The sequence below is a fragment of the Stegostoma tigrinum genome, chromosome 5 (genome assembly GCF_030684315.1).
Source record: "Stegostoma tigrinum isolate sSteTig4 chromosome 5, sSteTig4.hap1, whole genome shotgun sequence".
Taxonomy (NCBI): Eukaryota; Metazoa; Chordata; class Chondrichthyes; order Orectolobiformes; family Stegostomatidae; genus Stegostoma; species Stegostoma tigrinum.
In genome coordinates this window covers 67,314,622-67,446,287 of record NC_081358.1, presented here as the reverse complement: position 1 = coordinate 67,446,287, position 131,666 = coordinate 67,314,622, and the positions used below count along the sequence as shown (strand labels likewise).

At 43.4% G+C, this 131,666-nt stretch overlaps 1 protein-coding gene across 5 annotated transcripts; it reads right to left on the bottom strand.

The window, feature by feature from the left end:
• Positions 1–29,701: 29,701 nt before the first annotated feature.
• On the bottom strand, positions 29,702–99,084 carry tcea1 (transcription elongation factor A (SII), 1). 5 transcript variants are annotated; one of them, XM_048529802.2, is made up of 10 exons: positions 98,758–99,084; positions 79,641–79,703; positions 66,474–66,579; positions 53,701–53,788; positions 50,162–50,307; positions 49,375–49,431; positions 47,010–47,164; positions 38,616–38,762; positions 30,518–30,589; positions 29,702–30,006 (listed from the first exon to the last, which is right to left on the bottom strand). In XM_048529802.2, exons 1-10 carry the CDS (start codon positions 98,830–98,832, stop codon positions 29,998–30,000), a joined length of 918 nt encoding a protein of 305 aa, XP_048385759.2. In that variant the 5' UTR covers positions 98,833–99,084; the 3' UTR covers positions 29,702–29,997. The 5 variants fall into 5 exon arrangements, with proteins under 5 accessions (XP_048385759.2, XP_059502035.1, XP_048385762.2 ...); XM_059646052.1 differs by lacking the exon at positions 98,758–99,084 and adding an exon at positions 98,085–98,692; XM_048529805.2 differs by lacking the exon at positions 98,758–99,084 and adding an exon at positions 78,708–78,784 and having other exon boundaries at positions 79,641–79,697.
• Positions 99,085–131,666: the final 32,582 nt, after the last annotated feature.

Genomic DNA, 131,666 nt, shown 5'->3' with positions numbered 1-131,666 from the left:
TCACACACAAGTTATACACAAGTCTGTTTTCAGGGTGTCACAGTCATCGAACAATCACTCCTCCAACATGATGAGTGGCACATAACAGTCATGCCATGCAAGTAACAGGCAATGACAATCTCCAACAAGAGAGAATCCAACCATTGCCACTTGACACTCAAAGGCATTATCATTAATGAATCCCGCACTACTGACATCTTGAGGATTATGATTGCCCAGAAACTGAACTGTACTAGCCATATAAATAATATGGTTACAAGATCAAGTCAGGAGTTAGGAATCCTGCTGCAAATAACTCACCTCCTAACTCCCCAAAGCCTGTCTACCACCCACTAGGCATAGATTAGGAGTGTGATGGAACACTCCCCATCTGCCTAGATGAATGCAGCTCTAGTAACGTTCAAGAGGCTTGAAAACCATCCAGGACAAAGCAGCCCATGACAATGTACCAAATTCACAAACAATTGCAGTAGTATGTTCCATCTCCAATTTGTACTGCAAAAATTCATCAAGGTCCACAGGGCAGCAACTTCCAAACACACGATCTTCAACCTGGAGAGACAACAGCAGCAGATACATGAGAACACCACCATTGTAAGTTGTCTTCCAAATGTCCTGACCTGGAAATATATCACTGTTCCTTTAGTGTTGAAATAATTCTACGGAGCCCATTATCCCATCACCAAGTCACCATTATTTATGTGCACAGTATATGGACTCTGACAAGCTAGCTCAGAGCCAGTCTCTGAAGTGAGATAATCTCTGATACACCTGTTTATCTTATTTTTATCACCCATTATTGTGTATGTAGTTACTCAGTAAAAAAGACACCACTGTGCAAGAACTTTATTCTATATTTTCCACCACCAAGAAAACACCCAACTGGCTCGTGAAACATCAACAAGCAAAGCCCAATAGCGGCAATGCATGCATGAAGACAGTGAAGGGAGAGGGTAGGGACAAAATCAAAATAGAATTGGAGAGGGAAATAAAGTACTCCATCTCCCACAGCTCCCACCTCTCCCTGAAGGCATCGACTGCATTGATTGTCTCCATGTGCACCCTTTCCAAGGATACTCAGGTTCAAACGTAACTGTGGCAAAGGGGAAGATCATTAGCAGAGAAGACTCCCTCCACGGTCCACTGTCTGAGCCTGATTATAGCCAGCCTAGTCAAGCCCAGGAGCAAACCTACAAGGAGGTCCTTTGGTCCGCTCACACCCCTCCACAATGGATACCCAACAATCAGGAACGGGTGATGCTGAAGTGCAACCAAAAAGAAAACAAAAAGTTCTTCAGGTAACTAAAAAGGGAGTGCAAATATCCATAACCAGCATACACATGTTCACAGACTCCACAGCACTGCAGAATAAGTAGATGGGCTGGGAGTCCACGAACAATTGTAATTTATAGTTACATGGGACTGCTGCATGCAACACCCTCCACTACAGGTCCCCAAGGGAAAGAGGAAGAACTTCCATATATTGGGCCCTCCACTGGGAATTCCACTGTCCAGTGGCAAATAAATGTGCCCAGGTGTGTTTGGGTACTAGATGAAGGAGAAGAGATGAATGGTGTGCAGCAGCAGTCTGTACAGAGCCTATCATTTTGCCTCCCTGAAGGGCATACAACACATTTCCCAGAGGCGGCTTAGGCTATGGAGCACAGGCTCCTGAGGGATGAATGGGAGCCTGGGGCCCATGTGAAATTCCATCTGAGCAGGAGTACGCAGAGATGCGATCCCGCCACATACCTGAATATCTTCCAATTGGTGCACAATCTGTGATCTAAACACTGCCATTTTTAGGCGCTGAATGGCAGTGGCTGTGAGTCAATGTCAATCACTGCCCTGCTTACCAACTCCTGGAGCAGCATCCAGTCCTGGCTCTCGCCATTCAGCATGCCCATGACTTTGTTCACACCAGTGGCTCCCTCTGCCAACCACTCTAACCAACGGTGATGGTGATCCTGAGCAACAGCTTTCTGATGATTGTTGCTATTCCTGACAGTACATAAGCCTGGTGTGAGTCGGCAGCACAATGGATCAGTGGTTAGCACTGCTGCTTCACAGCGCCAGGGACTCAGGTTCGATTCTACCCTCAGGCAACTGTCTGTGTGGAGTTTGCACATTCTCCCTGTGTCTGCATGCGTCCCCTCTGGGTGTTTCAGTTTCCTCCCACAGTCCAAAGATGTGCAGACTAGGTGGATTGGCCATGCTAAATTGCCCGTAGCATTCAGCTATGTATAGATTAGGGGGATGTGTTTGGGTGGGATGCTCTGTGGATTGATGTGGATTTGTTGGGCTGACGACCTATTTCCACGCTGTAGGAGTTCTATGATGAGTCAACCATATCCTGGACATTGATCAGGTCCTGGTAAAAGACACGCAGCATCCCAAAGGCAAACTGCAAACTTTCACATTCAATAACCAGGAGCTGTGTGTCATAATTGTGATCAAGCACTCAGCAGAAAAAATACCAGGATACATAATATAGGAGGAGGCTCATTGTAAAGGCATTGTTGCAAGGCCTGAGGGCGAAAAGTCACTACTTAGGTGCGGATGCTCATTAGCGACTGACTGCCCTCCTCAATGGGGAGACTCAGAACCTGTGTTGTGACCCAATGCATCTTTTAGCTCCAGAAGTAGTGAACCGTTCTTTGGATGTTTGGGACAAGAACAGGAGAAGGGGTCAAAGGAACCAATCGATACCACACAGAGGCCTCCATCTGCTCTCAGCTCCTGTAAGATAGTAATCAGTGTCTTGTCCAGCAGCCTAGGTGAGCTTAGATTTTGGCCTCCAGCGTCTGCTAACGTACCAGCAAGGATTCCTCAGCCAGGCCAAGATAGACCCCCAGATAGAGGAAATGGGTGGTGCACCAGATGAACCCCCATAACAAAGCAAATAATCTACCCACCGCAACTGGCAAGGAGTCTGGAGCAATTGGCTCTGTTGACCCTGGCAGAAGCCGCCACAGAGCACACCACCTGGCACTTGCATATCGTCCCCAAATCAGCTGGGTCAGTGAACGCAAGGAACATGTTAAAAAAAAACCACTCTGCGTTTTGCCCACAAAGATCCAGCTCCGACAACCTCGCCTGCGAGAAGCACAGAAAAGGCTGTACGCACAGGGAATACAAACGGCTGAAAAAGGGGCAGCCCTGACACACTCCTCTCCCAAAGCAAACAGAGGGTTTGAGAGGGGATAATGGGAACTGCCGATGCTGGTGAATCAGAGATAACAAGGTGTAGAGCTGGATGAATACAGCTGGCCAAGCAGCATCAGAGGAGCAGGAAAGCTGATGTTTCGGGTCTGGATCCTTCTTCAGAAATGGGGGAGGAGAAAGGGATTCTGAAATAAATAGAGAGAAGGGGGAGGCAGATGGAAGCTGGATAAAGGAGCAGATAGGTGGAGAGGAGGCTGACAGGTCAAGGAGGTGTGGATGGAGCAAGTAAAGGTGTGTGTAGGTGAGCAGTTAAGGTAGGCGTTGGTCAATCCAGGGAAGATGGACAGGTCAAGGAGGTGGGAATGAGGCTGGTAGGTAGGAGATGGGGGTGGGGCTTGAGGTGGGAGGAGTGGATAGGTGGGAGAAAGGACAGACAGTTTGGAGAAGCAGGGGCAAGCAGGGCTGGTTTTGGGATGCAGTCGGGGGAGGGGAGATTTTGAAGCTTGTGAAGTCCACATTGATACCATTGGGCTGCAGAGTTCCCAAGCGAAATATGTCTTCCTTTGGGTGGCATCGTTCTGGCACTGGAAGAAGCCCAGGATGGGCATGTCGTCCAAGGAGTGGGAGCAGTTGAAGTGATTTGCGACTGGGAGATGCAGTCATAAGTCGCGAACTGAGTGTAGGTGTTCCACAAAGCAGTCTCCAAGCCTCTGGTTGGTTTCCCCGATGTAGAGGAGGCCACTTTAGGAACAGCGGATACTGTATACCACATTAGCAGATGTGCAGGTGAACATCTGTTTATGTGGAAGGTTTTCTTGGGGCCGATCATGGAGCTGAGGGGGGAGGTGTAGGGGCAGCTGTAGCACTTCCTGTGGTTGCAGGGAAAAGTGCCAGGTGTGCTGGGGCTGGAGGGGAGTCTGGAGGGGACAAAGGGAGTCACAGAGAGAGTGTTTCCTACAGAAGGCAGATAAGAGTGGGGAGGGAAAAATGTCATTGGTAGTGGGATCAGATTGCAGGAGGTCGAAGCGCCGGAGGATAATGCATTGGATCCGAGGTTGAGGGATGCATTAACTTTAATCAGACGCTTCGCAGCATGGATGCCACAAAAATGATAAAACCCTGGAGAAAATTTTGCAATCCGTGCTGAGGAGGAGGCTGGATGCCCCCTCTTGAGTAGATGATGGTCCCCTTTCTTTGGTATCAGCGATATGACTGCCCTGCACCACGAAAGGGGTAGTTCGCCAGCTGTGACCTGTGCATTGTTGCCCCAGACCCCACCCAGGACGTCTCAGAATACCCTGAAAACTTCCACAGTCCATCCGTCCATCCAGTCCAGGGATTCGTCCCTTGAGAGCTGGATGAGGGCACTAGTTAGCCTCTCTAAAGTGATGGGAGCATCAGGCATCCAGGCGCCCCCAGGGCTTACCTTTAGCAGGTCCTTCCATAAACCTCTGCAGGCATCCTTTCTGGAGGGATCCAGAGAGAACAGAGCCATGTAATAGGCATTAATCTGGGCCCTGACGCCCTGAGGGGTCTATCATTGGCTAGCAGTACAAAGAGCTGCTGACGAGCCCCAAGCCTTTTTTCCATTGAGTAGAAGAAGGGGAAGCCATAGTCCAGGTCCTTAAGGAGCCAACCCATGACCTCATATGCACGCCCCAGGACCCGATGAATTGCAGGTCTCAGAATGCAGCCTTCTCCTCTTTGTACACTCCCCGCATGGCTAGGTTCACATCAGGCTGACCAAGATGTGACTCCAGATTGAGCACATCCTTCTCCAATTCCTTGATCCTGGATTTCCATTTCTTTGTCAACCCCTCACGTACTCTGGACAGAAGAAGGAGGAGAACCCCCACCCCCGCACTACTCACTTCTCCAACCAGCCCAGAACTGACAAAACAAGTTCTGGAACTGAGATAACAAAGTGTAGAGCTGGATGAACACAGCAGGCTATGTAGCATCACAGGAGCAGGAAAACTGATGTTTTGGGTCAAGACCCTTCTTCCAAAAGTCCTTTTTCTGAAGAAGGGTTTAGACCCAAAACATTACCTTTCCTGCTCCTCTGATGCAGCTTGGCTTGCTGTGGTCATCCCACTTGTGACCTTGTTATCTCAGATTCTCCAGCATTGGCAGTTCCCACTAAGTTCTGGAACTATTCATTCCCCATCAGCAGGTTGTTAAAGTGAAGGGATGCAGACAGAACACAAGGACTTCCACCCACACTAGGTAGTAATCCATGCACAGCACCTGCCACTTTGAGGCCACTGGAACACAGGAGATGTACGACTATGAAATGTACATGCGGTCAATCTTCGACACTCTGACCCCAGGCCTCTCAAATGTGAAGGCATTGGTGTCATGGCGGAGATTTCAACAGACGTTCACCAGGTCAAAGGCCTTGGCCAAATCCTTCAACCTCTTCCCTGATGCCAAACGAGACAGGGCATCACCACAGCCCCAGTCCTTGAGGGTGCAGTTAAAGTGGTGGACCAGAAAAACAGTTCAAAATCTTTCCAGCACTCAAAAGCCAGCTGGACTCCATCACGATAACCGTGACTTGGTGCCAGAAAATCCTGGAGTTCCTCCATGGGGATGAGTAGGAACTCAGTTGGGCACTCTAGGGAACCTAAAACCTTACTGGAGACTGACTCCATATCAGCACTCTCCATTGAGGCCCAAGTCCTCCTCCAGGTGACTGTCCTCAGCCACTGAACTCTCTCCCATCATGAGAGTTGGGATTGTTCCGGCACCACCAGCCGCTTATAATCTCCTAGTGATATCACCTTTAGGATCATCAGAAGGGACTTCCTCACTGGACTCCATAGGAGTGTGTTCCGGGTCTGGGTCATCAGGTGGCAGAGACTTGGGAGTCTGCTCCTCTCCCGACACCAGGTCACCTGGCCCCTCAGGGAAAATGTCCTCCTATAGGACCAAGGCACCCAGTAAAGGGGGGATCGAGAAAAACACTTCTCTCCTCTCCACTGCCCAATGACCCAACAATATATACAATGTCTGTGTTGAGGCTTATCCAGGGCCCGGGCTTGTCCCCAGAGGTCAGTGAAGTTGTGGTAGTCTGGAACACACAAGGACCCAGGCCTGCTCAACTGTGGCATGGGAGGAGCAGGAAACGCTTCCGTGGGAGCAACTTTACCTATAACCTGGTGACCGAGTAGTCCTCCCCCTGCAGGGAACAGTGCTTCTTCATAATCATCATGGCGGCCTCCTTCTCCACATGACTCTTTATCTTCTTGGCAGCGACAGGCCCTTCGACAAGCTACTCAACAAATACGATTGGTTGGGCATGGATGAGGTCTGGTGGGAGCAGGAAAGGTTGGCTTCGTCACTTTGGAACCTATGCTGGAAAGTCCATGTTCAGATAGGATGCCAGGGCTGCTACCTATTTTCCAGACTGGGATCCCTGCACTGTACCACAGCAAGGTATGATTTGTGCCCAGGGACCGCGAGGTCGAGAAATATGGGGATTGGGCAATACAGGGTGTGGGTTGGTCCCAGAGTTGCCGAGGCCAGGCAATGTACGGCAGGGGTCAAGATCTGATTCTCAGGTGTTGGGACATCCCCACCAGGGCAACACAGGCACATCTATACAGCCATTTTTGTGCTGGGGTGGGGCAGACCAAATTTCTGATTTCTGGGTTAAGGCAACCATGTTAAAGGCACAGGGGCTGCATTCAAGAGGATAACCTCAAGATGCTTGCTCTTCCTCGATGCCTTCTTGCCAGCCAGACCACCTATTCCCCCTCCCTACCAGAGGTGGCGATAATGGTGACTTCCAGCCCTGGCGCCACTTGCATGTTACTTTAAGGGGAAGGGAAGAGAGTATGGCAGCGCCAACACAGCAGTTGGTGTAGCCTTGATGGTTGAGGAGCTTTCTAATATAGGTGACAGTACAAGGTATCCACCACTCAGAAAGCACGATGAAAGCCACAGTGAAGGTGCCCTCAGTCAACTCCTTTCAGGCCAAGGAAATGAAGACCTGGTAATGGGAGGAGTAGACATGCCTCTCAAGCTTGGATCCTTCAGCCTAAGCAGGGTGGATGCAGTCCCTGACTGCAATAATCCAGCAGCTATAAATGGGGAAGGAGAAAATCACTGGCAACAAAGGGCAGAGGGTGGATGGATAAATAGGTCCCACCCATAGTGAGCCCTTCTCTACAGGCAGCTGTACTGCCTGTTTGGGCCAGAGGAAAAGTTCCACATTCCTTGGCTGCTGCAAAAATGGCAGGCCGCAATAATAATGTCAGGATGGGGGTACTTTTTAACCCCCAAGCCTTTTGTCAAGAATCTGAAGGGAAATGGGGCCATGCCTGAGGCTGAAGCAACAACCACTGTGGCAAACATCCAGCTCAGCCCTGCAATTTTAGGACTTGCTATATTGTAGAGAAAGGAAAGGGGGGAGAAAACAAAAATTGTAAGTCAGTGCTGCTAGATGTTCCAAAGGAGTCCCACAGAGTACCAACAGAGTCTCTGAAGTATTTTTTAAGTTTTGGAGGGGCCCAAGCAGCAACAGAGAGCAGGCCCATGCTACAATAGCACCAATCCAAAAGCAGGGGCCAGGCAGCAGCAGCAACTCCAGTCCACAGATAGCAGGCCCAGGTAGCAGCAGCAGCATTCCACAGGTGAGGGTTGGGGGTTGGTGGGGTGGGGGGGAGGTGTGCAGTTAGGGGGAAGGGACGGTAGGTACTAAGCAACAGCATTCTGTCACAAACAAGATCTTAGTTGCAGCAACTCCTCACAGTACAATGGGCTCTGACCAGCAGGCTCAGAGTCAGTTGCTAGAGTGAGGAGAATCCCTGAGACTCCTGTTTATATGTGTCAGCCAGGACTCCCTGATTGGCCCAAGTTCCCCTATGAAGGAACTCATAATCTATGAGATCCACCTAGTCAATGTGGCTTCAATCACTACATCCCTCGTCATCTAAGTCCAAGGATGTAGGCCTGTTCTTTTCCCTGTAGCATTTCCTGGTTCCTTGAACTTTGACCCAAACATGGGCAACATGTACCAGACTATCGACTGTCCCTTGAACCTAGACCAGTGGTAAGGGTATTGAGGCTACATCCATCTCCGACTCTGAGGTTTCTTCTATGCTACTCAGAGGGGAAAACCCACAATTTCCGACAGCCTTTCCAGCTGTTCTGAAGGGCTGGGCATGCTTTTCTCCTGTCCATTTGTGAGGTAGCCGCTTTCGTGTGACCCACATGTTTGTTCAGGACTGCCCACCTATCTAAACTTTGTATGTCATGGGACCTGACCACACGTCAATCGAATCTTGTACCCATAGTTCCAACACCAAAATTCATTCCCTGTCTCTGTCACTTAGAGAAGGCATATAGCCAACAGTGGCGCTCCTGATGCCATTTCGTCATGCTCGCAGTACCAGAACTATCAGGTTTAACCTGTTGTGGGGTATTCTCACCATCAGCAACTCTGGAGCTATACCTGTGGTTGCATGAGGGGTGGTCCTATAGTCAAACAGGAACCTGGATAGTTTGGTATCACGTGAACTTTTAAGCCTGCCTTCAACATTTGAACTGCTCTTTCTGCCAGACATTGAATGATGGATATTAAAGAGCTGTCCAAATATACAAAATGCCATTTGTTGTTGGGAAATAATTGAAATCCCTGCTGGAAAATGACATCACATTGTCCGTGACCAATACTTCCAGGAGTCCATGTGTTGTAAATGATGATCACAGCTTTTCAGTTGTCATCCCTGAGTTTGAAGAATGAACTCTGTGTATGTGAAACGGCTTTGAATGGACATCCACAATGGCCAAGAATATTGAAACCATGAAAGGACCAGCATAGTCAACATATAACCGAATCCAGGGTTTACCCTGCCATTCCCAAGAATATGGAGAGTAGCTGGCAGTAAGTTTTGGATAACAAGGTGAGAAGTTGAACACAGCAGGCCAGGCAGCATCAGAGGAGTAGGAAAGCTGACGCTCCGAGTCTGGGCCCTTTTTCAGAAATGGGGGAGGGGAAGGGGGCTCTGAAATAGAGAGGGGGGAGGCAGTGATAGCAGGTGGGTAGTGGAGTAGATAGGTGGAGAGAAGACGGACAGGTCAAGGAGGCAGGGATGAAGCTAGTAAAGGTGAGTGTAGGTAGGACGTTGGGGTGGGGATTGGTCAATGAGGTGGGAGGAGCAGATAGGTAGGAGAGAAGACGGACAGGTCAAGGAGGCAGGGATGACAGGGGGTTTGATCTTGGGATGAGATTGGGGGTGGAGAGATTTTGAAGTTTGTAAAGTCCACATTGAGACCATTGGGCTGCAGGGTTCCCGAGTGGAAAATGAGGTGCTGTTCCTCCAGTTTTGGGTGGCATCATTGTGGCACTGCAGGAGGCCCAGGATGGGCATGTCATCCAAGGAGTGAGAGGGGGAGTTGAAGTGGTTTGCGACTGGGAGGTGTTGTCATTTGTCATGAACCCAGCATAGGTGCTCCACAAAGCGGTTTCCAAGCCTCTTTCCCCACCGTAGAGGAGGCCACATTGGGAACAGTGGATACCATATACCACATTAGCAGATCTACAAGTGAACATCTGTTTAATGTGGAAGTTTTCTTTGTACCTGGGATGGTGGTGAGGAGGGAGGTTTATGGCTGAGGTGTGGAAAAATGCAAGAGATGCATTCGAGGGCATTTTTGACTACTTTTGGGGGAGGTGGAATTGCAGTCCTTGAAAAATGATTTATCTGAGATGTCCAGGAGTCAAACTCCTCCTCTTGGCAGCAGGTGCGGCAGAGGCAGAATGGGGATGGCATTCTTGCAGGAATGTAGATGATAGGAGGTGTAGTCTAGCTAGCTGTGGGAGTTGGTGGGCTTGAAGTAGATATCAGTTTCCAGGTGGTTACCAGAGATGGAGACAGAAAGATCCAGGAAGGAGAAAGAGTTATCAGAGATGGCCCAGGTGAACTTAAGATTGGGGTGGAAGGTGTTAGTAAAGTGGATGAGCTGTTCGAGCTCCTGTCCTTGGCCATCCAAACACAGCTCTCCCAATCCAGCTATGTTCACATCCAAATCTGACTTCCAGACATAATGGCTTGCCAACATCTTCATTTTGGAAACCTCTGAATGACCGTGGTGGATTTCAGCCAGTATTTGGTGGTGGCCTTTACTCAGGACAATCACTCTTGCTCCCCATAATAGTATGTTATCCTCTACGGTGATCTGGTCTAATGGGTCTAGAAAAGTTTCAAATAAAAACCTAAAGAACTTCAGATGCTGTAAATCAGGAACAAAAACAATGTTGCTGGAGAAGCTCAGCAGGTCTGGCAGCATCTGTGAAGGAAAAAGCACAATTAACGTTTCAGGCCTGGTGACCCTTCCTCAGAACCGTCCTGAGGAAGGGTCACCCGGACCCAAAACGTTAACTCTGTTCTTTTCTTCACAGATGCTGCCAGACAAGCTGAGCTTCTCTAGCAACTTTGTTCAAGGTTTCAATTAAAACCAGAATGGATTGTTCCAAAGGAAGCACCAGCCAGTTGGGGTGCGGCTCAAGGCATCTGAATTTGCCACTTGATCTCTGGGAAAGTGTTCCAATTTGTGATTTTATACTCTGAGAATAAGGGCCCACCATTGAATTCGACCAAAAGCTATTGTGCAGCATGGTCTTCACTTCTTTGTGTAGCTTTAGCAGAGGTTTGTAAATATTACAAATTCATGCTTTAAACGTTCTCATCAAGACTACTAAACCTTCCTTCTCTATATGGGCATAATTGCTTTTGGCAACAGCCAAAGTCCGGGAACCATACGGATATTAGGAGTTCCTCTCCATTAGGCCACTGGTGAGCCAACACTACCCTGATACCATTGCAAGTCACCAACACATTTCACTTGGGATTGTAGTGGGAAAACACCTTAGACAATGATAACTGCTTTTTCACTTCCCTAAAGACTCCTTTTTAGCTACACAGCCATTTCCAAGACTGACCATTTCCAAAGGTGCAAGGGTGCCAAGGTGGAGGCCAGATTACATATGAACTTCCCATAACAATTCACCAAACCAAGGAAAGACCTAACGCCCAGTGTCGACCTCGGAGTTGGGACACCTTTGATTGCTGGCCTTGTCAACTCTGTAGCCCAAGTAACTCATTTGGGGTGCCTGAAACACACATCTTTTTGCTTCTAAAGCATACACCCACCTGTAAGACACACATATCCAAGTTCTCCAAGTGCTCTTTATTGGTCTTCCCGTTTATTATCATGTCATCCAGGTAAATGGCAACCAGGCTACAACTTGCAAAATGTTCTCCATTATCTGTTGGAAAAGGGTGATGATATTCCAAATGGTAGCCTGGTATATTAATATAAACATTACTTGTTATTACTTATGGCATACTCTGTGACTCCTCATCTAGTCACATTTGCAAGTATGCATAGCTTATGTCTACCTTCCAGAAGGACAGCACACCCCCACAACACCCCACCCCCGCACCCCACCAGTTTTGCATATAAATCGTCTATGTGGGAGATTGGGTATTTATTCAACAGTGAGAAGCAATTTTTTTTTGCTTTAAATTCCCACAGGCAAACTGACCCATTTGGCTTCATAATCGGTAAGACCGGTGCTGCCCATTCCACAAACTGTACAGGTTTGATGATTCCTTCACTGTTCAGCCTCCTTATTTCTGCTTCTACTCTTGCATGTAAGGCAAATTGCCCTGGATGGACCTTGCAGTATCTTGGTCTTCACCAAGGTCAGTCGGACAGGTGAAAGTGCTCATTTTCATTGGGATACCCTTTAGCTCACATGCTCCACTTGTTGCATTTTCTCATGACAAAGCCAGTTGTAGTGTTTGTTTGAAGTCCAGTTGGGCTTCAGCTAGTAGGTACCTTTGTGCAGTTATGTTATTAATGCCACGTACCAAATGATCTCCTAGTATCTCATTCAGGGTTGACCCAAAATCACATGCCCCTGCCAATCATCTTTATTTTGTCAAAAATCACGAAAAGGATTCTTTTGGTTCTTGAACTGCCAAATAAAACTGATAGCATTTCAAAATTAGAGGAGGCTTGGGGTCATACTATTCCTTAACTAAATCCTTCAACTTTTGTAAGGTTTTAGTATCTGGTGTTTCAGGGAAAGTTAGGCTTCTAACAGCTGAAAATGCTGTGGGTTCACAAGAAGTCAGAAGAATTACATCTTTCATCTGCCCTAACGTCATTTACTGGAAAAAATAACTTTCCACATTCTTTCCAAATACTAAGCCCAGTTTTCGACAGTAGGATCGAGTGAATCAAGTTTCCCAAATAAGCCGAAATGCTTCCCCAACTCAAAGACGACTGTTGCAAATGAATTTTCTTCAGAAGCATACTATTTTCTCCCATCACCATTGAAATAACTCCATGTAGGCCAGTATCCCATCACAAAGTCACCATTTGTTTACATGTGTACAGTACATGGGCTCTGCACAGGGGGCAACTAAGAGTCAACCACATTGCTGTGCATCTGGAGTCACATGTAGACCAGGCCAAGTAAGGATAGCAGTTTCCTTCCCTGAAGGACATTAACGAACCTGATGGGTTTTTCCAGCCATCGATTCACAGTCAATGTTAGATTCTGAACTCCAGATATTTATTGAATTCAAATTCCACCTTCTGCCATGGTGGGTTCAAACCCAGGTACCAGAACATTATCTGCATCTCTGAATTCACAGTCCAGCGATAATATCTCAAGACCATGGCCTCCCCTTAATTCTTGCTACAAAAGGTTTTGTGAATCCACACCTAGAATATTGTGTACAGTTTTGGTCTCCATATTTAGGGAAGTCATGATGTGGAGGTGCCAGTGTTGGGCTGGGGTTGACAATGTCAAAAATCACACAACACCAGGTTATAGACCAACAGGTTTATTTGATGACACTAGCTTTCTAAGCTCTGCTCCTTCCTCAGGTATAGCATGAAGGATATACATGCAGTGGGGACATTTTAATGAACCTTCACTAGATTAGTCCATGGCATAATAGGGTGCCCTTATGATGAAAGGTAGAGTAGATTGGCTCTATGTGCTCTGGAATTTAAAAGAATGAGAGGTGATCTCTTTGAAACATATAAAATTCTAAAAGGGCTTGACAGGGTAGGCACTGATAGGTTGTTCACCTTGTTGGAAGAATCTAGATCATGGGAATACAGTTTCAGGTTAAGGGAACAATAATTTAAGTTAAGGAGAAATTTGTTTGGAATTCCTCATGCCAGAAATTTGTGACTACAGTGTCATCGAATATATTTAAAACCAAGATTGTCTTTCACGGAATCAAAGTAAATGGGAGTTGAAGCCAACAGTTAGCCATGATCAGAATGGAAGAGCAGGTTCAAGAGATTGTATGGACTACTTTTGTGTTTTTAAGCCACGAGCAAAGGCAGACATACAAATATAAAAATAAAGGAATTAAATGTCTGCAGGGGGTGCCTAGGTTGTTCAACCTAACGCTGGAAAATAAAACTCTGTATTTATTCTGCTGTAGTGACCAGAAAATGAACTGGACCAGCCATATAAACACAATATCTACAAGAGCAAGTCAAAAGCTAGGAATACTGTGGTGAGTAACGCACATCCTGACTCCCAAAACCTGTCCACAATCATAAGGTACAAGTCAGGAGTATAATGGAATACTCCCCAGTTGCCTGGATGAATCCAACTCCACCAACACTCAAGAAGCTTGACATCATCCAAGACAAAGCAGCCTGCATGACTGGCACCACATCCACATTCACTCCCTCCACCACTGACATTCAGTGGCAGCAGTGTGAACCTTGTACAAGACACTCTGCATAAATTCACCAAAGATCCATAGGCAGCACTTTACAAATCCATAACCATTACTACCTAGAAGGACAAAGGCAGAAGATAACAGAAATATAGCCACCAGCAAATTCCCCTCTAAGAATCTCGCCACTCTGGCTTGGAAATACATCATTGTTCCTTCAAAGTTGTTAGGCCAATACCTTGGAATTCCTTCACTAATGTCATGGATTGAAGTGTTTCAATAAGGCAGTTTACCATCACCTTCCCAAGGGCAACCAGAAACAGACAATAAATGATTGCTCAGCCAACAACGTTACATCCCATGAGTGATTTAATAAAAATTCTGTCGGATTCATGTCAGTCATCTGCTGAAATTTCATCAGGTGGTAGTGAGATTTTGCTGAAGTTCAATCACTATATATTTGTTCCAGAGTTTCCACAGATCCAAGAGGTCATTGTAGTACGTTTCAATGACATGCAGACTCATCTGGCAACTCCAACTCACATCTGACTGAAAACATCCTCCACTACTCAAGATATACCAACATTGCCGAGCTTTGGAATCACTACTTGCATCATTGGCTGTTTCTAGTTTAAGCACATGATAAACTCAGAAATCCTGCTTCCATCGCCTTCCAGAGTGCTTCCAATTTCCAAGCTCTTCTCTCAGTCCTTTCTGTTCCTATTCTTACTGTTTCCAAAAGTCATTTTTCACCAGTTTTGTTCTTGGCGGCCTGTGTTCCTTCAGTTGTAATCACCAAGGCTTCATTATCAGAGGTTACAGTGCACCATCTCAATCCATCTCTAGTCCCTCTTACTTCTTTTGTTATATTATCTCCTCCAATGCATTTAAATCCCAGCCCATGTCATATTGCCCATTACGTATTCCACATATTTCTACAGAAAGGTATGTATTGTATCCTCTGACTCACTTAGATACACTCCAAATTTCCCAGTTGTCACTCCTCCTCGATTATTCTACTATACTGAAGAGTGGACCTCCAGCACTATGAGGCTTGGAGGCCATGCTACTATGGATCCTATGACAATCATCCCAAAATTATCCCGGTCTTCATGAAGGCTGCAGCCTCCTCCAAACCTAAATCTTTGCATGCCCCTGACCATGATCCATGCATTAGACATTTCCTATTCCACTATCTCTATTTGGTTTATACTTTCTACTGAATTGCTCCATTCCAATGTCTCATAGGAAGGCAGTGAGGAGAACAAGAAGCTGCTGCAGATGAATATGGTTAGGTTGGGTGAGTGGTCAAGAATGAATATGCCAGTGTGAAGTTATTCTTTTTGGTACAAAAGGAATATGTTTTTAATGATAGACTGGGAATCTCTTGCATTTAGGTGATCTTGTATATGCATCATAGTTATGTGCAGGCAGAGCAAAAATTGGGAAGACTGCTTTTGTTTCAAAGGAATTGGAGTACAAAATTCTAATTACAATAACAAAGGGTATTAGTGAGGCCACATCTGGATAAATATATGTAGTTTTGGTTTTCTTACTCAAGGAAAGATAGACATGCTGTAGAGAGTATAACAAAGGACATACGACAAGAGATTGAAAAGATTAGACATGAATCCTCTGGAGTTTAGGAGAATTTGAGTCATCTCATTGAAATGTAAGCTTTTGAGGAGCTGAAAAGGGTAGGTGCTAAGAAAATAATCTCCCTGCTGTAGAAATTAGAGTATGGTTATAAACCTAAATAAAATATTGGCCATTTAAGACTGAGATGAGGTATTTTCTTCACTCAAAGCTGAGAATAATTAGAATTCTTAATTCCAGAAAGTTGTAGATTTTTAGTCTTTGAGTTTAGTCCTGACAGAGGGTGGTAGACTTTTGGGTCTTATGGCAAATAAAGGAAAATGAATAGGTTATGAAGATGGACATCAGCTAGCTATGATTTGGTTGAATGACAAAGCAATGTCAGGGTGCCAAACAGTCTACTCAAGTTCCTATTTCTTACGCTGTAAAATAGTGAGACAGAATGCAGAAAATATTCTGACTTCACTTGACAAAAATCTAGATCAGGGAATCAATTATAATAAAGCATTTTTAGCTTATAATGCAGTGCTATCATGAAATAATAAAGCTTCTGCCTCAATCATATATTGACCAAAGGAGCATAAGACATTGCTCAACCATTCAATGAGATTATAGCTGATCTAATTATCTTCAAATCCACTTTCTGCCTTTTCCTTATAACCCTTCATTACCTTCCTAATTAAAACTCTGCCTGGCTCTGTTATGAATATACATAGTAAGCCAGCCTCACCAGCCTTCTGCAGTGAGGAATTCCACATATTCACTACTCTCAGAGTAGAAAGGCCTCCTCGTGTATTTTTTAATGGGTAACCCCTTATTCTGAGATTACGCCCTCTGGTCCTAAATTCTGCCGCAAAAGGAAACAATCACTCCGCATTTATCCTCTCAGGTCCACCAAGAACTCGTCTACTTCAATCAGGTTACCTCTCATTCTTCTAAATTGCAATGTGTACATGCTCTACCTGTAAGACCCTTCCTCCGAAGACAATCCTTCCATTCCTGGTACCAGCCTAGTGAACCTTATCTGACCTGTCGTCTCAAAGGGCCCCAAAACGGTTCATAGTATTCCAGCCTTCATTATTTTAGTGAAGCATTCCTACTTGCTTACTCCATGCCTTTTGAAATAAAGGGCAACATTTTATCTGTCTTCCTTATTATCCACTAAAGTTGAGTGCTAGCTTTGTGTGATTCAGAGAATGAGGACTCTCAAATCCTTCTGTTTTGGAGTTCTCAACAATTTTTCTCCATTTAAATAGTATACAGCATAGTGCATCGGGAAAATCTTTGCAGCAACCTTTGCTTGGGTTGTAGGCATGCTCGCTGAGCCAATTGGTTTGGGTGCAAACGTTTTGTCTCTCTGCTAGGTAACATCGTCAGTGCATCTCCGGTGAATCATCGGTGTTCTATCAGCTTGTTAATTTTATGCCTCAGTTTGTTGGGGTGATTGCTATCACCTCCGACTTTGTTTCTCAAAGGTTTGTACACATGGTCTAATTCAATGTGCTTATTGATGGAGTTCTGATTGGGCCTCCAGAAATTCCCTGGCATGTCTTTGTTTGGCTTGTACAATTAGCAATGTGCTGTCCCAGTCAAATTTGTGTCCCTCGATGTCCATGTGTAGTGAAACAAGTGAAAACTGGTCGTGTCTCTTGGCAGCTAGTTGGTGTTCATGCATCCGTATAGTCGATTGTCTTCTGGTTTGGCCTATGTACCAGTTCTTGTATGGTATTTTGTATATTACCCCAGTTTTGGGTATGGGATCCTTTATGTTCATCAGTAGCTGTCATAGGGTGGTTGTCAGTTTGCGGGCTACTCTGATACCTATGGGTCTACCTATAGTCTTGTGGTCACCTCTGAAATGTCCTTGCTGTATGGTAGGGTGATAAGTGATCTGGTTGTGTTGTGTCTTCCTGTGGTCTGTCTCGGAGATAAAGGGGGATTGTACATTTTGGATATCCATTTCCGTTGAAGACTCCATATAAGCATTCCTATTCTGCTTTGCATAGTTCCAGGTTGCTGCAATGTGTTGGGGCTTGTTTAAATAGTGTCCTGATGCAGCTCCATTTGTGAGCATTGGGGTTGTTGCTTGTGTAATAAAGTGTTTGGCCTGTATGTGTGGTTTTTCTAATTGCACTAGTCCGGAGTTCTCCATTCTACCTTCTTCTCAAAATCTTCTTGAAACTTTGAACCTTTGCTTAGTTTACTGCAGTCTCAAGAGAAAAGAAGTTCAAATGCAATCAATTCAGTAATTACATATTTTGTAGATTTATCTTTAAATTGCAGGGAATTATTGTGACTCCAGGCATTTTCAACTTGACAGGCTAAATTTAAATTGAATCTAGATTACAGCAATAAACTTGGCTGACTATCCTATTTTTAGAAAGTCATTTCAGGCATTCCCCTAACTGATCAGCGATAATGGGAACTGCAGATGCTGGAGAATCCAAGATAACATAGTGTGAGGCTGGATGAACACAGCAGGCCAAGCAGCATCTTAGGAGCACAAAAGCTGACGTTTCAGGCCTCGACCCTTCATCAGAAAAGGGGGATGGGGAGAGAATTCTAAAACAAACGGGGAGAGAGGGGGAGGTGGACTGAAGATGGATAAAGGAGAAGATAGGTGCAGAGGAGAGTATGGGTGGGGAGGTAGGGAGGGGATAGGTCAGCCCAGGGAGGATGGACAGGTCAAGGGGGCGGGATGAGGTTAATAGGTAGGAAATGGAGGTGCTGCTTGAGGTGGGTGGAGGGGACAGGTGAGAGGACATGCGTTTAAAACACACTACTATTCAGACAGTATGTGCAACCAGAAATTACTTCCAAGATACCAGCAATGAAATTGTTTGGAAATTCAGATTGAATTGTAAGATTTGTAGCATAGAACACTTACAGAGGCATTAATTAAAATTTAATAACTTAAATCAGATACTAAGTTGAATCTATGAGAGGGAAAAAGATGCTTTTAATTAATGGATGAGATGCAGCCTTCTGATGTTTGCACTTCCTGTACTATATACAAGCTTCAGAATACTTCATGCCTCTTAGGGATGCAAGTATGTAGGAAGTATGTGTGTATGAATGGTCTTCAAGTGTTTAAGCTCAAACACAGGACTTCTGAGATTAAGGGACACTTGGAGTAATGTACAGTATCAGGGAGGATGATCTTCCTGGATTGTATGTTCTAGGAGAAGAATAGAAAGAGACGGGAAGGGAAGACTTCAGGGTGGGTGTCAGTCTTAAATGAGCACTCAGCATTGCAGATTGCTGGGAGTAATAACACCTTAAAGGAGTGTGTGGGAAACATAGTATACAGAATGGAACAGAAATGATGAGAAATGCAGTCATTAAAGGAGACTTCACAGCTAGGGGAACAGACAGGCATTTCTGCTACTGTAATCATGTGTGTCACAGAGTGTGTTACTTCCCTGATGCCAAGGTAAAGGACATCGAGGATGAAGAATATTCATGAGGGCAGATTGAGGCAGAAATTGTAATATGCCTTGATAAAATTGACACAACACCAAACTTGCATATGGACTGGGGCAAAGATTAGAGCAGACAGGTGTAGTTTTACTTAGAACAGAATACAGTCATCCCAATTGTCTATTGCTGCTTGACAGTCGGCTATAATTATTAATAATTACAGGGCACATGATGGGCCCATCCTGAGATTTTTAATGAAATGTGAGTATGAAGTGAATATCCTTTATTGTCACATGTACTCAATACAAAATACACTGAAAAGTGTGTACTGTCACCCTACATAGGTGCCATTATAAATTTAGAATAAAATAAAGATAACTTAAAAACAACCTTTCCTTCTCCACTGCGTCAGAATACCACTGCCAGAGTCTAGCCCTAGGCTTCCCAGTCCATGCCACGGCACCGCCAGGGGCGCACTCCAGACTTCACAGGTTAACTGACTGACTCTGAGGCCATGCTCCCTTTGAAGATGATGTTACCACTCCGGAGCCCGTCAAGTTGGCAATGTGAGCAACCTAAGTCAAACTGGATCACACCTAAGCTGCCTTTTCAGGAATGGGACAGTATGGTGGCTAGGTGAGACAGGACGGTGGATCAGTATTCAGCACTGCTGCATCACAGCATGAAGACCTGGGCCTGATTCAGGCAACTGTCTATGTGGAGTTTCCATGTTCTCCTTGTGTCTGCATGGGTTTCCTGTGAGTGCTCCAGTTTCCTCCCACAGGCCAAAGATGTGCAGATTAGTTGGAATAGCCATGCTGAATTGCCCATAGTGTCCAAGGATGGACAGGTTAGATGTTTTAACCATGGGAAATGAAGGGTTACAGGAATAGGGCAGAGGCGTGGATCTGGGTGGGATGATCTTTGGAGGGTCATTGTGGACTTTGTGGAACAAAATGGTTTGCTTCCACTCCGTAGGGATTCTATGAAAGTGATAGAATGGAGCACTGAATCATGGAAGGTATACCTGTCAACTCACCAATAATTAATTGTGGTCCCTGGCCATCGTAGCAAGGATTGCTGTGAAAAAGGACCCATTTCAAATTATTAAAAAATTACTTCAAGAGATGACACTTTCACGCTGAGGTACCCTCTCTTAAACTTTCAGGTATCATTTTGGCTGGTGTGTCTGTGGATACATTAGTAACAAATGTTTGTCAAAAATCTTTGCAATTGGGTGGTGATTCTTGGGTCCTACTTTTGCTGAGGGAGTTACATTCAACAAGTTAATACATACTCTTGATTAACATGATCGTAGACCCCATTCAAGAGAAAATGAGAGCATTGTCCCACCTCTTATAAAATCAAAAGATCTGTATAATGTTCTGTGACTTTTGGTGCCACAAATCTATAATACAGGCGGATCATGTATCTAACTTTCTACAATTCTCACTGGTCCTCCAGCCTTGGAAACACATCACCAGTCCCTTATTGAATGCACAGCCTGCTCCCTTCCAGCAAGTGTCATAACCCTTTAAGAGTTCTAATAGGCATCCATGAAACAAGCTAGGCAGAATTCCCTCAGCTCCTGAATGATGTAGGCAAAGGCAAATTCATTGGAAAAATATTGCAAGAGCACGAAAGATATTTTCAGTGTTGAAAAAGAGTGCTATTTTCTACGGAGGCTACAATGGCCAGATGAGAATCTTATTCATGAGTGATGAGGTCCAATTTGCATGAATTAACATCTCATCATTATTGAATCTCACCTCAATTGCGTGGAGGTTGTTATTTTCACAAAGGGATGTGAAACTAGATGATAATAATTCCCATCATGGAAGTTTGAGCAGTACCTGGCTACTGCTCAAAACATAACAGTTGGAAGCAATAGAGCTTAGGAGGGCATATGGTATTGTGGGACGGAGGCTAAGGTCACTGGCATTCACCATCATTTTGCCTTCAATGTGGGGACAGTACATGTCAATGTTTGGTGTAACTAAGTTTTATGCTTGGGTTTCAGTGATTAAAGTGAGAAGTGAAGAGTTAAAAGAGTCAGGCCAAAATGTGGTGAATGTTAAAACAGATGGGCTGACTGGGGGAGAAAGGCAGAAAAGAACAAGAAGGTTTCAGATGTCACCTTAATTGGCATTATGAGCATGTAAGTCCCTCTATGAAGCACTACCTGTGTTACTCTCTGCCCACATCTCAATTGCAAATGTGCAATGGATATGAAAAATGGCTGCCACCACACTCTGCACATGCTGGATATAGTTCCTATTAAAATTAAACCCCTGACGGAAGGGACTGTACCTGTGTGTGATGTGAGGCACTTCCAGGGACAGTACCATTATTTAAACATTAACAGGTTAAAGACATCTGTTATCACAGAATTCTGGATGTGAACTTCATACATTGATCAGGATATCCATAAGAACTCCTGGCCGCAAACAATCTTGACCACCTCATCCAACATTACAAATTAATCCTGGTAATGGCTACAGAGTAGAAGTAATATCAGATGAGCTGTGAAGTTTCACAGTTCACAAACACTTTCCAAGATCTTATAGCATGCAAAGGTCCAGACACTCGGAGTAATCACATTGTATTTGAAATGTTAGTTCAGTTTCTTTCAATCCGTAGATGCTGTCAGACATGCTGAGTTTCACCAGCGCTTCCTGTTTCTATTTCAGGAGCAGCACACCTCACGCCTTGTAAGCATAAAGTGTCCACACCCTTATCCAATAACCATTGCTGTCTTCCTTGGGTAATGTGTGGTGGAGAGATGTGGAAGAAGTTTCTCATTTTTCCTACATACTTACAGTTTTTTACTAAATGTGAACCACAACAATCCTGTTGTTTTCATATTTTTCATAATATGATTATTTCTGTTCCATTACCACTGTCTATTGGGATGCTATCATACAATCCCATCAAAGTGATTGCATCCTCCACTTTCTGAGTTCTATCCATATGGCCTTGCTGGATGAGCCCTCCACGGTGTCGTCCCTCAGTATAGTTGATACTCTTATCAGTAATGCAGCTCCCCACTTCTTTTACATCTGTCTCTATCACTCCTGAAACATCTAAATCCTGGAACATGAAGCTGACAGTCTTTCCTTCTCTCAACCAAGTCTCTTTAATAGCTACGCATCATAGCTTTATATATATATAAAAGATTTATTTATTTATGCATGTATATATATTATATCCTATATAAATCCAAGTTTTAAGTTCATTTGCCTTACCTGTCATATTCCTCACATTAATAGATGACCAGTCCTGTTGTGTTCAGTAACCATCCCCTGTCCTCCTTCTTCGTCTTGCTGGCCTTCGTCTCAGACTCCTCCTCAGTCATTTTGTTTGTTGACCTACTGCTCTGATTACTGATCACTAGTTTAAAGCCTCCCCTCTGAGAAGAACCTCGCTGCCAGGATATTTATTTTATTCATAAAAATGCAGTTTAGTTGCAACCTGTCCTTCTTGTACAGGTCCCATTTGCCCTAGAAGACATACCAATGATTCAAGTACTGAAACCCTCTCTCCTACACCAACTCTTTCGCCATGTGCTTAACTTTACTATCTTCCTTTCCCTAGGGGCAGCACGGTGGCTCAGTGGTTAGCACTGTAGCCTCACAGCACCAGGGACCTGGGTTCGTTTCCAGCCTAGGGCGACTGACTGTGTAGAGTGTGCACATTCTCCCCATATCTGCGTGGGTTTCCTCCGGGTGCTCCGGTTTCCTCCCACAGTCCAAAGATGTGCAAGTTAGGTGGATTGGCCGTGCTAAATTGCCTGCAGTATTCAGGGGTATGTGGGTTATAGGGGAATGGGTCTGGGTGGGATGCTTCAAGGGGTGGTGTGGGCTTGTTGGGCCGAAGGTCCTGTTTCCACACTCTAGGGAATCTAATCTATCCTCACCCAGCTACATGACACAGGAAATAATCCTGGGATTACAACCATGGAGATCCTGCTTTTTCACCTAACTGTCTGAACTCCCTTTCAAGATCTCATCTCTCTTTCTGCCTCTGTCATTGGTATCAATATGGACCAGAACCACTAGCTGCTCACCCTTGCCTTCAAAATATCCTGTACCTGTTCAAAGACATCCTTTACCTTGGCACCAGAGAGGCAACACACTATCGTGGAATCTTCTTTGAGGTTTCAGACATGCCTATCTGAAACCCTGACTGTAGAGCCCCAAGCACGTCTGCTCACCAATGCCTCAATCATCCCTGCTGTACAGCAGTGCCAGTTGTGGTGCCACTGATCTGGCTGCTGCTGTTGCTTTACCCTGACAGTCTGCCCCCACAACAGTATCCAATACAGTATATTTTTACATGAGAATGGCCACAGGGGCTTCTGAACGGCCTGCCCATGCTTATTCGTCTTCCTGATAGTCACCCAACATTTCCCTACTTGTGTAGCCCCCTGACTGGTGGTGTAACAGATGGGTCATGATTAATGAATCATTCATTGTATTTTAAATTATTTCTTTAAATGATTAGTTCCACATTTTGTGAATTCTTTGGTCACTTAAGTTTAGAGAAATATATTACATATTCAAGGTAGGCATAACATTTCAGGCTGCAAGTGGTATTCATATATTGTGAAATGAGCAATACATACCTTCTACAAAGACCTTCCTGCCAAAGGGCTTCGGCCCAAAACATTGACTAGCTTGCGCCTTGGATGTTGTCTGACCTGCTGTGCTTTTCCAGCCTCACACCTTCAGACTCTGGCATCCAGCATCTGCAGCCCTTATTATCTTCAGGACATTTGTTCCATTCCTTTTGAGATGCAATCCATCAATTTTGGTCCATTTCCCTAAGAATTTGACACAATCTTTTCTGCACTTTCGTGTCTTAAACCATCTTTGTATTTTTGCTAGACGTTATTCAGAGATATCATGCTTAACATTGAATCTCTATATCTGTCTTCTCTATTTCTGCAGTAGATTTTCAATTTTACATATGGAACCAGGCCACTTGTTCGACCCTAGATCCAGACTCCACAAATGGCTGAATTTTTCTCAGAATTTGGGCAAGTGTCAAGTTCATGGAGCTGCATGAAGAGTTTCGTTGTGAGCTGTAGTGAGTTTTCTTGTACAGCTTTATGGTGATCATCTTGCTACCAATAAATCATTCCTCGGGGGGGGGGGGGGGGCGCCTCGTCACACACTATCACAGTGGAAGTGCTGACCCATGCTATAATCTTCTGGGTTTCATGCTGCTGGGGCCATGTTTCAAATGCATGAGCCCAAATGCTACCAAGCTCAGAAATTCCTTTCCCAGTTACTAGTGGTGTACTGCAAGTGTCGGTGTTAGATCCACTGCTGTTTGTCATTTTTATAAATGACCTGGATGAGGGTGTAGAAGGATGGGTTAGTAAATTTGCAGACGACACTAAGGTCGGTGGAGTTGTGGATAGTGACTAAGGATGCTGTAGGTTGCAGAGAGACATAGATAAGCTGCAGAGCTGGGCTGACAGGTGGCAAATGGAGTTTAATGCAGACAAGTGTGAGGTGATGCACTTTGTTAGGAGTAACTGGAAGGCAAAGTACTGGGCTAATGGTAAGATTCTTGGTAGTGTAGATGAGCAGAGAGATCTTGGTGTCCATGTACACAGATCCTTGAAAGTTGCCACCCAGGTTGACATGGCTGTTAAGAAGGCGTACAGTGTTTTAGCTTTTATTAATAGAGGGATCGAGTTCCGGAACCAAGAGGTTATGCTGCAGTTGTACAAAACTCTGGTGCGGCCGCACTTGGAGTATTGCATACAGTTCTGGTCACCGCATTATGATAAGGATGTGGAAGCTTTGGAAAGGGTGCAAAGGAGATTTACTAGGACGTTGCCTGGTATGGAGGGAAAGTCTTACGAGGAAAGGCTGAGGGACTTGAGGCTGTTTTCATTAGAGAGAAGAAGGTTGAGAGGTGACTTAATTGAGACATATAAAATAATCATAAGGTTAGATAGGGTGGATAGGGAGAGTCTTTTTCCTAGGATGGTGACAGCGAGCACAAGGGGGCATAGCTTTAAATTGAGGGGTGAATGATATAGGACAGATGTCAGAGGTAGTTTCTTTACACAGAGAGTAGTAAGGGAATGGAATGCTTTGCATGCAACAGTAGTAGATTCACCAACTTTAAGTACATTTAAGTTATCATTGGACAAACATATGGACGTGCATGGAATAGTGTAGGTTAGATGGGCTTCAGATCGGTATGACAGGTCGGCACAACATCGAGGGCTGAAGGGCCTGTACTGTGCTGTAATGTTCTATGTTAGTGTGGAAGCATTGTTCCAGTTGGAGAAGAAATGACCTAGTGGTATTATCACTGTTAATCTAGATAATGTTCTGGCCTACATGTGACTCTAGCACTGGAGAAATGTGATTGACTCTTAACTGCCCTTTGGGCAATTAAGGCTAGATAATAAATGTTAGCCTAGCCAGCAACATGCTCATCCTGTGAATGAATAAAAGAAATAGCTACTAGGGGCAAGTTGGCACTCTGTTTTGGTGACACAGACCTGGAGGATGTTGGAAAGAAGGGATCCTTCTTTCTTATGACCACCAAAGATTTATACAGGATATAATATATATATACACACACACATATATAAATAAATATATATTATAAAGCTACGATGCGTAGCTATTAAAGAGGCTTGGTTGAGAGGGGGAAAGGCTGTCAGCTTAATGTTCCAGGATTTAAATGTTTCAGGAGCGATAGAGACAGATGTAAAAGAAGTGGAGAGCCTGATTATTGATAAGAATATCAACTGTACCGAGGGATGACATCTTGGACAGCTCAACCAGCAAGGCCATATGGATAGTACTCCAAAAGTGGAAGATGCAATCAGTTTGATGGGATTGTACGACAGCATCCTAATAGACAGTGGCAATGGAACAGAAATAGTCACATGTAATATATGAAAAAATATGAAAATATGGATTGTTTGTGATGGGTGATTTTAACTCCCCATTCATTGACTGGGATTGACTTTGTACGAGGGGCTTAGGTGGGTGGTAACTTGTTAGTTGTGTCCAGGATGATTTTTCTTAACAATATGTAAATAGCCCAACTAGGGAAGGGGCTGTACTCGAACTGGTATTGGAGAATGAGTCCAACCAAGTGACTGACGTTTCAATGGAGGCGCATTTCAGGAACAGCGACTATAATTCTATTAATTTTAAGTTACTTATGGACAAGTGTAGCCCTCAAGTGAAATTACTGAATTAAGGGAAGACTAACTACCACGATATTAGGCTGGAACTGGGAAATGTAGATTTGGGGCAGCTGTTTCAGCATAAATCGGCATCTGGGATGTGGGAATCTTTTAAAGGCCAATTGATTAGAGCTCAGAACCACCACATTCCTGTGAAAATAAAGGAAAAGGATGGCAAGGTTTGGGAATCTTGGATGGCAAGAGAAATTCAGAGATTAATCGAACAGATAGCATAAGATTGAGGAAACTGAAGACAGAACCGTCAAATAACACAAAGGTAGGAGGAAAGAACTCAAACAAGGAATTAGGAGAGCAAAGGGTACCATGGAATGTTTTTGGCAACATGATTGCAGAAAATCCCAATGTTTCTTATACCAGAAAAGCAGAAAATGGGTAATTAGGGTAAGGGGAAGTCCACTCAAGGTCAAAAGAGGAAATTTTGCACGACCTGGATGAAGTGGGTGAGAATTTTAATGAAAATTTGCATTGATATATACAACGGAGGACATTGTGGATAAGGCCTGGGAGGTGTATGTTGATATTCTGGACATATCAATATATTTTTAAAAAGGTGTTAGGTGTTTTAAAAGGCATTAAGGTAGACAACACCCCAAGACCTAATGGGCTCTATCCCAAAATGCTGAGGGAGAAAATTGCTGGGGCCTTGTATGAAATCTTTGGAACACCACCTGTGACTAAAGGGGTGACAGAGAACCGGAGTATAGCCAAAGTTGCTTTATTGTTTAAGGGCAACAGGAATAATCTGACACATTATAGGCCCATGAGCCTTACAAAAGTGGGAGGGAAATTATTGGAGTCAGGATTTATTCACATTTGGAAAACTATGGACTCATTAGCAATGGCATGGCTTTGTTCAGGGTACGTTATTACAAGAGATGATTAATGAGGGAGGGCACTAGATGCTGTCCAAATGAATTTTATCAAAGTCTGTGACAAGAACCCTCATGGCAGACTAATACTAAAGAAGAAATCACATGGGATCTGCAGTGAGCAAGTAAGATAGATATACAGCTAGCTTAGTCACTGAAGACTAGCGCTGGAGGGGTGTTTTTCAGACTGGAGATCTGTGACCAGTGGTATTCCACAGGTATCAGTGCTGAGACCCCTATTGTTTGTAATATATATTTAAATCATTAAGAGAATGTTGGTGGCCTGATTAGTAAGTTGATGAACACCACAAAGACTGGGGAAAGCTGTGAATAGTGGGAATTGTCAGAGGATACAGCAGAATATAGATAGACTAGAAGCTCGGGCAGAGAAATGGCAGATGGAGTTTAATTTAAACAAATGCAGAGTGATGCATTTTGCAAAGTCTAATCCTGCAAGAAATATTCTGAAATTGGCAGAACTATTAATAGCAGCAACATAAAGTGATTTAAGCATACAAGTCCACTGTTCCTTGGAGCTGACGATACAAATGGAGAAGATATCAAGCAGCATATGACACGTATGCCTTCATTGCTCAGGTCATAAATTATAAAAAGTGGCAAGTCATTTACAATTGTATGGAACAGGCCACAGTTGGAACATTATAGTGTGGCAGACAGTACACAATGAGTTTGTGGAGGCTTTGGTCAGGGTACAGAAACAATTTACCAGGATGTTGCCTGGTTTGGAGGGTATTTGCAATGATGAGATATTGGACAAACCGAGTTTGTCATCACTCAAACGAAGGATGAGGAGTGACTTGATAGAAGTTTATGAAATCACAAGTAGCATGGATAGAACGATAGAATGGGCAGGCAGTCCTTTTTCCCAGGGTAGAAATTCCAATTACTAGGGGTAATATAGTTTCAGGAACAAGGGAGTAACGTTAAAGATGTAGGAGGCAAGCTTTTTTTAAAAAACAGGAGGTGACAAATGACTCAAATGCCATGCCAAAGGTGTTGGTGGAAGTGGATACAATAACAGTAATGAGGGGCATCTTGGCTGATTTTTGAATAGGCAGGGAAGAGGGGGATATGGACCATGAGAAGACGGGCTTTTAGTTTAGGAAAGAATCATGTGTCAGTGTGCCATTGGCCTTTTCCTGTGCTGTACTATTGTCATTTGAATTGTCTGTCTAGGTAGTCCTTCCCTCAATGTTGCCTGCAGTAACTACACTTCAAAAATACCTAAGGACATCTTGAAATTATAAAAACCACTATACAAAACAATTTCTCTTTCTTCCTTTCACAGAGTCAAAGTTTATACAGCATTGACAAGGATCCTTTGGCCCATTTGCCAATCAAGCAATCTTCTAATCTAATTCCATTTTCCAGCACTCCATCCATTACCTTGCCTGCTATGGCATTTGTGTTCACCTTAATACTTCCATAAATGTCTTAAGGTTCTCACCTCTACCACACATCTAGGCAGTGAGTTCTAGTTGCCCACCACTTTCTGATTAAAAAAGATTTTCCTCAAATCCCCTCTAAACACCCTGCTCCTTACCTTGAAACTGTACCCTAAGTTACTGACCTCTCTACTAACTTGCACTGTTTCTTCCCATCTACCAACATCAACTTTGTAAAGCTCAATTTAGCCCTCCCTCAGCCTTCTCTGCTCCAAATAGAACATCAGGGGAGGCATTAGCTTAGTAGTTTTATCATTAGTATATCAATCTTTAGATCTGAGTAATGTTCCAGAAACCAAGGCTCAAATTCTGCCATGGCAGATGGTAGAATTTGAATACATTATAGATCCGACTCTTAACAATTATGGATGGACAATAAAATGCTGGCCTGGCCAGCAATGTCCACATTCTTTGAAAGAATAAAAAATAACCTAGTCTAATCTATTGTTGCTTCATAGTTGAATCGTTCCAGCCAAGGCAATATTATAGTGAATCTCTTCTGCAGCTTCTCTAGTGCAATCACTTCCATCCTATAGTATGCTGATTGCACACAGTACTCCACCACTCCAATGGTGGCCTTACCAACGTCATAAACTGCTCCATCATATTTCCATGCTTGTTTTCAAGGCCTTCTTAACCACTTTATCCACCTGTCCTTCTGTCTTCGAGGGTCCATGGGCATGCACAGCAAAATTTCTGATCCTCGGTAATTCCTAGAGTCCTACCATTCAATGTGTACTTCCTTGCCTTGTGAGTCCTCCAAATATGCACTGAACCAAAGGACTCACTTAATTTTACTGGACTGGGGGAGGAGACAGGTGGAGAAAAGATTAAGGCCCCAATATCATTTAAATTATCCCTTCAGTTTTTAGAAAAGGCAATTCCATGATTGTTGCATGGTAGTTTAGAAATTAATAGTCCATAAACTAAGCACAAAGACTTTCAGAAACTTTGCCAAGATGCCTCAGACAATAAAGAAAGCAATGCAATATTATTTACAAAGGAGATGAATGCTTGGTAACATTCTCTAATGCTATTTATTGGTGACAAATTCAACACATTTGAAATTGTGTTGATTTCAGATTTGTTAGTTGTGCTATTCCAAAAAAGAAAAGACAGAAACTATACAAGTCAGTCAATCAGCTCAATTCTAATCCCCAAAGAGTAAATGTTTTGACTTTAAAACAAACCCAAAAAACAGATAATGCACTAAGCAAGTTTTAAAACTTTAATTTCAAACTGCATATAAAAAGAAACTTTTCGTATACTTAGTTGCTGTCTGCTTTTACAAGCGAGTTTTTTTTGTTTTCAAGATCTATTCTGCACAGAATACACAGTTAGAATGTTTTTGAGGAAACTATATTTGTACAAAAGAAAATCTGCCACAGGGATGTATTGTTCTACAAATATCCTTGTTGAAGTTTTAACTTCTGATTTACACAACTAATTAGAAATCGAAGTTCATCAAGCTCTGGTCCAACATATTGTCTTCTGGAGTTTCTTCAGAATTTTCAACAGAACTATGAAAAATCAAAATTAGAATGTTAAAACATTTCAAAAAAATGAACCAAATTATGATCATGACTTCAATCATATGAAGCTATAAATATCAAAAGATACCACCTCTGCTTAAAACAGTGTAAACCTAAAAGGGTAACATGGTAGGAAGCCACTGGCACCTTGTGTCCGTGCGAGCAAGCAGCCACCCAGCCTAATCAGTTTCAAATTCTAGCTTTGTCAGTTACAGTTCTACATTTTAAAAAACAAAATTAATGAGGGTTTCTGCCTTAATAACAGCAGATAGTGCCCTTTCAGGCAGAGAACTGAAGGTCTACATAACAGTGTGAATTCCCCCTTGAATACAGTGGAAAGGACAGAAATGTTTCCTCACTGTTTAAATCTTACTAAAGTTGCCATTTTTTTCAAAATATATAGCAAATCCTCATTTAAGGTGCAACTATTAGACTATACAAATAATAAAAAGCATGACATCAATATTCTAAGGATCTATTATAAATTTAAAGATCTCACCTTCCATCGATTTCCACAGTTATTGCATACAACAAATGTGGTCATTGGTTCATCAGCACTACGAGTTTGAACCTAATAGAAATCATGAAAGAAAAGGATACTGTTAGCTATTCCTTCTCTGGACACTTAGAAGTTGAGTTTTAAATTGATATAATGGCGACTACAGAATAACAAACAATGAGGACAATTCCTGCACTTGGTTTTCAAATTAGGGAGTTAATTTAATCATATTTGGCAAGACATATGGTCCAGCTTTTTCAGATTAAAGGAGAAAAATAATTAAAATACTCAAAGATTAATCTGAGATTAAAGAAATCACTCCTAAAGAATAATGAAAAAGTGGCAGTAATTATAACTGAAACTTTGTTAGTATTAACAAAGGCAGCTGGAAGCCAAAAGACAAACAAAAAAGACGGCTTTACATGGCCACTGGACATCACACTTTACAGACAAGCAAGTTCTTTTTTTTAAAAAGTGTTCCCTTGTTGTAATATAGTAATCACAACAATCAATGTCATTGGAGCAAGTTCCCACCAATAGCAAGTGAGTGATAATGACCAAATGATCTGTATTCATAGTACTGACTGGGGATAAACATTGGCTAGGATACCCCAAAAACTTTGATGCTTTTCTGTGAAAATCCCCCAATAATCATTTACACAGCAAATGGTGCGTTAGTTTAAGGTCCCATCTGAAAGTCAAACCCGTGAGGTCCTGGAATGTCAGCCTAGATTGTTTTCAAATTCTGAAGTTAATTTTAAGAGAGTTAGACCCCTCTGACTCAAGAGGGAAGAGTCTGACCAAATGTGCCACTACTAACATAATTGTAGCCAGGCATGAGTGGAGACAAATATCTACAAATACATTAATAAAAGCAGACTAGACAGTGAAGCTTTTCATCTTGCACTCATCTGAACTAGAATGCAAGAAACAGATTTGGAGGGAGAAAAAAGACACATTTTATTAAGGATGAGAAAAGGGTGCAGATGGGTTATGCCATGATTGGCATACAGATGCAACAAAAAAATTTAACTGCCAATCGTAATACTCAGACTAGGCAGGTAGGTTCTGACTGGTCAGGGCATTATGATAGAGATGTAGGAGAATTTGGCACAGCATCTCATTATTCAATAGAATTTTATGCTGCATTAATCCTGGAGGAAATTACAGATCAGTTAGTTAAATATGCAGCATTGGAAAATTGGGGGAATCCATTATTAAGGTAGTAACAACAGGATATTTGGAAAGTCAAAATACAATTAACCAGAATCAGCATAGTTTTATTAAGGGTAATTAAAATTTGACTAATTTGTTAAGAGTTTTTTGAAGATTGAGCAAGCAATATGGATAAGGGACATCCTGTAAACAGTAATATCTCTGGATTTCTAGTATGCACTTGATAAGGAACCATATAAAAAGGCTAATACAGCTTGGATACAAGATTGACTAACTTACGGAAAACAGAGTTGGGATCAACAGGTTTTCTTCCCCAACACCCCCAGCTCCCCTATCCCCACCAGTTGGCAAGATTAGCTAATGAGATGCTACAAGCTCCAGGGATCAGGCCACAACTATAACTAGTCAATCATTATACACTGCCTATGTTTAGCCACTAACAGTCTCCATTAACATCTATTCACCCTCCTAGTCAAAGTGACATCAACTCCTTTGTCTGTCCACCTGCTCTTCTCTCTCTTTGGGATCTATCCCCACTAATCATTTCCTCTTTACCCCCTTCACTCATGCTACCTTCTGCATATAAACCAACATTTTCCTAGCTACCATCAGTTCTGAGGAAGGGCCACTGGACTCCAAACATTAACTCTGATTTTCCTCTACAGATGCTGCCAGCCCTACTGAACTTTTCCAGCAACTTTTATTTTTGTTCCTGACTTAGAATATCTACCGTTCTTTCGGTTTTTATTTCAGCTATTTACAATCTATATTAATGAATTTGATCACGTGACAGAAAATATGATTGCTAAATTTGTAGACAACACTAAAATAGATGGGAAAGTAAGTTGCAATAAAAGAAATTCACAAATGGATATGAATAGGTTAGGTGAATGGGCCAAAATTTGGCAGATGAAGTTTAACGTGGATATATGAGAGATATCTATTTTGGTCAGAGGAATAGAAAGGCAACGTATTATCAAAATGGTCAAAAACTTCAGTGCGCTTTGGTACAGAGGTTATCTTGGTGTTCTTGTGCATGAATAGTAGAAAATGAGTATGCAGGTACAGCAGGTAAATAGGGCAGACAGATGGAATTTTGGCACTTATTGCTAAAGGAATAGAGTATAAACATAGGAAAATGCTGCTGCAACTTTTCAGGCTTCAGTGAGGCTACATCTGGAGTACTGTGTACAATTTGGGCCCCATACTTAAGGTGGCATGTAGTTGTTCAGGAGATTTACCAGATTGATTCCAAAGGTGATGGGACAAAAACGAAGTTGCTGGCAAAGCTCAGCAGGTCTGGCAGCATCTTTGGAGGAGAAATCAGGTTAACATTGCAGGTCCAGTGACCCTTCTTCAGAACTGAAGGTGGCTGGGGAAACATCAGTTTATATGCAGAAAATAGGGAGGTGGCTGCGGTAGGGAGTAAACGATAGGATAGACCCCAAAGAGAGAGAAAGACAGTTGGACAGACAACGGAGTTGCTAACGATCAGGCTGGGAGGGTGAACAGTTGTTAAATGAGGACTGTTAGTGACTGACAACTGGGGGTGTGAAGTGGCAGGCTATGTGGTAACAAGGCCTGGTGTATGGGGTGAAGGGCTGGTACATGGGGGAGTTTAGGCCCTAAAATTATTAAACGCAATATTGAGTCCGGAGGGCTGTAGGGTCCCCAAGTGGAAAATGAGGTGTTGTAGCTCCAGCTTGCGCTGGGCTTCACTGGAACACTGTAGCAAGCCGGAGACAGAGATGTTGGTCAGGGAGCAAGGTGGTGCATTGAAGTGGCAGGCACCAAGTAGTTCAGGGTCTTTTTTGCGAGCAGAACGTAGATGTTCTGTGATGCGGTCGCCAAGTCTACGCTTCGATTCCACAATGTAGAGGAGACCACATTGTGAGGAGCGAATGCAGTAGACTAGATTCTTGGAAGGTGATGGGGTTGTCTTATGAAGAGAGATTGAGCAGCTTAGGTGATGGTCTCTAGAGTTTAGAAGAATGAGAGGACATCTGATTGAGGTATGCAAGATGCTAAAAGAGACTGGCAAAGTAGACATGGAAAGAATATTTCCTCGTGTGGCAATCTAGAATGACAGGTCACAGTTTAGACTAAAGGGATGGCAGAATTAAAACAGAGATGAGGAAAATTTAATTCTCTCAAGGGGTCATAAATCTGTGGAATTCACTACCCCAGGGTGCAGTGGACGTTGGGACAATGAGTATATTTACGAAGGAGACAGACAGATTTTTAATTAGCAATGGGTTGAAGTGTAATGCAGAATGATGTTGTAGACTTGCTCGCCAAGCCGATATGTTTGATTGCAGATATTTTGTCATGCTGCTAGTTAACATCGTCAGCGTCTGGTGAAGCATTGGTGTTCTGTCCTGCTTGCTATTTATGTGCCTTGGTTTGTATCACATCCAGTTCTGTTTATCAGTGGTTTGTATGTTGGGTCCAGTTCAATGTGTTTGTGGATGGAGTTCTGGTTGGAATGCCAGGTCTCCAGGAATTCTGTGACATATTTCTGTTTGGCTTGTACTAGTAGGATTGTGTTGTCTCAGTCAAAATCATGCCCTTCTTTTCCTTGTTACCGGTGAGAACTGATAGTGTCTCTTGGTGGCTATTTGGTGTTCGTGTATTGTTTTGGTCAGTTTTCTTCCAGTTTGGCTATGTAATGTTTTTCCACAGTCTTTTACGTTCATCAGTAACTGTTGCAGGGTGGTTGTTGGTTTGTGGGCTACCCTGATACCTAGGGACCTAAATAGTCTTGCGGTCATCTGATGTACAGTAAGGTGGCTAGTGTGTCAGGTTGTGTTGCGTCTTCTTTTTGCGGTCTGTCACAGACGTAACGACTTAATTATCTGATTGTGCTATTTGCATATCCATTCCTTTTACAAACTCCGCATAAGTGCTCCTTTACTGCTTTGTGCAATTCTGGGTTGCTGTAGTGTGTTGTGGGTTGTTCGAATAATGTCCTGATGCAGCTCCGTTTACAGGCGTTGGGGTGGTTGTTGGTGTAATTAAACACCTGGTCCATATGTGTAGACTTTTGTATACGGTAGTCCTGTTTTTGTGTTCTACCATTATGTCTAGGAGGGGCAGTCAGTTATTGTTCTCTTCTTTTCTGAATTTTTTTTGTGGTGGAGATGCAGTTCACGTGTCGGTGAGTTTCTTCTAGTCTTGTGCAATTGATAATCACAAAGATGTCATCTAGATACCAGACCCAGAGCTTCAGTTGTACAGTGGGGAGTTATGCAAAGGGAACTGAAGTACTGAGTTGACAACAGTACCCACTCCTTCCATTCCTCCCAATAATTCCTCAGCGTCAAGGACACCAGAATGGAAGATGACGAGCTAATGATATCCTTTGACATAACAGCACTATTTACATCCATTAACACCGACCCAGCCAAAGAGGCAATTGCCACACTGCTGGACGAATCAGGAAGGCAGGCACGCCACGACACCAACAGCATCAAGGACAGCATCCTCAGATAAACAACATCCTCACCGGAATAAAATTCACAAAAGAAGAGAACAATAACCAACTACTCTTCCCAAACACAATGACAGAATGCTAGAACAAAAAGGAAATCCAGACCAATGTATACAGAAGGACCATATATAAGGACCAAATACTTAATTACATCAGCAACTATCAAATCTATGTTCCCCTAGAATTAAAGCCTGGTACTGAGCTGGCTTTCCTTATTGCCTTGATAACCTGTTGCATAATCTTTTGCAAATGCTATATTTACATGCCGAGATCCTTTTGCTCTTCTACTCCACCTAAACTTGCACCATCCCAATAAGTGACTTTACTATTCTTCCTACCAACATATACTGCCTCATGTTTGTCTTTGCATAACTTCATTTACCAGTTGTTTGCCCATTCTGCAAATTTATTGATGTCCTTTTGTAATTTGCTATAGTCTTCTTCAGGCTATCCTCCAAATGTCGTGCCATTCGCAAACTCAGAAATTGTGTTTTTCAGTCTAAAGTCCACACCGTTCATGTAGATTGTGAACAGTAGTTTTCTCAGTACTAATCTTTGTGAAACATCACCTCCTGCCAATCTTCATTCAGTTTGGAAACCAGGTAGCAGCTCATTGCCACTAATTCCCTGACCCTACGTTCTCCGACCAGAATTTTTTGTCTATAAAGGAACAACTTATCAAAGGTCTTCTGAAAATACAGATAAATTATATCTTTTCTACAGCAAACCTTTTATTAACTGGCACCTATGGGACCAGGAGTGCACCAAATGATCAAATATTCTGGATAATGAAGTGGTACACATAACAGCAGTACACCCTGACCAAACAAAGCTTGAGACAGTAATATCAACATAAAAACACATGGGGTGAGTAATAGAAGCATAATGCAGGGACATACACTTTACTGTTATACTTCATTTATAGCATAACTCACGATGGGTCATGGTGATTGAAGTATATAAACTGGCAAACATTATCACGAGTGCTTGTTATAAGGTATCAGTTTAAACAAAGTTTGCTGTATGAACACTGTTTAGTATCCTAAAAATGTAATAAGGTTGATCATAGTTTTCCTTCCACAGTCCATGCTGATTACTTATTGCTTTATTTCTTGTATCTCAATCATTGACAGTCACTCGCAGACGAGAATGATGCTCTTTCATTCTCAAGGCTGTACAGATTGATATAGCCACCGCAGACTCTTACACTTGGGGCAGGTGGTGGTGGTCATAGGAAGGAGTGGGTGAGACATTGGCGTGGCAGTGCACTCTTTTTGCTGTTTTCGCTTGGCTTCCACTTTTTCCCTTGTGGCTCCCACTTTTTCCTGAGTGCAAGACTCAAGGTGGCTTCCAGGATGCTACTTCTCCACTTTAGATGATCTTAGGCCAGTGGTTCCCAAGTGTGTGTAGGAATGTTGCACTTTGCCAGTGAGGCCTTGAGAAAAATCACTGAAGTGCTCCCTCTGTGCACCTGGGGCTCAGATGCCATTTCAAAGCTGGGAGTAGAATACCTGCCTGGGAGTCCTGTGTCAACCATGGGGACAATGTGCCCAATCCATTGCAGCCGATCAAGAATGGTCACTGCGACGGTGATGGCTGAGGACGCTAATGGTAGTGCGTCTTTCTTCCCAGCAAATTCTCAGGGTCTTGCGCAGGCAGCAGCGGTTGTACTGCTCCAGTGCCTTGAGGTATCGGCTGTGGACAGCCTACATCTGAGAGCCACACAGGAGGGCAGAAACCACCACAGCTCTGTAAACCATGATCATGGTGTCTAATCTGATGTTGTTGTTCTCAAACACTCTTTCCCTCAGGCAGCTGAAGGCTGTGCTAGTGCACTGGAGGAGATGTTGGTCAATAGCTACTTTGGCTGACAGGACACTTCAAAGATTTTGGAAGTGGTCAATATTCTCTCAGGCTCCCATGAACATTAATGATTGGGAGGTTTGTTTCATAATTCCAGGCCAGATTGATGAAGGACCTTTATTTTGCAAGGGCCAAGGAGTGGCAGATGGAGTTTAATTTAGATAAACGTGAGGTGCTGCATTTTGCAACGATTAGACAAGGCTGTGAAGGCTATTGGCAAGCTTGCCTTCATGGGTTGGAGCACTGAGTTTTGGAGTTGGGATGTTATGTTGCAGCTGTACAAGACATTGGTGAGGTCACTTTTGGAGTACTGTGTACAATCCTGGTTGTCCTGCAGGAAGGATATTATTAAACTGGAAAGAGTGCAGAAAAGATTTATGAGGACGCTACAGGGAGAAGATTCAAAAGGGACCTGAGGGACGATTTCTTCAAGAGGTTGATATGTATGTGGAATGAACTGCCAAAGAAATGGTAGAGGTGGAGATAGCAAGAACTGCAGATGCTGGAGTCAGAGTCAATACAGTGTGGAGCTACAGGAATATAGCAGGTCAGGCAGCATCAAAGGAGCCACAAAGTCAGTGCTGCAGATTTACACCCTTCATCATGACTTGGTGGGGGTAAGCATTAAGGGCACTCAGAAATAGAGGGAAATGGATAACGGCTGGGGGAAGGTAGGTGGGATGGTGATATGTGAATGCAGGTAGAGGATTGCGGAGATAGGTCATGGGAAGGGAGGTGTGGATATTTGAGAAAGAAGGTGGACAGGTTGTATCAGGTCAAGGAGGCAGGGATGAGAGAGAGGTTTGGACATGGAATGAGGCTGGGGTGGGGAGATTTTGAAACTGGTGAATTCTATATTGAGGCTATCGGGCTGTAAGCTCCCTAGAAGGAATATGAGGTGTTGTTCCTTCAGTTTATATGTGGTAGCATTGTGACATTAGAGGTGGCTCAGGATGGACACCTTATCAAAGAAATGGGGTGGGGTGGGGGGAGAAGGAGGAAGAGGAGTTAAAATGGTTGGCACCAGAAGGTGCTGTTGATAACAGCATACAGAGTGCAAATGCTCCGCGAATCAGCCACTGGATCTGTGCTTAGTCTTACTGATGTACAGGAGCATGCATCAGGAGCGACACATACAGATCAGGTTGGAGGACGTACATGTGAATCCTAGTCAGATTTGGAAACATTGTTTGGGGCCTTGGACGGACATGAAGAGGGGAGGTGTAGGGGAAGGTGTAGCACCTCCTGCGTTTGCAGGGTGCCAGTTGTGGTTGGGTTGATGGGGAGTGTGGAGCGGACAAGGGAGTCACGCGGGGAGTACAATTATAGTACTTACAAGACATTTGAACAGTTACAGGAATAGAAAGGCTTAGAGGGATATGGACCAACTTCAGGCAAAAGAGACCATTTCAGTTTGGGAAACCTGGTCGGCATGGACGAGTTGGACCAAAGGGTCTATTTCTGTCCTGCATGACTATGAATAATTAAGTCGGCTTCTGTACAAATTCCCACACCAGCTCCATGCAACCAATCCCTTCTCCAAAGAATTCATCAATTTGCAGTGCTTACCTGTGTATAGGTGCAGTTCTTCTTCTTACATTTGCCGCATGTGAATAAGTCAGTTTCAGTACCACCAGTCTTAGCCATTTGATGTTCTCGAATGGCTGCCTTGGTCAAGGCTTTTCGCATTTCTTTAAGCTCATCACTGGCCATTTCCTAAGATGGCGTACAAAGTACTCAGGTTAGATGAATAATTGCACAAGAGACAGAAAGTCATCAGATTACTTACTTAAAATGTTGAGCAACATTGTCAGCCAAAGAATCTGTAAATTAAACATGAATCAAAATGACCAGACTACTCAGATATGTCAGCAGCATGTGAAGAGAAAAATCAGTTAATGTTTCAGGTCTGGTGACGCTTCCTCAGAGCAGTTCTGGACCCAAAATGTTAACTCCGCGTTTTTCTTCACAGGTGCTGCCAGACCTGCAGAGCTTTTCCAGCAACTTCTGTTTTTGTTCTTGATTTACATTATCCGCAGTTCTTTTGACTTTTTCTGATATTTCCTGACAAGATGCAGGTTTATGCTTATTTATAAGCTACTTAAATATCAGGCCTTAATTGATAGCACGTTTGCCACAAAGTCAGAAAGCTCTAGATTCAGTTACATCTTGACACCTTGAGTATTTTATCGTTAGAAGCGCTGTTCTTCTGTTGAAATATTAATGTAAGATCTTGTCAGCCATTTCTAGTGATTCAAGTAGGTTCTGGAAGACTGTTATTGCATCATTCTACTGCCCTGACCAACATATTTTGTATGTTACAATATTTGCATATTTATGTCACGAAAGTCTGTAGGATATTACTTTGTAAAGAACTGTATCACAGTCATCTACAAGTGAATTGCTGAAGTGCAGTTCCTAGGTTTGTTAAGTTCCTTAGAACATTTCTGCAACATCAGTGGCAATGCATGTGGAAACTTCACTTTTGTTCAAAATGCAATAATCATAGATCATAGAAAAGTACAGCACAGTACAGGCCCTTCGGCCCACAATGTTGTGTCGTGGAATAATCCAAATCCAAAGATAAAATAACCTAACCTACACTCCCCTCAATTCACTGCTGTCCATGTGCATGTCCAGCAGTTGCTTAAATGTCACTAATGACTCTGCTTCCACAACTACCACTGGTAAACTATTCCATGCACTCACAACTCTCTGGGTGAAGAACCTCCCTCTGACGTCTCCTCTACACCTTCCTCCCAACACCTTAAAACTATGACCCCTCGTGGCAGTCAATCCTGCCCTGGGGAAAAGTCTCTGGCTATCGACTCTATCTATGCCTACATTACCTTGTACACCTTGATCAGGTCATCTCTCTTCCTCCTTCTCTCCAGAGAGAAAAGTGCGAGCTCAGTCAACCTCTCCTCGTAAGACAAGCCCTCCAGTCCAGGCAGCATCCTGGTAAACCTCCTTTGCACCCTGTCCAAAGCCTCCACATCTTTCCTATAATAGGGCGACCAGAACTGGACACAATATTACAAGCGTGGTCTCACCAGGGCTTTGTAGAGCTGCAGCATAACCTCGTGGCTCTTAAACTCGATCCCCCTGTTAATGAAAGCCAAAACACCATATGCTTTCTTAACAACCTTATCCACCTGGGTGGCAACTTTGAGGGAGCTATGCACTTGAACACCAAGATCCCACTGTTCCTCCACACTGCCGAGAATCCTGCCTTTAATCCTATATTCAGCATTTAAGTTCGACCTTCCAAAATGCATCACTTTGCATTTATCCAGGTTGAACTCCATCTGCCATTTCTCAGCCCAGCTCTGCATTCTGTCAATGTCTCACTGAAGCCTGTAATAGCCCTCGATACTATCAACGGCACCTCCGACCTTTGTGTCATCAGCAAACATACTAACCCCCCGCTCAACCTCCTCATCCAAGTCATTTATAAAAACTACAAAGAGCAGAGGCCCAAGAACAGAGCCCTGCAGGACACCACTCAGCACTAACCTCAAGGCAGAATATTGGAAGAATTAGGGAGAACCCGAAAGCATTTTACTCATACGTGAGGAATAAGAGAATGATCAGGGAGAAGGTAGGGCCGATCAGGGATAGCGTAGGGAACTTGTGCGTGGAGTCTGAGCAGATAGAGGAAGCCCAAAATGAGTTTTTTGCTTTGGTTTTCACTAAGGAAAGGGACCTTGTTGTGAATGAGAACTTTGAGGAGCAGGAAAACAGGCTTGAACAGATCAAGATTGAGAAAGTTGATGTGCTGGAAATTTTGGCAAACATTAAGATTAATAAGTCCCCAGGGCCAGACCAGATTTATCCTAGGTTGCTCCGGGAAGTGAGAAAGGAGGTTGCAAAGCCGCTGGTGAAGATCTTTGCTTCCTCACTCTCCACTGGAGTCGTACCGGAAGATTGGAGGGAGGCAAATGTTGTTCCTCTTTTCAAGAAAAGGAATAGGGAAATCCCTGGAAATTACAGACCAGTCAGTCTTACGTGGTCAGCAAGGTTTTGGAAAGAATTCTGAGGGATAGGATTTATGACTATTTGGAAAAGCATAGCGTGATTAAAGGGAGTCAGCATGGCTTTGTGAGGGGCAGGTCATGCCTTACAAATCTTGTTGCGTTCTTTGAGGAAGTCACGAGACAGGTTGACGAGGGTCGAGCAGTGGATGTGGTGTACATGGACTTCAGCAAGGCATTTGATAAGGTTCCCCACGGCAGGCTCATTCATAAAGTCAGGAGGTATGGGATACAGGGTTGTTTAAACCAGAGTCTGAAAAACCACTGAACATATTTGCCACAAATTAAAATCTGATGACATCCATGCATTACTTTGTTGTCACTTCAACATAGTGTCCTTTAACTCTCACATACTTATAAGACCCAACATCCTCCCCGACCAAAGAAGTATGCATCAATCTATCAATCTTCTGGACTGCAAAATGATCCCAGCTTAGTTGCAAAGTTGGGTAGAGTACTTGTGAATTAGAAGGCAGGATGTTAGAATTTGTAAAAATGATAGGGGGAAAGAGTGAGTAGTCCCTTTAACATGCAATGTGCTTTTTCAAGTTTAGAGACAAAAAAAAGTCCGCAAGTCGCTGCGGGGGCATGCACAGTTCTGAAATTGAAACACATGCATCAATTGGCTATGTGGTTGGCAAACTAGGCCTGCTTTGATGTTAAGGCAACCAGCTTGAATATCAATTAACTTAAACCAGGTCCTAGTTACCAAAACCCAATTAAATTTAAATCTGACAGTGTTGACAACCAAGGACTAATTATAATATAAGAAAATTGACAGGTCTGCCATTGGAAGAGTAAACCTCTGGCTCTCTCAGAAATCTTTAATCTCTCTGATTAAGTACCATCTAGAATGTACCAAAGGCACCCTTAGCTAATATTCCTGACAAAAGAATTTGACGAAGCAACAATTCCTGATGGAGAATAGTGGGTAAAATCTCAAAACATTCTGGAAAATGGATCCTGACTGCAGTTTTGAATGTCTAATTTTTAATTTATTTTTCTTATTGCTTTGGTTTAGTTAGGTGGGACCGGTATTTATTGGAACAGCATGCCATTAGAATTTTGTTCTGTTCGGGAATAATTAATAGTTAAGGCAGAATTGTTTGGGTTGTTAGTTGGTCTATTAATCTGCTCATTGCTAAGAACTGAATAAATAAATTGTTATTTGTTGCTTATGAAGTGAGTATTAGGGATTTCTTTCATTTAACCTCTCCTTTATGACAGGTTGGGAGATGAAAAGTAGGTTATACCATTTTTCCTATTTCCTTCAGCAGATTATGAGGCAAGGCAAGCTTCTTCGCTGTGTAACATGATGCGACTGAACAAGTCAGATCCCACCATAAAACCTGGCTTGATAAATCTTTCATTGATAACAAGGTGTAGAGCTGGATGAACACAATAGACCAGACAGTATCTGAGGAGCAGGAAAGTTGACATTTCAGGTTTCTGAAGAAGAGTCTAGACCTGAAACGTCAGCATTCCTGCTCCTCAGATACTGTCTGGTCTATTGTGTTCATCCAGCTCTACACCGTGTTATCTCAGATTTTCCAGCATCGGCAGTTCCTACCATCTCTGAATTGATACATCTTTCTTTTTGTTTAGTTAGTCAACAAGGTGGTTAGTCACTGAGACATCCTGACACAGACTGCAGATATTCTTTGCCAACAAAAGAAAATGTTACGAGACAAAGAAAAAAATAAAAACAAACCATGCTATCTGAATGTATACATTTAGAATCTCACAACACACAAAAACTATTTTTTAATCCATTTCCCCAATACTATCTGTTACTGAGATTTCGTAGCACCGATGCATTAAAAAGATGCCATTTTCTTGAAAATGTCTTGTTGGGTCATCTTTTAACTTTGGTTTCACAGAATTCATAGAATCCCTACAGTGTGGCAACAGGCCCTTCTGCCCAACAAATCCACACAGACCCAATTACGTATAGCACTCCTAATTTACACATCCCTGAACACTATGGACAATTTAGCATGGCCAATCCACCTAGCATGCACATCTTTGGACTGTGGGAGGAAACCAGAGCAATCAGAGGAAACCGATGCAGACCCTGGGAGAATGTGCAAACTCAACACAGACAATCACACACGGGTAGAAAATCGAACCTGGGTTCCTGGTGCTGTGAGGCAGCAGTGCTAACCACTGAGCCACGAAGCCGCCCCAAACTGCCCTTTGTTGCAAGTATAACAGCACTAATTTATCTACCCTCTCCACAAAACTGATATTCAACATTCTAATTTTGATAAACCTCTTCTGTACTCTTTCTGAAGCCTTTATGGACTTCCCTGATTTGTTGTGTCAAGACTTGTTCACAGTACTCCAGCTGAAGTCTAACAAGTAACTTGTAAAGGATTTAGAACGATTTATTTGATTTTATGTCTTATTCCTTTTTGTATGAACCAAAATAACTCACTTGTCCTTAAACCAACTTACCTTGCATTGTTAAGTGTATGCAATATATGAAGACAAAGCATTCTGTGCACCTATATTAATTAAAATCATACCATATTGTCTTTCCTTGTTAGTTCTTGCATATGTATCATTCATAATGCTTCTGCCCATTTCACTATCTGGTCAATGTCATTCTGCAGCCTGTAATTATTCTTGTCACCAAGTTTCACATCATCTATAAACTTTAGAATACTATTTCCAACACCCATATCTCAGTCTTCAAAAATTGTGACCAGTAATGAATTTAACACTGAGCTTTTGGGAGCACAACTATCAACAAGCTCTGTATGAAAAAAATCCATTCATTCATTGCTTCCTCGAACCGAGTTTGTTACATATCTATACCATTTCTTTTCCCTTAGTTCTACAGATTTCCATCATCTATTAACATTTGTGTGATATAAATATCTTCCAAAAATCTACATGATCTCTACGTTACCACCTTGATCATCTTTCTGTTACCTCAGAGAATTCAATTCAGTTAGTAATTTATCTCTTGACAAATTTATATCTGATAAATTTACATTTCGGTGTCTTGATTAACCGATTTCCTCTAAAGGAAAATTCATTTTGTCTCTGATAAACGCTTCCAGTAACTTGCCCACAGCAGCTAATTAGGTCAAGTCATCTGTAGTTTCACAGTTTATCGCTCTCCTCTTTTATGAGAAGAGTTAGAACAAGATCAAACTTCCAGTTTTCTTCCTTTAGCCATTGAGGTTTGCAAGATGCAGGCCAATGCCTCTACTATTTCTCCCCCTCCCTTTTTACCCCAGCCTTGTTTTGCATCATGCATCATGCTCTCTTCTAGTTTCAATTTCTCTCTCATCCCATCAATTGCTTTGGGGTTTCCCTCAAACTGACAAGCAGTAAGGAGAAATGCTCCAAATAACTATAGGATTAGCAGGGCCTAGACAATGTGATTTTGTAGCATCTCACAATAATGAGGATACTGCATTTGTATGAACTGTTATGTACAGGAATATTTTCTCCTGGAAGACAGTGAAAGAACCTGGGGCACCTTTGCTCATTTGGAACATAGAAAATGGAGTAAAACAAATGTTGTTAGAAATTAGAAATGTCTCTTACATACATATACACATACACACAGATTACATGTACATTAGAATAAGGTAGAAGATTAAATGAGCCATGAATATTTTGATATCTGACACCTCTGAGGTACAGGGGCACCAATAATGCATGAGAAAGGTATGCCCAGATAATACCTCTGCAATAATGAAGAACGAACAAGGGAATTTGCTAAATAAACAACATACTAAAAAGATACATTAAGACTGCCTTTTAACTTTGTTTAAAAAAAAATAACTGAAATGTGCAAGTTAACCAGAATGTGAAAGTCAAATAGAAGACAATATTGTAAACATTATTTATCATAGAACAGTTTATGGAGGAAGGTCAAAGCATAAACAACTGATAGGCAGAAACAATCAATAGGGTTGTTGGCTGAATATGTCTGAAAGCTGGTGTGCACCCTTGAGAACGGTAAACCTGATCAGACAAACATTGCAGAATTAGCTCTTGGAGAAGTATTTTGAAGACCGAGAAACAGCATAGGAAAGAGCGCCTGAAATCCATGTGCAAAGCTGCTGTAAAAGCATAACTATTCTGCCGCAGAAAACCTTTAGCATGTTCCAAGAGCATAAGGCTGGGATTTTTCATGCTTTGAATAAAGAACTTGACTGACTATTGGGCACTATAGGACAGATAAGGTCTTGTCAATAATCACCCAGGTCCACCTCTGAAAAGGACACAAAAAGATAAGGATTTCAAAGGCTGCAGTGAAGTAAAGATGGGGGAGGTCAATTCTCAAGAACTAATCCATGTTGACTTCAGTCTACTATTCTTGGGTAACTCAAAGATTGAAAGAAGTCAAGCATTAAGAAGAAAAACAAATTGAAGAAGAGCTGTTTGCACAAGGCAATTGAGCTGTTTCAACCTTGTTTAGTCCTCATTACTTAACATAGAGGTATGCCTTTGCTGTATAATTAGCATGCTGTATCCTGTTGTATACTACTTTTAAGTTCAGCATTCCACCCTACTGGTTGCAACAATCCTGTGTTTCAAAGAGTTACAAATATAGCAGTCTCAACTCCATTCAACAAGATCATACCTGATCTTCAACATGATTCAACATATTTGCTTTTACTCCATATCCTTAATGCCTAAATTAATCAAAAATCCATCAATCAATCTCAGATTTAAATTGATTAAAGTCAGTTCTAAACTTCTACAACTCTGTGTACAAAGAGGCATTTCCTAATTTCCCAGTGAGACTTAGTAAATTAATAATTTAATTCAGCTTCCTGGTCCTCGATGATCTAACAAGGAGAAAAAGGTTTCTTCTAGTCTACCCTATCTGTTACCTTTAAAGCAATAAAAACTTTGACCAAATCATGTCTTTAATCTTCTACATTTCAGGAAATACGAACCTAACTTGTTTAAACACCCATATATTGATCCCAAAAGGTGGAATCCAGGTCTGCTAATCGTAGTCTTGGACTGGTCAAACAGAACTTTGAAAGTTGAAGTATGACCTATCTCTTCCATATTTGAGCACTCTAAAAAGACAGACTTGCATTTATATAGAACTTTACAACCAAAATGTAATTACTATTGTAATGTCGGAAACTCAGCAAATAATCTACACGCTGAACTCCCACATACAACAATGTGACATAACATGATGTGTGATGTTGATTGACGGACAGTCTTTAGCAAGGATATCAGGAATAACTCAACACTTCAAAACAGGGTCTCACTTTATTGTATAATCTAAAAGACAGCATCTATCACAATGCTGGAGGCCCTCAGTACTATAGCGGAGAGTCCATCTTGATTTTTGGGCTTGGGTCCTAGAATAAGATTTGAACAAAGAACCTTTTGACCCAGTGTGAATGCACTATCAACACATTCACAATTGATATTCAAAATATTAACACCAGCATTCTGGCAGGCTTCTGTCTGAAACATAGGATTGAGAACCTTATTCTTATATGACATACCAATTTATGTGGAGGCGGTATAGTAGTGGTAATGTCACTGAACTGGTAATCCAAGGCCTAGGCTTATGCTCTGGGTACACAGGTTTGAATGCCACCATGGCAGTAGAAAATTTTGAAATCAGTTAAAATGCTGGAAGTTTAAAATATAGTTTGTCAACCACGTAACAATTATTGATTGGGTCACTAATGTCCTTTTGGGGAGAAAATCTGCCATCCTTACTTGGTCTGGCCGACGTGACTGCAGAACCACAGGAGTGTGCTGACTCTTAACTACCCTCTGAAATTGCTCTAAGAGACCATTTCATAGGCAATTATGGACAGTAATTAATGCCAGCCTTGTCCCACGTAAGAATTAAAAGAAAAGACTGTGCAAGTTTATTACTATTTTTATATGTCAAACCAACAAACAGCAAAATAAAAGCCTTGCTTACCTCTGCAGTCATTTTTGCTAATCTGTCTGGTGCAATGTTTCCACACAGGACATTTCTCCTCAGATTAGGGTTTTTTGAATCTTTCAGATTTGCAATTCTGCTTCTCACTCTATTTTTATATTTCATATCTGTGTTTTTAAATTCCTGATACACACGTCAACAACTGTTAAGGGAATTCAAGCATCTTTGTTTTATTGAAAACAGTATTTAGCGTGTCTCTGTTTTGTAAGGTTACAAATTGAATATCAGTACGCTTCTGTACAGTGATGATCATTCAGCCAATTTCAAACTGCCCAAATATTACTTCTTTTTAAAATTACATCGTGACACTTTATCATGTCCATAAATATAACAAAACATCTTCCAATAACAATTAAATGAATCCTCTTAAACATTCGATACACATTAGGTAGCAGCATTACAGGTTTAACAGCTGAAGAACTTGGCTCTTCTTGGATTCAGGTGGAAGGAGGATGAGCAGATTTTGTCTGCTAATATTCAAGGAGGCACCTGTTGTCCTGAAATAATTTATGAAAGCACAGCTGTTTTGTGGTCATACTTTCCTCAGCAATGGTTCAAATGTTTGGATGTAAAGGGATTGATTCATTATTTCAAGCAGCCTCCAGATATCATTCTTTGTTTCCGGCGAGGCAAGTACCAAAAATTGCTTGTTAGCTTTTGGATACATTTCACAGATACTTATGGCACTTCTGTGAAGGGATGTATCAGTGAAAATGGGAACTGCAGATGCTGGAGAATCCAAGATAATAAAATGTGAGACTGGATGAACACAGCAGGCCCAGCAGCATCTCAGGAGCACAAAAGCTGACGTTTCGGGCCTAGACCCTTCATTAGAGAGCTCTCTGATGAAGGGTCTAGGCCCGAAACGTCAGCTTTTGTGCTCCTGAGATGCTGCTGGGCCTGCTGTGTTCATCCAGCCTCACATTTTATTATCTGTGAAGGGATGTACTTCCTCAAAGTGGAAATGATGCAACCATTTGCAGATCAGAGTATTATCCTGACTTACAAGCTTCAAAGGGAACTCAGGCTAGCAAACAGTACACTAGGCTCTTGATCTAAGGCTTGTCAGTTGATACATATTTCTAAAGCTTTTATATGCAACAGGGAGAGAATACTAACCATCAGAAGCATCAATTTAGGTCATTTAACCACTGTGGATAATGGATTTAAAACCTGGCCAGTTATGGCGAAAAGCAAACAAAAAGAATTAGTTTCTATCTTGATTTTTCTTTTAACAAACAAGCAAAGCAAACAAAAACCATTACCAACATCAGTGCCTTTCAGGAGTGGAGGCAATCTGTATAACATTTTATAAGTTTTTCTGTGAGCCCTTACAAGAATTGAAGTGTGCTCATGGACTCAACAATATTTATGGACAATAATAATGAGTACTGGTATGACTGAAGCACAATATATATCACCAGATTTAATAGTTAGGAGTAATTTAAAATCTGCATATTCAGGAATCTCCACTCTTAACTGTCCTCCATTGGAGCGGCAGGGTGGCTCAGTGGTTAGCGCTACTGCCTCACAGCACCAGGGATGCAGGTTCAATTCCATCGTCAGGCAGCTGTCTGTGTGGAGTCTGCACATTCTCCCCGTGTCTGCATGGGTTTCCTCCAACAATCCAAAAATGTGCGTACTAGGTGGATTCACCATGCTAAATTGCCCACAGTGTTCAGGGGTGTGTAGATTAGGTGGGGTCTAGTGGGTTGGGTCTGGATGGGACACTTTGAGGTTCGGTGTGGACTTGTTGGGCGGAAAGGCCTTTTCCACACTGTGGGGATTCTATGATCATAAGTTAGGGCTGAGCCTTAAGATTTTGTAGTTAATAAAGCAAGTGTAGTGAGATCTGCAGCGCTGATAGACAAGAACTTCATTCAACTTAAGATATTAGGTGGGATGAGTTGCACAGTGAGACTGTTCAAATCTACACAGCATTCACGTAACACAATCTGCCTTTCGGAAAAGGCAACTTAGCCTTTTCAAACATCAACTGCAAACATGAGCAAAATTACAATTTACTCAGAAATAAAAAGCTATTTTGGAAAATAATTTGACTGTGTTCTGTGTAAACAAAGTTCTCAATTTTGGTTGCAAGATTAGGGGAGAGGAGCTGAAGAGCCAAACATACAACAGCTCGACAATTATTACAAAAACAAATTCACAGCAATGATAATTATTTATCTCACTAGTGTAGTCTTTAAAACCCCCTCTTCCATTACTGAACCTCTGTTTGACATAATTTTCTGTGTACAATACAATATTGCCTGATGTCGATACAATTTGAAATTGTGACCAGCTGAAATACTCAAAAGTTTCAGTTACTTCTTTAGAAGGATATTTTCCTCAATTTGAGCTCCGAGCTCGTCACAATCTGAGCCAATGGCAATGTAATCACCTGAAATGAGATGGAAAAATAAACAACCAATCACGAACATTAACTTCCTCCTCAGAAAAAGAATATGCAGCTAATCCCAATAAACTTGGGAGTGAGATGGCAATTGTTACTTATGTCCAAGATTCCACATTAATAAAAATTTACTCAGTACAAAAGCAATCTTCAAGTAAAAGCTATAACACAGAGCAAAACTTCTCTGTAAACTGCATTATTACAGCATAGAAGCCCAACCACCATTTCAGCTCCGGCCAAAAATCTCTGACCAGAATAAAACTATCTCCTATCCTTCATTTTGGAAGATTTTCTTAGTCCTCAGGCAGAATCATGACTATATTTCAAATTTTGCCACAGCTAGCACAAGGAAAACATCCTCGTTCTTTAACTTAAATGGAAAACAGTCTGGAAAGTCTGGGGACCAAAGAGGATAGCACATGAAACTGGGCAGAGGAAAGTTCAGTGATCACATGTCCTGTGTCCAAATGGATGATTTGGGTAACATACAATTTCATGCTGCCTGTTCATTTCTATGAATGGAGCAAAGATCAGCATGGAACATTCTACCGAGTGGCAAATCCTGAAGGAACAGGCACAGAGAAATGGTGCTGCAGGTAATTGGTAGTTGGAATGCTACGATTGACCCAAGGCTCACTCCATTCTCCAAAAACATTAATTATAAAACTATGTTTAAAATTTGTCTTAATTTTTAAAAGTGGGTTGGCATGTGACTTACCATCTGTTTTCATTGCAGCAGCTAACATTTCTCTACACTTGATCCGCACTGAGTCTGTGGTAAAAGGAGCCTGAGGATAACTTTTTAGTTGAAAAGGTGATGGAGTATAGAATGCTTCATGGGGATTACTAGAATTGCTTCCTGAACTGTAAGAAGAAAAATAAAGAAGAAATCAAATCTCAGCATTTGTTCAGGCGTAAGTATGTTTACTGTGATAATACGATTACTTCTGCAAGTACACTATTTGTCAAAGCACAGCTAATTTACAAAAATACTTGAGACAAAACAAAATAACCAAAGGTTTTAGGAATAGTAAATTTATTTGGTTTGCTGACTGCCTTAATTACAGTGATGCCAAATTCCAGTCTTAATACAGATGGAACCAACTTGATTGGTTGTTATGTAAAAATACTGACCTCAAATTTTATTAAATATACATCTTCAACTGAATGTGTGAACATGACTGCCAGGGACTAGCCTCAAAACAAACCACCTTCAGTGAGTACTGACAGTTCAACACCACTGCTGATGCCAACGCCTCAGTTTCCGAGGCCAACACCACAGACACCGAGGATGCAACTGCCAACACTGCTGCTGCCGCCACAACCAACATCCAGGACATACCGACCGACTCCGCTCCCCCCACTGGCACCGACGTAACTCCGCCTACCACCTCCACAGTCTGGAGCTCCAGGGGAGACTGTAACACCCAGCCCTGCAGTCTTCACCATCCCCCCAGACCTCTCCCTTACTGAGGACGAATGGTCAGTCCTCAGTAAAGGGCTCACCTTCGCCCCCCTCCACCCAAACACCAACAAATACTGCTCACACTTGAACGCTGAACAGTTTTTTCACTGCCTCCGCGCTTACTTCTTTAACCATGAGCCTAACCCTACCCCTACTGATCCCTTCTCCAGCCTCCAACACACTCGCTCCTCCTGGGCACCACCCCAAGGCCTCCTACCCTCCCTCGAACTCTTCATCTCCAACTGCCGTCGTGACATCAACTGCCTCAACCTCGCCACCCCACTCACCCACTCCAACCTCTCCCCCACAGAACATGCAGCCCTCCGCTCCAATCCCAACCTCACCATAGGGCCCACGGACAAGGGAGGCACAGTTGTAGTATGGCACACTGACCTCTACATCGCCAAGGCCAGGTGCCAACTCTCCAACACCACCACCTACCAGCCCCTTGATCATGACACTACCCCCGACCACCAAACCATCATCTCCCAAACCCTCCACAACCTCATCACTTCAGGTAACCTCGCACCCAAAGCCTCCAACTTCATCGTTCTCCAACCCTGCACCGTCCGCTTCTATCTCGTCCCCAAAATCCACAAACCTGACTGCCCTGATCAACCCATTGTCTCCGCCTGCTCCTGCCTCACCAAACTTATCTCCGCCTATCTCGACTCCATTTTCTCCCCGTTGGTCCAGGAATTCCCTACCTATGTCCATGAAACCGTTCATGCCCTCCAACTCCTCCACAACTTCCAATTCCCTGGTCCCCAACTCCTCATCTTTATCATGGACATCCAGTCCCTCTACACCTGCATTCACCATGCAGTCTGCCTATAGGCCCCCTGTTTCTTCCTGTCCCACAGGCCCGACCAGTCCCCCTCCACTGACACCCCCATCCACTTAGCCAAACTTGTCCTCACCTTCAACAACCTCTCTTTCGATTCCTCCCACTTCCTACAGACAAAGGGGGTGGCCATGGGTACCTGCATGGGCCCAAGCTACGCCTGCCTCTTTGCAGGTTGTGAGAAACAATCCCTCTTCCGTACCTACACTGACCCTAAACCCCACCTCTTCCTCTGTTACATTGATGACTGTATCGGCGCCGCCTCGTGCTCCCATGAGGAGCTCGAACAGTTCATCCACTTCACCAACACCTTCCACCCCAACCTTAAGTTCACCTGGACCATCAGATACCCTTCTCTCCTTTCTGGACCTCTGTTTCCATCTCTAGCAACCACCAATATCCATTTCAAGCCCAGAGACATCAACAGCTACTTAGAATACACCACCATCCAGCAAAATAATGCCATCCCTTATTCCCAATTCTTTCGCCTCCGCCACATCTGCTCCCAGGATGAGGCATTCCACTCCCGAACATCTCAGAAGTCCTCGGTTTTCAAGGGCTGCGACATCCCCCCCTCCACCTCAGTGGTCGAGAACAAGCTTGACCATGTCTCCCGCATTTCCCACAACTCATCCCTCACATATTGCAGGGAGGGTATCAACCAAAACAGAATCCCCCTCGCCCTCACATACCATCCCACCAATGTCCAGATCCAACGCATCATGCTCCAACACTTCCACCATCTGCAATCTGACCCCACCAGCAAAGACATTTTTCCGTCCCCACCCTTATCTGATTTCCAGAGGGACCCACTCTCTCTGGGACTCCCTTGTCCTGTCCACACTCATCACATCTGCACATTTCCCTGCAACCGCCAAGAAGTGCTACACCTGTCCCTATACCTCCTCCTCACTCCCATCCCAAGCCCCAAGATGACTTTCCACATCAGGCAGATGTTCACCTGCACATCTACTAATGTGGTATACTGCATTAGCTGTTCCTGTTTGGGCCGCCTCTACAATCGGGGAAACCAAGCAGAGGCTTGGGGACAGCTATGCAGAACACCTACGCTCAGTTCGCACTAAACAACTGCACCTCCCAGTCACAAACCATTTCAACTCCCCCTCCCATTCCTCAGACGAGATGTCCATCCTGGGCCTCCTGCAGTGCCACAACGATTCCACCTGAAGGTTGCAGGATCAGCACTTCATACTTCACTTGGGAACCCTGCAGCCCAATGGTATCAATGTGGACTTCACAAGCTTCAAAATCTCCCATGCCCCAACCGCATCCCCAAATCAGTCCAGCTTGTCTCCACCTCCCTAACCGGTCCTTCGCCCCACCTATCCCCTCCTCCCACCTACAGCCCCGCCCCCACCTTTTACCTACTAGCCTCATCTCACCCCCTTTGACCTGTCCGTTCTCCCTCGACTGACCTATCCCCTCCCTAACTCCCTACCTACACTCACCTTTACTGGCTCCATCCCCGCCTCTTTTACCTGTCTGTCTCCTCTCCACCTATCTTTTCCTCTATCCACCTCCCCCTCTCTCCCTATTTTTTCAGAACCCCTTTCCCCTCCCCCATTTCTGAAGGAAGGTCTAGGCCCAAAACATCAGCTTTCCTGCTCCTCTGATGCTGTTCGGCCTGCTGTGTTCATCCAGCTCTACAGCTTGTTATCTCACCTTCAGTGTATTGTGCTTCACAGATTTTGTCTAATAGAGATAAATTGAAAAATGAATTTTGTGATTTGTTAATCTAGCTTCAGTAAATCATTTCAATGGCCAGGTTTGTAAATATTAAAGAAAAAAAAGACAGAAGTAAAATAAGAAACAACTGAGATGGTGTGGAGGTCTCCGTATTAATGGAGGCCACCTAGACAATTCTTTTGCCGTTAAATGGAAGCTCTGATGTTGAAATTTTCTTAATTTAATTTCAAGAGGCTATCACCTTTCTTCCTTTGCTTCTGGGCTGTTTTGTGCTAAGGACACAGAATCCCTTTTCTTCTCTTCAGAAGGTTTCTCAGTTGATGGGCCATCTGCAAAATGGCATTTGATTTAAACATAATGTCAAAACCTTTTAAAAAAGCACTTCATAAAACACCTTACCAAATAAAACATGAAAGTAAATAGTACAGTAAAATTCACATCATTTGGTACCTCACCAGCTGGAATATTCTACCATGGATGTCGTCCTTAAGTGTTATTATTGCAGTGTAAAAGTACTGCTGTCAGTCTGAAGTAATTGTGAAAGATTTGGCTTAAGGTTGAAATATCTTTCATTCAGTGCTTATAGTGAGAAGTAGTCAAAAGGTGGAGAGGTTCCAAGCCACTACAAGTTGAAGCATATGTAAGATATATTTTCCATTCTATTACTGTTACCACAAACTGCAGTAATTTAACTGACATTTTTGGTTTACTGGTGCCACCCAATTCTAGTGTGCACTGGTCAACATATTTTACTGCAGTGTAAAACCAAACACAGCAAAGTATACACTCTGGTGACAGAACTGCAAGAAACACTATTCACATCTGGAGATTGTAAGAACTGCCAATGTCAGAGTCAGAGATAACAGTGTGCAGTGGTCTCCACCTTCTAGCTGCGAACCATTTCAACTCCCTCTCCCACTCTCTAGGCACCATGTCCATCTTGGGCCTCCTCCAGTGTCACAATGACGTCACCTGGAAACTCGAAGGGCAGCTCCTCATATTCCGCCTTGGAAGCCTACAACCCAAAGGTGTCAATGTGGACTTTACCAATTTCAAAATCTCCCCAGCCCCGGCCTCATCCCATGACCACCCTCTCATTCCCACCTCCTTGATCTGACACAACCCCTGTCCGCCATCTCTTCCACCTGTCCGCTCCTCCCACCTCAATGACCAATCCCCACCACTGCCTACCAGCACTCACCTATCACCATCCCACTACACTCCCCAGCCCCACCACCCCTCTCTCTATTTATTTCCTAGCTCCCTTCCTCCTCCCCCATTTCTGAAGGCAGTTTCTGATCTGAAATGCCAACTTTCCTGCTCCCCTGATGCTGCCTGGCCTGCTGTGCTCCTCTAGCTCCGCACAATCCACAGGCTACTTGTATGAAAAAGTGGGGTCTTTAGAGTCGTAGAATCATACAGTACAAAAACAGACTCTTCAGTCCAACCAGTCCATGTCAAGCGTAATCCCAAACAAAGTTAGTCCCACCTGACTGGTCCTGGCCCATACCCCTCCAAACCTTTCCTATTCACGTGCCTATCAAAACGTCTTTTAAAATACTGTAAATGTATTCGCATTCACTACTTTCTCAGGAAGTTCATTCCACTTGAGAACCACCCTCTAGGTTTTAAAAAACTGCCCCTCATGTCTTTTTTAAAATTTCTCTCCTCTCACCTTGAAAATGTGTCCCCTAATCTTGAAATTCCCCATCATAGGGTAAAGCCAACTACCACTAACCCGATCTGTACCTCTCCTTTCTTGTTTAAGGAAACTTCTAACAGGTTACCTCTCAACCTCCTAGGCTCCAGTGAAAAAAGTCTCAGCCTTTCTTAATAACTCAAACCTTCGATGCCTGGAAACATCCTATAAATCTCTTCGAAACTGTCTCCAGCTTGATATCCTTCTTATACAACTGGGTGACCAGAACTGGACACAATATTCCAGAAGAGGCCTCACCAATGTCCTCTACAATCCCAACATGACTTTGCAATTCCTACACTGAAATGATCAGCAATGAAGGCAAGCATACCAAATGCCTTTTTAACATCCTGTCTACGTGTGACGCAAACTTCAGGAGAATTATGCACCTGCACCCCGGTTCCTCTATTCTATAACACTACCCAAAACCCGACCATTAATTAGATAAGCCCTACCCTGTTTGTTGTACCAAAATGCAGTACTTCAGATTTATCCAGATTGAACGCCATCTGCCATTTTTCAGCCCGTTGACTCATTTGATCAAGATCCTTTTGTCATCTTAGAAAACCTTCTTCACTGTCTATTATGCCATAAATTTTGGTTTCGTCTGTAAACTTACTAACCATGCCTTCTATATTTTAATTTAAATCATTTGTATAAATGACAGAAGTGGGACAGGCCTCCGGTTGAAAAAGCAACCCTCCACCGCTACTCTATCTCTTGCCGTTAAGCCAAATATGTATTCAATTCGCAAGTTCGCCCTGAGTCCCACACAACCTAAATTTTGAGTCAACCACGCAGAACCTTGTCAAAGGCTTTACTAAAATCCAAATTAGCGATGGCTATTTCTCTGCCTATCAACCAACCATTCAAGTTTGAGACATAATTTTCCTTGCAAAAACCATGCTGACTATCCCTAATCAAATTTTGTCTCTCTAATTGATTTCAATTCCCATGTCATTGGAAGATTTTAGGTTAAGATCACTTTTAAAGCAACCAATTCAGCACACAATGTTATAATTTTACAGTGTTTTTTCTTTATTAACAACAAATAACAGAGAAAATCCTTGAATAGCTCTTATGAATTCAACAAATGTTTAAAAGACAGACAGTTTGAAATGTAGAGATGACAAGATATACAGCTGGATGAACACGGCAGGCCAAGCAGCATTAGAGGAGCAGGAAAGCTGACGTTTCAGGCCTGGCCCATTCTTCAGGAATGGGGGAGGGGAAGGGGTTTCCGAAATAAATAGGGAGAGGGGGGATAGAAGATGGGTAGAGGAGAAGATAAGTGGAGAGGCGACAGACAAGTCAAAGAGGTGGGGACGGAGCCAGTAAAGGTGAGTGTAGGCGGGGAGGTAGGGAGGGGATAGGTCAGTCCAGGAAGGACAGGCAGGTCAAAGGGGGCGGGAAGAGGTTAGTAGTTAGGAGATGAGGGTGGGGCTTGAGGTGGGAGGAGGCGATAGGTGGGAGGAAGGACAGGTTCCAGAGGCAGGGACAAGCTGGGCTGGTTTCGGGATGCAGTAGGGGGAGGAGAGATTTTGAAGCTTGTAAAGTCCACATTGCTATCATTGGGCTGCAGGGTTCCCAAGTGAAATATAAGGTGCTGTTCCTGCAACCTTTGGGTGGCATTGTTGTGGCACTGCAGGAGGCCCAGGATGGACGTGTTGTCTGAGGAATGGAAGGGGAGTTGAAATGGTTTGCGACTGAGAAGTGCAGCTGTTTAGTGCGAACTGAGCTTAAGTATTTTGCAAAGCTGTCCCCAAGCCTCTGTAGAGGCGGCCCAAACAGGAACAGCTAATGCAGTATACCATATTAGTAGATGTGCAGGTGAACATCTGCTTGATGTGGAAAGTCTTCTTGGGGCCTGGGATGGGGGTGAGGGGGGAGGTGCAGGGACAGGTGTTGCACTTCCTAATGTTGCAGGGAAAAGTGTCAGGTGTGGTGAGGCTGGAGGAGTGTGGACAGGACAAGGGAGTCCCAGAGAGAGTGGGTCCCTCTGGAAAGCAGATAAGGGTGGGGAGGAAAAAAAAATGTCTTCGGTAGTGGCCACCTGAAGGTTGCAGGAAAAGCACTCATATTCTGCTTGGGAACCCTGCAGCCCAATGGTATCAATGTGGATTCCCAAGCTTCAAAATCCCTCCTCCGCCTACCGCATCCCAAAACTAGCCCAGCTTGTCCCCGCCTCCCTAACCTGTCCTTCCTCCCACCTATACCCTCCTCCCACTGCAAGCTCCACCCTCATCTCCTAACTACCAACCTCTTCCCGCCCCCTTGCCCGGTCAGTTCCTTCTGGACTGACCTACCTCCTCCCTAACTCCCCACCTACACTCACCTTCACTGGCTCCACCCCTGCCTCTTTGACCTGTCTGTCTCCTCTTTATCTATCTTCTTCTCTACCCATCTGCATTCCCCTCCCCAACTATTTATTTCAGAAACCCCTTCCCCTCCCCAATTTCTGAAGAAGGGTCTCGGCCTGAAACATCAGCCTTCCTGCTCGTCTGATTCTGCTTGGCCTGCTGTGTTCATCCAGCTCTACACCTTATTATCTCAAATTCTCCAGCATCTTTAGTTCCTATTATCTCTCAAACTAGTTTGAAATGTATTTTTATTAATGAGAGGGTCATCAAGGTTTTATTCTACCAACGGCATTGTGTCAGCGTTAAATGTTCAACTCAACTAACTAGCATGGTAAAATGTAAAATTAAGCGCAAATGCTACTAAACCCCAATTGCCATCTCAGAAACACAATTCTTAACATGTAGGTGTCAACCCCCCGATCTATGTTATCCATACATGTGGTTCAATTCATAATTCAGTTGAATTAATCCTTAACAGAACATTATGCTCCAGCAAGTTGCCATTCTTACTTCCTGGATTCCCCAAGGCTCAAACTCTGCAACCTGTAAATACAAAGCTGTTGAACTGTATACAGTTTGGGCTTAGACACGTCAACGACCAGAAGGACAAGAACCCATCAAAAATACAGTAGGGGCTGATTCTAAGCCCTCACCTGGTATAAACCATACAGGAAACAGTTAAAACAAAGGTGGAAATTTACATACTCCAACTTGTTTGATTGCAGTCTTCAATTGAAAGTCTGCTATCAAATCCTCAAAGAACATACAGTCATATAGCACAGAGACAGATCCTTTGGTACATCCAGTCCATGCTGACTAGACATCCAATCTGGCCTAGTCCCATTTGCCAGCATTATCCCTCTAAACCATTCCTATTCATATATCCATCCAAATGCCTTTTAAGTGTTGTATTTTCACCTGCCTCGACCACCTCCTCTGGGAGCTCGTTCCACACACACACGGCCCTCTGTGTGAAAATGCTACCCCCCAGGTGCTTTTTAAACTATTCCCCTCTAACCTGAATTCTACACGTTAGTTTTGGAATTCCACCCACCCATACCCCATCCTACGACAAAGACCTTGGCTGTTCACCCTATATCTGTGCCTCAGGACTTTTATAAACTTCTATAAGATCACCCTCATCCTCAGATGGTCCAGGGGAAAAAAAAGCCCCAACTTATTCACCTCTGCCTACAATTCAAACACTCCAGTCCTGGCAAAATCCTTGTAAATCTTTTCTACACCTTCTTAAGTTTAACAACATCTTTTCTATACAAGAGTGACCAGAATTGTATGCGGTATTCTAAAAGGGGCCTCACTAATGTCCTACACAGCCGCAATATGACATCCCAACTCCTATATTCAATGCTCTGGCCAATGAAGGTTATGCTGCCAAACACCTCTTTCACAACCTTGTCTACTTGTAACTCTACTTTCAAGGAACTATGTTCAGCAACACTCCCAGGGCCCTATCATTAAGTGCGTAAGTCCTGCCCTGGTTTGTCCTACCAAAATGCAACAGCTCACATTTATCTAAATTACACCCACTCTTCCACTCCTCAGCCTATTGGCCCATTTGATCAAGGTCTGATTGTACTCTGAGATAATCTTTTTCATTGTCCACTACACCACCTATTTTGGTGTCATCTGTAAATTTACTAACCATACCTCCTATACTCCTATCCAAGCCAATTTATACAAATGATAAAAAGCAGTGAACCCAGCACCGACCCTTTGGCACACTGCTGGTCATAGGCTTCCAGTCTAAACAGTAACCCTTTACCATCACCTTCTGTCCATAAGTACCCTAGTTTCCATGTCTTCTCCACAGTAAATACTGATGCAAAATATTATTTTAATATCTCACCTATCTCCTGTAGATCACATACTGTAAGGGGCCCTATTCTCTCCCAAGTTACTTGTTTAGCCTTTATGTACTTACAGAATCCCTTTGGATTCTCCTTAACTCTGTCTGCTAATACTATTTCATGTCCCATTTTTACCCCTTTTATTTCCCTCTTAAGTATACTCCTACTGCCCTTATACTCTCTAGAGATTCACTTAGTCCCAGTTGTCTAAACCTGATATATGCCTCTTTCTTTTTCTTGACCAGAGCTTCAATTTCTCTAGTCATCCAGCATTCCCTATACTTAGCTGCCTTGCCTTTCACACTAACAGGAATATAGTGTCTCTGAAATCTAGTTATCTCATTTGTAAGGGCCTCCTACTTCTCAACCAGCCTCCTCCAAATCAACTTTCAAAAGTTCCTGTCTAATACCATCAAAATTGGCTTTACTCCAATTTGTAACTTTTAACATCTTGATCAGTTCTATCCTTTTCCATAACTATTTTAAAACTAGTAGAATTAGGACCATTTTCCCGAAAATGGTCACCAATGAGACCTTTGTAGCTTGCCCTGCTTTATTTCCTTCTCCAGTGCGTACATTCACATACTGAATCACACCGTTTTCTTAGACACACTTGAACACAATGGCAGTCCCAATGCACATTTGGGAGGTTGAAGTTCCCTACCGATATCTTCTATTGTTCTTACTGATATTTGGGATCTTATATGTTTTCTTCTCAATTTCCCACTGGCTGCTGGGAGGGCCTATAATACAATCCCAACAAGGTTTCATACCGTTCTTATTTCTCAGTTCCACCTATAAAACATCACAGGACAATCTCTCAGGAATATCTTTTAAGTACTACCATAATGTTATCCCTAGCCAAAGATGCCACTCCACCTCCTCTCATGCCTCCCATTCAAACCTTCCTATAGCATCTATACCTTAGAGCATTAAGTCCTGAACATCTCTGAGCCATGCTTTTGTAACTGCTATGATATCCCAGTCCCACGTTCCCAACAATGCTCTAAGTTCACCTTTGTCACCTGTTAGGCTTCTTGCATTGAAGTAAATACAATTACCAGCCTTATGTCATTCACTCCAAGCTCTTATATGCCTTGATGATTTGACCTGTTCCCCTTAACTACTGTACCAATCTCAGCCTTTTCTCACTATCACTTTGGTTCCCCTTTCCCTTCTTCTCCCCTGTTCTCCTTCACTAGCTTCAAGCCTCCAGAGTTGGACTAGCAAATCTCCCCACAACAATATTGGTCCCCTTCTAATTCAGGTGAAGTCCATCTCTCTCATGTCATTCCTACCCATGAAGAAATCCCAATGGTCTAAAAATGTGAATTCTTGTCCCCTGCACCAGCTCCTCAGCTACATACGCATCCGCTCTATCCTCCCATACCTACTCCCCTTAGCATGTGGCACCGGTAGTAGTCCAGATATTACTACCCTCGAGGGCCTACTTTTTAACTTCCTGCCTAATATCCTGTATTCTGTTTGTAGAACTTCATCCCTTTCCCTACCCCTGGCATTGCTGTCAAAGTGCACAACGACCTCCAGCTGGTCACTCTCCTCTTTCAGAATATCCACAGAATTCACAGAATCACTACAGTGCAGAAGCAGGCCATTTGGCCCATCAAGTCCACACCAATCCACTCCATCCATGGAACTCGACATTTCCCATGGCCAATCCACCTAACCTGCACATCTTTGGACTGGGGGAGGAAACCAGAACACCCAGAGGAAACCAATGCAGACATGGTGAAATTATGCAAACTCCACGTCGACAGTTGTCCAAGGCTGGAATTGAATCTGGGTCGCTGGGCACTGTGAGGCAGCAGTGCTAACCACTGAACCAGTGTGCTACCCCTACATATTCTGCACCCTCTCCGAGACATTCTTGACCCTGGCACAGGCAGGTAACACAGATGGCAACAGAGACATCCATCAGTGCCCCAGACTAGCAAGTTCCTTCTTACGATCAATTGCTCAGAACCTGACATATACCGCAGTCCAGTTGAATCAGTCACAGTACCAGAAACCTGGCTGTCAGTGCTATACTCACCTGAGAGACCATCACCCCTACTGTATCCAAAATAGGCATACCTGTTTGAGATGGGGCCAAATTCCTGCACTATCGGGCAACCTCACCTGCAATTCGTAGCAGTCAATCTCTACCTGATCGTATTTGCTGCTTTCTTACCTTCCTGAAAGTGCCATCCTTCACATCCTCTTGTTCTTGTAAGCTCCTCATTGATCGGAGCTGCTGTTAGAGGCAATCCATGCTGTCTGATAGAATTTGCAACCTAACACACTTCCTGCTGACATCTCCAACAACAATTCAAATTCTCCCTGATCTCCAACATTTACTCTTCCTGTTGGATCGCCCTAACAAAAAGCCATTTCTGCCCCTTTAACAATCTGCAGACCGAGAAATTGCCTAAAAACAAACACAACACACTTAGCTCAAAAATGCAACATTAACAGTCTTTCTAATCAAAAACATTGCCCTGGGATAACTTAATACCAATCCTTAATATTAAAAGTCAAATCAAGAGTATAAACACAGCATAAACACAAGAAATAATGCTCTCACCTTGCTCATAATAGATTAATTTTAAAAAGGATTAAGATTTAGACGTTTTAAAAGCAATCACTTAGCTGATTAAGCTCAAAAACCAAAAGGTCACCCTCTTCACTTGTAGTTTTGGGCAGTGATTTTTTTTCTAAATCACTAATATTTCTACAACTGCACCTGAAGCTGGATGTAAGACCTCCCACTTCAGCCATGAAACTTCACTGCTTGTTTGCTATTTCAGTGAAATCTGATATCCAGAGCCTTTGTGTAACTTCTCAATCTGTCACCTGTGAAACTATACTTGTTAGCTGCTCCATAAAAAGCTAAACTCCAAGCCTTATGCAATTCCTCAACCCTCCTCTCCTTCCTCCCTTTTAAGGTCTCCTTGTTTTTGACCATTTTCTAAAAGTTCCAAAAACAATGCAAAACTTGTAAAAACAATTATAAAAACCTCAAAAACCAAGAGCTGCTCTCATAGCCACAATCTTCTCCCATCCACCATTTTTTTAAAGAACATTTTGATTAAAGGCTGAATGGATTGGTGAACTCTTGACAAAGTGTCGCACAAAATCTCTTGATGTCTTCAAAAAGCTTTCATCAAACCTCCAGCAATAAGGACATTGTAAAAAAACAATTACGCCCTTATATAGATTTCAGAATTCTTCGTAACGTGTTTACTGCCAGCATTTGAACTAATTCAATTGACTATCACTAGAAATGCCATGCAATTTATTAGTCAAAAGACAATTTAAGGGGTAATCATATGCATGAAAATCTTCTGTGCTATTGCTCCCAACACATCTTTAACTTTTTTCCCCAAGTTAGCTATTCTAGCATTTCAGCTCAAGGCCCCATCTTGGTTTGTTCAGATGAGAAGACAGACAACAAGATATAGCCCAATGGTTAGAACTGTGTACCCTCATTCTGCCACAGGCAACTACTGAAACCAAGGGATATCTGCTGGTGGTTAATGCAATGGATTGGGGTAACGTAGTGACATGGGATTATAGAAGTAGCTGGCAGACAAGAAACAAAAGAGTAGGAATAATTTTAAAGAATTATAAAATGTATGGAGTTTAGTGCCGAAATCCAAAAGCCTCCCAAGTTGGTGCAGTGAGCAGATAGGTGGGATATCAGATAAAATGTAGAGAAGTATGAAATGATGTACTTTACTAAAATGAACATCCAAAGATAAACTTAAGTGATGAATAAAATTCTAAATGAATAGGGAGATTGGTGAATACGTGCATAAATCATTGAAGGTGGGCAGGTGGAGAGCTACTAATAAAGCATAGTGTTGGCAACTTTGGCTTTATTAATTATGTCACTGGGAGCAGAAGCAAGGAGTTGGTGTTCAGCTTGTATAAGTCACTTGCTAGAACTCAGACAGAGTATGGTGGGCAACTGTGGACACCGCACTATAAAATAGGTGTGAATGCACTGGAGAAAATACAAAAGTGATTTATAAGAATGGTTCTACACATGAATGAAGATGTGAAGAGGTCCCAAAATCATGAATGGGCTGGACAGAATGGACAGTGAGAAGCTTGCCCCATTCACAGAATGAATAAGAACTACATTTGAAGTGATGTGCAAAAAGGAGCAAGGGTGAAATGAGAAGGAACTTCTTCACACAGTGAACAGATTTGGAATGTACTGCTGGAAATGTGGTGGAAGCAGATTCAATTGAGACAAATAGGCATTGGATTAGTGTTTGGATAGAAATAATGAGTAAGGATATAGAAAAACCAGAAGGCTGGCACTAGGTGAGGATGCTCGATTGAAGAGCCGATGCAGGCATGATGAATGAACGGCTTCCTTCTGTGTTGTTACAATCCTAAAATTGTGTAGTAAAAGGATCTTTTTCTGAGTACTGCAGGAATCAGTACTTGAACCCCAGCTATTAACATAATCTATTAATCATTTAGATGAGGGAACTAAATTCCAAGTTTGCAGATAATACAAAGCTGGGTATGGGTGAGCACTGATGCTGGAGTGTGATTAGGACAAGTAGAGTGAATGGGCCAATGCATGGCAGATGAAGTATAACAGATAAATATGAGGTTATCCCATCTAGTAGCAATTGCAGGAAGACAAGCTATCTCAAACTGCAATAGATTTGGGAAGGAGGAAATGTGCAGTAAGACTTGGGCATCCTTGTAATGTTGAAAGTAAGCATGCAGGTGCAGCAGGAAAATGATGTGTTAGCCTTATACTGAGAAGATTCAAGTGCAGGAGCAGGGGTTGTTGCTATAATTGTACAGGGCCTTGATGAGAACCACACTTGGACTATTGTGTGCAGCTTTGTCTTACCTGAGGAAGGACTTTCTGGGTATGGAGGGAATGCAACAAAGACTTACCAGTTGATTCTTGGGGTGGCGGCACTTACATACGAAGAGAGGCTGGCTCAGGTTAGGATAAAATTCACTGAACGTAGAAAAATGAATGGGACCTCAAACATTATTTTAATAGGTCTAGTTAGGATAAACACAAAGATGTTCCCAATGACTTAGGTCGCAGTCTAAAGAAACACAGTAAGTCATTTAGGACCAAGATGAGGAGAAATTTCTTCACCTAGAGGGTAGCGAGCCATGGAATTCTCTGCCATAGTAAGTTGTGGTCAAAACATTGACTGTTTGCAAAAAAAGAAGAGTTAGATATAATTCTTAGGGATAAAGTGGGTCAAAGGATATGGAGAGAAAGCAGTAACAGGGTACTGAGTTGAAATGACAGGTCTGATCATATTGAATGATACAACAAACTCCGAGCTGAATGGCTTCCATGTAATATTGCCAGATTTATGTATAACAAGTCTGCATAGACAATCCATTATGAAGACCAGCACAGTAATTTAGTAGGAAATTTAAAAAGGAAGAGGAAAAACACAACAAGCGACTGTTTTGTGAAGGGACGTACTCAAGGAAAACAGCCCTGTGGAGAAGTGGGTAGTATGTCTCATCTGAACGAGAAGCTCAGGGTTCAAATTCTACTCCAGGACCTAAATGGTTCAGTAAAGCCTGTGAATGCTGCTGGTGCGAATAGATGTGATGATTGCGCTTTCACATTCACAATATACTAACCATTTTATACATTATAAGTTACTTTTCTACGTTTTTCAATAATGAGGATATTCATGGCACTTGCCACCTGCCATTGGCATGCGTTGGAAAGAGTTACTGGATGCCATTCAATCTCCTTGGCTGTAATATTTACTGGCAACAGAACATGTGAATGAGAAAATGCAGTCATCTAATCCATTCGTACCAGCAGCATTCACAATTAACCATCAGGTCCTGGAGTTGAATTTGAACCTTGAGCTTCTGATTCAGATGCAAGGATACTACCCAATTCTCCAAAAGAACTATTTTAGCCATCCTACGGAAAGAAAATTCGAGTGTCTGCCCATAGCCCTTCACTGCAATTTGCATGCAAAATTGACGTTGCGACAGCAACCTATGAATTCTTCAGCAGGCTAGTTGGCTGGATGGTCAGTGAAGATCAGATTGGTGCCAACAACACCAATGAGTTCAATCACCACTCTGACTGAGGTGGATTTGAGACTTATTTTTAATCACAAAACCCAAGAATAAAAATGTTTGAACATATGTATCCAATGCTGTATGGGCAACACTCACATGCTTTAGCCCATTTTCCCTCAGAATATGCAAGATTTTTGGACAATTTAACACTCCTCCCTTTGACATTCTGGTAAAATTTTAAAATTTTACCAGACTTGCCTTTCTGGCAGATGCAGCTCATCACCAATAATGAGCTAGCAAATAAAAGTGCCTCAAGAAAAATCAAGAAAGTAATATGTACATAATTATACTAAACAACACTTTTTAAATGCAAAAAACAAAATTGCTGGAAAAGCTCAGCGGGTCTGGCATCTGTGAAGGAAAAAACAGAGTTAAAGTTTGGGGTCCAGTGACCCCTCCTTATACAATATATGCAAGGAAGTACGCAAAGTCATAACATTTCATACAAGCATAGAAGTGTAGAGTTAATTTTCCTGCCTTCTACACAGCATTTTAAACCTTTTCAGGATACCAAAGAGTTTACTCATGACAACTGCACATTTTATATTTTTGCTTTCTAGGTAACTATCTGAACTACTAAACCGAATACATTAGTAGTTTAAAGACGCAGTACATTGATAGTACAGTGTATAATCATACCATAAAGATGCTTGGAGAAGGACACAACTTCAGCAAAAGGAATACTAAAATAATGTAGGCATTTTGAAAACAACAATATCTTAGATTTTGCACATTTCCAAAGTATAAATACAACAACTTGTAGTTAAGCACAAAATATGCAACACACTTATGACACTTAGATTTTTACGATTCTTGTCTCAAGTTTTTCACTTGAAATTTCTACAGGCCAGTGGACTGGGAAGATGAGAAATAAATGATCCATTATCTTCGTTCATGTTAAACTGTTCAGTAAAAGCTTTAATCGAATATCCAGTTCATGAGAGAGTGGTGTCTGGATACTGAACACCAAATAATTCCTTACCTAAAAGTTTCTTCCAGGATTTAATAAGGGATTTTGCCAAAGATATGACATCATCTTCTTTACTCTGCTTCCTAATGGCATTTACAGACATTCCAATTCTAGTAGACTGCAAAACAAAAGAAACATTACCTATGAACTAATTCTTTTCAATAATATTAAAATAATTCCAAATATAACAGCTATGTAGACTTTGCACATAAAAGAAAAGCAAACCTGAAATTAACCTTAATATTGTAAATGAATTGGAAGCCTAGAGAAGACACCTGTTCAGCTTTCAAAAAGTTGAATATCATTTGTATTTTTATTAACCCACATGACATTTTAAAAAGAACCTTCTAACAACGAGAGTTTTCATCCTGCAGATATACATACTCCATTGTTTTTTTTTAGAAAAAAACAGTTGATTTTAACCATTCTATTTCTAAACCAGTTTTCCTGTGGGCATTAAACATGAAAGCAGACAAGATTCATCCTAAATAGCTGGGAAAGTATGGCTGTCAGCAAATTAGAAGTTTGGATAGCCAATCACAAATATCAAATCATAATATCACAGCATCCGCAACTCTTCCTTTTTAAAAGGAAACTGGTTGCATACTAGCAACATATTCTGCTTCCTACTATTTATCTTCAGCATGGGCCACTAACACGAGAATTTCCAACAATGTAAGGCTCACAGTATGTACTCGATAAGCACCTGTTGCACAAGAATGACAACGACAATTAAACAAAAACTTGGAACTTGTATCCCTTATTTTGCCTCTTAAAAGGAACAATCAAGCTGATCAGCACTTACAGACAAATACGATATAACAGTAAATGCCAGACTGAGCAAGTACTCAAGACAGCAAGCAGCGCAGGAAGCCTGCAGGAACTAGGCTATTTCCATACAAGAACAACCACAACAGGGCTGGATCAAATCCACGCTGGAACCAACATTAGAGTAAACATCAAGTTGCCACAGTCTTACCAACATAGGGTTGCTTTCTCACTACACAGTGATATGGGTGGTGGTTTAACCTGAAGGTCTCTATACTGCAGATGGAGGAGGAAAGGTTAAGGTGGGGTCCTTCCTGATAACCTCAGCTGGTGAGGGATTTGAACCTATGTATTGGCATCACTGTACATCAAAAAGCAGCCATCCAGCCAACTGAGCTAACCAACATAATAGACTCAAGCAGAGAACAAATCCTCAGACAGCAGTCTTTACCAAGCAGGTGGAAATGGGTCTCGAGAAGAGAATGCAGACATACAGTAGAGCTCCTCAGCATCTCAGCTAGATAGCAGGATGCTGTCCTGCCACTTTAACTAGACCAAAGCTATCCCAGACAATAACCCACTTGTCTTCTGGAGTCAGTGAACCATTTCTAATTATCACAGTCCTATACTTTATCTAACTAACTAATGCATGAAATTTAAATTACTTCTATTTCATAGGGTGATAACCTATCAGAAAATTACTTTCAGATCATCGACTGCCCAACCATGGCCACAAACTCTAAAATCAACAAGCGACCTCATCAAACAAACAAAAACTGCTAAGATAGGTTCAAAACTTGCAGGAGCTCAGGAGTCAAGAAGCTTTGTTTTGGAGATGGCAACTTGACAATTTACCAGAAATGGGTTCAAGAGAGTAACTACCAAGTATCACCCAAATTTTGATCTAAAGTCAACACAGCAACAGGTTTATAAATTTAAATAAATATTTAACTATGTTAACACTTAGCTACAGTCAAACAAATTCTGTGATTTCAATGGAAAAATCTTATTGCACAGTACCTGAATGAGCGCTGCAAGTCCGAGATGTCATCTGCACACAGTTATATGAACACTATTTTAGCAACAGCATTATTACTGACACAGAGGCACACTGTTACAACCGTTTGGAGGTAGGGACCGATTCCTTTCCCAGCCTATAGAAACGAAACCCACCCCCATTCCCCCCAAGTTGACTGTGGACAAGAGGCAGACAGGACTGAAGCATGCAGCAGTCTTTATTCTTATTCAAGCAATCACTGGTTCCAACAGGGAGGAGGGCAAAGATCTCCCCTGAATCTGGCCTCAACATGAGAATGGAGTTGTTCTCTTAAATTTCTTGGAAAGAGATCAAAGACACTCTGGCTTTTTACAGTAAAACACAATATTTTTCTACATTTTGCGTTACATTAATCAGGACAATGTGGTCACTGTGCCCTTCCTCTTATTCTATACACACAATCCTGTGAAACACTTAATTAATGACGGCCACTCCTGCGGTCAGCCCTAGGTTCTAATGGTCTCATGATGTTTAACAGGCATTGTAATCTGCAGGACTTTCGATCTTTCTATTCATCCTATTCAAATTCCAAAGTTACTGGCTGTACTCCTTTGAAAATGTCTCAGATTTGCTTATCTCTAAGGACCACTTGAATTCTATTGTCCACTGTATTCTTATGCTATCTCTATCAATTTCTGTTACTCATTTTATATTTTCCCATTGTCCTAATTATATACTATATAAACAAGACAGGTGGTTGTAACTAACTGCTATAAAGATTTGTAACATTGATCTCTAACATTAATTTAGTTATACGTAAAGTTTCATTATTACCCCTACTGTTAGCACTCGTGATTATCTGAAGAAGCTTTAAATAGAATCTATTTCTTAACATTATGAATGATGTTAAGGGAAAAAAAACTACTGCAAAATAACTTTAGCTGCTGTTTTCACAGCTGCGTGATGAGTTAGGCTGACTGTTTTATGGACTGAGATTTACTGACCTTATTCTGACTGATTCTTTTCACCTAATGGAACAACATCCTTTCATTAATGAGGCTGGAATCAATTACTTGTCATGGTTCAATGAATTGGTTTAACGATACAGAATTTTTACGAGCCATAGTCCCACTACTTCCTCTGTGTTTGTTACAAAATTTCAAACTGCTTGTCCTTGAACATCCTCTTATTGAACTGTCCCCGATTGCTGTTTGCGCAGGGCCCCCTTTCGCCTTGGAATTTCTGCTTTTCAAAAGCACTATCCTTTCACTTAAGCATTGAAGCAGGCTTTTAATTCAGTTTATCCCCTCGTCAGTCATAGCGGGTCTTTCAAATATGGACAGCTCCAAAACACAGTGCTCCTCTGACCACAATAAAGTTTGAATTTAAAAAGGAAGTTAATTTTGCCAATTATACACTAGTTTGTATATAGCTTAGTATCAGAAATAAGTCTGTCATGTTCCTTAAGTTAACAAATAGTTTATTGCAAAAACCTTACGAGAAGCAAAAGGCTTAAAATCCATTTTAAAATATGTCCAACTACCCATCTTGAAAAACAAATGCACACAAATCCTTCCAAGCCGAGAAAAGATATAAAACTCTGGACAGCGTTTATCTTATAAGTTCTTTAAAAATAACTGTTAAATTCAGAAAAAAAAAATCCTGTTTGTCCAAATGCTGTTCTGCAGCTATTACTTTTCATACAAACTCCACATACAGAGGTTTCTTTCTTGGTCAGTTATGACTGTTAGGATCCTCTTTTGCAGAGACAATAGTGTATATTCAGATTTCTCCTGGAAGTACTCTCCATTTGCAGTGCATCTTCAACTCTCAAACTTTGATGAGGAGTTTCATAGAAAGAGTGACAGCCCCGTGGCAAGTTCTTGTTGACACTGGTTTTCGAAACTTTTTGTTGACTTTTTGTTACACTCACAAACTAGGTAATTTGATCTCTGAAAGTATTGCAAACTTAGGAGCTCCCTGTGTTTTACAAATAGATTTTGTTTAGAAAGTTCAGACACATACACATACCTAGCCAATGATTAAACTTAACATTTTAGATAATACGTCTTCATAATAACAAAAGGCAAATTGTGTCATGTAATGCATGTTATTTGTTAAACATTCACGGCAGAACGCAAATTCAGCAATAGGGCAGCTGCACTAGATCGCCTCATCTCAATGTGGTACCAGCAAATCAAACTCCCCATTCACCAAATCTCATACCAGAACTTTCTTCTGTCATTGACCAAAGCACTAGCTGCTCGGCGCAATGCAAAAATAAAAGCCATCACAAAATAGCAAACAACCAGTACAGAGATAATGGGAACTGCAGATGCTGGAGAATCCAAGATAACAGTGTGAAGCTGGATGAACACAGCAGGCCAAGCAGCATCTCAGGAGCACAAAAGCTGACATTTCGGGCCTAGACCCTTCATCAGTCTAGGCCCGAAACGTCAGCTTTTGTGCTCCTGAGATGCCGCTTGGCCTGCTGTGTTCGTCCCACTTCACACTATGTTACCTTAAACAAACAGTACAAGCCAGTTTTATAAATGAAACCATACAAAATTTTCCACAAAAATCATCTAATCACCAGAGATAAAACGGTGTGAAGCTGGATGGACACAGCAGGCCAAGCAGCATCAGAGGAGCAGGAAAGCTGACATTTCAGGTCAAGATAATAAAATGTGAGGCTGGATGAACACAGCAGGCCAAGCAGCATCTCAGGAGCACAAAAGCTGACGTTTCGGGCCTAGACCCTTCATCAGAGAGGGGGATGGGGGGAGGGAACTGGAATAAATAGGGAGAGAGGGGGAGGCGGACCGAAGATGGAGAGTAAAGAAGATAGGTGGAGAGGGTGTAGGTGGGGAGGGAGGGAGGGGATAGGTCAGTCCAGGGAAGACGGACAGGTCAAGGAGGTGGGATGAGGTTAGTAGGTAGCTGGGGGTGCGGCTTGGGGTGGGAGGAAGGGATGGATGAGAGGAAGAACCGGTTAGGGAGGCAGAGACAGGTTGGACTGGTTTTGGGATGCAGTGGGTGGGGGGGAAGAGCTGGGCTGGTTGTGTGGTGCAGTGGGGGGAGGGGATGAACTTGGCTGGTTTAGGGATGCAGTGGGGGAAGGGGAGATTTTGAAACTGGTGAAGTCCACATTGATACCATATGACTGCAGGGTTCCCAGGCGGAATATGAGTTGCTGTTCCTGCAACCTTCGGGTGGCATCATTGTGGCAGTGCAGGAGGCCCATGATGGACATGTCATCAAGAGAATGGGAGGGGGAGTGGAAATGGTTTGCGACTGGGAGGTGCAGTTGTTTGTTACGAACTGAGCGGAGGTGTTCTGCAAAGCGGTCCCCAAGCCTCCGCTTGGTTTCCCCAATGTAGAGGAAGCCGCACCGGGTACAGTGGATGCAGTATACCACATTGGCAGATGTGCAGGTGAACCTCTGCTTAATGTGGAATGTCATCTTGGGGCCTGGGATGGGGGTGAGGGAGGAGGTGTGGGGACAAGTGTAGCATTTCCTGCGGTTGCAGGGGAAGGTGCCGGGTATGGTGGGGTTGGAGGGCAGTGTGGAGCGAACAAGGGAGTCACGGAGAGAGTGGTCTCTCCGGAAAGCAGACAGGGGAGGGGATGGAAAAATGTCTTGGGTGGTGGGGTCGGATTGTAAATGGCGGAAGTGTCGGAGGATAATGCGTTGTATCCGGAGGTTGGTAGGGTGGTGTGTGAGAACGAGGGGGATCCTCTTGGGGCGGTTGTGGCGGGGGCGGGGTGTGAGGGATGTGTCGCGGGAGATGCGGGAGACGCGGTCAAGGGCGTTCTCAATCACCGTGGGGGGAAAGTTGCGGTCCTTAAAGAAGTTGGACATCTGGGATGTGCGGGAGTGGAATGTCTTATCGTGGGAGCAGATGCGGCGGAGGCGGAGGAATTGGGAATAGGGGATGGAATTTTTGCAGGAGGGTGGGTGGGAGGAGGTGTATTCTAGGTAGCTGTGGGAGTCGGTGGGCTTGAAATGGACATCAGTTACAAGCTGGTTGCCTGAGATGGAGACCGAGAGGTCCAGGAAGGTGAGGGATGTGCTGGAGATGGCCCAGGTGAACTGAAGGTTGGGGTGGAAGGTGTTGGTGAAGTGGATGAACTGTTCGAGCTCCTCTGGGGAGCAAGAGGCGGCGCCGATACAGTCATCAATGTACCGGAGGAAGAGGTGGGGTTTGGGGCCTGTGTAGGTGCGGAAGATGGACTGTTCCACGTAACCTACAAAGAGGCAGACATAGCTGGGGCCCATGGCCACCCCCTTAGTCTGTAGGAAGTAGGTGCGGAAGATGGATTGTTCCACGTAACCTATCTATCTCCTTCCCAAAATCCACAAACCTGCCTGCCCCGGTCGACCCATCGTCTCAGCCTGCTCCTGCCCCACCGAACTCATCTCCACCTATCTGGACTCCATTTTCTCCCCTTTGGTCCAGGAACTCCCCACCTATGTCCGTGACACCACCCACGCCCTCCACCTCCTCCAGGACTTCCAATTCCCTGGCCCCCAACACCTCATATTCACCATGGACGTCCAGTCCCTGTACACCTGCATTCCGCATGGAGGTGGCCTCAAGGCCCTCCGCTTCTTCCTGTCCCGCAGGCCCGACCAGGCCCCCTCCACCGACACTCTCATCCGCCTAGCGGAACTCGTCCTCACACTCAACAACTTCTCTTTTGACTCCTCCCACTTCCTAATTCCTCCGCCTCCGCCGCATCTGCTCCCACGATAAGACATTCCACTCCCGCACATCCCAGATGTCCAACTTCTTTAAGGACCGCAACTTTCCCCCCACGGTGATTGAGAACGCCCTTGACCGCGTCTCCCGCATCTCCCGCGACACATCCCTCACACCCCGCCCCCGCCACAACCGCCCCAAGAGGATCCCCCTCGTTCTCACACACCACCCTACCAACCTCCGGATACAACGCATTATCCTCCGACACTTCCGCCATTTACAATCCGACCCCACCACCCAAGACATTTTTCCATCCCCTCCCCTGTCTGCTTTCCGGAGAGACCACTCTCTCCGTGACTCCCTTGTTCGCTCCACACTGCCCTCCAACCCCACCATACCCGGCACCTTCCCCTGCAACCGCAGGAAATGCTACACTTGTCCCCACACCTCCTCCCTCACCCCCATCCCAGGCCCCAAGATGACATTCCACATTAAGCAGAGGTTCACCTGCACATCTGCCAATGTGGTATACTGCATCCACTGTACCCGGTGCGGCTTCCTCTACATTGGGGAAACCAAGTGGAGGCTTGGGGACCGCTTTGCAGAACACCTCCGCTCAGTTCGTAACAAACAACTGCACCTCCCAGTCGCAAACGATTTCCACTCCCCCTCCCATTCTCTTGATGACATGTCCATCATGGGCCTCCTGCACTGCCACAATGATGCCACCCGAAGGTTGCAGGAACAGCAACTCATATTCCGCCTGGGAACCCTGCAGCCATATGGTATCAATGTGGACTTCACCAGTTTCAAAATCTCCCCTTCCCCCACTGCATCCCTAAACCAGCCAAGTTCATCCCCTCCCCCCACTGCACCACACAACCAGCCCAGCTCTTCCCCCCCACCCACTGCATCCCAAAACCAGTCCAACCTGTCTCTGCCTCCCTAACCGGTTCTTCCTCTCACCCATCCCTTCCTCCCACCCCAAGCCGCACCCCCAGCTACCTACTAACCTCATCCCACCTCCTTGACCTGTCCGTCTTCCCTGGACTGACCTATCCCCTCCCTACCTCCCCACCTACACCCTCTCCACCTATCTTCTTTACTCTCCATCTTCAGTCCGCCTCCCCCTCTCTCCCTATTTATTCCAGTTCCCTCCCCCCATCCCCCTCTCTGATGAAGGGTCTAGGCCCGAAACGTCAGCTTTTGTGCTCCTGAGATGCTGCTTGGCCTGCTGTGTTCATCCAGCCTCACATTTTATTATCTTGGAATTCTCCAGCATCTGCAGTTCCCATTATCTCTGATTTCAGGTCAAGACCCTGCTTCAGAAATAGGGGAGGGAAACGGGATTCTGAAATAAGTAGGGAGAGCAGGGAGGCAGATAGAAGATGGATAAACGAGAAGACAGGGCGTGAGGAGACAGACAAGTCAAAGAGGCGGGGTTAGGGCCAGTGAAGGTGAACGTAGGTGGGGAGTTAGGGAGGGGATAGGTCGGTCCAGGGAGGACAGGCAAGTCAAGAAGGAGCAAGAGGTTCGTAGGTAGGAGATTGGGGTGGGGCTTGAGGGTTGAATGGTTAAGGAGGCAGGGACTAGCTGGACTGGTTTTGGGATGCGGTCAGGAGAGGGGAGATTTTGAAGTTTGTGAAATCCACACTGATGCTCTTGGGCTGCAAGGTTCCCAAGCGAAATATGAGATGCTGTTCCTGCATCTTTCGGTGGCAGCTAATCGCCACCCTTGTGCTGGTCTGCTGTTAATAATTGCCCGTTGTAGTTCTTTAAGTAATGATACATCACTGGTTCTGATAAAATTGAAGGAAGTAACTTTCTTTTAGTTAGGGAGACTGCTAACAGCCTTGCAGGTTGTTTCCGTCTAATTCTAGACAGCTTGGGTTTGCATTTTTCCATTTCAACATAAGCAGCAGCAGCATTATGGTTGGCTGAAGACAACAGCTATGTTGGAATGGTAGTGATGAATGCTGGCTTCCTGAGCGAGGTCAGGAGGTTCATGTTCCAGGGTCCCTCTACCAATCCCACAATGAAGTAATTCAACAATTTTAGCCATGTATCAGGCAACAGATTGCTGGAATTCAGACAGCCTGCAAGCCTCTTTATTTGTAACTTTTACTCATACTTCCAAGCTGATATTGCATAGCAGATGTTTGTGGTACAAGTGCAGATCCCGATGTTAAGAGATATTTTCTACCACTGCAATGGAAGGTGAAAGGTCAGTCATCAGAACTTGCACCTTGGATCCATACGTGTATTTAGAACTGGCCAGCACGCGCACACTGGGAAGCAGCAGTTTCAAGGCCTCTACAATGCCCTGTGCTAGCTGGTACTGGTCTTCTCCACACTTCTGGGCAGTAATGACAAATTTTCTTCGTCGTGCTAATGCTTGACACATCACTTGTGTAGCACCTACTTCTCTGTAGCATGCCTCAAAAGGGCTTCAAAGCCCATCACTGAAGGGCTTTACATAACATGCATCTTCACCATCCGGTGAGTTGGCATCTGCACCACACACATCCTGGTTGCAATCCATGCAAGCATTATGACTTACCAGATCCCTTCCCTAAACTATTCTCTAAAGCACACAGAGTATTAGTATTTGAGCTTGCAGTTGTGGGTGAGTGAGAAAGAAAGTTAACTTCTAACTGACTGTCACCCTGCTCTTCCACCTCATCTTTTTGTACATTATAAAACCAGAACCTGGATAGACAATCTGAAAAGAACAATTACTGTAGCAGCAGGCAAGCAGGACGAAAAGCTGGTGGTACATGCTTAGACCTTGCAGCTTGTAAAACACAAGAAACTGTGGAATAAGGGGATTGGAACGTGCAAATGAGAACTTGGGATGAGAAAACTGACAATTTTGATTATTATAGCCTCAGGGCTAGCAAAGACATTAGTCACGGTCACTCCAATATTAAGGAACAACATTTTGTCCATTGTGCAAAAAGCTGTTCCCTGCTGGTCAGGGGCTCTTACCTGTGATTATGCGCGCCTGTCCTATAAGAAAAAGAGAAGGGTGCCAGTGGATCTAGTACAATATGTTTGGTTGATGCGGCTGTTATGATTGACTATATAGCATAATGTGCAAAGTCCAAGACATACCTGAGAGTTTTGAATCTGTATTAATGAGTGATGGTGAGGTGAAGGGATAAGCATTAGTCAGCAGTCATGATTAAGGGAGATCACCTTAGTAGGTGAGCAGAGGAATGTCATACACTAAGTAGACAGAATGTACCTTCCCTTTAAAAAAGGAAAGCCAGCTTCAATTCACGCAGGCCTCCCACAATTTTTCTTGAACTATTGGGGCTGGCAGGCATTCAAAAGCATGCTAAACACTGGCTGAACACTCATCATTTAACCATGTATGCTGCCTGAATCAGAAGCACCAGACATGGGTTAATTGTGTCATGATCTACACACTCATCTAAATCGCAATAGACTTTGCAGTCTTTTAATCCTAATCGAACCACCTGATATTGGAATTGTTATCTTGCTGCATATTATGGTAATATAGGAAGAGAAAAAAACAAGATGACAGAAGTAAATATAGTGACTGATTCTTAGAAATACAAGATTGTATTTCATATCTTCCTGCTTAGCCTCACAAACAGAAGATATGCATCAATTTAAATAGAATAATGCTGTGCCATCTTCTGTTCAAAGTTAGAATTAAACTGAAATTTACAAATTACAAGCTATTCATTAGAGAAACCTGAGCTGCAGATAACTTAAATGCAGGAGTCATTCTGATTTTTTTTTAAAGTCATCAAACTGTATGTCATCTAGATCAACACTAAACAGTGCTGTTCAATATATATTCTACTGGTCAAACCTTCATTTGCAGAGATGTACCACAATCAAAATTAACTGTTGTTTTAGAATGGTACTTGAACATGTGAAAATTCATGAAGTCCAATTATGTTACAGCAATAACTTTAATTATGGTGACCTATTAGATAAATTTATCACAATACAAAATAAACTAACATTTACTCACACTTTTTGAACCCATCTTACACAATTCTTATATTTAAATTTTCTTATTGCAAAGAGACAAATTCTATTTTTATAATTGTGCTGTATACATCACTTCATTGACTAAAGAATCTTCAAATTAATCTTAGGAATTTGCTGGAAAAGACAAAGAAATAAAAGCTGAATTCTTAAATAATAATTTGTACAATTCATCAATTATAACTTTACATAAACACGGTTTTTTAAAAAAAATCATTTCACCACGTTTTAATAAGAACAAAATGTTTTCTTTGTTTTAACACTTCTGAATTCAGTTATATAAATCAGATAGAAAGCACCTATTATTCAGTAAAACCTGCTGCATTGGTAAACTATCACTGACAAAAAAACCTTGGAAATGCAGAAGCAAAAGCTGACTTGTACAACAGGTTATCACCCAAGACACTGCTGATGGTTTATTGGGGGAACTAAGGCAGTTAGACTCTTTACGATGATCCTACACAGCAGAGGCCTTGGGTGCATAACAGTGCTTGGGGATAACAGGTTGTGCACTATTTTACATAATTAAAACTTCTGAGTTTACTGGTATGATTAGCAAAAGGTGAAGCAACCTGTGTAGCCAGCTGAATGGGAGAATACCCACCCTCAAAGATCAGAGTTGGTGTAAGTTTTCTTGTCTCCTTTCAGATGAATGTTAAAGTTACTGGAATCTTCCTGTGATTGATAATTCATAAAAGAATTTTTCATCCTTAGTAACGGCTTGTCTGATTGAATTTTAATCAAACAGTTTTGTTCCAGTAACCAGGCAATGATTATTTCAAGCATTCAGAAATGCCGGACACGAGATGCAATTTGTGCTTCTGAAAAGATTTTTAGATTAGATTAGATACCCTACAGTGTGGAAACAGGTCCTTCAGCCCAACAAGTTCACACCGCCCCTTGAAGCATCCCTCCCAGACCCATCCCCCTATAACCCACACATCCCTGAACACAATGGGCAATTTAGCATGGGCAATCCACCTGGCCTGCACATCTTTGGACTGTGGGAGGAAACCGGAGCGCCCGGAGGAAACCCACGCAGACACAGGGAGAATGTGCAAACTCCACACAGACAGTTACCCCAGGCTGGAACCGAACCTGGGTCCCTGGTGTTGTGAGGCTGCAGTGCTAACCACTGAGCCACCGTGCCCCCCTAACATTTAACATTCTATCATACAAATTTCAATACAATACAGAGATCATACACCACTTTCAATTCAAGCAATGAAAGAAAAAACTGACATATTGTTAAAGCTTTTCACTTAGCACTTATCTGCAAGAACGCCAACTTTCTGAACAATCCCGGGTGTGCCAAGAATTACACTTGTAGATAATCTAAGACAGAAGATCATCACTCGGACTTGTATATGAATGATGAATTGATCTTACATTCTAATTGCAATCACAGAAATGCAAATTACACCATTTTTAGCTGTCATGTTCAAAAAAGTTTGGTTTATAACAATCTATGAAGACTTGCCTTCAGAAAAAAAAAGGATCAACAGATTTAAATGACAATAAACCACAAAAGGGCCACTTAGACTTTAACATTTTTAGATTATCAATGTCACAGTTATAACACTCGACTGGCAACCCTGATGTCATGAATTCAAATCTCACCCACAAAAGCTATAAAACTGAATTCAGCAAAATGAGTCAATTGTGGGCTAGTACCAGGAAACATAATCATGAAAGGTTCCAGATTATCATAAATGCCCAAATGGCTTACAAAGCAGAACCTGCCATCCCTACCTGGTCTGGCCTACAAGTGACTCCAGTCCCACGCTACATGGTTGACTCAAAGCCCTCACAGATGAATTCAGTAGATTCTGGTGGGACAATATCATAAAGATTTTGATGCATTTTTTAATGTATATAATGATCTTGGCAAAATGGTAACTCTTAAGGCTTTTAAAAAAGAATAACTGTAGATCCAATGCTACTCACTAACAAATTGCATTTATTAAGCACTACACAAATTTTGACATTCATATAATGACATAAAATGGACGACGGTGAACCAGAAGCCCGTTTATATCCCTCCTGATTTATCTTACCATTGATTTGAATGGAAACAAAAACATATCTGGAAAAGATGTAAAATGAGCTTCAAAACTGCTGTACCCACCATCATAAAGGGTGAAATTATACTTTTGGAGTAGTATAAAAATTTTCCAGTGTTTAATGTTCAAAATATGTAATGACTGTTATCAGTGGAGTTAAAAGAAGCATAGACAGCATTTTATAGAGGAACCGAAGCTAATAAGTGTTTAAGGAGAAAGTTCCATAGTGTGAAGCTGTAGCAGCTAGAAGAGGTAGTGCTACCGATTGAGCACAACTAAATTTACATAAGATGAAACTCTTTATTCCATACTCGCACATTCATCCAGATACAGGAATATATTAATGACATCACCAACGCAGGAAATGACATCACCAACCCAAGGAAACCTAACCAGATAAATAGAAAGCGGGACATAACACCAGCGCTTTGTCGGAGACTCACTGATGATGTTACCTAGAATGGTGACGAAACGTCCGAAAATGAACCTTCCAGCTCAGCGAGCAAACTCACATCCAGAACCTCAACCTGAGCTACAAATCTTCTCAAAACTCGCTAATATATTTTCATTGATTTTTAATAATTCTTGATTGTGCTCAGACTTTGTTCCCAAGACAGCATACCTGCAATAACTCCAAAGTCATAGGAATGCTCTTTAACTCTTTCAGCAAGTCCATGGCACCCACCTGTAAAATAACACAGGGCTCCTTTTAAAAACAGAGACGGTCATCCAAGCCAGGTTAAACACTAAACACACAAATGAAAAGTTTGCTGAAAAAGACATATGCTGTTGAGGCTATTTGTCCTGCACTCGTCAGAACAATGTAGAAGAATGTCAATTTCAGAGGAAAATTAACATTTATACTGTTCGAGAGCAGAGAGCTGACTGCTGGCAAGCAGACTCTGACTATGACTTGTCATGACAACGTGCCAGTTTGTGACCTGGAGATAACGCATTTAGCGCCTTCATCCAAACTATTGTGGAATATGGGCTCCTAGTATGAATCCTACCTAACGATATCCCTCTACTTACTGCCTGCCTTTCAGAAAAATATTCAAGTATTATCACCCTTTGTTTCCTGCCTGCCGATTAGTTTCCTTTGCATTTTAATACACAATCCTCAATCCAAAGCACTTTAATTTTACACACCAAACTCTCTAATGTGGCGGCGCCAGTGTTTGACTAGGGTAGACAAGGTCAAAAATCACACAATACCAGGTTACAGTCCAACTGGTTTATTTGAAAACACTAGCTTTGAGTGTTGCCTCTTCCTCAGGTGTAGTGAGAGAGGAGGTATCAAGACACCGAATTTATAAGTAAAAGATCGAAGGATCATACAACTGCTGTGAATGTACTGAGGAAACCTAAAATGGCTGGCTGACTCCCTCCCGTTAAATGTTTACTTAGTTAAAAAGGAGATACAGGTTTTGGTTAATTAAAATGCAAATCCCCAGAATTTCTTTCTAGTCACTGCTCCAAAATAACTAAAGATTTTATCAGCATATGCAAGTGATGACATCGCCGGTCAGACAATGCATTTTAGGTGTGAGGCCTTCTTTAGAATCTGTGTTTTAAGCCGGAGTCGGACCTGTTTTGTTTCCAAAGCAGGAATTTATAAAATGCCCCACTGATTGTATTTTGTTCAAAATCAATTTGTAGATATAAAGTGCACAAGGTATCTGCAAATGCAAATTCACCCCATAGACTTATACGTATATGTGCGCATGTGAGAGACAGAGTGCATCTGCGCATGAGAGACTACATGAGTACGTGTGCGTGCATAGTGTGGAAGGGTCAATTGTAGTGCGACATGAACCCAAGATCATGGTTGATGCTGTCCTAACGGGTAATAAAATCGGCTATCAGTCTCTGCTTGGCAACTGTGCATTGTTGTGTATCCCCAAGTCTGCCTTGGAGGATGTTTACCCCAAGATCCAAGGTAAAATGTCCCTGACCGCTAAAATGTTCCCCCACTGGGAGGGAACACCCCCAGTATGGCAACTGTTGTGTAGTGCCCATTCATCTGTTGTTATAGTATCTACATAGTTTAGCCAACATACCATGCCCCGGTCATCCTCGCCTGCAGCGTACTAGATAGACAATTTTGGCCGAGTCACTTGGTGGGTGGTGTTCCCACGTGTGAGGGTAGTATCAATGTCGATGATTTGACATGTCTTGCAGAGGTTACCATAGCAGGGTCTCACACCTAAAATGCATTGTCTGACTTTAGATGTCACCTCTGTATACACTGATAAAAACCTTTATTTATCTCGGGGCAGTAACTTGAAAGAAATTCTGGGGAGTTGCATTTTAATCAATTGAAACCTGCATCGCCTTTCCAACTAATTGAAGATTTAACAGGAAGGAGTCAATCAGCCATTTTAGGCTTATTCAATACATTGACAGCAGTTGTATAATTCTTTAATCTTTTCCTTATAAATTCTTCGTCTTGATACCTCCTCTCTCACTATGCCTGATGAAGGAGCAACACTCTGAAAGCAAATGTTTTCAATAAACCTGGACTATAACCCGGTGTCCTGTAATTTTGGAACTAATCTCTCTCTGGGACTTTATAAAAAAAACCCTTCTAAAAATCCAAATAAACCACATTGACTGGTTCCTCCCATTGACTCTACAAGTTACATCCTCAAAAGAACTCCAGTAGATTTATCAAGCATGATTTCCCTTTCATAAATCCATGCTAACTCTGCTATGATTTTTCAAATATTGAGCTATTCTTTTCCAATGGATCCATCATCTTCCCCACTACCAATACCAGGCTGACTGGGGTATAATTCCTGGTTTTCTCTTTGCCACCCTTCTTAAATTGGAGAGGTTGTATTAGCTACTGTTCAATTTGTAGGAACGATTTCAAAGTCTACAGAAAGACGATCAACGCATCCACTATTTCTGGGGCCACTTATGTACTGTGAGATTCTAGATTATCAAGGTTTAGGGATTTATCCACCTCTAATCCTATCAATTTCCCCAATAACGTTTCCTCATTAATAATGATTTTCTTCAGTTCCTTCCTCTCACTAAAGCCTGTCTTTTTTCCTCCCCCCAACATTTGTGAAGTATGTTTTTGTCCTCTTTTGTGAAGACAGAAGTGAAAATTGAATTCAGTGCATTAACCAATTCTTTGTTCCCCATTATAAATTTTCTTGTTTCTAACTATTAAAGGAGCCTATGTTTGTCTTCGCCAAGCCTTCTCTTCAGACATCTATGTAAACTTCAACAGTCAGTAGTGACCCCCCACAGGCTTACTCCCATATTCTGTTTTTCCTTTATTAATAAATCCCTTTGTCCTCCCTTGCTGAATTATGAACTGCTCCCAGTCCTCAAACCTGTTGCACTTTTTGGTTAATTTCAAAATCTCTTCCTAGGAACTAATATTATTTTCCCTTATAAGTCACAGTTTGGCTACCTTTCCTGTCTTACTTTAACACCAGACAGGAATTGTTGTAGTTCACTCATGGACTCTTCAAATGTTTGCCAACGTCTTTCCACTATCATTTCTTTAACTCTTTAACTAACGATCCCCAAACTATAATAGCTATTTTGTGCCTCATAAAATAGTATCCTCTATTTAGATTCAGTACCCTAGTCTCAGAATCAACGACGTCACACTCAAGTAAAATCCAGAGTTAGGAAGAGTCAGAGTCATGGAGCATAGAAACAGGCCCTTCGGCCAGCCATGTCTATGCCAACCAACAAAAACAGTAATGCAATTTATATAAAATAACTGAAGTATTGTTAACTCTAAATTAAATCAAATTATATCTAATTCTTGATCAGCTGGTAAATTGCCCAGATTGATAGCAAATGAAATTTTGTTCAGATAAATGCAAGGTCGAATAATATACACAATGAATGATAGGAACTTAGTGAGTACTGAGGAATGATGAGACCTTGGTGTACAAGTCCACAGACTCCTGAAGGTGTCAGAACAAGGAAACAGGGTGGCGAAGAAGATAGATGGATACTTGCCTTCATTAGCTGAGGCATAGGATACAGGAGCAAGAAGATCTTGTTATAGCTTTACCAAACACTGGTTTGAGAAGAGATGGAATACTGTGTGCAGTTCTAATTGCCACATTATCAGAAGGACATGGCTGCACTGGAGAGGATGCAAACCAGGTTCATCGGGAAGTTGCCTGGGATAAAAGGCTAAGAGGACAGACTGGATAGATTAGGTTTGTTTTCCTTGGAAGAGGGTTGGGATCTTAACGAAACATACAAAAGTTTGACATTATAGACAAGTAAATTATGAGAATCCCTTCCTCATGGCAGAGATGACTGAGACCAGACAGCACGAGTTTAAGGTGAAGAGTAAATGGTTTTGAGGAAATACGAGAAAAAAAAGAAATTAGCCAGAAGGTGGTAGTAATATAGAACTCACTGCCTGAAAATGTTGATGGAGACAGGTGCTCTTGCAACATTTAAGAAGCATCTAGATGAGCACTTCAAATGTCAGGGCACTGTAGGCTGTGGCCCTTTCAGAGCAGGTAAATGGATTTAGTGTAGTTTGGTGTTTGTGCTGCAAGAATCAGTCTTTACTGTATGAGGTTTAACTCAACATTGAAAATATAAAGAATACTACCAATCAAATATCAAATAAAACTCAACATTAATACTTAAAATTAATTCTGCAGATTCAAGTTGTTTCCTAGCAACAATAAACAAATCAGTGGCTGTTCTAATATATGACTCATTTGTTAGACAGTTCATTGTTGAAATTCCTGCATTTCAAAGTGATTGGCGCCTGCTTTCCTGAAGAATTGAATAATATAATGGAGATTCTACAATCACTAAATATGTATCCCTCGTGCATGAGTGAACAGAACTGAGCATTTACAGTAAATCAAAACCATGAAAATACTGAACAAGGGTACAGAAACTCACTGTTTAGTAATGGATATTAGCCTAATTAAAAGGTAAATTGTACTGCCTGGAACAAAAATAAATTTAGGGAAAATTGATTTTCCCATTGATCCATTGCCATATAGATAATTCCAGACCATGAGTCATCTATCATTTGTTGATGAATTTCACATCATTTTCTGGTCTTGAAAAAAATGACTGGCAGATTATTGTCACTTTTTGTGAAAGATTAGCAAATGCCGTAATTAAGTGGTCATAGAATATACAAAAATACAAGCAGTCAAAATAAAGGATAGACTGCCTATGTCAAATTTCATCTCATTTAAATCAATCCCTTTTGTGGTGCCAGGACACACACGTCACAACACAATCAATACATTATTTTGTGGTACAGTTTCCAATTTGTATGCAAATACAGAACACATTTTGCAGAGAAAGATGCCACAGTCACCACTGAGATCAACGTTAACTATCGGCACTGTCTGGAGTACTACAGAGGTAACAAGGAGTAGAGCTTGATGAACACAGCAGGCCAATGACCTTGTTATCTCAGCATCTGCAGTTCCTATTATCTCAGAGTACTGTAGAGTTTTGGTTTCCTTACTTAAGGATGGACATAAACACATTAGAAAAATCAGATAAAGTTCACTTAACTTCTTCAGTCATGCAATCAGTCATCTTATGAAAAGGCGAACAGGTTCAGCCTGCATCAACTGGAGTTTAGATGAATGAGCAGTGATCATACTGAAACTTATAAAATTCCGGTGGGGATTGGACAGAGTGGACGCCAAGAGGATGGATTCCTTTATGGGAAAGGCTACATCTGGGGAACACAGTTTTAAAATAAAGAGCCTGCCCATCTGGATTGAGAGCAGAACTCTTTCTTTCTTAGGGTTGTTACATATTATTAAGGCCAAAGTAGATTGACTACCTTGTAAATCAAGAATGCAAGAGAGACGGCTGTTCAGAGAGGTAGAGCTGAGGCCACAATCAGATCAACCATATAATTATCAAATGGCAGAAGAAGCTCACAGCTGAATGTCCTACTCCTGCTCCTAATTTGCATGCATGTACAATCTGGAATGGCTGAATTATATACATGCACATATGAGAAATAATATCACTGATCAAAATCTCAAACTCATTAAAGAACTGCACAACACATATTTTGTGGATAATTGAAAAGGACTGTGAAACAGCCAAGAGGTCTGGTGGCACAGTGATAACGTCCCGGCCTCCGGGCCAGGAACTAGACAGCATTTCTGTAGCTGCAAACAAGACTCTAAGATGGTATGTTACCTCCCTACAGCCAGGGTCAAGGATGCTGATGAGAGGCTGCAGGATATTCTAAAGGAGAACACAGTGAACAACAAAGGTACATATATCTGTACTAATGACATATGTTAAAAAAAAAGGTTGAGGTCCTGCGAGGTGAATACAGGGAGTTAAGTTGTAAATTTAACAAGGAGTAAGACAGTGACGTAGGGATATTAGAGCAGTGTGCTAGTGAGTATAGTAATAACAGATATATCACATGAATAACAGACTGAAGAAACAGAGTAGAAGGGAGTGATTTAAATTCATGGGATGCTGGGATCAGCACAAACAGGACAAATTGCACCTGGGCAGGATCAGAGCCAATATCCCCCAGGAACATGAGCATTGAAGAAAAGAAGGGGGAAATCAAAGATAGAAACAAAAGACAAAAGTAATTTTCAAAAGTGAAACGCAGAAAATCAAGGGTGAGAAGCAACAAAGGCCATAGTGCAAAATAAAGACAAAATGACTAATAAGCTTAAAAAGACAAGCATTTGTAATATGATAGATGAACTACATGCAAATAGACTTAGAGTTATAACATACTTGCAGTTACATAGACAGGACAACAGGGTGATCAAGGATGGGAACTGAAGATCGAAGGATACTCAAAGTTAGGAATGATAAACGGGAAAAAAAACAGTACGCTAGCAGTGACGATAAATGAAAACAATGCCCTTGTGAGAACAGATAATGGCTTGGAAAAAGACCACATGGAATTTGAGGGTGGAAGAAACAACAAGACACAGAAAACATTGGTGGGAGTTGTCTTTTGCCCATTAAACAGTATTAGAAATTAAGGGAATGCGTCAAACAAGGGATTAGAGACAAAGGCAATGTTCATGAGTGACTTTAGTCTACATATAGATGAGACAAACCAAATTATCAATACATTGGAGGATTTCATGGAGTGCTTATGTAATGGATTCTTAGACCACTACGTTGAAAGGCCAACTACTGAGCATCCTACCCTAGAATGGATATTGTGCAATGAAAAAGGATTAATTAACAATTTTGCAGTGCAGGAAGAGAGACCAAAAAATTAAAGGAATGTTCATTAAGATGGAAACCAAAACTAGGGTCCTCGATCCAAATAAAATGGACAATGAGGGTATGAGACATGAGTTGGCAATCATAGTTAGGGGAATTAGCTTTTGCTAATGCTGTGGAGGGGGGTTTAAACTAATGTGGCAGGGGGATGGGAACCAAATATTGGACAGAAAAGAGGTAGTAATGATAGCCTGTAGGGAACTAGATAATGGAGTCAGTGTGACTAAAGGGAATAGTAGTCAGGGAGCAGATGATGAACACAAGGGGACAGGTGGTCTGAGGTGCATTTGTTTTAATGCGAGAAGTGTAGTAGATAAAGCAGATGAGCTTAGGGCTTGGATCGGTACCTGGAAGTATGATGTTATTGCTATTACTGAGACTTGGTTGAGGGAAGGGCATGATTGGCAACTAGTTGTCCCTGGATATCGATGCTTCAGGCGGGATAGAGAGGGAGGTTAAAGGGGTGGAGGAGTTGCAGTACTGGTCAAAGACGATATCACAGGCGTACTGAAGGAGGGCTCCATGGAGGACTCAAGCAGTGAGGCAATATGGATAGAACTCAGAAATAGGAAGGATGCAGTAACAATGTTGGGGCTGTACTACAGGCCTCCCAACAGCGAGTGTGAGATAGACGTACAAATGTGAACGGATAATGGAAAGGTGTAGGAGAAACAGGGTGGTGGTGATGGGAGATTTTAATTTTCCCAACATTGACTGGGATTCACTCAGTGTTAGGGGTCAGGATGGAGCAGAATTTGTAAAGTGTGTCCAGGAGGGTTTTCTAGAGCAGTATGTATGTAGTCCAACTCGGGAAGGGGCCATACTGGACCTGGTGTTGGGGAATGAACCCGGCCAGGTGGTTGATATTACAGTAGGGGAACTACTTTGGAAATAGCAACCACAATTCCGTAAGTTTTACAATACTCATGGACATGGATGGGAGTGGCCCAAAAGGAAGAGTACTAAACTGGGGGAAGGCCAACTATACCAAGATTCGGCAGGATCTGAGGCATGTAGATTGGGAGAAACTGTTTGAAGGTAAATCTACATTTGATATGTGGGTGGTTTTTAGGGAGAGGTTGATTAGCGTGCAGGAGAGACATGTTCCTGTGAAAATGAGGCATAGAAATGGCAAGATTAAGGAACCATGGATGACAGGTGAAATTGTGAGACGAGCCAAGAGGAAAAAGGAAGCATACATGAGGTCTAGGTGACTGAAGACAGATAAAGCTTTGCAAGAATATCGGGAATGTAGAGCGAATCTGAAACAAGAGATTAAGAGGGCAAAGAGAGGACATGAGATATTGCTGGTAAACATGGTTAAGGAAAATCCCAAAGCCTTTTATTCCTATATAAAGAGCAAGAGGGTAACTAGAGAAAGGATTGGCCCACTTAAGGACAAAGAAGGAAAGTTATGCGCTGAGTCAGAGAAAATGGGTGACATTCTTAACGAGTACTTTGCATTGGTATTCACCAAGGAGAGGGACATGACAGATGTTGAGGTTAGGGATAGATGTTTGCTTACTCTAGGTCAAGTTGACATAAAGAAGGAGGAAGTGTTGGGTATCCTAAAAGACATTAAGGTGGACAAGTCCCCAGGTCCGGATGGGATCTATCCCAGGGTACTGAGGGAAGCGAGAGAGGAAATAGCCGGGGCCCTAACAGCTATCTTTGCAGCATCCTTAGACATGGCGAGGTCCCGGAGGACTGGAGACTTGCTCATGTTGTCCCCTTGTTTAAGAAGGGCAGCAAGGATAATCCAGGTAATTATTGACCGGTAAGCCTGACATCAGTGGTAGGGAAGCTACTGGAGAAGATACTGAGGGATAGGATCTATTCCCATTTAGAAGAAAATGGGCTTATCAGTGAGAGGCAACATGGTTTTGTGCAGGGAAGGTCATGTCTTGCCAACTTAATAGAATTCTTTGAGGATGTGACAAAGTTGGTTGATGAGGGAAAGGCTGTAGATGTCATATACATGGACTTCAGTAAGGCGTTTGATAAGGTTCCCCATGGCAGGCTGATGGAGAAAGTGAAGTCACATGGGGTCCAGGGTGTGCTAGCTAGATGGATAAAAAAACTGGCTAGGCAACAGGAGACAGAGAGTGCTAGTAGAAGGGAGTTTCTCAAATTGGAGACCTGTGACCTGTGGTGTTTCACAGGGATCCATGCTGGGACTACTGTTGTTTGTGATATATGTAAATGATTTGGAGGAAGGCGCAGGTGGTCTGATCAGCAAGTTTGCAGATGACACTAAGATTGGTGGAGTAGCAGATAGTGAAGGGGACTGTCAGAGATTACAGCAGAATATAGATAGACTGGAGAGTTGGGCAGATAAATGGCAGATGGAGTTCAATCCGGGCAAATGCGAGGTGATGCATTTTGGATGATCAAATTCAAGGGCGAATTACACAGTAAATGGAAAAGTCCTAGGGAAAATTGATGAACAGAGAGATCTGAGTGTTCAGGTCCATTGTTCCCTGAAGGTGACAACGCAGGTCAATAGGGTGGTCAAAAAGACATATGGCATGCTTTCCTTCATTGGACAGGGTACTGAGTACAAGAGTTGGCAGGTCATGTTGCAGTTGTATAGGACTTCGGTTCGGCCACATTTGGAGTACTGTGTCCAGTTCTGGTCGCCACATTACAAAAAGGATGTGGATGCTTTGGAGAGAGTGCAGAGGAGGTTCACCAGGATGTTGCCTAGTATGGAGGGTGCTAGCTATGAAGCGAGGTTGAGTAGATTAGGAATATTTTCATTAGAAAGACGGAGATTGAGGGGGGACCTAATTGAGGTCTACAAAATCACGAGGGTTATAGGCAGGGTGAATAGCAAAAAGCTTTTTCCCCCCCAGAGTGGAGGACTCAATTACTAGGGGGCATGAGTTCAAAGTGAGAGGAGGAAAGTTTAGGGGAGATATGCGTGGAAAGTTCTTTACACAGAGGGTGGTGGATGCCTGGAATGCATTGCCAGCAGAGGTGGTAGACGCAGACACGTTAGCGTCTTTTAAGATATATTTGGACAGGTACATGGATGGGCAGGGAGCAAATGGACACAGACCGTTAGAAAATAGATGACAGGTTAGACAGAGGATCTTGATTGGCGCAGGCTTGGACGGCCAAAGGGCCTGTTCCTGTGCTGTAATTTTCTTTGTCCTTTGGAATCTTACTAAAAGAATTGTCAGTGGATAAGCTATGGCTAATGGTTAAGGAACATACTCACAAATCATTCACTCTTACCTGGTGCAAAAGTAAAGAGGACAGGTGGTTTAACCATACATACGGGGGAGAAAAAAAAAATGGGGAAATTAGAGAATATCTCCAAGATACATAAATTTGCCAAAAAACATGCAACAAGCCCAAGGACTGGAACCATCTTAGAATTTATAAAATAAAAGATTTCTCAAGGTGGGGGACAACAGAGTGAGTGCAAAATTGCGGGGCATGCAAAAACTGACTGTAAAAACTTCTACAAATATCTGAAGAGAAAAAGATTAGCCAAAACAAATGTAGATTCCTTACAGTCAGGAATGGGAGAAATTATGAAAGATAACAAAGAAAGATAGAAAAATTGAACATTTATTTTGGTTAAAAAGTGTCGAGCTGGATGAATACAGCAGGCCAAGCAGCATCAGAGGAGCAGGAAGGCTGCCGTTTCAGGCCTAGACCTTTCTTCAGAAAAATTCATTTTGATTCTGTCTTTGTGAAAGGACAATAATTTCCCAGAAACGTCAGGAAAGAGTGAGAAGTAGGGATTGAAGAAAATCAGTAAAAACATGTTAGAGATATTAACCGTGTTAACAACTGACGAACCCAGGGATTGATAACCTGAATCCACAATATTAACAGAAATCACTATGGAAATATCTGATGCACTCCTGGACATGAGCAAACATGACAGCTGCAATATAAAATGAATGTTCGCCGATGATTACAATGTTCAGATCCATTCGGAACTCCTCAAATACTGAAGCAGTCCCCAACCAAGTACAGCAAGACCCGGACAATATGCAGACTTGGGGTGAAATTGGCAAGTAACATTCACACGACACAAATGCAAATCCCTGTCCCACATGACAGGATCTAACCAGAGACCAATGACATTCAAAGGCATTAACATTGCTGAATCCACCACTATCCATTTCCTGGCAGTTACTGTTGACCAGAAACTGAACTGGGCTCACAATACAAATACAATAGCTACAAGACCTGATCAGATAAAGGAATGTTGCAGTGAATAACTCATCTCCTAACTCCCCAAAGCCTATCCAGCATCTACAGGGTAGAAGTCAGGAGTGTGATGAATCTCCACTTGACCGGATGTGTGCAGCTCCAACAATAAACGAGAAACCTGACTCCATCCAAGACAAGAGAATCCATTTGATTGTTTTAGATGTTGCGCCATTCATTCAGTCCCTTCACCACTGATACTCAGTAACAGGTGTATGCTATGTGCAAGATACGCTGCTGTAATTTGCCAAAGATTGTTAGAAAGAACTTTCCAAATCCAAGATCAATTCTAATAGATGGACAACAGGAGCAATGACATGGGAATGTCAGCACTTCCAAACTCCCCTTTGAGCCACTCACCATCCTGACTTAGAAATATATCGCTGTTCCTTCACTGTCATTGGGTCAAGATCCTAGAATTCCCTCCATCGCAGCACTGTGGGTTGAAGGCGGCAGCTCATCACCACATTCTCAAAGACTACTAGGGACAGACAATAAATGCTGGAATAGCCAGTAACACACTCATCCAAGGACTGACTTATTTGGAATTCCAAAATCCTATATTTTCTGGAGCTGCTCTTATAAATTGGAGGGTGGCAAATGTAATCCCATGACATAAATAAGGGGAGAAAACAAGAGATTTATACACCATTTAGCCTAACATCAAAAGTGGGGAAAATGCTAGAGTCCATCTTAAAAGGCATGATGACATAACACTTAAAACTTATTTACACAAAGTCAACATGGGCTTATGAAGGGGAAATCATGGTTAACAAATTAACGGATGGTTTGTGGATGTTATTAGTATAACTGACAAGGGAGAACCAGTAAATGTGATATATTTAAATATCAACTAGTCTTTTGGTATGGCCCCACATGACAGGCTAGTGGACAACACTGAAGCACACAGGAAACACGCTAGCATGAATTGCGAGCTGGCTAACAGACCTAAAACAGAGGATGGGAATGAATGGTTCATTTTCTGGGTGACAGGTGGTGAATATTGGTCTAACAGGATTAGTGCTTGGGCCCAAGTTATTCACATTACTCAGAAGTGACTTGGATAAGAGAACCAAAAGCAATATTTCCAAATTCCTGATAACAAGATTTGGTGGGATTAAGAGTGGTGCAACAAGACTTCAGAGTGATCTGCACAACTTGAGTGTGTGGACAAACATTTGACAGATGCCATGTAACATGGATAAACGTAAAGATTCATGTGAAAATGCAGAGTATTTATTTAAAAAGCAATATCTTGTGAAATATGGATATGCGAATGAATCTGGTAGCATTTGTACACCAATCAAGGAAAATAAGCAAGCAAGCACTGCAAGCAATTATGAATACAAATGTAATGTTGCTCTTCGCTTCAGGAGAATCCAAATTCAGAAGATTGGACATTTTACCATAGTTCTACAGGGCCTTGGTAAAACAGCATCTGAGAATCCCTACCTAAAAACGGACACATTGTCATACAATGAGTGCCACTAAGGCTTACTATGCTGATACGGAGGATGGCAGGACTGTTTTATGAGCTTTGACTGGGTCTATATTCATAGATGTTTTGAAGAACAAGAGGGGTCTGATTGAAATGTGTAAAATTCTAACTTTTTTTTCCCTGAACTTCTTCCCCAGTCCTCTCCAACAAGCTCTCTCCTCATTGCTTTGCAATTATCCTTATTTAACAATAAGGATATATCCTTGATTATAAAATTCTAACAGAGCTAGACAGCATAGATGCAGAGAGGTTGTTTCCCTGAGTGGTGAGTCTACAACAAGGGGTTAATGTGTCAGGATACGTGGTAGGCACTTAGGACTGAAGTAGTGATCAGAATGTGGTAGAATTGAGCAGTTTGAGAGGGAAGAACATTAGTCAGAATTAACTGTGCTAAGGTTAAAAAAGGTTAATTGCAACGCAATGAGGAGACAGCTGGTTGGCGTGGACTGGGGAAAAAGTTCAGAAAAAAGGATTGAGAAACGGTAGACTTTTAAGAAAACAGTTCACGTCTCACAACAAAGCCATATTCCAGTGAGAAAGAAGCATTTAGGAACTGGGGTGGGAAGTTAAAGGTAGCATTTGATTGAAAGAAAAAATATACAATGTGGCAAAGATTAGTGGTAACACAAAGAATTGGGAAAATGTTTTAAAAACCAATAAATGCAACAAAAGAGAAAATAAACTGTGCGGGAAAATAAACACACAAGTTAAATCAAGACAAACAGCAATACCTTCTTTAAATACAATAAACAGAAGGGAGAAGCCAAAGTGAACATAGATCCTTTTAGACAATTACAGTTGAAAAAAATAATAATAGGGAAACCGAGAAATGGCAGAGGAGTCGAATACATATTTTGCATCACAGGAGGAGATATCAATAGCATCTGGAAATTATTAAATATACAAGGAACAAAAAAAAAAGGCAGGAAATAAATTACAATAACTAAACGCGCTAGAGAAACTAACTGGGCAAGAGCCTGACTGCAGAGACAATAGGAATTGCAGATGCTGGAGAATTCGAAATAACAAAGTGTGGAGCTGGATGAACAGCAGGCCAAGCAGCATCTCAGGAGCACAAGAGCCGATGTTTCGGGCCTAGACCATTCATCAGAAAACAGTGGTAAGCAGGATAAAGGGAAGTAGCAGATGTAATATATTTGGATTTTCATAAGATATCACATATTAGGCTTCAATAATAAGAGCCCAGAATATTGGGGATAGTATATTATATGAAAGGAGGATAGGCTAACTAACAGAAGAGGGATAAAGGGAACATTTTCAGGGTGAGAATCTGGAATAAGTGGAGTGCCACAAGATCAATGTTGGGTCACAATTATTTACAAGAACATACTAGTGACTTAAATGAGGAAAGTGAATCCAGTTCGTGGATGACAGAAAAATAGGCAGGAAGGCAAGTGGTGAAGGTTATACAAATAGTCTGCAGAAGGATATAGACAGATTAAGTGAATGGCCTAAAACATGGGAGTTGGAATATCATGTGGTGAAATGAAAGGTAATGCATTTTTGGCAGAAAGAAGAGCTGAATGTTATTTAAATTAAGAGAGACTGCAGAAAGTTATGGAATAGTGGGATTTGGGTACCCTTGTCTACGAATCATAAAAAGCTAACATCCCAGCTCTGGTAATGGGGACAAATAGGAATCAAATATAAAAGCAGTTGCTAAACCTATTCAAAGTACTACTCAGATAACAACTGGACTACTGTGAACATGTCTGGACCCTGTATCCAAGAAAAGCCAAACTAGCATGGGAGGCAATCCAAAAAGGGTTCACTAGATTGATATCAGGAATGGAGGGACTGTCCTATGAGGAGAAGTTGAGTAAATTGGGACATGTACTCAGAATACAGAAGAATAAGAGATGACCTTATTTGAAATATTCAATATTTGCAGGGTAGGTGTGAAAAACATAGTTCCCCTCTGGGACCAGAGAGTATAATCTCAAAGTTGCACTTTAAGAGAGATGAAGAGAAATTTCTTTCCTTGGAGGGTAGTAAATCAGTGGAATTATTACACAAAGGGCTGTTAAAGCTGGATCATTAAGTATATTCAACACGGTGATCGACAGATTTTTAATCTGTAAGGAAATCAATGGTTATTAGGAAAAAGCAAGGCTCTGGAGCTGAGGATTATCAGATCAGACATGATCACATTGATTGGTAGAAGACACACAATGGGCTGACTGTTCTCCTTCTACTCCTATGTTTTGCGGTCTTATAGACTGAGGTGAGGAAACATTTCTTCACTCATAATATCCTGGATATATTCAAGAAAGACATTGCTAAATGTTTAGATATTAAAGGCAACAAGGGGTATGGAAAGAAAGCGGGAATGTGGGCCTGTAGACAGAGAATCAGCTATGATCATATTGAATGGTGAGCAGGGCTGAATGGCCTACTTGTGCTGCTGTTTTCTATGTTCACTGGCAAAATGAGTGATGTGTCACAATGATCATTACTGTTGCTTCACCTTTTCAAAATTCATATTAATAGATTAGATAAAGGTACGCTTGATAAGTTTGCTGATTACTCATTCATAGGTAGGAAACTCCTGTTCCCATTTCTTATGGTCTTATTAAAGCAAAAAGGGTGCCAACAGGTGAAGTGTGCAAAGAACTTTCAAATGGAGTATAATGTGGGAAGATGTGAAACCGTCCACTTTGGCAAGAACAATAAAAGAGCAGCATTTTACCTAGCTGGTGATAGATTGCAAAACATTGAGGTGCAGTGGGATATGTAGAAATCCCACAACACTAAACACAATCATGTGGAATGAACATCATTGTTTATTGCAAGGAAAACTGAATAAAGAAACGTGGATTTTATACTTTAGTTATAAGTATGGAAATGAAGGGCTACCTGTGTTCAATAGAAAAGTGGAGAAATTAAAACAGCAATGGTCTTATTTAATGAAACATTATGTTTGAGGAGCCAAGCAGCCTGCTCCTAATTTGTACATTTACAACATATCTGCAAACATACGCATTGGGCGCAGGTTTAGGCCAAAGAGCACCTCAGACTTGCTCTGCCATTCAATAAGGTTTATGGCTGATTTGATTATGATCTTATCTCCACTTTTCAGTCTACCACATCTACCCACTAACTTCCTTGTCACTGCTCCCTTTGAAGAGAATTCCACTGACTAATGACATTCAGAAAGAAAAAGATTCTCATTTGCATCTTAAATAGGAAACCTCCTGTTTTAAATTGGCACCTTCTAAATCTCATCTCTTCCACGAGAGGCTATATACTCCCAGTGTCCACACTATTTAGTCTTCTTATGTTAAGCCATCATCTCTCATTATTTTATACATCAATAGATATGGCCCAATCTTTCCTCAGCAGACAAATACTTCATCCCAGCATCATAATACACTTATGGCTGTTCTTAAGTAGACCAAAATTATACTTTATTCCAGGCACAACCAAGCGTTAACAACAATCACAACAATGACTGCAGCATCTTTCTGTGTAAAACAGTTTCCTCATTTGCATATACAATATGGGCCATATCACAAAAATAGCAAATTCATTGTGGTGTGCTTTGTATACTCTGGGGCCATGAGGGAGACTACAAAAATACAAATAAAGAACTGCACATGAACAAGAACAAAGAACAAAAGAGAAGTACAGCACAGGAACAGGCCCTTCAGTCCTCCAAGCCTGTGCCAATCATCATGCCCTGGCTAAACTAAAAAAAAACAAATCTTCTGCCCTTGTTTGGTCCATATCCCTCTCTGTTCACGTTACAATTCTAGATGCCTCTTAAATGTTGCCAAAGTACCTGCTTCCATCACGTCCTCTGGTGGTGCATTCTAGGCTCCTTCCACTCTCTGTGCAAAAACTTTCCTCGCACATTTCCCGGCAACTTTTGCCCTCTCACCTTGAACCTGTGCCCCCTGGTAATTGAAACTTCAACCCTGGAAAAAAGCCTCTTATCCGTGCCACTTAGTTTTGTAGCCGTCTGTCAGGACTCCTCTCGGCCGCCATCTTTCCAGTGAAAATAATCCTAGTCTTTTAACGTTTCCTCATAGTCAATGCCCTAGAGACCAGGCAACATCCTGATGAACCTTCTCTGCTCTCTCAGCAAAGCTTCCACGTCCTTCTCGTAATGTGGTGACCAAACTGCATACAATACTCCAAATGCGGCCTAACAAGGGTTTTATACAGCTGCAACATGTTTTTGCCAACTCCTGTACTCCACACCCCAGCCGATGAAGGCAAGCACGCCATATGCCTTCTTAATCACTTTGGCCACCAGTGCTACCACTTTTAGCAAACTGTGGACCTGCAAACCCAGATCTGTCTGTATGTTAATGTTCCTAAGGGTTCTGCCATTAAACATATAATTCACACATAAATTTGATCCTCTAAAATGCATCACCTTGCATATGTCTGAATTAAACTCCATCTGCTGTTTCTGTCCCCAAGTTGCCAACCTGTTTATATTTTGTTGTATTCTTTCACAATCGTCAGCACTATCATCAACTCCACCAACCTTCATGTCATCTGCAAACTTGCTAATCAGACCTCCCATATTTTCCTCCTGATCATTTCTATATACTGCAGAGGACCCAAGACTGATCCCTATGGAATGCCACTAGTTACCGGTTTCCATTCTTAAAAACACCCTGCCACTGCTCCCTGCTGTCTTCTATTATCAAGCCAGTTTTGTATCCATCTAGCCAGACCAGCCTGAATTCAATGTGATTTTAGTTTCTGTACTAATCTGCCATGTGGGACTTTATCAAATGCCTTCCTAAAGTCCATACAAACTACATCCCACAGCTCTTCCCTCATCAAATATTTCTGTCACCTCTTCAAATGGTTCAATCAGTTTGGTGAGACATGGCCTTCCCCACATGAAACCCATGCTGGCTGGCGCTAACTAGTCTATTTTCTTCCAAACATACATATATCTTGTCCCTCAGTATCTTCAGATCTGGAACAGAAACAAAGAGCTGGCAAAACTCAGCAAGTCTGGAAGCATCTGTGGGAAGAATGCAGAGTTAATATTTTGAATCTAGGTTCTGATGAAGAGTCACAGGGCTCAAAACATTCACTCTACTTTCTTAGATTCCACGGCCACTTACTTGCCTGCAGAAATTATGGCATTTGCTAAATTTTCACATCCACGTCATAAAAGTACACCCATCATTTGCTGTAAGTTTACAACTACCAATGCAGGATGCTAAATGCCTCAACAAACGATCAGACAATTCATCATTGTGAATTAGCTACACTGAATTTAATTTGGACAGAACCATCCATAAGAAATCTACAGCATGGAAACAGACCTTTGGTCCAACTCATCCATGCCGACCAGATATCCTAAATTAAACTAGTCCCATTTGCCAGGATTTGGCCCACAACCCTATAAACCCTTCCTATTGATATACCTATTCACATGCCTTTTAAATGTTGTAACTGTACCAACATCCACCACTTCTTCTGGCAGCTCATTCCATACTCGCACCACCTTCTGCGTGAAAAGTTGCCCCTTAGGTCCCTTTTAAATCTACCCCCTCACCTTAAACCCATGCTCTCTGGTTTTGGACTGCCCCACCCTGCAGAGAAGACCTTAACTATTTACCTTATCCAGGGCGCCTCATGATTTTTATAAACCTCTAAGGTCACCCCTCAGCCTCTGACATGCCAGGGAAAACAGCACCAGCTTATTCAGTCTCTCCCTATAAGCTCAAACCCTCCAACTCTGGCAACATCCTTGTAAATCTTTTCTGAACTCTTTCAAACTTCTAAAAGTGGCCTAACCAACGTTCTGTACAGCTGCAACCTGACCTCCCAACTCCTACACTCAATGCACTGACCTATAAAAGCAAGCATACCACACGCCTTCTTCACTATCCTGCCTACCTGTAACTGCACTTTCAAAGAACTTTTCACTACAGTCTTAATAAAACAAATTAATGGGATTCCCAATTATTCAGCCTTTTATATTCTAAATCAAAAATCATGGTAGCAATGAAGTGTTATTTCTACAACTGAGCCACACTGATACTACTGAGTTGGTCGCCCATTTCACAGGTAACTTTTTTTTAAACAACACACCTCTGGAGCAGGGTAGACAGAAACCTAGGTCTTGTGGCCCGGAGGTAGGGACACGGCCGCAAAAGCCCTCTTAAACGTTGAATCAAGCTTCAAGGATTTTGATTTTTTTTTCTAAATTAACTGTTCAGATGTGTTATTACACACTCCTGGTACAGGTGGGGCTCGAATCCAATCCTCCTGGCTCAAAGGGCACGACCACCGTACTCTAAGAATCCTATTTTTTTCAAATGTCCAATTTGCCAACTGTTTTGTAAAAATAATTAAAATCAGTCCAACAAGTAACTCTATATTTCAGCAACGGATCAATGACATAAAGACTGTTTTGTTCTGGGCTGTAGATTTCTCTTAAGACACGATTTGATTCGAAACGGCTGTCAAACAGCTCACAGACCAGCAAGTCGGTCCCCATGTTTTGCTTTATAGTAGATGCTGGGGGTGGGGCCCAGTTAATAGTAGGGGCAGATGAATGCCGTCCTATTTTGTGATTGTAAAACCTCCAACTACTATGTTGTCTTGAATCCTCCGAGGTAGCTGGAGCCGCGCGCCGCCTTCAGCGTTCGGCGACCGTTGGTGGTGGCGCGCAGTTCCCGGGTACGTGCCGAGGGTTGAGGGGTTCGCGCGCGGGGCCCGGCTTCCTCCCACTGCCCGTCCGTTACAGCCTCACAGAGCTCACCGTGCTTTTCTTCGACACCATCTTATCCATCTTCTTCGCAATTCGTACAATATCTTCCTCCTCTTTTTTACTCATCGCGCTGATTCGTTTGCAAGGGTTTCGTTTTTCCCCGTTTTCCTCCGCCGCCCTCACTTAAAATCCCTGCACAACTCGTCTGACACGCATCCGTAAGCGCCAAACACTCAGATAGAAAAAGTCCAGAGTAATAGAAAATCCATCATGTGCATACATAAATGAAGAGCTCTCAACAGACCAAACTAATCAATAACTATATTGATTAATGTCTGCTGAACATTTGGACATATCCACTCACGTTGAAGACCAAGCTTGACGTGTTACGCAGGGTCATCGAATCACCGTCATGTGATCTGGCTGTTGCTTTGCTTTTTCTATTACAGTATTATCTTGTGGTTTGGTTCAGTAGGAAAGGGCTGCAATCATTAAAACCACAAGTTAACTTGTTTTCTATTCGTAATACTTTTCTGAAGAAGGGTCTATGGCCGAAACGTCACCTTTCCTGCTCCTCTAATGCTGCTTGGTCTGCTGTGTTCATCCAGCTGTACACCTTGTTATCTCAGATTCTCCAGCATCTGCAGTTCCTACTACTTCTATACTTTAATACGTGGCTTTGCCTATTATTTAAAGAGGTACAAAGGCCAGCATCCTTTATTCTGACTTTTGCTGTTTTGAAAGATGTCATGTTTTTGTTTTGAAGTTACTTAGAAACTAAAGTGTGTTAGCATGATAGGATCTGAAAGTGATGTGTCAACACCTTGGTCTCTAAAAATACTGAGTTCTGAGGAAGGGTTACTTGACCCAAAACATTAACTCTGATTTCTGTCTACAGATGCTGCTAGACCTTCTGAGCTTTTGCAGCAATTTGTTTTTGTCTCTGATTTACAGCATCCTCGGTCCTTTCGATTTTTACTTCTGGGAAAGTACTTTTCCCAATGAGGTGGAAACTGTTTGTCCATTTTTGGGGGGACCAAGTGCTATTACAATACCATTTCTAAAGAGCAGAAGAGATGTTTATAATCATTGAGAACCAATCATGTTGTCTGGATGTTTTATTGTAGAATTGTTTCTCTTTGATCATGCCTGGCTGAATTATGAATAATCTTGATGAACGGGAAATTTTTATTCAATGCTGTTGCAAGTGTAAAGACTTTTTTTTATTTTCCTGTATTTCTGAGTGAGGACTGAAATGGGGAAAGGACTGTTTAAAAAAAGGCTTGCAGAATGGTTTGCTGCACATTTTTAAAGCAAGGTACTAGCATTTATTGTAAGTGCTGTTTATACTGTTTATCCAGTGGTGGAAGTTTACTTGCAGATGAACTGGCACCAGTACAAAGTGAAATTCATCCAGCAACAAGTAGTTCATTGGTCTGTAGAGTGGGAAACAGTTGATGATGACAGAAACATTCTGCCTCCCGATAACTGTAGCTCTGAGTTGCACACTGAACATCAAGCCTTGGTATTTACAGTCATTGCAAAATTAATTTTAAAAAATTAAAGGTTTTATCAAAGTATGCAAAACAATTTGCTCCCACGTAGCTGAACTTTGGTTGTGAGCAATATATTTAGAAGCCTTAAGAGAGCAAAGTGATATGCTTTGCTGTAAAAAGCACTGATAGCCTGAAGAACACCCATTTATTTTCACCCAACAATGGCTATAAGTTGTGATGTTTAATAAATAAGTCAGAGACTTTATAATTCGTGAACCAGTCACTTTATGCCTCATGCAAGGAAATGAAACTATCTGAAGGAGAGAGAGATCAATGAACAGCAAGTCCTGAGAAGCAAACAAACAATTTCCATGAGTCTGGCAGTTCTGGTCTCTTTGCTGTGTGAAAGATATCATTAAATTGGAAACGGTACAGAAAAGATTTACAGGGATGGTACTGAGACTGGACTGCTTGAGTTATAACAAGAGACTGGATAGGCTGGGACTGCTTTGCCTGGAATGTAGGAGGTTGAGGGGTGACCTTATAGCGGTTTATAAAATCATGTGGGGCATAGATAGGGTGAATAGCAAATACCCTTTTTCTAGGGTAGGGGACGTCAAAACTAGAGGGCATAATTTTAAGGTAAGGGGAAAAAGAGTTGAAAGTGACCTGAAGGGCAACTTTTTCAGGTAGAGGGTGGGTTTATATATCGAATGAATTGCCAGAGGAAGTGATAGGTGCAGGTATGGTTACAACATTTAAAAGACATTTGTACAGGAATATGAATAGGAAAGGCTTAGAGGGATATGGGCCAGTTGTGGGCAAATGGGACTAGTTTGGTTTAGTTTGGGAAGCCTGGTTGGCATAGATGTGTTGGATCAAAGGGTCTCTTTGTGTTCTGTGTGACTCTGTGGTGGACAGGGACCATTGACATGCCTTCCCAATTTTTTGCCTCCACCATTTTTTCAGTTGTGTGTAACAAGGCTTATAAGGGGGCCAGAGTTCTAATTAGTGGTGTTAATTTATAATAGTTCATAGATGTTTAGTCATAACTGGAATCTATTTGTGCAAAGTTGTAATTCTCATTAAAATCTAGTCTGTGCCTTATATTAACTTGGTCTAAAAAGACAGGTAAACTGGGGAATTTTGCATACTTTGATTTAACCTTTTTTAAATTAATTTTGAAATGACTGTAAACAGTAAGGCTTGATGTTCAGTGTGCAACCCAGAGAGGTGCCATATAAGTCAAACTGGACAAAGTTCATTCCTTGCAATACTACACAAACTCTGATGGATAAAAAGGTATACTGTGCATGAACATCTTTATGTACAATGATGATAATGAAATTAATAGAACATGCTTGTGTGTTGTGTATGCATATACACCTGTAAACAGCTAACAGAGGACTGTTCAACATTGAAACGTTCTTAAACATTCAGTAATGCTTGTGACATGTTGCTTGGGGTATCAGATTGAGCTCAAAATGGCAGTAGATTCAGTCTGACATGTCCCATGTTATGTACCATATGATTTAAAGAATAAACTGAAGGAAACCAATGAATCTTGTCAAACTGAGCATCATTGTTCCTGTAACATTGCTGAACTTATAGATCAATTCATTAGTAGCAATAATAATTAGTTCCTAAGGACTTGTACAAGGATTTGTGTCCAAACTGATGAAGGTATCGCTGCATGAGACTCAGTGCAGGCTGAAGGAGCAGCATCTCATTTTCAGGTTGAGGAACCTGCAGCCTTCCAGTCAAAATATCTTATTGAATTCAATAATTTTTGAAACTGAGCATGTCGTTCCATGTACTTGACCCATATGCAACACTCAGGCCCTGTCATGATACAAACTGCTTTCAGCACAGTTGATCCATTTCCATTTACTTATGGTCCCCATTATCGGCTTTCCTCCTTCCCTGGTTTACTATCATCAATCCCTTTGTCTAACTTCCTTTCACTCTTGACTCCAACTCCTCTCTCCACCCAAGCCCCTGTCTTCAGTATATTTTCCTAGCTACTATCAGTTCTAAAGAAGGTCAATTGACTTGAAATGTTAATTCTGCTTTCTCCCCAGAGATGCTCCCAGAATCTGCACAGTTTCTTTGGAAATTTCTGTTTTATTTCGTACAGGCCAAGTGGGTAAAATATTTGTAAAAGTGCCAGCCTGACTGACGCACTGTTGTACCAAGGATTCAATAGATCCCAATATCAGAGTGTTGGTAATATTTGGTTTGCGGTAACCAATAAACATTAAAGAGTTACAGGTGGTTCACTGAGAAGTGTCATGGCAATTAGTTCACATAACCGATTAGAATAAGTAGAGGTACGCACTTTAATGCATGAGGACAGTTTATCAGTCTGGGATTAGATAAACAGATAGTTGGAACAATATAATAAAATGTGAGGCTGGATGAACACAGCAGGCCAAGCAGCATCTCAGGAGCACAAAAGCTGACATTTCGGGCCTAGACCCTTCATCAGAGAGGGGGATGGGGAGAGGGAACTGGAATAAATAGGGAGAGAGGGGGAGGCGGACCGAAGATGGAGAGTAAAGAAGATAGGTGGAGAGAGTGTAGGTGGGGAGGTAGGGAGGGGATAGGTCAGTCCAGGGAAGACGGACAGGTCAAGGAGGTGGGATGAGGTTAGTAGGTAGATGGGGGTGCGGCTTGGGGTGGGAGGAAGGGATGGGTGAGAGGAAGAACCGGTTAGGGAGGCAGAGACAGGTTGGACTGGTTTTGGGATGCAGTGGGTGGGGGGGAAGAGCTGGGCTGGTTGTGTGGTGCAGTGGGGGGAGGGGATGAACTGGGCTGGTTTAGGGATGCAGTAGGGGAAGGGGAGATTTTGAAACTGGTGAAGTCCACATTGATACCATATGGCTGCAGGGTTCCCAGGCGGAATATGAGCTTGAAATGGACATCAGTTACAAGCTTCCCAAAATCCACAAACCTGCCTGCCCTGGTCGACCCATCGTCTCAGCCTGCTCCTGCCCCACCGAACTCATCTCCACCTATCTGGACTCCATTTTCTCCCCTTTGGTCCAGGAACTCCCCACCTACGTCCGTGACACCACCCACGCCCTCCACCTCCTCCAGGACTTCCAATTCCCTGGCCCCCAACACCTCATATTCACCATGGACGTCCAGTCCCTGTACACCCGCATTCCGCATGGAGATGGCCTCAAGGCCCTCCGCTTCTTCCTGTCCCGCAGGCCCGACAGTCCCCCTCCACCGACACTCTCATCCGCCTAGCTGAACTCGTCCTCACACTCAACAACTTCTCTTTTGACTCCTCCCACTTCCTACAGACTAAGGGGGTGGCCATGGGCACCCGCATGGGCCCCAGCTATGCCTGCCTCTTTGTAGGTTACGTGGAACAGTCCCTCTTCCGCACCTACACAGGCCCCAAACCCCACCTCTTCCTCCGGTACATTGATGACTGTATCGGCGCCGCCTCTTGCTCTCCAGAGGAGCTCGAACAGTTCATCCACTTCATCAACACCTTCCACCCCAACCTTCAGTTCACCTGGGCCATCTCCAGCACATCCCTCACCTTACTGGACCTCTCAGTCTCCATCTCAGGCAACCAGCTTGTAACTGATGTCCATTTCAAGCCCACCAACTCCCACAGCTACCTAGAATACACCTCCTCCCACCCACCCTCCTGCAAAAATTCCATCCCCTATTCCCAATTCCTCCGCCTCCACCACATCTGCTCCCACAATAAGACATTCCACTCCCGCACATCCCAGATGTCCAAGTTCTTTAAGGACCGCAACTTTCCCCCCACAGTGATCGAGAACGCCCTTGACCATGTCTCCCGTATTTCCCGCAATACATCCCTCACACCCCGCCCCCGCCACAACCGTCCCAAGAGGATCCCCCTCGTTCTCACACACCACCCTACCAACCTCCGGATACAACGCATTATCCTCCGACACTTCCGCCATTTACAATCTGACCCCACCACCCAAGACATTTTTCCATCCCCTCCCCTGTCTGCTTTCCGGAGAGACCACTCTCTCCGTGACTCCCTTGTTCGCTCCACACTGCCCTCCAACCCCACCACACCCGGCACCTTCCCCTGCAACCGCAGGAAATGCTACACTTGTCCCCACACCTCCTCCCTCACCCCCATCCCAGGCCCCAAGATGACATTCCACATTAAGCAGAGGTTCACCTGCACATCTGCCAATGTGGTATACTGCATCCACTGTACCCGGTGCGGCATCCTCTACTTTGGGGAAACCAAGCGGAGGCTTGGGGACCGCTTTGCAGAACACCTCCGCTCAGTTCGCAACAAACAACTGCACCTCCCAGTCGCAAACCATTTCCACTCCCCCTCCGATTCTCTAGATGACATGTCCATCATGGGCCTCCTGCACTGCCACAATGATGCCACCCGAAGGTTGCAGGAACAGCAACTCATATTCCGCCTGGGAACCCTGCAGCCATATGGTATCAATGTGGACTTCACCAGTTTCAAAATCTCCCCTTCCCCTACTGCATCCCTAAACCAGCCCAGTTCGTCCCCTCCCCCCACTGCACCACACAACCAGCCCAGCTCTTCCCCCCCACCCACTGCATCCCAAAACCAGTCCAACCTGTCTCTGCCTCCCTAACCGGTTCTTCCTCTCACCCATCCCTTCCTCCCACCCCAAGCCGCACCCCCAGCTACCTACTAACCTCATCCCACCTCCTGGACCTGTCTGTCTTCCCTGGACTGACCTATCCCCTCCCTACCTCCCCACCTACACTCTCTCCACCTATCTTCTTTACTCTCCATCTTCGGTCCGCCTCCCCCTCTCTCCCTATTTATTCCAGTTCCCTCTCCCCATCCCCCTCTCTGATGAAGGGTCTAGGCCCGAAATGTCAGCTTTTGTGCTCCTGAGATGCTGCTTGGCCTGCTGTGTTCATCCAGCCTCACATTTTATTATCTTGGAATTCTCCAGCATCTGCAGTTCCCATTATCTCAGTTGGAACAATATAGTTTGGTTTTGATTACACAACCTCTTGGCTGAGGTGTTAAGGTAGAGCCAACATGGATCCATCTCAGAAAACTTCCTTCATCGATACAAAAACAGAAGTTGCTGGAAAAGCTCAGCTGGTCTGGTAGCATCAGTGAAGAAAAAATCAGAGTTAACATTTTGGGTCCAGTGAGATTCTGAGGAAGGGTCACTGGATCCAAAACATTAACTCTGATTTTTTCTTCAATGTTTTGGGTCCAGTGACCCTTCCTCAGAATCTCACTGGACCCAAAACGTTAACTCTGATTTTTTTTCTTCACTGATGCTGTCAGACCTACTCAACTTTTCAAGCAACTTCTGTTTTTGTTCCTGATTTACAAAATCCGCAGTTCTTTTGGTTTTCCTTCATCTGTAGACTGAATTCCTGGCCAACCATGTATACACTTTATCTCTAGGGCTCACCAATGTACCATGTCAATTCCAACTACATCTCCCTCTCAACTGTCCAGTTTCCCAATGACAGAAACCCAAGGTGGATTCCACCATTTCCAGTCTCAAAGCCATGAAGTCATTTCGCTGCTAGCTTTGCAAGAACATCTTGTTAACTTTAGACTACTTTTTTCTAAGATAGTGAAATGAGACCCCACGTCATCTCCAACTACTGCCAGGGTTTCACCTGGACTAGGAAAGTGATGTAATCATTAATGAAACAGTCCAAATCCAAGTATCCTGCTGTACCAACAATTTGATGTTGCCTTTACCATAAATTGAGACTGCTTACTCAAAGTTAACATTTGATAGAGATGACAGGTATTGTTAGAAATCCGGACTGTCCTGATCTGTGCGTTTGCATCAGCTCTGATAAGGTTCTGAAGAATGTTTCTTGGAGAGTGCAGCTAAGTAAGAATTTTTTTTAATCCATTAGATCATCATCTTTACGGCTTTATTGAGGACTGTTTTAATATGAGAAGTCGCCCTTTCAGGACAGAGATGAGCTTTTTTTTCTCTCAGAGGGATGTACAACTCTTGAACTATGCCACAGAAGGTGGTGAGGTGGTGGTATTAACTATTTTTAAAGACAAGGATAGATTCTTGTTTGACAAGGGAATCAAAGGTAATTTGTAGTTGATGGGCATATTGAATTTGAAAACACAAGCAGATCAGCCATGATTTTATTGAATGGCTTGGCAAGCTTCTGGCTGTATTTTGTATTTTCATGCTTAACATAGCAGTGTGGTGCACTTAGATACTCTTCAACCTCTAAACGTTCATAGTCATTGTTACCCCTCATGAAGATTGTATTCCATTTACAAATCATACCAAGAATACCTGTGTGCAGATAAACCAGTTTTGGAATTCAACTTTTTTTTATGGCAGTTAGTTCATTCATTTCCAAACTGCTCCTTGTTCCATCTGTGAAGCCTGGGCATTGGCATAATCTACAATGTCTACAGTCACAGTGACTGAGCAGGGAATTGACTTGTCCATCCTCCCCGGACTGACCTATCCCCTCCCCACCTCCCCATCTATCTTCTCCTCTATCCACCTTCGATCCACCTCCCCCTCTCCCCCTACTTATTTCAGAATCCTTTTCCCCATTCCCCTTTTTTGATGAAGGGTCAAGGCCCAAAACATCAGCTTTTGTGCTCCTAAGATCCTGCTTGGCCTGCTGTGTTCATCCAGCTCCACGCTTTGTTATGTGGACATAGGTTTGGTTACTCGGGAACCAGGCTTGCAGACTGAGTGACTAGTGCCTAAAGAGAGAGAATCATAGAATGTGTACAGTGTGGAAACAGGCCCTTCAGCCCAACAAGACCACACCAATCATCACAGCATCCTATCCAGGCCCGTCCTGAATAACCCACCTAATCTACACATCTCCGAACACTGGGCAATTTAGCATGGCCAGTACACCTAGCCTGAACATCTTTGGACTGTGGGAGGAAACCAGAGCACCCAGAGGAAACCCATGCAGACATGGGAGAATATGCAAACTCCACTCAGACAGTCACCTGAGGGTGGAATCGAACTCGGATCCCTGGCGCTATGAGGCAGCAGTGCTAACCACTGAGCCATCACGCTGCCCTAAAGTGATTGGATAGAGTCAGACTCCAATGTTTATCTTCTTGATATGCTACTATACTGAACCAAACTGCTTTCATTAGTCTGTATATAAAGATATTCTTATGAATAAATCATATTTTTGACATTTAAAAATGTGACTTGTACTTTCCTGGAGAGATGTACTAAAGCTTGGGGCAGCTGCCACCAAGGCACAGTGAGAAAAATCACCATATAAGTTTTTTCTGAAGTTAAATAGTCGTCTGTTCAGTTATTGGACCCTCGTAGTGCCTTAAATGTAAGTAACTGGAGCCTTGTACAAATAAGAAATGCTTTGAGTTTGTTTGCTGACGTTCTCCCATTCAGTTATCAGACTCTCCCGGTGCCTAAAATGTACATAAATATAGTCCTAGCAGTTGTGGAAGCAAGGTCATTGGGGTCATTTAAGAGACTGCTGGACATGTATATGGTCACAGAAATTTGAGGGTGCATACATGAGGATCAATGGTCGGCACAACATTGTGGGCTGAAGGGCCTGTTCTGTGCTGTACTGTTCTATGTTCTATATAAGCATGAGGCACCTTTGGTTTGTTTGCTGGATAGAGGCAGACTCCAATATTTGTTTATTTCTTCATATGCCACTATACGGAACCAAATTGCTTTAGTGATAATGTATATAAAGATATTTTTATGAATAAATTTAAAGATAAAACAAAGGTTCTCCCAGGACCAGTATTGTGAAGGATGGGACTGATCTTGTTGCTGTGGATCACTCTAAGTAGTTGGACTATTCTGTACCCCCTGTCCTTTGTGGAAAAATTTACAAAGAAAAACACCTATGACCACAAGTCTATCAGGAAATGAGACGCTTGAGGTCTCTTTGAGACGCTGTGGGAAGAGGAGATGGTGGATCTTGTCGTGTTGTTCTCTGAACAGATTGTTAAAGTCATTTGGCAGAATGTCTCATCACCAGAACTTTCCATCAAATACTACAACATTTCTTGGCTAGGGGTGAGTAGGCATACTGTCTGTGAGATCCCTCCTGTTCACCTGGACGCTGCCCCCAAAGCGTCTGTGGGGGCTTAGAGACTGTCACTCACTTCTTTCTGAAATGTACGTTTGCAAAGGAAATCTGAAGAAAAATACAATGGTTTATGTCAAGGTTTATCACAAGCAGATCTGTGATGCAGGACTATATGATCTGTTCCAGGAGTAGGGTGGTATACTGAGAGAAACGTTGACTGCGCCTGAAGACCTATCAATTTGATCAAAAATACTCTGGTCTGCCTGAAAGACTTGCTAGTCTTCCAGAACAAGGAATTTATCCCAACCAAGTGTTAAGACTAGTATGTTCCAAGGTTCAGGACTGTGCGGTGAGGGATGCACTAAAGCTTGGGACAGTTATTGCCAAGGAGCATTAGGGAAGGATCATCCTCTGAGGTCTTTCAGCTAAAATATAATGAGGGTCCATTCACTTGTTGGACTTTTCCAGTGATTTAAATATATGTAAATAGTATCTTGTATAAGTATGAAATGCCTTGGGTGTTTTGGTACTGTCAGGAGAGTCAAATTTCATTGTTCGTTTGACCTCAATATGCTAACCAAGACTGTACACAACCAAACTGCTTTAATGACTGCGTAAAAAGATATCTTTTATGAATAAAATATATTTTTGAAATAAAAGAAGCTTCATTGGAGATCAAAGATGGGCTGTATCCACAAGGAAATCAAGTACAAAGCTCTGGATTGGTGGGGGTGGGCAGGATGTCCCCAATACTGCCATCATCATGATGGCCACCTTTATGTATGGCTTCATCACAATGTGCTTAGACCCGTGGCATATGAACATCACATCACTATACACTGAGGTTCTACCTGTTCCCGCTGTTGCAAAGGATGGGCCTGGCCCAAGTGCCGTGGAATGCTCCAAGTAGTTGGACCATTCCATATCATGAATACTTTGTGAAAAACTTTGCAATGAAAAACATCTTTGACCATCAGGAAGTGGTCAGCATGTGTTATCCTCCAAACATTGCGGGAAAAGGAGAAGATTGTTCGTATCATGCAGTTCGCTGAGCAGACTGTTGAAATCATTTGGCAGAATGCCTCATCATCAAAGCTTTCCTACAAACACCAGGACTTAGCTTTGCTGGTGATGAGAAGGTTACTGTTTCTCAAATCCTTGTTGTACGCTCGGTCTCTATGCACCATCACACACAGCCTTCAAAGCAACTGAGCTGGTGAAGAGACTGTTACACATCTCCTTCTAGAATGTGCCTTTGCAAAGAAGGTTCATTCCAAGTAGTACAAAAGCTGACGTTTCGGCCCTACACCCTTAATCATTTTTTTTCTGATGAAGGGTCTAAGCCCGAAACGTCAGCTTTTGTGCTCCTAAGATGCTGCTTGGTCTGCTCATTCCAAGTAGTTCCATGATGCAGGACCTGTGCTGTATTGTCTCTTTCCGGGACATTTACCAAGACAAACATTTACTGTACTTGGAGTGCACTGAAAGAAGCTCTTTGGTCTGCCCAAAAGGTTTGGTCTTCCAGCGTAAAGAGTTGACCTTGTCTCAGTGTTAGAGACTAACATGTTACAAGATCTACATAGTGAGGGACTCACTGAAGTTTGGGACAGCTGCTGCTAAGGTGCAGTGGGAAAAGCCAATGCCCTAAGATCTTTCTGCCAAATTATAACAAGGATTTCTTCAGTTATCAGACCCTTTTGTTGCCTCACAACATCTAAATATTATTCTACGTGTATAAGAAATTCCTTTGGTTAATCAAATTCAAATGTTTATTTCTCTTGGAATGCAAAGACTGTACAGAACTGCTTTAGCACCTGCGATTGTTAATAAAAGGTCTTTTATGAATAAAGTACATATTTGCAATCTTTTAAAAACAAACTTAATTTTTGTAGTTGTAGCTGCTTTGAACAGAGATTGGGAGTGAGAGGTCTGAGCTTTGTGACTAGTGGGTAATGTTGTGTAATCAGTTATTGGATTGTTGTCTGCAGTTGATAATGTTCAAAATGGCAGGAGAACTTGGCCCCATGGACTGCTTCTCCTGTGGTATGTGGGAAATCGGGGACACTTTCCAATGTCCATAGTGAGTATGTATGCAGGAAGTGTGTACCACTGCAGCTCTTGATTTCCTGCATGGACCACCTAGATTTGCATACAGACTCACCATGGATCATCAGTAAGGCTGAGAAGATCACAGATAGCACATTTAGTGAGCTAGTCACACTACCGGTAAGGGCTACACAGATAAAAAGGACCACCAGGATGACAAGTAAATGTGGGCAAGGTGTGGGCAGTCCCTGTTGTTATTCCCCTCAGAAATACCATCTACAGGATACTGTTGGGATGTGGATGCCCTCTCAGGGCAGCAGCAGTTAAATCAATGGCACCACGTCTAACTCTATAGGTGAGCAGCTGTGACAGGGAACTATATAATCAAGAGCACAGATAGACATTGCTGTGGCCGCAAATGAGACTCCATGATGGTATATTACCTCCCCAGTGAAGGGTTAAGGATATCTGAGTGGGCACAGGATGTTCTGAAGGGAGAGGATAAGCAGCCAGAGGTTGTGGTTCATATTGGTATCAACGCCATAGGCAGAAGGAGAAGGAGATATAAGGTTCTACAAAGGGAGTTCAGACAGGTAGAAAGTTGAAAAGCAGGATCTCCAGGATTATAATCTTGAGATTACTTCCTATGCCATGTACCAATGAGGCTAGGAAAAGGTTATATATAGTTATATACATGGCTAAAGAATTTGTGTAGGAGGAGGGTTCAGATATGTGGATCATTCAGAGGTCTTCTGGGGCAAGTGGGACCTGTACAAAAAGGGCAGGTTGCACATAAACTGGAGGGGCACCAATATCCTAGCAGGGAAGATTTTTGGTGCCAATTAGGACTATCTAAACTACTGTGGCAGGGGTAGGAGTCAGAGTAATAGGTCAACAAGTAAAATGACTGAGGAGGAGTCAGAGATTAAGGCCAGAAAGGCTAAAAGAAGTATAGACACAGAGATGTTATTAAGCACAGCAGGACTGGCGGTCTGAGGTGTATTTGTTTTAATGCATGGAAGATGACAGCGAAGACAGATGAACTTAGAACTTGGATATAACCAAGATGTTTTAATTATTACAGAGACTTGATTGAGAGAGAAACAAGACTATCATTATAACGTTCCAGGAGTTGGGAGAGTTGCGTTGTTGATAATGGAGAAAATCACAGTTGTACTGAAGGAGAACTCTTTGGAAGGCTTTTCCAGTGAGGCCCTGTGGGTAGAGCTCAAGAATAGGAAGAGTGCAATCAGTTTGATGGGATTGTACTAATGGCACCCAAAAGCCAATGGGTAGTACAGGAACAGATATATGGACAGATTCTGGAAAAATGTGAAAACAACAGGGTTTGTTGTGGTGACTGATTTTAGCTTAGAGTCACAGACCACAGAAACAGACATTTCAGGCCACCAGTCCATGCCAGCCATAACCATAAACTAAACTAGTTCCATGTGCCAGCACTTGGCCCAAATCCCTCCAAACATTTCTTATTTATATACTTATCCAAGTGTATTAAATGTTGTAACTGTACCCACATCCACTACGTCCTCTGACAGTCCATTCCACACATCAACCCCCTGTGTGAAGAAGTTGCCTCATGTCTTTTTTTAAAAACTTTCTCCTCTTACCTTAAAAATATGCCCTCTAGTCTTGAAATCCCCTTGAAATAACTACACAGAAGTCAGTATCCCATCACCAAGTTACCCTTTACTTTCATGTGCACAGTACCAGTTCTGACAAGCCAGCTCAAAGCCAGTCCCTAGACAGAGGAGACCTTCTAAATCTCCTGTTTTATGTCAGCCAGGGTTCCCTGGTTGGCCCAGGTTAACAACACCAAACAAGGATGTCATAGTTGATTAAATCCACCTAGCTCTGGTTCAAATCATTATACCCCCACACTAGGGAAACAACATCTGCCATTCACCTTATTATGATTTTGTAACCTCTACAATGTCATCCCTCAACCTTCAATATTCTGGTGAACCCTCTCCAGCTTAATGACATCCTTCCTGTAACATGATGACTAGAACTGGACACAATACTGCAGAAGAGGCTTCACTAATGTCCTATACACCCTCAACATTACAATCCAACTCCTATACTCAAAGGTCTCAGCAATGAAGGCAAACATGTTAAACAACTTCTCGACCACCCTGTCTACACGTGACACAAACATCACCTGAGCCCCTGGGTCTCTCTGTTCTACAGACTACTCAAGGCCCTACTTTTAATTGTGTTAGTCCTGCCTTAGTTTGTTTTACGAAAATGCAATATTTCATATTTATCCAAATTAAACTCCACCTGCCACTCCTCGGCCAATTGATTCAATTGATCTAGATATTTTTGTAATCTTAGATAATCTTCTTCACTATCCACTATATCACCAATGTTGGTGTCATCTGCAAACTTACTAACCATGCCTTCCATATTCTCCCCTAAATTATTTATATAAATGACAAACAAAAGTGAACTCATCACCAGTGCCTGTGGAACAATGCTGGTAACAAGCCTCTAGAATGAAAAACAACCTCCCACTACCTCTTTCTGTATCCTGCCTTAAGCCAATTTTGTATTCAATATGCAAGCTCACCTTGAATCCTGTGACCTACCTTTACTTATTAGTCTACGATGTGGAACACTGTCAAAGGCTTTATCAAAGTCCAAAAAAGCAATGTCTACCACTCTTTTCAGTTAATTCTTCAGAAAGCTCAATCAAGTTTCAGAGACATGATTTCCCTTGCACAAAACCATGCTGACTATTCCTAATCACTTCATGCCTTTTTAAATGCATATAAGTCCTATTTTTCAGAATCACAGCCAACAGCTCACCAACCATTGAAATCAGAATAGTTAAAACAATAGTTTGCAAGGAGGATATGATGATCCTCAAAGAAAGAAGCATAAGGTATGGAAATATTTAAAATGTCCACTAGGATGAATGCCAAGAAGAAATGTGTCATCTGAAGTTTAGGAACAGAAATGGGTTATGGAAGTGAGCTTTTGGAGTGAGGGTCGAAGCTGTAGCATGGTGACAGTAGGTAGACATACATGTAAATGGTTGTTTGTGTCTGGGTGACAAATATTTGTGAGCTCTGCAAGCTTTTTATGCGATGAGAATGGAACAAGCAGAAAGAGGATTAAAGCAAGTTGAATAAAGGAAGAAGCCAGAGATTATCTTGCTATTCCAAACTGTTATACTATACCATACATAAATTTGTGTGATAATACTCACTTTATATCCATTTTAAGAAGAAATAAGTCACCAACCATTGGAAACAATTCAGCACTATTTAACTATTACAAAGAAATATTATAAAGAAATAATGTATTAAATAACCATTAACTGCTGTTCCAATGGAAAGAACCCAATATCTTCATCACTGAAACTTTTGACTTCTAACGTCTAGTGAAATGGAATATACTTTAATCAAAAGTAAGGGGATGTCAAAATGGTTAAAGTGCTTGGCTATTGCTAGTTTCTTGTGGAGTCAGCACATGATAGGCTCAGTCCCTGTTCCAACCACAACCATAGAATTTACAGTGACAGCAGTGTAGTTGACTTTCAACTACCTTCTGAAATGTCCTAGCAAATCAATCAGTGATACCAAATTACTAGGACAAAGTAAAATAAGAATAAAATTGGATAAACTGTACAGCATCGTCCTAGATACTGGATTCAGTAAAGGTACAGTAACCTGGTCAATGTAGGTAAGTTCGTCCACATCAGTAGTTTAGAAAACAAGGGTAGAGATGACAAAATGGTTGTTGCCTAGCAACAGGTGTCCAATGACAAGGGGACAGAAACAGGTTCTTTTAAAGAGACAGAATAATTAAGAAGGTCAGTGAGGGAGTGGCTTTCTTTCAGAGAGAGAAACATGTCATTCAGAGAGAAAAATACTTTTAACATTAGCAGTGCATTGTAACAGTCTCTAAAACTGTAAGGCAGAGTTCTAAGAGACTTAGAAGCTAGTAAGTGACAAGCTCCAGCAACAGAAAGGAAGACATCCTACATGGCTGGTGAATGCATATGTTTAAAGAATGTATGTTAAGGAGTATTAGCTGTTAAAGGGTCTCAGAAATAGAATCCCTACATTAAGGAAAGAGACAATTGAGTCTGCCCTGATCCTCCAGAAAGCATTCTACCCAGTTTCAGCCCTGACTCTATCCCCATAACCCTACATTCACCATGGCTAATTTGCCAAGCCTGCATATCCCTAGACACTATGGAGCAAATCCACCTAACCTGCACAACTTTAGACTGTGGGAGGAAATCAAAGCACTTGGTGGAAACCCACGCAGTCATGGGAAGAACATGCAACTTCCATGCAGTTAAGTCACCCAAGACTGGAATTGAAACTTCTCCCTGGTGGTCTGAGGCAGCAGTGCTTACCACTCTGTGCTCATTAATAGAGATTAACTAACTAATCACCTGAATACAGAAACCAAATACAGTTATGCCCACTGAAGAAGGAACTTTAAAATGGAAACAGGGTGATTCTTCCCTGAAGTCTGAGTATCTGTAAGGTTGCAGTTGAGGGTAAAAGAGTCAAACGTTTACTTCTGCGATTTGCAATAAGATTATTTCAACTAATTGTTATTTAGTTTTTTTCTCTGTAAAAAGAATGACATTTGTTTGTTAAAGAATATCGCATTTATTCACGGGAAGCTGACAGTGACTGATCACCACAGTAAACAAGTTGAGAAAATTTAACGTTTGGTCTCTCACTTTGGTTTCACTCGAAGATCAGACTTCCTGCCCAATACTGTTTTGTCATTGAATGAGATCAAAATAGTATAAATTCCATTCTGGACTCTTCTATCATAGTCCCCATGTTTGTCCTGTCCTACACAGCTCATGGCACTTTGGTATAAAGTGGGAAGACAGAGCTACTGGGATTCCTCAATCCTGATTCTAGACCGTATAAAGTGTCATGGCATTAAACTAAAAATGGGCAAAGAGTCCTCCTGCTAACTACCACCTACCATAGTTCACCATTTGTTGAACCGGTACTCTTCAATAAGAAGAAACACTGATGACAGCAAGACCACAAAATATAGTGTAGGTAAGTTACATATTGTGGAGCATAAATCTCTGCTGGTGAGGGCCTTATGCACTTCATGATATCCAGTTTTGAGCAGCTAGATCTTTTTTGTACCTATTTAGCACCTGATAGAGAATGTCCTCTGTTTGAATAGTGTTTTGTCCCCACAATAATGGTAGTTACTTCTATCATTACTGTAATTAAGTAATAAAACTGTGACAGGTAAACTGATAGGAAAAATTCAAGAAGTGTTGGTCCTCTCTCCATATGTTTCACTCTGGCAGCTACATACTTAAAAATCTGGCCAGCTCAGTTAATAGTGTTGCTACGAAGCTATTTCTATGATGTGGTGGTAGTGATGGCCTAGTAGTATTATGGCTGGATTATTAATCAAGAGATCCAGATAATGTTCTCTGGTTTGAATCCCCTCATGGCGGATGGTGAAATTAGAATTCCATAATGATGATCATGATTTCATTGCTGATGTTGGGAAAAATCTATGTGGCTCACTGATGTACTTTTGGGAAAGAAACTGCAATCCTTATTCACTGTGGCCTACATGTGACTCCAGACCCACAGCAATGTGGTAGACTCTTGACCCTGGACAGTTTGGAGTTCACAGGATGAGTGTGTCACTAGCTAGGCTGGCATTTATTCCTGACTCCAAACCAACAGAGATTTATGCTCCACAATATGTAACCTCATGGCTTGGTTTAATCCTCACTCTACCTTTAGTTATTGTCATCAAGCTAAGTGACAAATCCTGGTTCAATGAGGTGCACAGAAGAGTAAGCCACGCGCAGCGGAAGACTTACTAAAATTGATTAATACCTGGAGTAAAACTACAACACAGGATTCCTTATATTAAACAGCTGAAGTGGCATGCTATAAACAGAGCTGAAAAATCAAAAAACAATGGATCATATCAAAACTCTACAGTTCTGCCCCATAAAATGATGAATGGCGGTGGACAACAAAATAATTAACTTTCGTGGCAGAGACTCCATACACATCCCCATGCTTAAGGATATCATATCCAAACATACAAGTGCAAAAACCAAACATCTGTGACTATTTTCAGCTAGAATTGCTGAGTAGATGCCCTGTCCTGGCCTCCTCCTGAGGTTCCCACTATTACAGATAACAGTCTTCAGTCAATTTTATTTAATCCACATGATATCAATAAATGTGTGCTACATACAGTGAAGATAGTGGACACCAAAAACATCCCAGTTGCAGTGCAGAATATATTGCTCCAGAACTGGGAATTTGTATATGTACTGCTAAAACACTGGCATCTGCCTAAGAATGTGAAAAATTGCCCAAGCACATTTTGTTTGCAAAAAGCTGACAACTCTGATAAATATCTCGTTAATCTATACTTCATCATCATCAATATGATACAAGGCAGATTCTTAACAAAGAAATCATCAACACTTACATGGCAATATTTGGTTCATTAATGCTTAGTTTAGAATGAAGGGTGTTACAAAATGGCTGCAGGACATTCTTCTGTGGGGGTAGAGCAGCCAGAATCGTGCTCTATGTTGTTTCCAACAACATAGGTACAAAAACAGGAATTAGGTCCTGAAAGCATGTTTTAGGGCTCTAGGAAGGTTGTAAAAATAGGATCTTGAAAAAAAAGTTAGTTACAGCACTGAAAGATGCCCTTTAGCACACTAGTCCATGCTGGTCATCAAGCATTTATTGATTCTAATTCAATTTCCATTCCCTTAAACCTTTTTGGTAGGTAGGTAGCTGTTACGATACACCTAGAGAAAGTGAATTTGAATCAAGACCTCCTGCACAAAGCCTTAGATACTATGGTCATTTAAGAGTTCATCTAAATACTTCTTAAATATTGTGATGATTAACACATCTAACACCACATCATGCAGTAAGTTCCAGATACCCACCCCTTCTAGGTGAAAAAAGGTTGTTCTAAAACCCCTGTAAACCCCTGTAAACCCAATACTCCTGACCTTAAATCTATGGTCCTTGGTAACTGACCCCTCTACTAAGGGAAAACATGTTCCTATTGACTGTATTTATGATGCTCATAATCTTGTAGACATTAATCAGATTCCACTCAGCTACCCAGCTCTAAAGAAAATAACACAAAACGATGTAGAGTAAACAGAAAGAACTGCTGATGCTAGAAACCTGAAATGCAACACAAAGTACAGGAGAAAGATAGCAGGCCTGACACATCACTAGAGAGAAAAGCAATGTTAACATTTTAAGTCCAGGCACCGTTCATCAGAACTGTTCTGACGAAGGGTCACTGGACTTGAAACATTAACTCTGTTTTTCTCTTAAAGATGCTGCCAGGGTAGCATGGTGGCTCAGTGGTTAGTACTGCTGCCTCACAGTGCCAGGGACCTGGATTTGATTTCATCCTCCAGTGACTGACCATGCGGAGTTTGCATGTTCTCCCCATGTGTATATGGGTTTCCTTCAGGTGCTCCAGTTTCCTCCCACAGTCCAAGATATGCAGGCTAAGTGGATTGCCTATGCTAAATTGTTTGGGAATGTGTAGAATAGGGGGATGGGTCTGGGTAGATTGCTCTGAGGTTTGATGTGGACTCGTTGGACTGAATGGCCTATTTCCACACTGTAGGGAATCTACTGAATGGCCTGTCTCCACACTGTAGGGAATCCTGCTCCTAAGATGCTGCTTGGTCTGCTGTGTTCCTCCAACTCTACACCTTGTTATCTCAGATTCTCCAGCATCTGCAGTTCCTATTATCTATGATAATCTATGACTTGTTATGTTTCTCTAGCAGTCTCTTTTTATGCCAAACTATGTAGTCACATTTCATAGCACTCAGTTAACACACCAGTAAATTCCCTCTGCACTGTTTCCAACGTGATTACATCCTTCCTACAGTGTAATAACCAGAATTGTACAAACATTCCAATTGTGGCCTAGTCAAAGTCCTATATAGCTCCATCATAACCTCCCAGCTCTTGTAATCTATGTCACAACTAATAAAGTCAAAAATCCCACATTCTTCTCATCAACCTTATCCAACCATTCAGTTGACTTTAAGGACCCACTTAGATGTGCACCAAGGTCTGACTGAACTTTAAAATGACCAAGGGTCCTACCATTCACTATGTACTCCCTAGTGTTGTTGGTCATCCCAAAATGCATTACTTCACACTCTTCTAAATTAAACTCTATTTGACACTGGTCTGCCCATCTGACCTGTCTGTTTATATCTTCCTGTTATCTAAAACTTTTCTGCTTGCTATTAACCATATCACCAATCTCCTATATTTATGTCTAAACCATTAATGTTCACTGCAAACAGCAAGGGGCCCAGCACTGATTCCTGCACAATATCACGGACACAAGATTCCTAGATCATAAACAACTTTTGGGTCCAATTTGCCAAATTGCTCTGGATGCTAAGTGTGCCTTTTTTTTGACCTGTGTCCCATACAACACCATGTCAAAAGCCTTTCTGAAGCCCAAATAGATGATATAAACTGCATTCTCCTCATCCACATTCTCGATGTCTCTTCAAAGAATTAAAATTTGTTAAACATGATCATGCCCTCACAAAGGTATGGTCAATCCCCTTGATTAATCCTTTTGTTGCCAGGTGAAGATAAATTCTGACTATCAGAATTTTTTCTAAAAGTTTCCCTTCCATTGATTTTGAATTCACTGGTCTATAGTTCCCTGGTTCATTTCTGATCAGCTTTCTTGAACTGTGGTAGCATACAAGGCATATTACAATCCGCTGACATGTCTGCTATGTCTAGAGAAGTTTGAAAATTAATGTCAAGGTCTCTACATGGTCCTGCTTTGCTTCCCACAACAGCGTAGGCTAAACCTCATTTAGGCTTGAGGTTTATCCAACTTTAAGCTCACTTAAAAACCACAAAAACATCCTCTCTCTCAATGGTGATTTGTTCAAATCTATCACAGTGACCTTTGCTAATTTCTAAACCTACCTCTATCTTTTCAACAGATCACACAATCCCTACAGTGTGGAAACTGGCCCTTCAGCCCAACAAGTCCACACTGACCCTCAGACCATCCCGCCCTGACACAACCTTAAAACCCACCTTCTCTACAGATCCATGAACACATGGGCAATTTAGCAATCCACCTACCCTGCACATCTTTAGACTGGGAGGAAACCAGAGCATCTGGAGGAAACCCATGCAGACACAGGAAGAATGTGCAAACTTCACATATACAGTTGCCTGAGGGTGGAATCAAACCCAGGTCCCTGGTGCTATGAGGCAGTCATGCTAATCACTGTGCCACCAGGGAATGCAGAATGACAGTTCACACTTAGAACTTCACCTCCTGGTCTTCTGGATCACCTACTATTTGTCACTTTGATTCTATAGGTATGAGGGGGTAAAAAAACAGAAAGAAGTTGACAGAGATAGTAGGAACTGCCGATGCTGGAGAATCTGAGATTTTCCGAAGGATCTCGACCCGAAACGTCAAACTTTCCTGCTCCTCTGATGCTGCTTGGCCTGCTGCGTTTATCCAGCTTCACACCGTGTTATCTTAGAAGTTGACGTTATGAAATGATCATTTTGCAAGCTGGTGCAGGCTCAAAAATCAAATAGCTCCCTTCTAGAACATAGAACATAGAACAGTACAGCACAGAACAGGCCCTTCAGCCCACAATGTTGTGCCGACCATTGATCCTCATGTATGCACCCTCAAATTTCTGTGACCATATGCATGTCCAGCAGTCTCTTAAATGACCCCAATGACCTTGCTTCCACAACTGCTGCTGGCAACGCATTCCATGCTCTCACAACTCTCTGCGTAAAGAACCTGCCTCTGACATCCCCTCTATACTTTCCACCAACCAGCTTAAAACTATGACCCCTCGTGCTAGCCATTTCTGCCCTGGGAAATAGTCTCTGGCTATCAACTCTATCTATGCCTCTCATTATCTTGTATACCTCAATTAGGTCCCCTCTCCTCCTCCTTTTCTCCAATGAAAAGAGACCGAGCTCAGTCAACCTCTCTTCATAAGATAAGCCCTCCAGTCCAGGCAGCATCCTGGTAAACCTCCTCTGAACCATCTCCAAAGCATCCACATCTTTCCTATAATAGGGCGCCCAGAACTGGACGCAGTATTCCAAGTGCGGTCTAACCAAAGTTTTATAGAGCTGCAACAAGATCTCACGACTCTTAAACTCAATCCCCCTGTTAATGAAAGCCAAAACACCATATGCTTTCTTAACAACCGTGTCCACTTGGGTGGCCATTTTAAGGGATCTATGTATCTGCACACCAAGATCCCTCTGTTCCTCCACGCTGCCAAGAATCCTATCCTTAATCCTGTACTCAGCTTTCAAATTCGACCTTCCAAAATGCATCACCTCGCATTTATCCAGGTTGAACTCCATCTGCCACCTCTCAGCCCATCTCTGCATCCTGTCAATGTCCCGCTGCAGCCTACAACAGCCCTCTACACTGTCAACGACACCTCCGACCTTTGTGTCGTCTGCAAACCTGCTGACCCATCCTTCAATCCCCTCATCCAAGTCATTAATAAAAATTACAAACAGTAGAGGCCCAAGGACAGAGCCCTGTGGAACCCCACTCACCACTGACTTCCAGGCAGAATATTTTCCTTCTACTACCACTTGCTGTCTTCTGTTGGCCAGCCAATTCTGTATCCAAGCAGCTAAGTTCCCCTGTATCCCATTCCTCCTGACCTTCTGAATGAGCCTACCATGGGGAACCTTATCAAATGCCTTACTGAAGTCCATATACACCACATCCACAGCTCGACCCTCATCAACTTTTCTAGTCACATCCTCAAAAAACTCGATAAGGTTTGTAAGGCATGACCTACCCCTCACAAAGCCGTGTTGACTATATTTGATCAAGCCATGTTCTTCCAGATGGTCATAAATCTTATCCCTCAGAATCCTTTCTAACACCTTGCAGACGACAGACGTGAGACTTACCGGTCTATAATTGCCGGGGATTTCCCTATTTCCTTTCTTGAAGAGAGGAATTACATTTGCCTCTCTCTAGTCCTCAGGTACGACTCCAGTGGAGAGCGAGGATGCAAAGATCTTCGCAAGTGGCGAAGCAATTGCAATTCTCGCTTCCCAAAGCAGCCGAGGACAAATCTGGTCCGGGCCTGGCGACTTGTCAATCTTAATGTTTGACAAAATTTTCAGCACATCAGCTTCCTCTATCTCTATCCATTCCAGCATGCACACCTGCTCTTCAAAGGTTTCATTCACTACAAAGTTCGTTTCTTTCGTAAAGACAGAAGCAAAAAAACTCATTTAGGGCTTCCCCTACCTCCTCAGGCTCCACACACAAGTTCCCTATGCTATCCCTGATCGGCCCTACTCTTTCTTTGATCATTCTCTTATTCCTCACGTAAGTGTAAAATGCCTTTGTGTTTTCCCGGATTCCTTCTGCCAAGCCTTTCTCGTGCCCCCTCCTGGCTCTCCTCAGACCATTTTTGAGCTCCTTCCTTGCCTGCATGTAATCCTCTCTAGCTGAACTTGACCCTAACTTCCTCCACCTTATGTAAGCTACCTTCTTCCTTTTCACAGAAGCTCCACCGCCCTCGTCATCCAAGGTTCCTTTATCTTACCCCTTCTTGCCTGTCTCAGAGGGACATATTTATTCGTCACTCCCAACAACTGTTCCTTAAACAGTCTCCACATGTCTATAGTTCCCTTACCATGGAACAACTGCTCCCAGTCCATGCTTCCTAACTCATGTCTAATCGCATCATAGTTTCCTCTTCCCCAATTAAATATCCTCCCATTTTGCCTAATCCTCTCCTTCTCCATAGCTATGTAGAATGTGAGGCAGTTATGGTCACTATCACCAAAATGCTCTCCCACCACAAGATCTGATACCTGCCCCGGCTCGTTTCCGAGCACCAAGTCTAGAATGGCCTCTCCCTTCGTCGGCCTGTCAACATACTGCGTTAGGAAACCCTCCTGAACACACATTACAAAAACAGCTCCATTCAAATCTTCTGCTCGAAGGAGGTTCCAATCAATATTAGGAAAGTTAAAGTCACCCATTACAACAACCCTACTGCGTCCACACTTTTCCAAAATCTGTCGACCTATGCTTTCTTCAATCTCCCTGCTGCTATTGGGGGGCCTGTAGTAAACCCCTAACGAGGTGACTACTCCCTTGCTGTTCCTAATTTCCACCCATACTGACTCAGTAGGCAGATCTTCCTCGACAATGGAAGCTTCTGTAGCTGTGATACCCTGTCTGATTAGTAGTGCTACACCCCCTCCTCTTTTCCCCCCTCCCTATTCTTTTTAAATGTTCTAAACCCTGGAAGATCCAGCAACCATTCCTGCCCATGAGAAACCCATGTCTCTGTTATGGCCACAACATCATAGCACCAGGTACTGATCCATGCTCTAAGTTCATCACTTTTATTCCTGATACTCCTTGCATTAAAGCAAACACACTTTAACCGATCCCTTGGTTCCTTCCCAGGAAAATCCTTCCCACTAGCTGGTCTACCTCTTGCTACTGCCTCACCTGCATCAACGCTCACCTCTGGTATACAGCTCAGGTTCCCACCCCCCTGCCATTCTAGTTTAAACCCTCTCGAACTACTCGAGCAAACCTTCCACCCAGGACATTGGTCCCCTTCCAGTTCAGATGCAACCCGTCCTTCTTGTACAGGTCCCACCTTCCCCAGAAGGCATCCCAATTATCTACATATCTGAAGCCCTCCCTCCTACACCAGCTGCGTAGCCACGTCTTCAGCTGCGCCCGCTCCCTGTTCCTCACCTCGCTATCTCGTGGCACCGGTAGTGAACCAGAGAACACTACTCTGTTCGTCCTGCTCTGCAGCTTCCATCCTAACTCCCTGAAATCACTTTTTATATCCTCTATCCTATTTCTGGCTATATCATTTGTGCCAATATGTAACACGATTTCTGGCTGTTCGCCCTCCCCTTTTAGAACCTTATACACCCAATCGGAGACGTCCCGGACCCTGGCACCAGGGAGGCAACATACCTTCCGGGAATCCCGATCTTGACCACAAAATCTCCTGTCGATTCCCCTAACTATCGAGTCCCCAAATCTCCTGTCAATTCCCCTAACTATCGAGTCCTTCTGCATCATAACACTTCCGTGATTGTGTAGTGAGGTCTACACTTTCCCTGGATTATCCTCTAACCACTATTATACATATAAAGTGATTGAGGATCATGTCCAAATACATGTGCGATTGTATATACAATAGGAAAATTCAGTAATTAAATACGTGGCTCGGAAAATGATGCACAAAGGAAGTAATCAGATTTCTGAGGCATTAGGAACTGTGCCAGGTGGAGGCTGTACAAGTTGGATAGGTCGCCTTTTTCACTAGATCAGGACTAATAGGGAGATTTGCTGCTGTTGTTGGGTGGGAATTTAAACTAGACTGTTATGTGAGTGATACGTGAGCCTGAGGAGGAGTATGATTTGGATGGACAAAACTTGTAACAGCAAGTAGAAAAGTAATAAACAAGATCAGAATTGATTCCAACAGTTTTCTCACCAGCAAGGTTAGACCAACTGCCCTGTGGTTTCCTGGTTTATCCTTTGTTCCCTTATTGAGTAACAATATCATTTTGGTTATCTTCAGCGAAATGTATAATTTTTACAAACGTCCCTGCTATTTCCTACCTTGCCTTGCTCAGCAATCTGGCTTTCATTTCTTCCCGGAGACTGATGTACCTTTAAACCTACCAGACTACCCAACTTCCTATGCTAATAGAATCACAGATGTTCTTCCTGATTTCTATATCGTCACTCTCGCTAGTGATCACTGTCCCAATTTCTTTATTTCGAACCCTACCCAAATGCTCTGTTACATGCACAAATTACCACTGTGCTCCTTAACTGGATCAACTCTTTTCCTCATTATCACTTACCTTTAATTGAAAGCAACTTATGATTTCCATTTATTTTATCTACCTGTATCTTTTCATATCCCCTTTTAGCTGTCCTAATCTCTATTAAGTTCCCTCTTGCACATTCTATATATTTTCAGTGCTTCTGTTTTGAGCCGAGTCATAAGCTCTCCTTTTTCTCTTAATCCAATGCTGTACATCCCTCAATATGCAGGGTTGACAAGATTTAATAGTCCCAACCTTTATCTTCATTGGAAGGTGTTGGCCCTGTACTCTCCATATTTCCTCTTGAATATATGCCACTGTTCTAGGTCAGATTTCCAAAAAAAAAATTGTCTCTCCCAGTCCACTCTGGCAAAATCATATCTGATCTTATCAAAATCAGGCAATTGTGAAACTTTGATTTCAGGCACATCCTTGTCTTTTACCCTAACACTTGAGTCTAGCAGAGTTATGATCACTGTCTGGATAATGCTCCCTGACTGAATCTTCAACCCTTTGTCCAGCTGTTACTGAAAAATCTCCAGGCTCACAACATCTCTAAGTCTTTCTATAAACTGGCTTAAAAGGCTATCTGGGATGCACATTAAGAATCCTGCTCCCTTCATACCTTTCACAGAATGATACCCCCTTTTAATGTTGGGGGAAGTTGAAATCTCCTATTGCCAGGGATTACTTCTACACTTCCTCAAAATTTGTCTCCACACCCACTCTTGCGTCTCACGGACTGTTCAGGGCTTACAGCACATTCTCAGTAAAGTTACTGCTTCTTTGTGTTTTTTTTTAAAGTTTTACCCATATAAACTTCATTTGAGGACTTAAGATATCATCCATCCTTACTGCTATAATAGATCCCCTGATCAAAAAATTGCAACACCATCTCCTCTTTTACCTCTTCCCCAAACTTTCATATATCCTGGAATATTCAACATTGAGTTCTGCGCCTCTTTTAATAATATCTCACAGAGCAATATCATACTCCCATATTTTAATCTGTTCACTGAACTCATCTGCCTCATTTGTCAAACTCCGGATCAATGTTTAATGAATTTCCAGTACTTTCCATAAATCACATAGTAGCTTTTTATTCCAGATTAAGATTAAATTTAAATTTCTCAGATGCTGTCATGGGAGTCGTCTTTGGATCATTTATTTATCTCAGGATGAAGATCCAAGCTACGGATTACTAATCTAGATATATAGCCAAAATATGCTACCATCAAGTATTTTTTAAAAAAAAGATGTGGAATTTGCTCAGCAAAGTGACAACAGAATTGAGGGCAGATTTTTGCATAGTTTGAGGTCTATAAGTTTCAAATAAGGTGAACCAGCAAATAAGACAGACAAATACAAAAGCACACTGAGCAACACACTAATCATGATTGGGATTCAAGACAAAGTCCTTTATAAGCTCACCCACATATTTTGATTTCAAAAAAATTCTCAACACTTTCAGACAAACAAAAAAAATTAAGTAACTCAGCTTTGGAAGAACGGAGTGTAGAAAATCAAAACAGTCCAGGAGTTTAGTCTTATGTCAATAGATGTTTTATTTTTAAATCATCTTGGTTCAGTCTCTGAAATTATTACATGCACCAAAAGTGGTGCACATTCATCTGAAATCTTGAAATGTATGTGCTTCAAGTGTTATCACTACTGCTTCACAGTATATTGTACAACAACAGGATTTACTACATCCATGAATTTAGTTGACAAAAAGATTTCCACTTAATTTTAACCTCTGTAGTTAGATATAGTTCACAGAATTATGAATACATTATCAAATAACCTTTCATACTTACTGCACAAATCAACATTTCTTTAATTGACACAACTTAAATATATTTACAAAAAACTGTCACATGTAGCCAATCAAAATAAGTGGCAGAATTTTCCCTTCCTGGAAGGAGTCAAAAAGGGGAAATAATCAGATGAGTTGGCTCCTGGAGAGAATCTGACCCTTTTCTTGCCATCTCACGAAGTAAATTCTGAGCAAGAAGGTGCGTCCTTTGATCCGGCCAATGATGAAGGCACTGAAGTGTACAATAACTGGCCACTTGAAGACCTTAACTTGCCACATCCAGACAGGGTCAGTCAGGGACACAGGGGTGGGTGCGCACAGGGAAGAGAGACGTGGCGGGGCGGGGAGAGAGAGAGAGAGAGAGAGAGAGAGAGAGAAAGACAGAGACAGAGACGGGGGGGGGGGGGGGAGAGAAACACGGGGGGGAGGGAGAGAGAGAGACAGGGGTGGGAGGGGGAGGGAGAGAGAGAGGGGGAGAGAGAGAGAGAGAGAGAGAGAGAGAGACAGAGAGAGAGAGGGGGAGAGAGAGAGAGAGAAAGAGAGAGAGGGCAGAGAGAGAGGGGCGAGAGAGGGGGCAGAGAGAGAGGGGCGAGACAGAGGGGGGAGGGGGAGAGAGAGAGAGGGGCAAGGGGGGGGGAGAGAGAGAGGGGAGAAAGAGAGAGGGTGTATAGAGAGAGAGAGAGACGGGGGAGAGAGAGACGGGGAGAGTGTTGGGAGAGATGGGGGAGAGGGGGGAGGGGGGGGTGGGAGAGGGGGGAGGGGGGGGTGAGAGAGAGGTGAGAGAGGAGGAGAAAGAGAGAGAGAGAGAGAGAGAGAGAGAGAGAGAGAGGGGGAGAGAGAGAGACAGGGGATAGAGCGGGAGAGGGGGGAGAGAGACGGGGAAGAGCGGGAGAGGGGGGAGAGAGACGGGGTAGAGCGGGAGAGGGGGGAGAGAGACGGGGTAGAGCGGGAGAGGGGGGAGAGAGACGGGGTAGAGCGGGAGAGGGGGGAGAGAGAGAGAGAGAGAGAGAGGGGTGGTGAGAGAGAGTGGGGGGTGAGAGAGAGTGAGAGAGGGGAGAGAGGGGAGAGAGAGAGAGACGGCGGAGAGAGAGAGGGGGGGGAGAGAGGGAGAGAGGGAGAGAGAAAGGGGGTGGGGGAGGGAGAGAGAGAGACGGGGGAGAGAGAGACGGGGGAAGAGAGAGACGGGGGAGAGAGAGACGGGGGAGAGAGAGACGGGGGAGAGAGAGACGGGGGAGAGAGAGACGGGGGAGAGAGAGACGGGGGAGAGAGAGACGGGGGAGAGAGAGCGAGATGGGAGAGAGAGCGAGATGGGAGAGAGAGCGAGATGGGAGAGAGAGAGCGGGACGGGAGAGAGAGAGCGGGACGGGAGAGAGAGAGCGGGACGGGAGAGAGAGAGCGGGACGGGAGAGAGAGAGCGGGACGGGAGAGAGAGCGCGGGACGGGGGAAGAGCGGGACGGGGGAAGAGCGGGACGGGGGAAGAGCGGGACGGGGGAAGAGCGGGACGGGGGAAGAGCGAGATAGAGAGACGGGGGAAGAGCGAGATAGAGAGACGGGAGAGAGAGAGAGAGAGAGAGAGAGAGAGAGACACGGGGGAGAGAGAGAGAGACGGGGGAGAGAGAGAGACGGGGGAGAGAGAGAGACGGGGGAGAGAGAGAGAGACGGGGGAGAGAGAGAGAGACGGGAGGGAGAGAGAGAGAGAGAGAGAGAGAGAGAGCCACGGGGGAGAGAGAGAGAGACGGGGGAGAGAGAGAGAGACGGGGGAGAGAGAGAGAGACGGGGGAGAGAGAGAGACGGGGGAGAGAGATGGGAGAGAGAGAGAGAGACGGGGAGAGAAAGAGAAGGGGAGAGGGGGGGGAGGGGGGAGAGAGAGAGGGGGGAGAGAGAGAGGGGGGAGAGAGACGGGGGAGAGAGACGGGGGAGAGAGACGGGGGAGAGAGACGGGGGAGAGAGACGGGGGAGAGAGACGGGGGAGAGAGACGGGGGAGAGAGACGGGGGAGAGAGACGGGGGAGAGAGACGGGGGAGAGAGACGGGGGAGAGAGACGGGGGAGAGAGACGGGGGAGAGAGACGGGGGAGAGAGACGGGGGGGGAGAGAGACGGGGGGGGAGAGAGAGGGGGGAGAGAGAGGGGGGAGAGAGACGGGGAGAGAGACGGGGGAGAGAGACGGGGGAGAGAGAGGGGGGAGAGAGAGGGGGGAGAGAGAGAGGGGGGAGAGAGAGAGGGGGGAGAGAGAGAGGGGGGAGAGAGAGAGGGGGGAGAGAGAGAGGGGGGAGAGAGAGAGGGGGGAGAGAGAGAGGGGGGAGAGAGAGAGGGGGGAGAGAGAGGGGGGAGAGAGAGGGGGGAGAGAGAGGGGGGAGAGAGAGGGGGGAGAGAGGGGGGGAGAGAGGGGGGGAGAGAGGGGGGGAGAGAGAGGGGGGAGAGAGAGGGGGGAGAGGGGGGGAGAGAGAGGGGGGAGAGAGGGAGGGGGGAGAGGGGGGGGGGAGAGAGAGGGGGGAGAGAGAGGGGGGAGAGAGAGGGGGGAGAGAGAGGGGGGAGAGAGAGGGGGGAGAGAGATAGAGAGACGGGGGACAGAGAGAGAGACGGGGGAGAGAGGGGGTGAGAGAGAGAGAGAGAGAGACGGGGGACAGAGAGAGAGAGACGGGGAGAGAGGGGGGGAGAGAGAGAGAGAGACGGGGGAGAGAGGGGGGAGAGAGAGAGAGAGACGGGGGAGAGAGAGAGAGACGGGAGAGAGAGACGGGGGAGAGAGGGGGTGAGAGAGAGGGTGAGAGAGGGGGTGAGAGAGATAGAGAGACGGGGGGAGAGAGAGAGAGAGAGAGAGACGGGAGAGAGAGAGAGAGAGACGGGAGAGAGAGAGAGAGAGAGACGGGGGAGAGAGAGAGAGACGGGGGAGAGAGAGAGACGGGGGAGAGAGAGAGAGAGAGACGGGGGAGAGAGAGAGAGAGAGACGGGGGAGAGAGAGAGACGGGGGGAGAGAGAGAGACGGGGGGAGAGAGAGACGGGGAGAGAGAGAGACGGGGAGAGAGAGAGACGGGGAGAGAGAGAGACGGGGAGAGAGAGAGACGGGGAGAGAGAGAGAGACAGGGAGAGAGAGAGAGACAGGGAGAGAGAGAGAGACGGGGAGAGAGAGAGACGGGGAGAGAGAGAGAGACGGGGAGAGAGAGAGACGGGGAGAGAGAGAGAGACGGGGAGAGAGAGAGAGACGGGGAGAGAGAGAGACGGGGAGAGAGAGAGAGACGGGGAGAGAGAGAGACGGGGAGAGAGAGAGACGGGGAGAGAGAGAGAGAAGGGGAGAGAGAGAGAGACGGGGAGAGAGAGAGAGACGGGGAGAGAGAGAGAGACGGGGAGAGAGAGAGAAGGGGAGAGAAAGAGAAGGGGAGAGAAAGAGAAGGGGAGAGAGATGGGTGGGGGGGGAGGGGGGAGTGAGAGAGACGGGGGAGAGAGAGAGACGGGGGAGAGAGAGAGACGGGGGAGAGAGAGAGATGGGGGAGAGAGAGAGAGAGACGGGGGAGAGAGAGGGAGACGGGGGAGAGAGAGAGACGGGGTAGAGAGAGAGAGACGGGCGAGAGTGAGAGACGGGGGAGAGAGAGAGAGAGAGACGGGGGAGAGAGAGAGAGACGGGGGGGAGAGAGAGACGGGGGAGAGAGAGAGAGGGGAGAGAGAGAGAGGGGAGAGAGAGAGAAGGGGAGAGAGATGGGTGAGGGGGGAGAGTGAGGGGGGAGAGTGAGGGGGGAGTGAGAGGGGGGAGAGAGAGGGGGGAGAGAGAGGGGGTAGAGAGAGGGGGAGAGAGAGGGGAGAGAGAGGGGGGAGAGAGAGGGGGGAGAGAGAGGGGGGAGAGAGAGGGGGAGAGAGAGGGGGGGGTGAGAGATAGTTGGGGGGGTGAGAGATAGTTGGGGGGGTGAGAGATAGTTGGGGGGGAAGAGAGAGACGGGGGAGAGACGGGGTGAGAGAGAGACGGGGGAGAGGGAGAGAGACGGGGGAGAGAGAGAGAGAGACGGGGGAGAGAGAGAGACGGGGGAGAGAGAGAGAGAGAGAGACGGGGAGAGAAAGAGAAGGGGAGAGAGAGGGGGGAGAGAGGGGGGGGGGAGAGAGGGGGGAGAGAGGGGGGGGGGAGAGAGGGGGGGGAGAGAGAGGGGGGGGAGAGAGAGGGGGGGGTGAGGGGGGGTGAGAGGGGGGGTGAGGGGGGGGGTGAGAAGGGGGGTGAGGGGGGGGGTTGAGAGGGGGGGTGAGAGATAGTTGGGGGGGTGAGAGATAGTTGGGGGGGGAGAGATAGTTGAGGGGGGGGAGAGATAGTTGGGGGGGGAGAGAGAGAGACGGGGAGAGACGGGGTGAGAGAGAGAAGGGAGAGAGAGACGGGGGAGAGAGGGGGTGAGAGAGGGGGTGAGAGAGATAGAGAGACGGGGGAGAGAGAGAGCGAGACGGGAGAGAGAGAGAGCGAGACGGGAGAGAGAGACGGGGGAGAGAGACGGGGGAGAGAGACGGGGGAGAGAGGGGGGGTGAGAGAGAGAGACGGGAGAGAGAGAGACGGGAGAGAGAGAGACGGGGGAGAGAGAGACGGGGGAGAGAGAGAGCGAGATGGAGAGTGAGAGCGAGACGGGAGAGAGAGAGCGGGACGGGGGAAGAGCGGGACGGGGGAAGAGCGGGACGGGGGGGAAGAGAGGAACGGGGGAAGAGCGGGACGGGGGGGAAGAGCGGGACGGGGGAGAAGAGCGGGACGGGGAGAAGAGCGGGACGGGGGAGTGAGCGGGACGGGGGAGAGAGCGGGACGGGGGAGAGAGCGGGACGGGGGGGAAGAGCGGGACGGGGGAGAGAGCGGGACGGGGGAGAGAGCGGGACGGGGGAGAGAGCGGGACGGGGGAGAGAGCGGGACGGGGGAGAGAGCGGGACGGGGGAGAGAGCGGGACGGGGGAGAGAGCGGGACGGGGGAGAGAGAGAGAGACGGGGAAGAGAGAGAGACGGGGGAGAGAGAGAGAGAGAGACGGGGGGAGAGAGAGAGAGACGGGGAGAGAGAGAGAGAGACGGGGAGAGAGAGAGACGGGGAGAGAGAGAGACGGGGAGAGAGATGGGTGAGAGGGGGAGAGAGAGGGGGGAGAGAAAGGGGGAGAGAAAGGGGGGAGAGAAAGGGGGGAGAGAAAGGGGGGAGAGAAAGGGGGGAGAGAAAGGGGGGAGAGAAAGGGGGGAGAGAAAGGGGGGAGAGAGATAGAGAGACGGGGGGCAGAGAGAGAGACGGGGGAGAGAGGGGGTGAGAGAGAGAGACAGAGAGAGAGAGACGGGGGACAGAGAGAGAGACGGGGGAGAGAGGGGGGGAGAGAGAGAGAGACGGGGGAGAGAGAGAGAGACGGGGGAGAGAGAGAGAGACGGGGGAGAGAGAGAGAGACGGGAGAGAGAGACGGGAGAGAGAGACGGGGGAGAGAGACGGGAGAGAGAGACGGGGGAGAGAGACGGGAGAGAGAGACGGGGGAGAGAGACGGGGGAGAGAGACGGGGGAGAGAGACGGGGGAGAGAGACGGGGGAGAGAGACGGGGGAGAGAGACGGGGGAGAGAGACGGGGAGAGAGACGGGGGAGAGAGACGGGGGAGAGAGGGGGTGAGAGAGATAGAGAGACGGGGGGAGAGAGAGAGAGAGAG

Coding starts and splice junctions, on each gene's coding strand:
- tcea1 (XM_048529802.2), bottom strand. CDS start 98,832: ATGAGTAAAAAAGAGGAGGAAGATATTGTACGAATTGCGAAGAAGATG. Junction 53,789..66,473: donor ATCCTGGAAGAAACTTTTAG/GTAAGGAATTAT, acceptor GCCATTTTGCAG/ATGGCCCATCAACTGAGAAA. Junction 50,308..53,700: donor CCAGAAGCAAAGGAAGAAAG/GTGATAGCCTCT, acceptor TTCTTCTTACAG/TTCAGGAAGCAATTCTAGTA.